General features: G+C 39.4%; 6 protein-coding genes across 6 annotated transcripts in view; 3 read left to right on the forward strand and 3 right to left on the reverse strand.

Moving 5' to 3' along the window:
• LOC122056458 overlaps nucleotides 1-13,191 on the reverse strand; it is a 17,827-nt gene extending 4,636 nt beyond the window's left edge. The window contains exon 1 of the mRNA XM_042618420.1: nucleotides 12,846-13,191. Within this exon, the coding sequence (XP_042474354.1) occupies nucleotides 12,846-12,935 (90 nt within the window). The 5' untranslated portion in view covers nucleotides 12,936-13,191. The remainder of the gene's footprint in view (nucleotides 1-12,845) is intronic.
• A 13,391-nt stretch (nucleotides 13,192-26,582) lies between these two features.
• LOC122054853 lies at nucleotides 26,583-27,616 on the forward strand. The gene is made up of 2 exons (XM_042616278.1): nucleotides 26,583-26,781; nucleotides 26,916-27,616. Exons 1-2 carry the CDS (start codon nucleotides 26,583-26,585, stop codon nucleotides 27,614-27,616), a joined length of 900 nt encoding a protein of 299 aa, XP_042472212.1.
• Nucleotides 27,617-32,725: 5,109 nt separating this feature from the next.
• On the forward strand, nucleotides 32,726-35,343 carry LOC122054854. The gene is made up of 3 exons (XM_042616279.1): nucleotides 32,726-33,734; nucleotides 33,869-34,557; nucleotides 34,759-35,343. The coding sequence occupies exons 1-3, from the start codon at nucleotides 32,726-32,728 to the stop codon at nucleotides 35,341-35,343; spliced, it is 2,283 nt and encodes a 760-aa protein (XP_042472213.1).
• An 18,384-nt stretch (nucleotides 35,344-53,727) lies between these two features.
• On the reverse strand, nucleotides 53,728-73,372 carry LOC122054855 (L-type lectin-domain containing receptor kinase SIT2-like). The gene is made up of 3 exons (XM_042616280.1): nucleotides 73,328-73,372; nucleotides 55,835-56,481; nucleotides 53,728-53,878 (listed from the first exon to the last, which is right to left on the reverse strand). The coding sequence occupies exons 1-3, from the start codon at nucleotides 73,370-73,372 to the stop codon at nucleotides 53,728-53,730; spliced, it is 843 nt and encodes a 280-aa protein (XP_042472214.1).
• Nucleotides 73,373-87,739: 14,367 nt separating this feature from the next.
• Nucleotides 87,740-89,731, reverse strand: LOC121968257. The gene is made up of 2 exons (XM_042518708.1): nucleotides 89,502-89,731; nucleotides 87,740-89,413 (listed from the first exon to the last, which is right to left on the reverse strand). Exons 1-2 carry the CDS (start codon nucleotides 89,638-89,640, stop codon nucleotides 87,864-87,866), a joined length of 1,689 nt encoding a protein of 562 aa, XP_042374642.1. The 5' UTR covers nucleotides 89,641-89,731; the 3' UTR covers nucleotides 87,740-87,863.
• Nucleotides 89,732-90,043: 312 nt separating this feature from the next.
• Nucleotides 90,044-91,650, forward strand: LOC121968258 (putative nuclease HARBI1). The gene has a single exon (XM_042518709.1). The coding sequence runs from the start codon at nucleotides 90,088-90,090 to the stop codon at nucleotides 91,387-91,389; it is 1,302 nt and encodes a 433-aa protein (XP_042374643.1). The 5' UTR covers nucleotides 90,044-90,087; the 3' UTR covers nucleotides 91,390-91,650.
• The last annotated feature ends 52,529 nt before the right edge of the window (nucleotides 91,651-144,179 follow it).

Raw genomic sequence — 144,179 nt, forward strand, 5'->3', positions numbered from 1 at the left:
AATAATAATAATTTTGATATTGAATTTATAGATTTTACACTCTACTCATGAAATATATAGATAAATATATTAAATTTATTTATTAGAATAAAATTATAAATTTTATTAAGAATATTATATTTTTCTCTAAATATATAATTTAGTTTTTAATGAATATTTAAATTTATAATTTATATTTATTAAGCTCGTTTAGGCTCGATAAAAGCTCGAATAAGCTCGTGAGCCATGAGTATATTTATTAAATAAAGCTCAAGCTTGACTCGATTATAAACGAGTCAAACTCAAACATTCAAGAGTTCGGCTCGGCTCGGCTCAGCTCGATTACACCCCTAAAGGTAAGTGATGAGTTGAGATGAATATTCTTTTATAAATCGATGCATGTTTGCAGCAAATCACAAAGCACACGAGCATAAGACATTGTGCATCAACTCATTTTCAGCATACAACCTTCTCTTGATGTAGAACCTGAATGATTTTACAAGTCATCCTCCATCAAGTAAGAGGTATCTACTAGTAAAACATGCTAATAAATTTTGATTAGGAACCTCATATGATGGAGGAGGCTCGATTGATCTTATTTACTCTTATCTACTTATCTGTTTTGGTTGTTTTTTTTAGCCTTTGACTCTTATGCAATAACATATGCATCATCATGATAAATATAGCCTACCATTTGCTAATTGCTCGCTTAAATTACAACTAAATTCTTAATGCTAGTATCAAGCTATAACCACATGCTACATACTTAGTTTGCTTAGACTCTTTATCATATTTGTGTTCACAATACAACTTTTCTTTTATTGTTATTATTTCTATTGATGCATGCACACATCTTGCATATTAGAGTGGATAAAAAATAAAGAGATTTGAAATTTTTTTCCAAATTTTGGAGATGTAAAATATTACATTTTAGCTTAAATTATATTTTAATTTTTGTAACTAAATTTCATTTTATGTATAAAATATCTAAAAAATAAAATATATAAAACTCAACTAGAACTTGGCTCAATCAACAAAAATTTAGATTCAATTTTTTTTAATAAAGTCGATATTGAATTTAATTATTTTTTTTATACCTTTGAACTTTTACAAATGTGGCAAAAGATAATTCGCTCACCCCTAACACCCCCGTCAATCCGTCCCTCGGCCAACAATGAGGAGGTAAATCGCGGATGACTACTAGCTATTAGTAGGACAAGGCATGGAGGAAGGCATACTCGAACGTGCCGAGTTTCGACCTCATGACCGAATGTGGCAACACCCCATGCCTCAACCACCGCACTGCCCCGAAGGGACCCTTTTGAACTTTTTCAAAGAACTTTAATATGATCCAATAAGGGTACACCTAAATTACAAATAATAAAGAAAAGATAAATGAATTATTTTTTCAACTTAATCAAAGTGTAATATTGAACCTTATCTGCTCTTGTTACTCACAATCTCACTAAACCCTAATTTTCTTGATGCTTGTTCGCATGATTTCTCTTACTCTTTTCTAGAGAAAGAAGCCAAATTTTATCCTATTTAATTTTTACATCTTAAATTTTATTTTAAAAATTATAGATGACTAATTAAGCTAACTAAACAAATGCTAGGTTTCTTTTTAATAATCTAGGTGTCTGGATATCATAGACAATCTTCCCCTAGTTCGCCTATTGAGTAAATCTGAAGCAACTAATGCAAGGTTTAGGGGATCAACTATCGAGTAGAAGTCAATTTAGGGTTGGATGGAGCCCATTGAGCGGCTAATGAATAAGGCTCGATGGGTTTAAATTGGACTTGTTTTGAATTTAGTTGCTTCAGGACCAAATAAAGTTTAGTTTATATATAGAATAATGTAGTCAGTCATGTTTAATTAGATTAGGAGTAATTTTAGAAAGTTAAAAATCATTTCTATTCTCTCTCTCCACTTATTCTTCTCACTCCAACCCTAATTCTTTTCTTCCTCTGCCTCGCCTATAACTGGTTATCCACTACATGCACCATTTACAATCGAGCGCTAGTCCACTTCTCCCCTTTAGCTACCTTTCTCTCTTCCTCAGTATCTCTCCTAATCTCTCTCCCTATTATCTCTCTGTTTCTGCTACATGCACTGCCATCACTTAAGAATTCTCATATAGAGTCATAAAGTGAGAAGAATAGTGAACTCATGAGGCTCTGATGTCATTATCAAAGTTATCTCACGTGTTGGTCAACAGGCAACATAGTAAATTCTGCTATCACCACAATTTGGCATTTTAATCCTAAAACATAATGACGAGTGGATTCGATCCCATACATTGCAACATTCCACACAATAATTGATTATTGTTTTACATTTATCAAATTTTGCTTCCTTCATATTTTGTGAGTTAGCATTAGAAGCTTACGCTATTTTACAACTAGCAAAATTGCAATCTTTCCCCTTATGTTGCAAAGTAAAGAGAGTTATTCTCCACAGTCAAAGGGTTGTTACCTGTAGAGTTATTCATCTCAGCCCACTAAGAGATCAAAATATGTCCTTGTCAGAGAAGGGTCTAACAAAGTGTCTTTTTTTTTTTGTACCTCCACTAGCATGTGTATTCATATCATCAACCATAATCATTTTTTACAAGGAAGGCCTATAAAGCTTATAAACATAAGTAGGTTTGGGACACTCGTGGGCAAATCTAATCTATTGAAGGCCTATTACTTGATCCATAACGTGAAGCAATGAAGGATGAAAAGGTCAAGTTCGCTACTTTGTATTTTAATAGGGCAGCAAAAGCTTGGAGGAAGAAACGGAAACCACTTTAAAAGTGAACCAAATTCTTATTGTTTTATCTGCTTTCCTAGATGCTTTCTAGAAGCAATAATACCCAAAAAGTATGTTACCACACAAAAGGAGGCATTTCAATAGTCTCACAATGTGACAGAATATGTCACAAAGTTTGAACGCTTTTACGGAATTCAACACATTAGTGGTGGTAGATGATGATAAACAAGACCATTTTATTTAAGGCCTAAATTAATCCTTTAATGTTTATCCTTAGCACAAGTTATCAAGTTTCATCAAATAATGACTATAGCCATGAAAATTGAAGCTATTAGCAACTACATCAAACATCAACAACCACCAAGTTTGGGTCGGCTACATGGATTCTCCTAGGATACATGGATCCTATTGTGTCATTAGGCTCAATCCTCTATAATATCATCATCTATATTCATATGAATTTTATCATATTTTATTGTTACTAATCAAATCTTCTTTGGTCTTCCTTGATTAATATACGTATTTGATATGATTTCACATAGCCTAATTGAGGCATTTATTGGTCACCTAAGTACATGTCTATATCATTTTAAATAGTCTAGTTCAATGAATATCATGTATAAATCTTGTTTTTTTCGAAATACTTTTTAATCCGTTGTTTAAAAAATGTATAGCTTCTATCATCAACCTTTAAAGCATGAATCCAGATTGATTTTCGATCACCTTGCTTTACTTCCTTAATATTTTTTTATTACTCTTTTCCAAAGTTTCATATTATATCTCATTAGCTTAATGCCCTTGTAATTCGCACAATTTTATATATTTCCTTTCTTGTTATACAGAGGACTCAAGTACTCACCCTCCACTAATTAAGCATTTTTTTTTTAAAAAATATTAGATTAAATAACTTAGTGAGTCATTAAATACACACTTCCCTGAGCATTTTCATGCCTCTATTGGAATATTATTCGGTCTAACCATTTTTTTCATTTTTCATCCCATTTAACACTTGTATAACTTCTAAAATTTTAATTTTCTGATAAAAATTTAAAATTCTATATTTTTCTTACCTGCTTAAATTTCCTAAAGTAAATATCCCTTTATTAAAAAGTTAATGAAAATACTTCTTTCATCAACCTTTTATTTCCTTATCCTTCACTAGTACCTTATTGAATTCATCTTAAATGTATTTTATTTGGATAAGATCCCTAATTTTCCTTTATTTTGCTTTAGTTATTCTATAGATATCCCTTTCTCCTTTTGTATCAAGTTGTTGGCACAAGCATTCAAAAGCTTCATTCTGGCATCAATTACTGTTTTCTTGATCATTGCATACTTTTTATAATTTTCTTCATTCTTAAAGTGTACATCATTTTTTCTTTCTTAAGTTTCTCTTATTTGATAGCGCAACCATCCTCATTCCACTAGCAAGATTTGGTAGTATCCATCCTCTTGACTCACTAAGCACGCTCTTAGCCAGTGTTTTCAAATTTGATGTCATCTTACCCTATATCGTATTCAAGTCGTCATGTATTTTTTCTAATACTTGTGCTCCTACCCTCTATGTAAATATATTTTTCTTTTCATCTTTTAACTTTCATCACTTGATCTTTCAAGTCATGCACATTTTTTTTCTACTGATATTATGCTTACGATATGTATCTAATATCACTAACATATGTTGGATGGTTTTCTCTAGGAATGACTACCAAGCAGTCTTTACAAATTTTTCTCTCCATCTTCATAATTATAAGAAAGTCAATCTATAATTTATTGTTCCCACTTTTGAAAGTAACTAAATGTTCTCTCTTCTTGAAAAATGTATTAGTTATTATAAATTCATATGCTATCGCAAAATCAATATAGCTTTTTCTCGCCTCCATCACTTGTCATCCTCATTGTTTCAATGCTCCTTGTCGCTCAGTATATCACATGCAACCTTCTCTAATCTTTGCGAACCTCAAGCCATTAAGTTGTCAACTTGGTCATGCTACTCCAGATCTACTCTAGCACCAACTCAGTACTCATCATCCTATGGTCCCTCAAATGTTCCGTACTATCCTTCTCCGATCTCATTGGACCTCCAAACCATTGAGTGTGTCACCTTGGCCACGCCAAGCCAACATCCAATATCACTCAAGCTCGTCGACCCACGAGCTATCCAAACTACATGTGTGTTCCTACAAGTCTCTACATGCTCAAACATACATATCAAATATACACAATGCAAGGCCTAGCCCAATGTTACACCAAAGCACATAAGACACAATTGCACTAAGAAATTTATCTTGATAAAGTTTTAACTTATCTTATCTTTTTCACTCGTGATTTTATTTTCATTTGATTAATTTAACCAATTTTCTAATGATATGAACTCATTTGTAGCTATTTCATTGAACTATGCTTTCTTGAAACTTCCATTATTTTATATAAGATGATTGATTTCTCAAAAATGATTAAATCATGCCTTTGTTGACACTCATCCAACTCCGATGATTTATATTAGTGTCGGCCTATTTTGACAACCATGCACAAAATTAATGCACCAACTATGTAGCCACATTTGAAAACATTGGTATATAGCAAAATTTTGTATGCACCCATACTATAAAGCAAAGAAAAGATTGTTTAAATTTCACAAATAGAATACAAGAGTGTGTTGTGTTTGTTAGGATGTATACTAAAAGTCTAGCTTTTGGTATAAACATTTATCTAAAAATAAGAATCACATTGGTCAAATGTCTACATTTATGATAAATGTAGTTGTTCAATTAATTTATATTGTAGATAACATGGTGTGTGGTGTCACACACAGAAGATCATATTATCAATACCTTATAAATTATAAATAGTAGCTCACGACCAAGATGGAAAGGAACAGACCATTAGAAGGTCGTAGTGTAATTAGGTATTAGTTTATCTTAACTATATAATTACACTAGTACACTTAGAGTGTATTGAGTAGGACCATTAGAGGTCGTTTCTTTTATACTGACTTTATAAAGGAACAAAGACCTCAGTTATTATGGAAGTGTGTGCTCTTAATCCTAATATAATAACAAGCACATATATTTGATATTTATTTCTTTAATTTATCAATGGGTGAGATTTAATTCGATGAATCAATAAGCCCGATAAGTTGGGAAATGATATCACTTATAGTGTGTTGTTGATTATAGAAGGAACCGTGTCCTAGTAATCTAGGTTGAGAATGTCCCCAAGAGGAGCTCATAAGGATTTTCATGTTAAACCCTGCGGTGGACTTAGTCCGACGTGATGATGAAGTTGAGTGGTACTACTCTTGAGCTAGATATTAATTAAGTGAGTTGTCAAGAACTTACTTAATTAGTGGACATTGTTATCTTAAACACGTGGAGACTAACACACTCATGATAAGAAGGAGCCCAAATGTAATTTGGGATCGTGCGTAGTTCAATAATAGTTCTCAGTGGAATGAATTATTATTGATAAAATTAAGTTGTGTGTTTGGGGCGAGCACGGGATACTTAATTTTATCGGGAGACCAAAACAATTCCTCCTCTCGGTCCTATCGTAGCCTCTAGTATATGGAGATTTATACCCACCGCATACCCATCTTCTTACTATCTAAGGGTCGGCCAAGCTAGCTTAGAACCCAAGCTGGGCGCCAAGACCAATGGATGGACGAAGATGGTGGCCGCCAAAGCTTGGGTCCAAAGCTTAGGTGGCCACTAGAATATTAAAGAGGATTTTATTAAAATTATTTCTTATGTGGATATCATGATTTTAAAGAGAGTTTAAAATTAAAAATTTCCTTTTATAGCTTTTACAAAGATTAAGAGAAGAGATTAATCTCTTTCCTTATTTGTAGTTTAAAAGAATGGTTTTAATTTTTGGTAAAACTTTCCTTATTTGTAAATCATCTACATGTTTAAAGAGAGTTTAAAATTTGAAATCTTTCCTTATTTGTTGATTAAAGGAGGATTTTAAATTTTAAGAAAACTTTCCTTTTAACCATGTTCATGATTTAAAAGAGTTTAAAATTAAATATTCTCTTTTATAAGTTTCTATAAAGATTAAGAAAAGATTTGATATCTTTCCTTATTTGTAGATTAAAAGAGATTTTAATTTATAGAGATAACTTTCTTTTTATCCACGTGTTTAAAGAAAGATTTTAATTTATTAAATTTCCTTTTTATAAACCAATCGTGAAGGGATAAAATTATTGGAGAAATTTTTATAAATTTCGGAAACAAATAAGGAAGTTTTAATTGGTGTTTAAAATTTTATTTGCTTGGAGATATTATTTGTTATGGTCGGCCATTGTAATTTGAAAAGAGAAAATTGTTTTAATTAAATAAATTTTCCTTTTCAACGGCAAAAAAATTAAGGAAATTTTATTAAATTTTCCTTATTCCAAGACCAAGGATTATAAAGAAGGATAGAGGAGGCTTGAGGTTGAGGACTACATTCATTTTCTCCCTCTTTTCCTCGGTGTGGTGGTCGGCCCTTCCCTTTCTTCTCTCCTCTTGTTGTGGCCAAAATCTATCATCTCTTGGAGCTTGGAGGATGCGGCCGGATCAAGGAAGGAGAGAAAGCATGCATCCGAGCTTGGTTGGTGGAAAATTCTTCATCCTTTAGAAGTTCTTGTGCTTGGCCGAAACTTGAAGGAAGAAGGAAGAAGGTGCCTAGGTGGTTCTCATCTTGGAAGATCGTTGCCCACACAACGTCCGAGGTTAGAAGAGGAATACGGTAGAAGATCAAGAGGTCTTTCTAAAAGGTATAACTAGTAATTTTTCTTTTCGCATCATACTAGTTATTTTTGGAAATAATACTAAATACAAGAGGCATATGATTCTAGTGTTTCGAATTTTGTTTTTGATATAGTGTTCTTTTGTTTTTTTTTTCCTTGTGATTTGATTGTTCTTTTCGATTGACCTAAAGTTATTTTAGGAAATTAAATATTAGCTTTCCTTAAAAGGTTTTGTCTAGTCGGTGGTGGTTGCTCCCATATCCAAGAAGGTCATGTGCCTCGCCACGTCAGTACTGGGAACTAATTTTGGAAATTAATATTTAATGGAATTAATAACTTAAGTGATTTGGATCAAACGTGTTAAGTTCCGCAGGAGATCCAAGTCAAAACCTAAAAGAACAAATAAATTAAGTTTTGGATCAAACATGTTAAGTTCCGCAGGCGATCCAAAATTTAATTTAAAAGAACACATGGTAGCTAGTAAAAGGTTCAGACCTTTGTACAAATTTTTGTACAGTGGAACCTCTAGGTTTTCCGAGTAGCAACCAACAGTGTTAACTATGAGCTAAAACAAAAATAAAAAAGACATCAAATGTTGATATTCTCATCCCTCATATATGTAAGTACCCCGTGGTAATTTTAATATGATCAACCAAGTCAAATTAAGTCCTGTTATTATTTAACCCCGTGTCTAAGTGTGCATGAACTTATAAGCACAGGAAGTCGAGCGCAAGACGCAGCTAGTGAGAATGGCGGCACGGGAGAGAGTCGATGGGCTCGGTGCGTCCGAGGGATGAGGTGCTGCAAAAGAGTGCAAACAAGAAGGAAGCACGTGGCATTTCCGAAGGACGAGAAGCCGGAGCGAAAGCTTGCTCGAAGAGAAAAGAAGCTGAACTGCCTTATGGAAGGCGCCTTCCATGGCTTGAAAGCGCTTTCGATGAACAATGCGAACGTGCCTTCAATGGCTTGAAGGCGGCTTCCCAGTGACCGTTGGTGAAGATAAAACTTTATCTTCACACGGATAAAATTGCCACGCTAGAGACGCTATCCACCCTATTGAAGGCGTCTTCCAGCCTCGGATAGAATTTTCCAAGGGCTATAAAAAGATCCCTGGAGGTAGGAATAATTGAACAACTCTTGTATTCACTTCCTAGCACATTTCTAAGCGTTCGACGAGTGTAATAGACTTCTCCGCCTACACAAATGAGATTTTTTCCATGCTTTCTTCTGTCTTAAATTAACAGCCACCTAGGTTGTAATCAAGTAACTTCTTAGTGTCTTTAATTTATTAGTTGTTTAATTTCCTTTTTATAAGTGTGCTACTAATCTAAGTTGAAAGATCGAGAAGAGTTTTTATTTTATTTTTCAACAGACAATTCACTCCCCTCTTGCCAGCCTAGCCTGTTCCAACAAGTAGTATCAGACCCAGGTTGCTTCAGAAAGACTAACTGCCGACCGAAGCACGAGAGATGGTCGGATCGAGCATCTACCAACCAAAGTTTGAGGGAGAATTCGCGAGCTGGATGAAAAAGATAAAGGTATTCTTCAAGACAGGTTTCGATTTACTATTAATCATGAAATTTGGTTTTGTAGTACCAGAGGGCAAAGAAGAATATCAATGAACGAATAAAGAGCAAGCCGACTTCGTGGCAAACGGCAAAGTAGAGTTTCATCTTCTTAGCATCTTACCACCTCAAGAAGTCAACCGGATCGGAGCCTACGAGTCAGCCAAGGAGTTTTGGGAGAAATTCCTGGAACTACATGAAGGAACTCAAAGGCAAATCTTACGAGACGGGATTTATTCCGGAACCAGATCATCAACATTAAATTAGAAGAAGGCGAAACCGTTGCATGCCTTCACTCAAGAATAAAAGAACTCATCACCAAACTCACGAATCTCGGAGAAAAGGTAACCAACCGAGATTCGCTAAGGTACGTGCTTAACGCATTTCCTAGAACTACTGAATGGGCATCATTAGTAGATGCTCATTATATCTCTAAGGATCTAGAAGTAAGTATCCTAGAAGAATTATTTTCAACTTTTGAAGTTCATGAAACGAGATGTGCAGATCTGACGAAGGAGCCCAAGCACAACATCGTCTTAAAAGCAAAAATGCACGAACTAGATTTTGAATCTTCTCTCGATGATAACGAAACGGTGTTCATGGTAACAAAGTTTAAAAAGTTATTTAAAACTAATAAATTTAATTAAGTACAGGATAAAAGAAGAAGAAGAAAAATAAGATGCTACCACTGCAATGAAAAAAGGCACGTGAAAGACAAACTGTCTTAAATTGAAGAGCAAGGACAAAAAACCAATCCAAACAAAACATTGAAATCTAAAGGCGACATGGGACGAAACGTCGTCCGAATCGGAGATCGAAGCCCTCGCCGGACTTGCGCGCAAGTCACCAAGAAGATAAAAACGAAGCAAGCTTGTCCGAAATAAGCATCGAGAGTATCGATGAAGGGGAAGTGACATCAGAAGACAACAACACTTCAGGCGGCCTTCAGATTATGGGATCGAAAAAGTAAGTCAGATACGGTCTTTACCTCTTGATAAATTATTTCAGTTTATAAAAATGTTATCAAAAAATTTCTATAAATTAGAAAAAGAAAATGACAAATTAAAAGGAATTCTAGCAATATCTTGTCGATTAGAAAACTTCGACAAGATAAAAATGGAAAATGAGAAATTGAAAGTAGAAATAGAAAGTTAAAAACTCATGCATGCTCACATATTCAATAAGTTAGAAGATCTAATGGATTAAATTGACACTTTAAATACCATAAGGGTCAAATTAGAAAAATATCACAGAAATATATTCTTAAGAAATTATTAATTAATCCTATAGGAAGGAATCTATTTTTTGTTCCAAAATCATATTTAGGTTTTTTTTTTTTCATGCCTTATTTTTTTAATTAAAATTTTTGAAAGTTGTACCTAGAGCTTTCAGAAAGAAAATTAAATATTTAATTTCTTTAAAAAACTTTGTCTAGAAGTGGTTGTTGTTCCAATAACCAAGAAGGTCTAGTGTCTCGCCACAATTTGGAAGTCAATTACTAAAATAAATGTTTAATTGACTAACTGTTAAGCATTTAATTGTTATAAAAATACTTTCAAATAAATTGTTTTGCATAAATTCTATTAGAAATTAATTAGAAGTTAATTTTTAATATTAAAAATTCTTGAAATTTTAAAATTTTGAAAAATTATTTTTTTTAATATTTCTTAATATGGAAAGGACTTTATTTCTGTTCACAATAATCTCAACTTTATACGAAAATTTTTTATCTGCCTTATATATGTCTATTAAAATTATTTTTTTTCAACAATTAAAAATATTTTCAAAGTATTGTTTTAAGTCCAGATTTTTTAACGTTTAATCTTTCAAAATTTTCTAGATAAGAGTATTTTTCCTTAGACTTTGTTTTAGACTTTATTCTTAAAGCATTTTAAGTACCCTATTTTTATGTGATCAAAAGGGGAGAAGTGAAAATTAAGTCTAGGGGAGGGTATCATTATTTTTTGCACATTATTATTTGAGATATTGATTAACTTATTATTATTTATTTTTTACCCTAACTTAACTTGGAGTTGCTCACATCAAAAAGGAGAAGATTGTAAGTACCCCATGATAATTTTGATGTGATCAACTAAGTCAAGTTAGGTCTTATTGTTGTTTAACCCCTGTGTCTAAGTGTGCAGGAACTTAGAGCACAAGAAGTCGAGCGAAAGACGCAGTTAGCGAGAAAGATAGCACGGGAGAGAGTGGACGGGCTCGATACGTCCGAGGGACGAGGTGCTGCGAAAGAGTACGCTGGAGAACGAGAAGAAAGCACACGACGATTCTGAGGGACGAGAAGCCGGAACGGAAGCTTGCTCAAGAAGAAAAGAAGTTGAACTGCCTTATGGAAGGCGCCTTCGATGAACAGTACAAAGGCTCCTTCAAGCTTGAAGGCGTCTTCCATGAATAGTGTGAAGGTGCCTTCCCAGTGGCTGTTAGCGAAGATAAAACTTTATCTTCGCACAGATAAAATTGCCACGCTGGAGGCGCCTTCCACCCTATGAAAGGCGCCTTCCAGCATCGGATAAAATTTCCCAAGGGCTATAAAAAGACCCCTGGAACTAGGAATAATTGAACAACTCTTGTATTCACTTCCTAGCATATTTCTGAGCATTCAACGAGTGTAATAGGCTTCTCGGCATACACGAAGGAGATCTTTTCAATGCTTTCTTCTGTCTTGGATTACCAGCCACCTAGGTTGTAACCAAGTAACTCCTTAGTGTCTTTAATTTATTAGTTGTTTAATTTACTTTTTATAAATGTGCTACTAATCTGAGTTGAAAGATCGAGAAGGATTTTGTTTTATTTTTCAACAAGCAATTCACCGCCCTCTTGCCGGCTCAACCTATTCCAACAATATATGCATCATTTAAAGGTCTAAAGAAACCTAACTTCATCTTTGTAATCAATGATCCTTCTATTTCTTTTCTTCCATTTAACCAAGAACTTTTCTTCAATGCTACATAACCCACATACCTGATTTTCATGTACCAATTCCCAATACTTGATGTTAAATGACATAATGAACTCAAAGTTATCATTTCTCAATACTATTGAATATTGATATAGAATTTCAATTCGATATGATAGTTTTATCCTGCTTCGAGTTATATACGGTCTAAGGAAAACTAATTCTTTCCCATCTTTGCACTATTTCTAGATATTTTAAGCATTTTATTGTACTTTCTGAGATTGATGCATCAGAAATCATCCTACAACTGTGTACCAGGCTGTTGTAGTTGAGGTATTCAAGTAGATATCCGATTAACCAACACTCGTTATCTTTCTGGGTAGTCCTTATGATCAATTTAACTATAAATATGATGTTTGTTCTTGTTAGAGAGTTCAGAAGGCCTACAGATGTACAAAACCACTAGAATTCTCGCAAAAGGAATCGGGAGGCCTCTCCTTTCCCTTTCATATCTTTTTTCTAAATCCTATCATCAACAACATTGAAATTGAAACAAGAGAATAAAAGATCTTCTTTTTTTTAACGTTAGAAATTATAGGCAGCCGAGCTCATACGACAAGGCCATCTACCATATAAACCTAGAAGAAGGATGGTTGTGTAGGGAAGTTATCCTTCGCAATTGCAAAATCCCAATTCGAAATCACCAAGAATTCAGTTATTTCATCGGATAGATCTAATTACTTCTTCAAACACACTGAAGTATGAACCAGGTCTTACGAATCAACGAAGCCGAAGAAGAAAAAAAAACAACCAAATGAATCCACTAAACCACAAAGACGAGCTCATAGAATCTCAGCTCAATCATGAAGAAAATGGATTGTTGGGCCGGAATCTCCATACCTTAGGAGGGGTTTTATAGAGGCCCTGATGGTCCTGGTAAAGGATGGCCGACGGCAGGCCAGTGGAAGCGAGGAGGGAGAGCTCCACCATTCTTCGAATTCGAAGAAGAAGAAGAAGAAGCACCACAATTTACCAGAGATAAGCTCGAAGCGCTGAAGAAATTTGAGGCCGATGGGGATTTCTGCGGATCCCCGGCCTCAAAAAAGCGATCGAGCAATTAAAAAGGGAAAAAGAAAGGAAAAGGAATCAGGGGGAGTGAAGGGGCGAGGGTTTGCAATTGGATGGGCTTCGGGCAAGTTGTGGCTTAAAGACACTCGAAAACTTCAGCGACGATAAATCAACTTCATACGAAGTACCTCCTTTGGATGCTACCTGCAATTTTTTTCTATGTTTTTTTTTTATTATTAGTTTTTGAGGATCCGCATTGTTTTCACTTTACGGCAGGTAAGCACTAAATATAAGGTGTTGCTTGTGGTTTGGGATGGCCCCGGCCGTTGCACCTATCGCATCAGCAGTGTGTTGTTATTTGATTGATTTTTTTTCAAAAAAAAAAAGGCAAAAATTTTAACCACAAATTAATATTGATCATTCGATAATGCTCATTGGTTAGTCATAAAAAAAATTATTTTCCATTTTCTTTTATGTAAGTATCATCCAGTTATGTAAATTAATTTATCAATAATGAGTGTCATATAACTTTATTTTTTATGGTGGTAGAGAGCTCTCCATCCATCCTTTATTTTCTCAACAATGACTTATTTTCTCAACAATGGCTAAAGATAAATCACTTATGGTGGCACTGACTCATCTACGATGGTTTAGAAGACTTCTTTAATTCAGGGATATGCTTAATCCATTCCTCCCCAAGGTACAACGGCGGTACAAGAGAAGGATATAACTTCGGTGACTTCAACTTTGCAAACAATTAATGCTAATCATATACCGAATTTGGAGGGAGTTATGGATAAGTTAATGGCAACAACGATAGAGGAGCCGTTACATGGAGCATGACTTGTGGTTCAAAGGAAAAAATAGGACTGTCGACAAGTCTAAATCTGTCAAAAATGGAAATCTATTAAAGGATAATAATCCTAGTAATAATGGTAAGGATAAGAATATAAAATCCATGCTGATAAGAACTCCAACTCATACCCTTTTACACCATTTTAATGTAAAAAAAAAAAATCCCAAATACTATTCAACTTATCTCAAATTGATGAGCCCCGCGCATAAGAAGAAGGATATGATGGACCCGTACAAAAGGTAGCTGCAATGTATCTACATGGGATTTAAGCCCATCTCCGATCATAAAATTTATTTCGGTGTCATTTCAATACTAATTTGATGTCATTTTAGCATCAAATAATTTTCCAACTCTAATTAATACACACCATTTCTTATACTAAAAGGAATATTTTTTAAAATATTCTATTTTCCCATCTTATAATTTATTATTCAACGTACATATTAATTTATTAAATATTTTGATTACTATAATAATTACTATTGAAATTAATAATTGTATGGTACATAATAACTAATTTTTAAATATTACTTATTTAAGTAAATAACTAATATAAATTTATAATATAAAAAATTTACATAATAAATTTAAATTCAATAATATTAATTTATAATATTTAAGAATATTTTAAATATAAATTTAATATATAATATATTATATAAAAAAAAAGGCACTTGCACCATTTGGGTGCTGTGCTGTTCACTTATATCAAAATGATGTAAATTTTAATGTTGGTGAGGGAAGGGGAAGGAAGGGGAAATAAGGGGAAGGAGTGAGGAAAGGGAAGGAAAGGTAAGGAAGGGTAAGTTTTAACCTTCGTTACCCATAGAAAGAGAGATTTTCTTACACCCCGAATTGGGGTGTAAGGAAGGATTAAGGGAAAACAAAAAAAAATTTATTCCAATTTTATCCCTGTTCTTAATAGTTTAAGAAATGCTCCAATTTCTAATTTTGCTATGTCACCGGAGTTCAATTTCCTCGCTTTCTTCACAGCTCGCTCGCTGCCAGATTAGTAGAGAAGAGAGTCCGACACGTCTTCTAACTGAATCGAATGAAGAAACTATTTTTGTCATCAAAATTTAAGAAGATATCTACTATTTTTTAATTTTTTCATCAAAATTTAATAAATTTTTAAAAAATAGAAATTCTCGTTATCAACGTTATCTTTCAAATTTTTTTATTTAAAGTTTCTAAAATCATTATTTTCATTATTTCTCATTTAATTACTTGATTATCGGTAATTCATTATTTTATTATGAATAGTATAAAAAATTTAATTTTTTATTAAAAAATAGCTAATTTAAATGATAATATAATAAATTAATTTTATTATTAAAAATATCTAATTTATATTTATAAAATAAACATTAATATTATGAAAAAAAATTAATTTAAAAAGTAAGGGTATTTTTATAACTTTATCTATTTAATTTTCATTATCATTCCTTTCCTCTCAAACAAAGTAATACACGTTACATTAATGAACCTTCCCTCCCTCCCAAATAAGAAGAAGTTAAATACTTTACTTCCCCTCACTTCCCCTCCCTTCTCCTCCCTTCCCCTTCCGTTAATGAACCTTCCCTCACTCCACCCAAACAGAGGGTAAGTCACAAAAGTTTGTATATGCCAATGAAAAAAAGTAAACGATAATGCATGATCCTGACATTCCTATTTGATCCCTAGCACAGACAACCTTCCATTTCCAAACAACTGCTCCAAAATCTTCTGTCATTCCAAAGAAGGTCACAATGTATCAGGTCATCACTTTCTCTATCAGGCGTAAGAAACATTACTTGGCATTGTTTAGCTATTTATGTATGTCCTATTTATTCTGACCGCTGTCTTCTTTGAGATCATTTCAAAAGCCTTAGAAGTTCCATTGGTGGACTGCGGTTCCTTTGGAAGATTTTAATGAAGTGTTATTATCAACTGAAGTTTTAGAAGGTTACTTTTAACACTTTTCATGCTTGTATTTTTGTTAGAAAGAGATTGGATAGACTTTTTCATTTTCACGTTGCTTGGATGTCTCATCTGGATTATGAAACTTTCGTTTCTAATACTTGAATTCATTCTCAGGATAATGTAGTTTTAAAACTAGATAAAATTAGAGAGTAATCAATCTCCTTTAATAAAGAGGTTTCTGGAAACATTTTTAAAAGAAAGCTCCATATTGATGGTCGTATTAGAGGAGTACATCATCAACTAGATCTTTATCTCTTCTGATCTTGTTAAATTGGAAAGAAAACTTATGATCGAATGGATTGGAATTTCCTTAAGCTTACTTTGACTGACTTTAGCTTGCCTCAACATATTATCAACCTTGTTATGAGTTGCACAACCTCATCTACTTTGTCTTTAAAGTGAAACAATGAGAAATTAGAGAGCTTTGCACCAATTAGAGGCTTAAGGCTAGGTGACCCCATGAGTCCTTACCTTTTTGTTTTATGTATAGAAAAACTGGCTATTTTGATTCAAGAAAAGATTGAGACTAATCTATGGTGGTCTATTAAAATCTCCACAAATGACCTTGCAATCTCTCATCTATTCTTTGTTGACGATTGCCTTCTTTTCACAAAGGCCAAAACTTCTCAAGTCAGATTAGTTCAAGAAGTACTCCATTCCTTTTGCCTAGCTTCATGTATGAAAGTCAATATCAAAATGTCCAGATTCCTCCCTTCTGAAAACATGTCTCCAGCTAAGTGGCCAAATTTGAAGGTATGCTTGATTTCATCATACTTATAATATAGAACAATATCTTGGTTTACCTTTACTTTTAGGATTGGTTACTAAGACTAATTTTCCTATATATTGGACAAGATTAATAGTCAACTTGCTGGAAGGGTAGGTTATTAAGCAAAGTAGGTCAGGTCACTCTTGCTAAATTTATACTTTGTTCTATATCTATCTTTACAATACAAAATATTTGGTTACACGAAGGAGTCTGTGATAATATTGATTCTTGTATCAAGCAATTTATTTGGGGCGGTAAGTCTAATCATTGGGTTAAATGGAGCAAAGTAACATAACCCTCTCGTAGAGGTGGGTTTGACATTCATCAGGTTAGAATTACTAATACATTATTGCTGGGTATGAAATATTATTAATCAACTTACAAACTCTAGGTGAAATTATTATCATCTAAATATCTCACAGGTTATCATATTCTGTATGACCATCCTTGTAATTTTGCTAGTTATGTTGGTGCTGGAAACACTAGCTAATCAAATCAGTATTTTAATATTGGCAAATGTTCAAAGTTAAGTTGTGTTGTAATCTAACGAGTTAAACTAAGTGTGCAAGAAAGTCCTAAGTGATCTTAGGTAAAGTGAATGCCCTAGTTGAGGCTAGGCAAAAGGTGGAAAGATCTAGCTACGGTTAGACAACGAAGTCCTAGTCTGTGGGATTGGATAAAGACTTGGCAGGTTGAAGATGTTGGACGAAATCCTAGGGTCAAGGACACTAGGTGAAAATTATGGGGGTCGCGGACACCAGGCAGGAAATCCTAGGGTCGAGGAGACTAGGTAAAAAGTCTCGAGGTCTCAGATGCTGAGCAAAAGCTAGATGGTCTAGAGAACCAGTCTGGCGAAAGATAATTTCTCCTAAGAGAAGTAAGTGAGAATGTGTTCCCCAAAGAGGGAACAGTAGATGTCAGTCCGACTTAGAGTTTCAACGAAACTCAAAATCATGACCGAATAGTCCAAAAGCTATCAAAATCATTCTACTGTATATGTTGTTGCTTAAACTAACTCTTTTTTATAGAAAACAAATGATGGAAAAAAATGGTCCAGGCACCCGGGAGGGCTGCAAGCGCCCGGACGGTCTGGGCGCCCGGAGGTGCTCTCGGCGTCTGGGTCAAGGCCTTCGAGGAAGAACAGGTGGGCACCTTGACCGTCCAGTCACCTAGAGTTACTCTAGGAGTCTGGACCGACAAAACTTATCTTAAAGCTGAGTTAGAGCACGATGAATAGCCGACCTACATTAGCGGTCTAGGCACCCGGAGGGGGTTCGTGCGCCTGGACATGGATAAACTTCAAGGATGAAGTTTCAACGAGAGCTTACCACGTCAACACAATATAGGTGACCGGGAGGGGATCCAAGCACCCCAATGGGGCTATGAAAGGAGGATTCGACCAACAACTTCAATACATAAATTTAAAGAAATTTTGCTCATGCGCGCTGCTCTAAAAAGGTCGCTACAAAGCCCAAAAGCTACTATAACGATGACTGTACTCAAGACCTATCTCTAAGTCATCAATATTGTTTACATTTCAAATTTCTTGTACTTAAATTTATATTGTATCTATAATCTTTCTGATTGATTAGTGATTGCCCATTAAAAGCACTCAACAAGTGTGAGTCTTGGAGTAGGAGTCGTCACATGCTCCGAACTAAGTAAAGCTTGGTTGTGTTAGCATTATTTTCCTTTTCTATCTTTATTCTGCCGTGTTTTACTCTCTGAATTTTAACAAACGTGAAAGTCATGAGCGTTATTCACCTCCCTCTAGCGTAACGATTCTACAATTTGTATTAGAGTGGGGATGCTCTGAATTGGTATTGTTTGAACAATCTTTATCGTTATTTTTTCGTCCATTTTTTTGTAAAAAATATTCTTATGATTTTTTTCATTTTTAAATTTTCACCATAAGTCAAAATTGGTGCAATAACCTTTCCTGATAAATTTATCAATTCTTCAAAATTTCTCAAAATTAGTGCAATACCACTCGAGCTGCTTTTTTCGCCTTTTCTACTCTCACACTACTACTCCAAGACCAAGTCTTGATACTTTCTTCCTTTTTTCTTTTGTGAGGTTTATTTGAAATGGCTCATCAAGAAGGCTATAGTATTGTACATCCCTTTTCTTCGACGATAATTTTGGATACTAGAAGGGCAGAATAGAGTACCACCTCAAGACATAGGTGAAGATGTGGATTATAATCCAAACTAGATTCACACTCTCCACCAAAAATGAAGAACCACTCACCTTGTCATGCTCCGGAGGAGTCCTTGCCAGAAGGAAATTTCGACAGCATCTCCCCTGTACGGGTGACAATCTGAAAACTTTACTACAGCATCCAGATACCTCGGCCAACACGGCCGGAACATACATATAACATAAAAGTAAAATAAGCAAGCATCCACGCAATTAATAGTAAAAAAACTAAACAAATGCAACGATAAGGAAAAAGCAAGTCAAAAATCATACTCGACTACACACATAAAGCTCAAAACTTATATCCTACTCCACTACACCCATAAAACACAAATCACAACAATAAAATCAACTCACCTCTTTTGTCGTCCAGGCAGGCATATAGCAAAACATATCCAATAAATTCCATCGACAATAAAACTATACAATATCCAAGTGTCAAAAACCAGAACAAATCTAGATAATAATAAGAAAACCAAAAGATAAAAACACACATCCTCGCGATCTGCAGGGGACTAGCGACTGGAACTCCTCCGGATAGCCTCAACCTGAAAATAGTAATAACCACGGGGTGAGTCAACTCCTCAGCGGGTAACTACTGATATGCATAATAAAGAAAATAACAAATAGCACTAATCATGCGTACAATCTCCTGATATAAGAAGGATAAATGCAAACTGAAATAAATAGGAGAACAACTGTACTAACCAGGACCTAGTGTATGGATAATAAACCGAGAGGTATAGAAATCCTGTATGCATGCCAAATAAATGCATTCATCCAATATGCAGCAAATAAATGCAGCAAACACAAGCAATAAATGCATCAATGCGTATGATGCCAATGACATGTCCTAGTCACCCCTACTGCCAGTCAGCCACCTCACACACGATAGTGAGACCGAGTGGGTAGGGTTGTGATAACCGTGCACTTTACCATCACTGCTCCTGATGAGTGACCGAGTGGACGGGATACTGTCGGAGTACACCTATCCTCCTACCCCAAATCATAAGTGGGGGAGCTCAATGCTCTGATCTCTCTGAGACAATCCAGAAAAGGGATCCCTGACGTGCTACCACGTTGCGTCACGCTACCCATGAGTGGACCAGCGGAGCACTGACAAAGCAAACTGCCACACACCTTGCCTGATATACCACTAACCCATTAATGGTTGTGTGTGCAGATCCATAAAACTGGCGATGAGCTCAACAATAATGGGGCTACGAATCGTACAGCATGCAATCATGCAGATGATGCATGACACTAAGCATGAAGATCCTGACCATATCTACCTCCATAAAATATGTACCAAAAATATACATGGATCAAATCAAAAGATCTAGGTACACAGGTCAGATATAGTATCAAATAAGTCTGGTATATCCTATGGCATGGTATATCATTACCTTTATGATCATAAGTAATCTGAAAGTATAAACATGAATGCAAACAGGAAACAATCAAAGCATGCACAGGAAATGGACAATGACATACCGATGCAGATATAAAACATAATCATTACTATTTGTTAAGAAATTACTATGCACATCAAATGACAAATCTAAAAGATAAGTCAATGTACCCCCCTCCAATAGAAAGGTCCAATCTGGTCCAAATCCGACGTCGAGATACTCGTCTCGCGTCAAAGTCCTGTGTCACCGATACATACATTTTTATTTAGCCACAACTCAATGAATAGCTAAATAAAATCTCTACGACTAAATTTTTAGGTAAGATCCTAATCACATTACATTAACCCTACCTAAATTAAATCCAATGATTAACTAGGGTTAATTGCCTTAACCCTACTCATACCATTAGAAAAAAAATCTAAAGCTAATCCAATTTACATAATCATACTAACCATGAAATCCCTATTTACCCTACGCTTTACCTTATCCTCCGTCGTTGTTAAGCAAAAGGTTGCAGGATGGGGGGTTTGCTGCGCGGTTAGGGTTGTCTGCTACTGGAAACAAAAACAAGCAAACCTTACAGTCGTGCTTGTTGATCCACAGCACTAATCCTCACCTCACAGTCGTTATCTGTTGATCCACACTAGGATTGTTGCTGCCAACAAAGGTTAATTGCTGCTGGAACCCAAGAAAGCCCATCAAATAACCCTTCCTGCTGGAATCCTTCACTTCAAGATCGGAACAGGAGGAGATCAAGAATCCAACCAAAAATATAAAAATCAGATCCCAAATTTCAACTTAGTAAACCCCTTACCTTCAAGATCACCGAAAATCAGAGAGAGAAGAGAAGCAAGAATGGTGTCGCTCGGTCCTAGCGGCGGCGGCTAGGGCACAAGGACGGCGACAGCCGACGCTAGGGCAGAGGGATCAATGGTGCTTCTCGGGTCGAGGGACAACAACGACGTCGACAAAAGAGGAAGAGGAGAAGAAGCTCGACGTCGGCGCGTCTAGGGCTCAGCGTTGGTGAGGAGAAGAAGGCTTTGGCGCTGCTCGGCGTCGGCGACTGGAATCTTGATGGCGAGGGGCGACAAGTAGAGGAGGGAAAGTCGGCACTGCTCGAAGCTTTTTGCACTGGAGGGGAAGAGGAGTCGCGGCGGCAACGTCGCAGAGGGCAGAGGGGTGCGTCGGGGAGGAAGAAGGAGAAGTGTCGGCTTCTCTTGGTCACAACTTTAAGTACGCGGGAGGAGAAGGAACCGACGCTTGCGGTTAGGGTAGATCAAGCGTGAGTTTGACGTCGGGGAGGGCTCGACACGCAGGGGAAAGGGAAACGGAGGAGAAGAAATAAAAGAAAAAGAAAGACAAGGAATAAAAAAAATAAACATTTCCTCGTTAAAATGGGGTAGCCTAAATAGGTTTTCCCGGGGCCCAATTTTTATCCCCGTGACCGAAGCCATACGGTCTTCGAAAAATTCCGGAAAAATTTCCAAAAATTTCGGAAAATTCCTTTATAGTTATTCGTCCTTTTTCGGTATTTTACACACCTACGACAAATGGGATGAACCAACAAAATGGAAGATTGAGGCGGATGCAAAGGCTACTCAGACTCTATAGTGAGGCTTCACCAAAGAGGAGCTAAATCAAGTTGGACCGTTTAGCAGCGCAAAAGACTGGTAAAAGCTGATCAAACTTCATGAAGGAACCTCCGATGCTAAGATATTTAAGAAATATTTATTTTTAAATAAATTATATAATATCAAAATGTAGAACCGAGAATCAGTAAGTCAACTACATGACTGGATCCAATATTTACTCAACACACTCCACACGATTAGTTAGAAAGTGGAAAATTACGACATTATTAGGTATAACTTAAATACTTTTCCAAAGAATATTTTGTGGGCATTCATGATAGATGCTTACAAAATTTTCAAGGATCTTTCAATTATTATATTAGATGAATTATTTTTCAAATTTGAGTTACAAGAACAGACTATTGCATGCCCGACCAAGAAATATATCACCTTGCTTGTAGGAAAATTTAAGACTCAGAAGTCAAAACCTAAATTCTGATATGAACCAGAATTCAAAGTGGACTTAGAAGATGACAAAGAGATCACCTCTGAACTAGTCAACCGAGTTCAAAAATTGTAAAGAAGCAAAGAAGAAGAAAGGCTCTGAAAGCAACGTGTTCCGAGTCATCAAAAGACTCCAACGAAGAACATGAGCAAGTGAGCTTCCTTGCTCTACTAGTACAAGCTCACATTGCCGAATTTGAGTCTGAGTCTGAAATTGAAATTGAATCCAAAGTCGAGTATGAGAGAAGTCATAGATCCATATCCATTTTTGAAGGGCCAAACAACACTATAAGTTCTCTTACAAAAGAATAGTTATATAATTTAATTAATTATTTAATGCATAAATTAGGTAAGTCCAATATCCAGGTTAAGTTACTCCAAAAGGAGATTGAATCCCTTAAGGAGGAGACTAATCCAAGTCCTTTGACTGAACCAGTTCAGGGTGGAAATTCAACCCAAGTACAACAACTTGAGAAAGAAAAATTCAACTTGAAAAGTCAAGTCAAAGAACTTAAGGATACATTGGAATGATTCACCTTAGGTTCCAAGAAACTTGATTTGATTCTTGAAAAATAAAGGATCATATACAACCAATTTAGACTCAGATACAAGGTTAAACAATAATTTAGATTGTACTTATCTTTAGTGAATCAATCAAATAGAAACCTAATCCAAGCATAGGTCCCAAATTCTAACTTGACTAATCAAGTTAGAATTAATCAATATTGGATTCCCAAGGATCAAATCCACTACCTTGATAGACCTTATCGAGGTTATGATCTAGTGGAAGCTAATAGAAAGACTATTTCTATTATTAAATAGAATTGTGTGATGCTTGATTTACTGCTTTTTTTATTTATGCTTAGATTATGATAGATAATGACTTAGGCTTGTTTGACACATGATTAGTTAGACCAAAGATTTTCAAAAAGAAAGTTAAATATTTAATTTCCTTAAAAGACTTTATCTAGAAGTGGTTGATACTCCAATACCTAAAAAGGTCTTGTGCCTCGCTATAATCTAGAAGTCGATTATCAAAATGGATATTTAACTGACTAACTGTCAAATCTTAGTTTAATTCAAATGTTAATCTGTAGCGTTCGAAAATTTCACTACTAAATCGCATGCTCTAGTATTATTGTTAGTAGTAGTATTACGAATTTTACTCCATTATCATATTATTTGAACTATTTAAATTGTTTAATGATGAGTTCTTTTAGAAGTTTAATTTAGATGATACGAGGCCAAAAAGGAGAAGTCGGGAAACACCGTGGTAAAGAGGACTTTTTATAAATTATTTCTTGAGCTCGCTGTCAAGGCATTAAGAAAATTTAGAGCATTTAAGGAAGTTTTCTTTTATTATTTTTTTTAGCTTTTTTTTTTATTAACCTTGTTTTTATTAAAAGAAGAGGATAGATAGCTAGTTTTTAATAGTGCTGTGATAAATATGTGATTGACCACTTTTATGTAAATTTAAATAATTGTTTTTTTTTTCCATTGAGGGGATATAAATATATATCTAGGAAACCACACATATCAAAAGGGGACCTTAGGTTTTAGGTGGGGCGCCATTTTTTCTCATCCTCCTCGAGGCCCCAATTTTCTAGAGATTTCCAAGAGTTTGTGGCGTTCCGTCATCTCCTTTGCAGCTCGCATCGGCTTGGTAGTAAGTTTCCGATCAAGGCAAGTACATGATCTCTTTTATGCACCTCCTGTTCACAGCATGGTTGTAAGATTTGGTGGTTTTTCTTCCCATGTTTCGATTAACTATGATGGTAGATGTGAAGATTATGATGGAGAACCATGTCAAGACTGCCTAGGAATCAAGAGGGGGCAAGTTCGATGGGAGAAAGGGAGGGTTGTAGCCGTGGGAGGTTAGAGCCGAGTCTAGAGGATTCGAGCGAGGGCTAGTGATGGGATCTTAAGCCATGAAAGACCCTTTTCTCTTTGGAACAACTTATGCCTATCTTAAGAAATACATAATCTTAATTGTTGCCATTCCACTCGAGACTACTTATATCTCTGTTTTTTTTATGTTGATGTTTGTCTTCCTTTAGATGTCACAATAATGCATAGGGTGTTGGTGAACGTGTATTGCAACTTTATCATGCTCTAGCCTATAAATCAAATTGATCTTGGGCAAGTCTTCTTGTGGCAACCTAGCTATTGGACTTTTAGCGCATTCACACTGAAGTGGACAATCCATAAGTTGAGCTATATACCAAACCCAACATCTATTGATGCCATATTCAAAATAGTTTAAGTCTTATATAGTACGTAGTTTTCACTTTATTCCCATTAACGGGTTATGGCTTGGGTTAAAAGTGGCTCCCCCATCTGGACGTTAGTCTCTTAATACCTTAGGTCAATTAATCCTTATTTACTAGCCTTCGAATGAACAATATTGTGATGATTATAAACTTGCTTTGCTATGGTTTGCAGTTTCTGTCAAGCTTCTATTTATAATGTGAAAGGAATGATGCAGTTTTGAGGCAAGGAAAGAAACAAAAAAAAAGAGAGAGAAATTAATATTAGATTCGAAGCAAGGAATCAGAATGAATAATGTGACTTGATTGTGGTTGTTCTATGACGGATATGGGGCCGAGAGACGTCTCGTTTGGCCATATCAAATTGACGCGTAGTGGACTTCGGATAAGCACCGGGGTGCCCTACACTTGATGGGTATGGATTCCAGATAAGTACTGGGATGCTATACCAACCTAGTATTATGGTTTGACAAAGCTTGATCAAGCGACTTTGAGACCTAGGAGCCACAGTCAGGAAACTGAATTCGTAGGAAAATACATGAGTAAATCTTATATTATGCTTTTAATTTTAAATGAATAATTATCTTAGCATGAGTATTCTTAATTGCATGCAACTTATTTGTTCATATTTGCTATTCCTCATATTCTGTATTTGCTGAGTCTTTAAACTCACTACATTTGAATTGGTGCAGATGATGCTGAGTTAGAGGTCAGGGGGCAAGACCCTTGAGTGGATGGCAGTACAGCTTGGCACATAATCCCAGCGATCTTCACGTTTTTTGCAAAGTTATTTTTTTTATTTTAGTCATGTTGGAAAGTTTGGATGAAATAACCTCGGATTGAGTTGAGTTAGAAAATATTATAAGGAGTTGGTTATCTTTCTTTTAGATTGTTGGTTATCTTATTTGTCAAATTCAAATAATAGAGATTTCTGATTGTTCAAAAAAAAAATATATATTGGGTGTTTTACAAAGTTGGTATCAGAGCAAAGGTCTTGGTTTAGGTTGTGCCTACAGCTGATTGCCGGAAGCTCAAGGAGACATGCCCCAAAGTCTGTGAGTTTTAACATTTTACACTTTTGTTTGATGTTGAGCATATTATGACATTGCTTATGTCGACTACTTTATTATTTGATACTTGTTAATGATACGAGGATATGTACGCATTCATTTTATTTGAGCATGTTGTGACTAAGTAGTGGTTGTGGTGTATCCCCAGATGCCTCAAAGACGCCAGATTACACCGCCCCCACCACTAGCATTTAACGCCAACGAGCAAGTATTAGCTGGCCTAGCTGATCTACTACGTCAGAATGTTGGCACCTCTCAGGTGGCGAGGAGTGAGATGCCATACGAGAAATTTCGTAAGATGGGACCCCCGGAGTTCACGGGTTCCACCGATCCATTCGTTGCTGAGGGATGGGTTAGATCCTTGGAGATGATTTTCCGTTACATGGGATTGGAGGATGTAGCCAGAGTTAGTTGCGCCATCTTCCAGCTGAAGGATGATGCTGCCCTTTTGGTGGGAAGGGGCTGAAAAGACTGTGAATATGGGGACTCTGACTTGGGAGGAGTTTAAAAAGATTTTCTACGACAAATACTTTACACCCGATGTCCAAGCTCGGTTGAAGAGGGAGTTTAGGAACCTCCAACAAGGAGATATGTCTGTGGCAGAGTACGTCAAGAAGTTTGATAGGGGCTGCCACTTTACGCCCCTCATTGCTGATAACCCCACGGAGAAACTGCAACATTTCCTGGATGGCTTGAGACCCGCTATTCGCAGAGATGTGGTGATGTCAGATCCTGCAGATTATGCCATAGCACTACGGAAGGCTTTCAGGTCGGAGCAGACCCTGAAGGATTTACAGGCAGAGGCACAGAGGAAGAGGCCATTTTATTCACAGCCTCAACAGTAGTCGTAGGCGAAGAGACAGTCTACTGGACCTCAGAGGCCGGAAGGGACAGCAAAGCCAACAGTGAAACCTTCCGGTTCAGGGAAGCCACAGGGTCAGCAGGCTTCAAAGCCTGTGATGCAGTTGGAGAAACCTACCTGTCAGACTTGTGGACGTCAGCATGCAGGGAAGTGTCTGCTAGGAGCCGGAGTCTGCTACAAGTGTAAGCAGCCGGGCCACATATCCTTTGATTGCCCACAGTTGAGGAGGCCTGCGACAGGGAGAGTTTATGTGATGCAGACCGAGGAGGCTGACCCAGACACTACCTTGATTACAAGTAACTTTACGTGCTTTATTTCAGGCTTTCGAATATTCGGAATAGTAATTTATGCTACTTTATCACTCTAACCTTAGCTCTTTTACGCTCTGTGCAAATATCGACCTATGTGTATGTGTAATACTCGAGTGCAGGCAGAATATTGGTTATAGGAGTAGCCACGAAAGCTCTGTTCGATTCAGGGGCTACTCATTCTTTTATTTCACATGCATTTGTGCATCGTAAAGGGATTACTCCGGAGGGTCTGAAAGAAAGTCTACTAGTGACGATTCCTTCTGGAGAGGAGCTGAGTACGGGTAGCATTGTCCGAAATCTCAAGATGGTACTGCAAGGCCATATTATGTATGCTGATTTAATAGTACTTCCGATACCAGAGTTCGACATCATTCTAGGGATGGATTGGTTGTCAGAGAATCAGGCAGTAATCGACTTTCAGTGCAGGGCAGTCCAACTACGTCCTTCGGGAGGAGAACCTTTCACTTTCATGGCAGCAAAGAATTCAAGGAAGCCTCGGTTTATATCATTCTTACAGGCAAGGAAGCTCATTGACCGTGGCTGCCTGTCATTCCTAGCCAGCGTTATAGTGACTACGGCGCTGGAGGGTCCTTCTATTCCTGATGTGGAAGTTGTTAGGGATTATGTAGACATTTTTCCTGATGACGTTACAGGGATTCCACCGGATCGAGAGGTGGAGTTTTCTATTGAGTTGCTGCCAGACACAGTGCCAATCTCTAAGGCACCGTATCACCTTGCTCCTACTGAGATGAAAGAGCTGAAGGAGCAGATTCAGGAGTTGCTAGACAAGGGGTTCATTCGCCCTAGTGTTTCTCCCTAGGGCGCGCCTGTCTTATTTGTGAAGAAGAAGGACGGTAGCATGAGGCTATGCATCGACTATAGGGGGATAAATTCAGTGACCGTCAAGAACAACTATCCATTGCCCAGAGTGGAGGATCTCTTTGATCAGTTGCAAGGAGCTTCGATATTCTCAAAGATAGATCTCCGTTTCGGTTACCATCAATTGAAGGTAAGGGAATCAGATGTGCATAAGACAGCGTTCAGGACTCGATATGGCCACTATAAGTTCTTGGTGATGCCATTCGGGCTAACCAATGCTCCAGCTGTCTTCATGGACCTCATGAATCGTGTATTTCAGCCGTATCTTGATCAGTTTGTCATCGTCTTTATTGATGACATACTCGTTTATTCTCGGAGCAGAGAAGAGCATGGTCAGCACTTGAGGACGATATTGGGGGTTCTAAGAGAGCGTAGGCTCTATGCGAAGTTCAGCAAGTGTGAGTTCTGGCTAGAAAGGGTTACTTTCCTTGGGCACATTATTTCTAGTAGGGGAGTGGAGGTTGATCCGTCCAAGGTGGAGGCAGTCAGGGAGTGGGCAGTGCCAAGAAATGCATCAGAGATTCGCAGTTTTCTGGGATTAGCGGGCTACTATCGGAACTTCATCAAGGGTTTCTCCTCTATTGCAGTGCCCTTGACTGCGCTGACAAAGAAGAACGCCAAGTACGTATGGAGCGCGGAGTGCCAACACAGTTTTGATACTCTGAAGCAAGCCCTCATAACAGCGCCCGTCTTAGCTATGCCATCAGGGCAAGGTGACTCTGCGGTCTACACAGATGCATCTAAGCTAGGCCTAGGCGCAGTATTGATGCAAGGTGACAAGGTTATCGCTTATGCCTCTAGACAGTTGAAGGTTCATGAGAAGAACTACCCTACTCATGATCTCGAGCTAGCAGCGGTTGTGTTTGCACTCAAGATCTAGAGGCACTATTTGTATGGAGAAAGGTGCAAGATCTTCACCGACCACAAGAGCCTGAAATACTTTTTCACACAGAAAGTGCTGAACATGAGACAACGCAGATGGCTAGAACTGGTGAAGGATTATGACTGCGAGATTAGCTGCCGTCCGGGGAAAGCTAATGTAGTGGCCGATGCTCTGAGTAGGAAGACTGCAATGATCGCACATCTATCGATTTCAGGGCCTTTGCAGCGGGAGATTCAGAGTCTTGGGTTAGAGGTCTATACAGCTGGACGAGCCCCGAGACTGAATTCCTTGACTGTGCAGTCTACACTATTGGACCGCATCCGCATGGGTCAGATGAGTGATGAGCAATTGCAGAAGTGGAGACTGAGAGATGAGGAAAAGGGTAGTGGTCTATACACCGTGAGTGATGGGATTGTGAAGTACAAGGGCCGATTTTGGGTCCCTACAGGGGAGGCATTGAGAGAGCTGATCATGACAGAGGCCCATACATCACCATATTCCATTCACCCAGGGAGCACAAAGATGTACAAGGATCTTCAGCAATTGTATTGGTGGCCGGGCATGAAGCGCGATATCCATCATTTTGTGCCCGAATGTTTGGCATGCCAACAAGTCAAGGCCGAGCATCAACGACCAGCTGGGCTTCTAAGACCACTCCCTATTCCCGAGTGGAAGTGGGAGAATATTTTGATGGATTTCATCGTAGGATTGCCGAGGACAATCAGAGGATCAAATTCTATTTGGGTAATTGTGGATCGTCTCACCAAATCAGCACACTTCTTGCCAGTTAAGACTACATTCACCATGACACAGTATGCAGAGTTATATATTCGAGAGATTGTCAGGTTGCATGGGATTCCAGTGTCAATCATGTCTGATCGAGATACTCGCTTTACATCTACCTTCTGGAGGAGTCTTTTCATTAGGGACGAAGCTACAGTTCAGCACCGCTTTTCATCCCCAGACCGACGGTCAGACAGAGAGAGTGAACCAAATACTAGAAGATCTACTCCGAGCTTGTGCTATCGATTTCCAGGGGAGTTGGGAAACAAAACTACCCCTAGTAGAGTTCACCTATAATAACAGCTTCCAAGCCTCCATTGGGATGGCACCGTATGAAGCGCTCTATGGGAGGAAGTGTAGATCACCTATTCACTGGGATGAGGTAGGTGAGAGGGCAGAGTTGGGTCCAGAAATTGTTCAGCATACGACAGATACAGTGAGGAGGATCAAAGATAGAATGAGAACTGCTCAGAGTTGACAGAAGAGTTATGCAGATTTGAGGAGGAGGGACTTAGAGTTTGCGGTCGGTGACCATGTTTTTGTGAAAGTAGCTCCTATGAAGTGCGTGATGAGATTTGGGAAAAAGGGGAAGCTAGCGCCTAGGTACATAGGACCTTTCGAGATCCTTAACCGAGTTGGGACTTTGGCTTATCGTATAGCTCTACCTCCGAGCCTAGCAGCAGTACACAATGTCTTCCACATCTCAATGCTCCGAAAATACGTGTCGAACCCTCCCACGTGTTGCACTATGAACCTCTGCAGCTCTCACCGCATTTGACTTTTGAGGAGAGGGCTACACAGATTTTGGACAGACGAGATCGGAATCTACGGAGCCGAACAATCCCAATGGTAAAAGTCAAGTGGCTAAATCATTCAGAGGAGGAAGCTACTTGGGAAGTGGAGGCCGATATCAGAGAGCGCTACCCCGAGCTTTTCAATAAGTCTATGAATTTCGAGGACGAAATTTGTTTTTTAGGGGGAGAGTATTGTAGCGTTCGAAAATTTCACTACTAAATCGCATGCTCTAGTATTATTGTTAGTAGTAGTATTACGAATTTTACTCCATTATCATATTATTTGAACTATTTAAATTGTTTAATGATGAGTTCTTTTAGAAGTTTAATTTAGATGATACGAGGCCAAAAAGGAGAAGTCGGGAAACACCGTGGTAAAGAGGACTTTTTATAAATTATTTCTTGAGCTCGCTGTCAAGGCATTAAGAAAATTTAGAGCATTTAAGGAAGTTTTCTTTTATTATTTTTTTTAGCTTTTTTTTTTATTAACCTTGTTTTTATTAAAAGAAGAGGATAGATAGCTAGTTTTTAATAGTGCTGTGATAAATACGTGATTGACCACTTTTATGTAAATTTAAATAATTGTTTTTTTTTCCATTGAGGGGATATAAATATATATCTAGGAAATCACACATAACAAAAAGGGGACCTTAGGTTTAAGGTGGGGCGCCGTTTTTTCTCATCCTCCTCGAGGCCCCAATTTTCTAGAGATTTCCAAGAGTTTGTGGCGTTCCGTCATCTCCTTTGCACGCATCGGCTTGGTAGTAAGTTTTCGATCAAGGCAAGTACATGATCTCTTTTATGCGCCTCCTGTTCACAGCATGGTTGTAAGGTTTGGTGGTTTTTCTTCCCATGTTTCAATTAACTATGATGGTAGATGTGAAGATTATGATGGAGAACCATGTCAAGACTGCCTAGGAATCGAGAGGGGGCAAGTTCGATGGGAGAAAGGGAGGGTTGTAGCCGTGGGAGGTTAGAGCCGAGTCTAGAGGATTCGAGCGAGGGCTAGTGATGGGATCTTAAGCCATGAAAGACCCTTTTCTCTTTGGAACAACTTATGCCTATCTTAAGAAATACATAATCTTAATTGTTGCCATTCCACTCGAGACTACTTATATCTCTGTTTTTTTTATGTTGATGTTTGTCTTCCTTTAGATGTCACAATAATGCATAGGGTGTTGGTGAACGTGTATTGCAACTTTATCATGCTCTAGCCTATAAATCAAATTGATCATGGGCAAGTCTTCTTGTGGCAACCTAGCTATTGGACTTTTAGCGCATTCACACTGAAGTGGACAATCCATAAGTTGAGCTATATACCAAACCCAACATCTACTGATGCCATATTCAAAATACTTTAAGTCTTATATAGTACGTAGCTTTCACTTTATTCCCATTAACGGGTTATGACTTGGGTTAAAAGTGGCTCCCTCATCTGGACGTTAGTCTCTTAATACCTTAGGTCAATTAATCCTTATTTACTAGCCTTCGAATGAACAATATTGTGATGATTATAATCTTGCTTTGCTATGGTTTGCAGTTTCTGTCAAGCTTCTATTTATAATGTGAAAGGAATGATGCAGTTTTGAGGCAAGGAAAGAAACAAAAAAAAAGAGAGAGAAATTAATATTAGATTCGAAGCAAGGAATCAGTATGAATAATGTGACTTGATTGTGGTTGTTCTATGACGGATATGGGGCTGAGAGACGTCTCGTTTGGCCATATCAAATTGACGCGTAGTGGACTTCGGATAAGCACCGGGGTGCCCTACACTTGACGGGTATGGATTCCAGATAAGTACTGGGATGCTATACCAACCTAGTATTATGGTTTGACAAAGCTTGATCAAGCGACTTTGAGATCTAGGAGCCACAGTCAAGAAACTGAATTCGTAGGAAAATACATGAGTAAATCTTATATTATGCTTTTAATTTTAAATGAATAATTATCTTAGCATGAGTATTCTTAATTGCATGCAACTTATTTGTTTATATTTGCTATTCCTCATATTCTGTATTTGCTGAGTCTTTAAACTCACTACATTTGAATTGGTGCAGATGATGCTGAGTTAGAGGTCAGGGGGCAAGACCCTTGAGTGGATGGCAGTACAGCTTGGCACATAATCCCAGCGATCTTCACGTTTTCTGCAAAGTTATTTTTTTTATTTTTTTTTATTTTAGTCATGTTGGAAAGTTTGGATGAAATAACCTCGGATTGAGTTGAGTTAGAAAATATTATAAGGAGTTGGTTATCTTTCTTTTAGATTGTTGGTTATCTTATTTGTCAAATTCAAATAATAGAGATTTCTGATTGTTCAAAAAAAAAAATATTGGGTGTTTTACAAAGTTGGTATCAGAGCAAAGGTCTTGGTTTAGGTTGTGCCTACAGCTGATTGCCGGAAGCTCAAGGAGACATGCCCCAAAGTCTGTGAGTTTTAACATTTTACACTTTGGTTTGATGTTGAGCATATTATGACATTGCTTATGTCGACTACTTTATTATTTGATACTTGTTAATGATATGAGGATATGTACGCATTCATTTTATTTGAGCATGTTGTGACTAAGTAGTGGTTGTGGTGTATCCCCAGATGCCTCCAAGACGCCAGATTACACCGCCCCCACCACTACCATTGAACGCCAACGAGCAAGTATTAGCTAGCCTAGCTGATCTACTACGTCAGAATGTTGGCACCTCTCAGGTGGCGAGGAGTGAGATGCCATACGAGAAATTTCGTAAGATGGGACCCCCGGAGTTCACGGGTTCCACCGATCCATTCGTTGCTGAGGGATGGGTTAGATCCTTGGAGATGATTTTCCGTTACATGGGATTGGAGGATGTAGCCAGAGTTAGTTGCGCCATCTTCCAGCTGAAGGATGATGCTGCCCTTTGGTGGGAAGGGGCTGAAAAGACTATGAATATGGGGACTCTGACTTGGGAGGAGTTTAAAAAGATTTTCTACGACAAATACTTTACACCCGATGTCCAAGCTCGGCTGAAGAGGGAGTTTAGGAACCTCCAACAAGGAGATATGTCTGTGGCAGAGTACGTCAAGAAGTTTGATAGGGGCTGCCACTTTACGCCCCTCATTGCTGATAACCCCACGGAGAAACTGCAACATTTCCTGGATGGCTTGAGACCCGCTATTCGCAGAGATGTGGTGATGTCGGATCCTGCAGATTATGCCATAGCACTACGGAAGGCTTTCAGGTCGGAGCAGACCCTGAAGGATTTACAGGCAGAGGCACAGAGGAAGAGGCCATTTTATTCACAGCCTCAACAGCAGTCGCAAGCGAAGAGACAGTCTACTGGACCTCAGAGGCCAGAAGGGACAGCAAAGCCAACAGTGAAACCTTCCGGTTCAGGGAAGCCACAGGGTCAGCAGGCTTCGAAGCCTGTGATGCAGTTGGAGAAACCTACCTGTCAGACTTGTGGAGGTCATCATGCAAGGAAGTGTCTGCTAGGAGCCGGAGTCTGCTACAAGTGTAAGCAGCCGGGCCACATATCCTTTGATTGCCCACAGTTGAGGAGGCCTGGGACAGGGAGAGTTTATGTGATGCAGACCGAGGAGGCTGACCCAGACACTACCTTGATTACAGGTAACTTTACGTGCTTTATTTAAGGCTTTCGAATATTCGGAATAGTAATTTATGCTACTTTATCACTCGAACCTTAGCTCTTTTACGCTCTGTGCAAATATCGACCTATGTGTATGTGTAATACTCGAGTGCAGGCAGAATATTGGTTGTAGGAGTAGCCACGAAAGCTTTGTTCGATTCAGGGGCTACTCATTCTTTTATTTCGCATGCATTTGTGCATCGTAAAGGGATTACTCCGGAGGGTCTGACAGAAAGTCTACTAGTGACGATTCCTTTTGGAGAGGAGCTGAGTACGGGTAGCATTGTCCGAAATCTCAAGATGGCACTGCAAGGCCATATTATGTATGCTGATTTAATAGTACTTCCGATACCAGAGTTCGACATCATTCTAGGGATGGATTGGTTGTCAGAGAATCAGGCAGTAATCGACTTTCAGTGCAGGGCAGTCCAACTACGTCCTTCGGGAGGAGAACCTTTCACTTTCATGGCAGCAAAGAATTCAAGGAAGCCTCGGTTTATATCATTCTTACAGGAAAGGAAGCTCATTGACCGTGGCTGCTTGTCATTCCTAGCCAGCGTTATAGTGACTACGGCGCTGGAGGGTCCTTCTATTCCTGATGTGGAAGTTGTTAGGGATTATGCAGACATTTTTCCTTATGACGTTACAGGGATTCCACCGGATCGAGAGGTGGAGTTTTCTAATGAGTTGCTGCCAGACACAGTGCCAATCTCTAAGGCACCGTATCGCCTTGCTCCTACTAAGATGAAAGAGCTGAAGGAGCAGATTCAGGAGTTGCTAGACAAGGGGTTCATTCGCCCTAGTGTTTCTCCCTAGGGCGCGCCTGTCTTATTTGTGAAGAAGAAGGACGGTAGCATGAGGCTATGCATCGACTATAGGGGGCTAAATTAAGTGACCGTCAAGAACAAGTATCCATTGCCCAGAGTGGAGGATCTCTTTGATCAGTTGCAAGGAGCTTCGATATTCTCAAAGATAGATCTCCGTTCCGGTTACCATCAATTGAAGGTAAGGGAATCAGATGTGCATAAGACAGCGTTCAGGACTCGATATGGCCACTATAAGTTCTTGGTGATGCCATTCGGGCTAACCAATGCTCCAGCTGTCTTCATGGACCTCATGAATCGTGTATTTCAGCCGTATCTTGATCAGTTTGTCATCATCTTTATTGATGACATACTCGTTTATTCTCGGAGCAGAGAAGAGCATGGTCAGCACTTGAGGACGATATTGGGGGTTCTAAGAGAGCGTAGGCTCTATGCGAAGTTCAGGAAGTGTGAGTTCTGGCTAGAAAGGGTTACTTTCCTTGGGCACATTATTTCTAGTAGGGGAGTGGAGGTTGATCCGTCCAAGGTGGAGGCAGTCAGGGAGTGGGCAGTGCCAAGAAATGCATCAGAGATTCGCAGTTTTCTGGGATTAGCGGGCTACTATTGGAAGTTTATCAAGGGTTTCTCCTCTATTGCAGTGCCCTTGACTGCGCTGACAAAGAAGAACGCCAAGTACGTATGGAGCGCGGAGTGCCAACACAGTTTTGATACTCTGAAGCAAGCCCTCATAACAGCGCCCGTATGCGGTCTACACAGATGCATCTAAGCTAGGCCTAGGCGCAGTATTGATGCAAGGTGACAAGGTTATCGCTTATGCCTCTAGACAGTTGAAGGTTCATGAGAAGAACTACCCTACTCATGATCTCGAGCTAGCAGCGGTTGTGTTTGCACTCAAGATCTGGAGGCACTATTTGTATGGAGAAAGGTGCAAGATCTTCACCGACCATAAGAGCCTGAAATACTTTTTCACACAGAAAGAGCTGAACATGAGACAACGCAGATGGCTAGAACTGGTGAAGGATTATGACTGCGAGATTAGCTACCGTCCGGGGAAAGCTAATGTAGTGGTCGATGCTCTGAGTAGGAAGACTGCAATGATCACACATCTATCGATTTCAGGGCCTTTGCAGCGGGAGATTCAGAGTCTTGGGTTAGAGGTCTATACAGCTGGACGAGCCCCGAGACTGAATTCCTTGACTGTGCAGTCTACACTATTGGACCGCATCCGCATGGGTCAGATGAGTGATGAGCAATTGCAGAAGTGGAGACTGAGAGATGAGGAAAAGGGTAGTGGGTTATACACCGTGAGTGATGGGATTGTGAAGTACAAGGGCCGATTTTGGGTCCCTACAGGGGAGGCATTGAGAGAGATGATCATGACAGAGGCCCATACATCACCATATTCCATTCACCCAGGGAGCACAAAGATGTACAAGGATCTTCAGCAATTGTATTGGTGGCCGGGCATGAAGCGCGATATCCATCATTTTGTGTCCGAATGTTTGACATGCCAACAAGTCAAGGCCGAGCATCAACGACCAGCTGGGCTTCTAAGACCACTCCCTATTCCTGAGTGGAAGTGGGAGAATATTTCGATGGATTTCATCGTAGGATTGCCGAGGACAATCAGAGGATCAAATTCTATTTGGGTAATTGTGGATCGTCTCACCAAATCAGCACACTTCTTGCCAGTTAAGACTGCATTCACCATAACACAGTATGCAGAGTTATATATTCGAGAGATTGTCAGGTTGCATGGGATTCCAGTGTCAATCGTGTCTGATCGAGATACTCGCTTTACATCTACCTTCTGGAGGAGTCTTCATGCTTCATTAGGGACGAAGCTATAGTTCAGCACCGCTTTTCATCCCCAGACCGACGGTCAGTCAGAGAGAGTGAACCAAATACTAGAAGATCTGCTCCGAGCTTGTGCTATCGATTTCCAGTGGAGTTGGGAAACCAAACTACCCCTAGTAGAGTTCACCTATAATAACAGCTTCCAAGCCTCCATTGGGATGGCACCGTATGAAGCGCTCTATGGGAGGAAGTGTAGGTCACCTATTCACTGGGATGAGGTAGGTGAGAGGGCAGAGTTGAGTCCAGAAATTGTTCAGCAGACGGCAGATACGGTGAGGAGGATCAAAGATAGAATGAGAACTGCTCAGAGTCGACAGAAGAGTTATGCAGATTTGAGGAGGAGGGACTTAGAGTTTGCGGTCGGTGACCATGTTTTTGTGAAAGTAGCTCCTATGAAGGGCGTGATGAGATTTGGGAAAAAGGGGAAGCTAGCGCCTAGGTACATAGGACCTTTCGAGATCCTTAACCGAGTTGGGACTTTGGCTTATCGTATAGCTCTACCTTCGAGCCTAGCAGCAGTACACAATGTCTTCCACATCTCAATGCTCCGAAAATACCTGTCGAACCCCTCCCACGTGTTGTACTATGAACCTCTGCAGCTCTCACCGCATTTGACTTTTGAGGAGAGGGCTACACAGATTTTGGACAGACGAGATCGGAATCTACGGAGCCGAACAATCCCAATGGTAAAAGTCAAGTGGCTAAATCATTCAGAGGAGGAAGCTACTTGGGAAGTGGAGGCCGATATCAGAGAGCGCTACCCCGAGCTTTTCGGTAAGTCTATGAATTTCGAGGACGAAATTTGTTTTTTAGGGGGAGAGTATTGTAGCGTTCGAAAATTTCACTACTAAATCGCATGCTCTAGTATTATTGTTAGTAGTAGTATTACGAATTTTACTCCATTATCATATTATTTGAACTATTTAAATTGTTTAATGATGAGTTCTTTTAGAAGTTTAATTTAGATGATACGAGGCCAAAAAGGAGAAGTCGGGAAACACCGTGGTAAAGAGGACTTTTTATAAATTATTTCTTGAGCTCGCTGTCAAGGCATTAAGAAAATTTAGAGCATTTAAGGAAGTTTTCTTTTATTAATTTTTTTAGCTTTTTTTTTATTAACCTTGTTTTTATTAAAAGAAGAGGATAGATAGCTAGTTTTTAATAGTGCTGTGATAAATACGTGATTGACCACTTTTATGTAAATTTAAATAATTGTTTTTTTTCCATTGAGGGGATATAAATATATATCTAGCAAATCACACATATCAAAAGGGGACCTTAGGTTTTAGGTGGGGCGCCGTTTTTTCTCATCCTCCTCGAGGTCCCAATTTTCTAGAAATTTCCAAGAGTTTGTGGCGTTCCGTCATCTCCTTTGCAGCTCGCATCGGCTTGGTAGTAAGTTTCCGATCAAGGCAAGTACATGATCTCTTTTATGCACCTCCTGTTCACAGCATGGTTGTAAGATTTGGTGGTTTTTCTTCCCATGTTTCGATTAACTATGATGGTAGATGTGAAGATTGTGATGGAGAACCATGTCAAGATTGCCTAGGAATCGAGAGGGGGCAAGTTCGATGGGAGAAAGGGAGGGTTGTAGCCGTGGGAGGTTAGAGCCGAGTCTAGAGGATTCGAGCGAGGGCTAGTGCTGGGATCTTAAGCCATGAAAGACCCTTTTCTCTTTGGAACAACTTATGCCTATCTTAAGAAATACATAATCTTAATTGTTGTCATTCCACTCGAGACTACTTATATCTCTGTTTTTTTTATGTTGATGTTTGTCTTCCTTTAGATGTCACAATAATGCATAGGGTGTTGGTGAACGTGTATTGCAACTTTATCATGCTCTAGCCTATAAATCAAATTGATCTTGGGCAAGTCTTCTTGTGGCAACCTAGCTATTGGACTTTTAGCGCATTCACACTGAAGTGGGCAATCCATAAGTTGAGCTATATACCAAACCCAACATCTACTGATGCCATATTCAAAATAGTTTAAGTCTTATATAGTACGTAGTTTTCACTTTATTCCCATTAACGGGTTATGGCTTGGGTTAAAAGTGGCTCCCCCATCTGGACGTTAGTCTCTTAATACCTTAGGTCAATTAATCCTTATTTACTAGCCTTCGAATGAACAATATTGTGATGATTATAATCTTGCTTTGCTATGGTTTGCAGTTTCTATCAAGCTTCTATTTATAATGTGAAAGGAATGATGCAGTTTTGAGGCAAGGAAAGAAACAAAAAAAAAAAAAGAAATTAATATTAGATTCGAAGCAAGGAATCAGTATGAATAATGTGACTTGATTGTGGTTGTTCTATGACGGATATTGGGCCGAGAGACGTCTCGTTTGGCCATATCAAATTGACGCGTAGTGGACTTCGGATAAGCACCGGGGTGCCCTACACTTGACGGGTATGGATTCCAGATAAGTACTGGGATGCTATACCAACCTAGTATTATGGTTTGACAAAGCTTGATCAAGCGACTTTGAGATCTAGGAGCCACAGTCAGGAAACTGAATTCGTAGGAAAATACATGAGCAAATCTTATATTATGCTTTTAATTTTAAATGAATAATTATCTTAGCATGAGTATTCTTAATTGCATGCAACTTATTTGTTCATATTTGCTATTCCTCATATTCTGTATTTGCTGAGTCTTTAAACTCACTACATTTGAATTGGTGCAGATGATGCTGAATTAGAGGTCAGGGGGCAAGACCCTTGAGTGGATGGCAGTACAGCTTGGCACATAATCCCAGCGATCTTCACGTTTTCTGCAAAGTTATTTTTTTTTATTTTAGTCATGTTGGAAAGTTTGGATGAAATAACCTCGGATTGAGTTGAGTTAGAAAATATTATAAGGAGTTGGTTATCTTTCTTTTAGATTGTTGGTTATCTTATTTGTCAAATTCAAATAATAGAGATTTCTGATTGTTCAAAAAAAAAAAAATAATATTGAGTGTTTTACATAATCAATCTATAGATCTCAATTTAAATTGAAGATAAAATTAATAACTATCTCATAAAATCCATAAGATTTCCTATTTGAAATCTAGAAATGGGTGAGATGGAGTTAGGTTAAAATTGAGAATTAGTCTAATCAAACTTAATCAAACTCAAATCAAATTTAATCAAACTTAATTAAATCAAACTTAATCAAACTCAATCAAACTTAATTAAACTTAACTAAAACAAATCAAACTTAATCGAACTCACATCAAACTTAATCAAAACCAAATTAAATCAAACTTAATCGAACTCAAATCAAACTTAATTAAACTTAATTAAACTTAATAGAAGTTAAATTAAACTCTGATCAAACTCAAATCAAACTAGATCAAACTAAGATCAAAGTCAAATCAAACTTTGATTAAACTCAAATCAAACTCTGATCAAACTTAAATCAAACCAGATCAAGCTTAAATCAAACTCAAATCAAACTCAAATGAAACTCTGATCAAACACAAACTAAACCTAATCAAACTCAAATTAAACCAAATTCAAATAAATTAATCAAATTTAAATCAACTTTAGTATAATTGAAACTTAACAATTCCTCAAAATTCAAACATGATTATTTTCTACAAATTTAGAGATAATATTCTCAAACTTAAAATCAACTTCAAAATTAAGATTAACTTAACTCCATCTTATACAAACTCATAAGCTTAAAAAGGGTGAGATGGAAAATCAAGAAAATAAATAATTATTTTAAATATATTTTTAAACTTTTTTTATGTTTGGACTCTAGGGTCATAGTCAATTACTAATTTCAATTATGAAGCTTACATTCCCCTTAAAATTAAGCTAATTACTTAGAGTAATTACTTAACCAATTACTTAAAAGTTATTCCTTTTTTTGGCATTAATTATGGGAGAGTTAAGCTAAGTATTTTTCATAAAGCTAAGTATCTTTTCAGGAGTATAACTAAAGCTAAGTACCTTTTAAAAAATCTTCTGAGTAAAAGGAATTAAGCTAAGTATCTTTTCAAAGAAATTCTTTTTAAAGTTAAATATTTAAATAAATATTTTTTTTTGCTAACTATTCTTCAAGGAAATTCCTTTAAAGCTAAGTATGAAATTGCCCTTGCGACCAGTAAGAGAAGGATAAATTGCCTTGCATAATGAAACAACGAATACCTTTCTTAAACTAATGGAATTTCAAACAATTACACACTTAAAGAAATAATAATAGAATTAAAGAAGAGTGTGGGACAAACAATTTACTTAGTTAGCAATCAAAAGATTGCTGCTCTAAGGAAGATAAACTCAATATGAAGATCTTCTTCTCGAACAAAACATCAGAGACAAGGAAGCCTTGTACACAAAAATAAAGCTTGGAAGTGAAAAACAGAAAGATATTCGAAGTATGAAGTGTGTTTTACAAAATAGAGAAGACCAGGGCTCTATTTGTTGGGGTTGCAAGGTTGCAAACATATTCCCATATTGAAAACACATGAGAAAGATCATGGGTTTATAAGAAAAAGATATCTCCATTGGTATGAGACCTTTTGGGTAGAGCCCAAGAGTAAAATTATGAGGGATTAGACCCAAAGTGCACAATATCATACCATTGTGGAGATATCTAAATTATTTTCGATCCTGTAACAACCACCCTTCTTACTACTACTACTCTCTAAGGATGACCGTTACTTAACTACTAACTCTACTTAACCGGTATGATTAAATATCACATGGAAACCCTACCGAAAAATTTCGACAGAGTCTCCCCTGTACCGGTGACCAAATCTATAATACACAAGATATATACGCAGCCACATGCGGCTGGAACACATTTTATTCACAATCACGCAATAATAAATTCATACTATAATCAAAAGACTAGACTAGCAACAAGTACTAAACACAACTCCCAGAATAGGACATAAATAAGCTACAATACGAATCAAACTCAATCACAATCACATAATTTCATAACAGAAATATGGAAAATAAACTAGACATAAACTCTAAATAAATAAGTCTTGCTAGTCCCCTCTGGACCTCTCCATAGTTCAGTCACCACACACATCCATCATCACCACCACCCTGTCGCCTCCCTTCATATCTTAGCTTTTCCTTTATCTGCGGTAGGAGGAAAAAAAAAACAAAAGATCTATAAGCGAAAACGCTTAGTAAGTACTAATCTATCTCACAAAACTCGAAATGCATAAATGTAATGCAATAATACTGAAACTGAAATGCTAAAGTCAATCTGCATGTGCTCATGGTATACAGAAAATGAAACTGAATACTAAACATGCTCACTATCTAATAGGATAATAAGAAATGAACACTGTAAGCTTAGAATTAAAGAAACTAACTTTTTATTTATTCTAAGCATAAAACTTATTATATTTTCTTATATCCTTGTAATAGAAATTAATCTTTTAATTTCTATCCTTTACTTTCTTCTTCTTTCTTTCTTTCTTTCTTTACTTTTCTTTCTTTCTTTACTTTTCTTTCTTTCTTTGGTTTTCTTTTCTTGGGCCCAGGCCTAGTACCAACTCATGCGCGTTCCCTAGTAGGTTGGGGTTGCGAGCCACCAGTCCTAAAAGAGCAGACCTCGGTCTACCAGGGCCAAGACCTCGGAAATGGTCACCTGGATTTGTTTAACGACAAGCTCTTGGATGTCGGGTACTAGCCTCTTACTTTAATTTACTTGTTATCTCTTTTTAATTAGACCTTGGTCTTTTTCTTTACTCATACTTCTCATAATCCTTTATTAGAGCTTATTAGAATCCTTTAGATATATATCTAACAAGTATAGGATTACAACTAACCAAGCATGCTATATAAAAATAACACGAAGGAAAACAAATCTGAACTCTCTAAGCATGTTATAAAATAAAGCAAAAGAAAGCTAATTTGTACTTCCTAAACATGCTGTAAAATAGAGCAAAAGAAAGCTAACTTGGACTTTCTAAACATGCTGTAAAATAGAGCAAAAGGAAGCTAACTTGGACTTTCTAAACATGCTGTAAAATAGAGAAAAAGAAAGCTAACTTGGACTTTCTAAACATGCTGTAAAATAGAGCAAAAGAAAGCTAACTTGGACTTTCTAAACATGCTGTAAAATAGAGCAAAAGGAAGCTAACTTGGACTTTCTAAACATGCTGTAAAATAGAGAAAAAGAAAGCTAACTTGGACTTTCTAAACATGCTGTAAAATAGAGCAAAAGAATGCAACTTTGAGCTTTCTAAACATGCTGTAAAATAGGGCAAAGGAATGCAACTTTGAGCTTACTAATCATGCTATACTAATTCTGCAAGTGAAACGGAATTTAAGAACTAATACTGCTCATGTTATTCTAATACTGCAGACGAAAACTAAACAGCAATAGAAAAATCTAAACCGCATGCTAAATGTATTCAAATCCCTTCTTTCTTCTTTGATTCACGGCAGCAAAATAAAGGAACAAGGTTATCAGATTATAGCACACCACAGCAGCCACGCATGGGGAAACAAAAATCCAACTATGAGATGCTCATTATCAGAATTGGGAAGTCTAGACTATGTGCCAAATTCATTAAAAAATACCATTCCCATCTTCTTATAAAACTCACGGCAACAAAACCATGTAAACCAGAAAACAGCACCTTAAATTTGGGATGGCAGCAACCAATAAAAATTGAATTACTACTTTCTTCCTTTGTGATTCATGGTTGCTAATTCAAACCAGAGAATCCTTTGCTCTGTTTGAAACTAACGAGATCTAAACCACATGCTTACCCATACCATTCATTTCCCTTATAGGAAGTACACGGCAAAACAAGGAAACGAAATCTGTAAATACCAGCAGATTCTAAGCAACCAACCACATGCTAAACAAGTAAACTAACCCTATTTCTCTTCTTTGAAATACACGGCAGCACACCCAAAAAACCCCAATCTCGTAGCATGCTTCGGATTCAAGAAATTCAGGAAACAAGGAAACGAAACCGAAAGATCGGAGCAACTCCTACCACAGGTGAGTAGTACTTACAGAGCATTCTTGGACTTACAACCGAGAAGAAAGAAGGGGCGGCTAGGGTTCCGGGTGGAGCTCGAAATCTCGGTCCCTTCTCGTCCGTGCGTTCACCTTGCCGAGAGAAGCTCGGATGTGTGCCGAACCCTCGGAGGGAGAAGCTCGCCGGCCGCCGGAGTTAAGCCCTAAGCCGGCTTTCTTCGTTTCCGCCGCGAGAGGAGAAGAATCGCGCCGTCGCGAGGGAGAAGGAGAAGAAAGATTTCGGGAGAAAATGTTGGGTTTTTGGAAAATCCAAAACCTAATTCCCTTTTATATATAAGGGTTTTATTCCAAACTATACTATATCCCTAATTCTCTCTATATAGGGTTAACAGAAATCTCCTAGCTTAGTTGGTCAGGCCGGTTTTGGCTTGGGTCAGTCCGACCCGAGGTCCCGGGTTCAAACCTCGCTTCCAACGCTTTTTGCCTAACTTCTTTGGTTTTGTAAAAATGCTAAACGCCCTCCAAAAATTACGCAAAAATTCTAAAAATCTCTAGAATATTTTAAAAGCATTTTCAAATATCTTTATGGACATTTGAAACTCAGAATAGGGAAAATTGGGTCGTTACAATCCCCCATACCTTATAAAAAGTTCGTCCTCGAACTTAGAATAGCTCTGGATACTTCTGTCTCATGCTGTCCTCCTGCTCCCAAGTGATTTCCTCATGCTTCTGGTTCTGCCAGACGACCTTCACTAGTGGTACTTCTTTGTTTCTCAATCTCTTGACTGCTCTGTCCACTATCTGTGTAGGTCTGCTCTCATAACTAAGATCCTCTTGGATCTGCACTTACTGAGGCTGAATCACTTGGCTCGGGTTATGGAGACACTTCCTTAGCATGGAGACATGAAATACATTGTGTATTGCTGACATGTCTTGTGGTAAGTCCAGCCTGTAAGCTACTTTCCCAATCCTCTATATGATCAGGTAAGGTCCTACATAGCGAGGACTTAATTTGCCCTTCTTGCCAAATCTCATCACTCCCTTCATAGGAGCGACCTTGAGGAAAACTGAATCTCCTACTTGGAATTCCAGTGGCCTACGGCGTGTTCTGTCTGTTCTGGGCGTCTCAATTCTCTGTCTGATTTTCTGGATTGCTTGAGTAGTCTCATCTATCACCTCTGTCTGAATGCCCAACTCGCTTATATCTCTTTTCTCTCTCCTGCTTCGTGATCTGCATTTCCGCCATATAGTGCTTCATAAGGTGCCATCATAATGGTAGCCCGATAGCTATTGTTGTGTGTAATTCAGCTAAGCACAAATACTTGCACCAACTTCCTTTGAAATCTAGCGCACAAGCTCGAGCATGTCTTCTAAAATCTGATTCACTCGCTCTATCCGTCCATCACTCTGGATGGAAAGTCATCTTGAACTTGAGTTTGGTGCCTAGTGCATTCGAGCACTCCCAAAATGTGAGGTGGCGCCCATCTCATCGTAAACGATAGATTTAGGAACCCATGAAGTCCGACTACTTTAACATATAGTGGGCCAACTGCCTATGGGTGGGACACCTTGATGGTTAGGAAGTGAGTAGACTTGGTCAATCGGTCTACTATTACCCATATCGCATCATATCCACTGGTGGTTCTTGGAAGACCTGTTATGAAGTCCATGGAAATGTCTTCCCATTTCCATTCTGGTATTGGAAGAGGCTGAAGAACTCCTCCTGGTCTCTGACTCTCTGGCATGTCAAGCAGGTACTGACATACTCAGCTACATCTCTTTTGAGTCCTGACCACCAAAACCTCTGTTTCACATCTTGGTACATCTTGGAAGACCCAGGATGCATGGAATATGGTGTACTGTGAGCTTCCTCTAGGATCTTCTTCCTCAGTTCCTCATCATTGGGCACGCAAATGCGACTCCCCTGATAAAGAATCTCGTTGTCCGTTACTCGAAACTCTGAATTGTCTTCTTTCTGTATCCCTTGCTTAATCTTCTGGATGTCTGGATCTTCACTTTGCTTTCTCTGTATATCTTCAAGCAAGGTAGACTCTAAGGTCAATGCAGAGAGTTGCCCATAAATAACATCAAGTCCGAAATCTGACAACTCCTTCTGCAGTGGCAGGGCTAATGATGACAAAGACATCAGTGATGCACTAGATTTTCTGCTGAGTGCATCTGCCACTTTGTTAGCTTTGCCTGGGTGGTAGAGAATTTCACAGTCGTAATCTTTGACCAACTCCAGCCACCTACGCTGTCTCATGTTTAAGTCCTTCTGAGTGAAGAAGTACTTAAGACTCTGATGATCTGTGAAAATTCTACACTGGACTCCATATAAATAATGTCACCAGAGTTTAAGTGCAAAAACTACAGCTGCCAGCTCGAGATCATGAGTAGGGTAGTTCTTCTCATAGTCTTTGAGTTGTCTGGAAGCATAAGCTATGACTTTTCCTTCTTGCATGAGTACAGCTCCTAAACCCATCTTGGAAGCATCACTGTAGATGTCGAAACTCTTGTCACTCTGTGGGACTGTCAGAATGGGAGCACTGATCAATCTCTTCTTTAGCTCTTGGAAGCTCTGCTCACATTTATCAGACCATTCGTATTTTTTTATTCTTTCTGGTGAGGGCTGTTAGTGGAGAAGCTATCCTGGAAAAATCCTCCACAAACTTCCTGTAGTACCCTGCTAAACCAAGGAAGCTTCTGATCTCTCTGACGTTCTTGGGTCTACTCCAGTTGTTGACCGCTTCCACTTTGGCTGGATCCACTTGAATGCCCTCTTTAGAAATTATGTGACCTAAAAATGCCACCTGATTTAACCAGAACTCGTACTTTGAGAATTTAGCATAAAGCTGCTTTTGCTGTAGAGTCTGCAGTACTATTCTCAAGTGCGTGTCATGCTCATCTGGGGTCTTGAATAGACCAGAATGTCGTCGATGAATACAATGACAAATTTGTCAAGATATTCTCTGAACGCTCTGTTCATTAAGTCCATGAAGATCGCAGGTGCATTAGTCACTCCCAATGGCATAACTACAAACTCGTAGTGTCCATATCTGGTTCTGAATGTCGTTCTGGGTATATCTCTTTCTTTCACCTTCAGCTGATGGTACTCAGAGCGCAGGTCTATTTTTGAGAACACTGTTGCTCCTCTTTACTGATCAAATAAGTCATCGATCCTGGGAAGGGGGTACTTGTTCTTAATTGCTACTTTGCTCAACATTCTGAAATCTATGCACATTAGCACGGATCCGTCTTTCTTCTTAACGAACAACTCTGGAGCTCCCCGGGGTGAATGACTAGGGTGAATAAAGCCTTTGTCAAGTAACTCTTGTAGTTGTTCTTGTAACTCCTTCAGCTCTGCTGGAGACATGCGATACGGAGCTTTTGAAATTGGACCGGTTCCAGGAACCAATTCAATCTCAAATCCACTCATTTATTAGGAGGTAGTCCAGGTAGATCTGCTGGGAATACCTCGGGATATTCACAGACCACCCGAACCCCCTTTTTCTTACCTTCTTTCTGTTCTTCTGCACTTACATGACTGGGGCTCCGGGCTCCCTACTGTCTCGTCTTCTATCTTGGCTGGCTTGAACTCTATAACTCCTCATAGTGCTTGTTGGTGATAGAACTCTTCATAGAACTCTAACTGAAAATCTGCTCAGCTCATCTGATCGGCTGCTCTCTTGGTCTTTATCCTCTCCCACTACATACGAGCATCTGCAGACAGGCAGAAAGAAGCGCACTTGACCTTCTCGACTTCTGGCCAGTCAAGAAGCTCCATAGTGCTCTCCAGTGTTTAAACCAAGCCTGGGCATCCCAGGGCTCAGTCGTGTCTGAGAAGCTCTCTGGTTTCAGCTTCAGCCATTGTATAAGGTATGCTTCTGGTCTCTGGGATGCTGTGACGGCTCCCTGAGTAGCTGGTGGAGTCTCAATTACCACTGGAACCTCTGTAGCGATGGCTGGAGGAGGGGGAGGAACTGCTTGCTGGTTTGCCATCGGATTGGCAATCACTTGCTGCTGTTCTGCTACTTGTCTCTGGAGTTAGGCAACAACTTCAGAGAGATTTGGCTCAGTTGATCTAAGCCCTTCGCTCTCCTGATCTTGGTTCTCAGTACGAACGGTACGGGGACATCCTTTTTCTTAACATCTAATTATGCAAAGAAAAGACTTGATATCTTACTTTAACCCTTCTAATCATACATAAATATGAATAAAGAAAAGGGAAACTAAATCTTTTATCTTACTTATACATGATACTTGACTTTCAACACCTATAAGTAGGTACTTCTAAACGTTTCTCTATCCTTTCTAAACATACATATGTATATGAATAAAAGAGAAACCAAACTTCTAACTTACTTAAGCATTCAAAAACAAATACTCTATACTGCAGTTAATAATAAGGAAAGCAGAATAAAGAAAGGATTTAAATACTTTCTTACTTGGAGACGCCGAGGATGATGCTGATGTGTGTGTGATGCTGGAGAATGGAACACTGCTCTGATACCAACTGTAACAATCACCCTTCTTACTACTACTACTCTCTAAGGATGACCGTTACTTAACTACTAACTCTACTTAACTGGTATGATTAAATATCATATGGAAACCCTACCGAAAAATTTCGACAGAGTCTCCCCTGTACCGGTGACCAAATCTATAATACACAAGATATATACGCAGCCACATGCGGCTGGAACACATTTTATTCACAATCACGCAATAATAAATTCATACTATAATCAAAAGACTAGACTAGCAACAAGTACTAAACACAACTCCCAGAATAGGACATAAATAAGCTACAATACGAATCAAACTCAATCACAATCACATAATTTCATAACAGAAATATGGAAAATAAACTAGACATAAACTCTAAATAAATAAGTCTTGCTAGTCCCCTCTGGACCTCTCCATAGTTCAGTCACCACACACATCCATCATCACCACCACCCTGTCGCCTCCCTTCATATCTTAGCTTTTCCTTTATCTACGGTAGGAGGAAAAAAAAACAAAAGATCTATAAGTGAAAACGCTTAGTAAGTACTAATCTATCTCACAAAACTCGAAATGCATAAATGTAATGCAATAATACTGAAACTGAAATGCTAAAGCCAATCTGCATGTGCTCATGGTATACAGAAAATGAAACTGAATACTAAACATGCTCACTATTTAACAGGATAATAAGAAATGAACACTGTAAGCTTAGAATTAAAGAAACTAACTTTTTATTTATTCTAAGCATAAAACTTATTATATTTTCTTATATCCTTGTAATAGAAATTAATCTTTTAATTTCTATCCTTTACTTTCTTCTTCTTTCTTTCTTTCTTTCTTTACTTTTCTTTCTTTCTTTACTTTTCTTTTCTTTGGTTTTCTTTTCTTGGGCCCAGGCCTAGTACCAACTCATGCGCGTTCCCTAATAGGTTGGGGTTGCGAGCCACCAATCCTAAAAGAGCAGACCTCGGTCTACCAGGGCCAAGACCTCGGAAATGGTCACCTGGATTTGTTTAACGACAAGCTCTTGGATGTCGGGTACTAGCCTCTTACTTTAATTTACTTGTTATCTCTTTTTAATTAGACCTTGGTCTTTTTCTTTACTCATACTTCTCATAATCCTTTATTAGAGCTTATTAGAATCCTTTAGATATATATCTAACAAGTATAGGATTACAACTAACCAAGCATGCTATATAAAAATAACACGAAGGAAAACAAATCTGAACTCTCTAAGCATGTTATAAAATAAAGCAAAAGAAAGCTAATTTGTACTTCCTAAACATGCTGTAAAATAGAGCAAAAGAAAGCTAATTTGTACTTTCTAAACATGCTGTAAAATAGAGCAAAAGGAAGCTAACTTGGACTTTCTAAACATGCTGTAAAATAGAGAAAAAGAAAGCTAACTTGGACTTTCTAAACATGCTGTAAAATAGAGCAAAAGAAAGCTAACTTGGACTTTCTAAACATGCTGTAAAATAGAGCAAAAGGAAGCTAACTTGGACTTTCTAAACATGCTGTAAAATAGAGAAAAAGAAAGCTAACTTGGACTTTCTAAACATGCTGTAAAATAGAGCAAAAGAATGCAACTTTGAGCTTTCTAAACATGCTGTAAAATAGGGCAAAGGAATGCAACTTTGAGCTTACTAATCATGCTATACTAATTCTGCAAGTGAAACGGAATTTAAGAACTAATACTGCTCATGTTATTCTAATACTGCAGACGAAAACTAAACAGCAATAGAAAAATCTAAACCGCATGCTAAATGTATTCAAATCCCTTCTTTCTTCTTTGATTCACGGCAGCAAAATAAAGGAACAAGGTTATCAGATTATAGCACACCACAGCAGCCACGCATGGGGAAACAAAAATCCAACTATGAGATGCTCATTATCAGAATTGGGAAGTCTAGACTATGTGCCAAATTCATTAAAAAATACCATTCCCATCTTCTTATAAAACTCACGGCAACAAAACCATGTAAACCAGAAAACAGCACCTTAAATTTGGGATGGCAGCAACCAATAAAAATTGAATTACTACTTTCTTCCTTTGTGATTCATGGTTGCTAATTCAAACCAGAGAATCCTTTGCTCTGTTTGAAACTAACGAGATCTAAACCACATGCTTACCCATACCATTCATTTCCCTTATTGGAAGTACACGGCAAAACAAGGAAACGAAATCTGTAAATACCAGCAGATTCTAAGCAACCAACCACATGCTAAACAAGTAAACTAACCCTATTTCTCTTCTTTGAAATACACGACAGCACACCCAAAAAACCCCAATCTCGTAGCATGCTTCGGATTCAAGAAATTCAGGAAACAAGGAAACGAAACCGAAAGATCGGAGCAACTCCTACCATAGGTGAGTAGTACTTACAGAGCATTCTTGGACTTACAACCGAGAAGAAAGAAGGGGCGGCTAGGGTTCCGGGTGGAGCTCGAAATCTCGGTCCCTTCTCGTCCGTGCGTTCACCTTGCCGAGAGAAGCTCGGATGTGTGCCGAACCCTCGGAGGGAGAAGCTCGCCGGCCGCCGGAGTTAAGCCCTAAGCCGGCTTTCTTCGTTTCCGCCGCGAGAGGAGAAGAATCGCGCCGTCGCGAGGGAGAAGGAGAAGAAAGATTTCGGGAGAAAATGTTGGGTTTTTGGAAAATCCAAAACCTAATTCCCTTTTATATATAAGGGTTTTATTCCAAACTATACTATATCCCTAATTCTCTCTATATAGGGTTAACAGAAATCTCCTAGCTTAGTTGGTCAGGCCGGTTTTGGCTTGGGTCAGTCCGACCCGAGGTCCCGGGTTCAAACCTCGCTTCCAACGCTTTTTGCCTAACTTCTTTGGTTTTATAAAAATGCTAAACGCCCTCCAAAAATTACGCAAAAATACTCTAAAAATTTCTAAAAATCTCTAGAATATTTTAAAAGCATTTTCAAATATCTTTATGGACATTTGAAACTCAGAATAGGGAAAATTGGGTCGTTACAGATCCTTCACTATTTATAGTCCTCTGGTCGAAATCAATCATTTACTAACGTGACACGGTTCGGGCGCCCCCAGCGTGGAAAATCTCATCTTCTCTTAAACGTCTATGTAGTGGATGCGGAATAAAATTTTATCTCACTCCGGGCACTCAGACCCACTCTGGCACTTGGACTGATCCTGATCCACAACATCAAGGAGTAGAGGCACCCCAGTTGACACCAAAGTGGTTCGGGCGCTCGAAATAGCTCCGAGTGCCCGAACAAGAGTCAACTCTGAGTTGACTATTTGTCCAAGCTTCTGCTCTGGCTCTGCTTGCTTGGGTGATTTCGTCCATCCGAAATTAGGCTCACCTGAACCCATCTTCCGGCCTTCTTGAGCAATCTTCCACTTCGGCTTCTTGTCCCTTGGAAATGTCGTGCGCTTCTTTCTCTTCCACCAATGTACTCTTTCATAACACCTCGTCCCTTAGGCGCACCGAACTCGTCGACTCATTCCCATGTCATTCTTCTCGCTAGCTGCGTCTCTCACTCGACCTATTATGCTCCTAAATTCCTGCACACTTGAACATAAGGATCAAAACACAATAGGACCTAACTTGACTCAGTTGATTACATCAAAACTACCATCAGATACTTACAATCTCTCCCTTTTTAATGTGAGCAACCCAAGTTAAGTTAGGATAAAACAAAACAAAAAAATAGTAAAATAATAACAAGTACCTAATTTGTAATGAATAACATTTAATGCAAAATCAAAAAATGTACCCTCCCCTTAGACTTAATCTCTAATTCTTCCCCTTTGATCACATTAAAAATAAGAGAAATCCTACAAAATAACATTGATATAAATTTGAAGTACTCTCTAAGGGAAAATTAATTGACAAACATAAAAAAATGAAGTTTAAATTTTAAAAATACAAATTTTACAATTTATAAAGTAGTTTGGAAAAAATAATTTAAAATTATTTTTAATTGTTAAAAAATTTTAAAATTTTTTATAACAATTAAACAGACATATCCAAAGCAGTGATAAAATTTTCAAGAAAAAGTGAAATTAATTTAAGTATAATAAATTATTTTTTACAGAAAAATGTATCTTCCTTTAAAAAAATGCTTAAAAATATATTCTAAGCTCAAAAAAATCTTGAAAATTTTTCTGAGAATGTAATAGCGTAAATGTTTTTGAAGAAAAAATAAATTTTTAAAAAATCAACTTTTAAGAATTTTTAATATTAAAAATTAGTATTAAAAAAAATTCAAAGAAAATTCAATAACGGTCGAAAATTTTCAAAAGTATTTTCTTAGCAGAGAACATGATAAATTTTCACAAAAAAATAAAGTTTACAAAAATAACTCTAGGAAATATTTTTAAATAAAAAATTTAATTTTTGTTAAAATAAATCATAAAAAATAATACAACCTTAAAAAAAATTAAAAAAATTTCTACAGATAAGAAATGAAGTCGTCTTTCTCAAAAAAAATTGATATCTAATTAATTTTGAACATAAATTATACAAAACAATTTATTTGAAAATGATTGACAATTAAATCAATTTAAAAGTAAGACATGCATAAAAATTTAATCTAAGCATAATTTTAGAACCCAATATAGGTTCCTTTCTACATAATTAAAGCTTTCTAGGAATATATTTTTATAATAATTTTCTAATTTAGCCCTTGTGATATCTAAAATACTAATTTAGCCCTTGATAATTTTTAAAATTTAAAATAACAATATTCAAACATGTAGAATTCTTTAAAATTTCTATTTATTCTTTAATTTTTTTTATTTTAAATTTTTATTTTATCGAAATCTTCTAGTCAACAAGATTTTGCTAAAGTTCCTTTTAGCTCTTTAGTTTCTTTTAATAATTTTTTATTCTTATTTTCTAATTGACAAAATTTTTTGGATAATATTTTAATAAATTTATATAGCTGGTCATGAGGTAGAGACCGTACCTGACTTACCTTGTCGATCTCATTATGTGATGCTTCCCCTGAAGTGTTGGTTCCCTCTAACGTTGCTCCCCCTTCATCAATGCTTTCGATGCTCATTTCGAATGAGCTTACTTCATCTTCTTCTTCATGACTTGCCATTAGCGTAAGTCCGGTGAGGGCTTTAATCTCTGACTCTGACGACGTTTCATCCCACGTCGCCTTTATATTTTTATGCTTGTTCTGGATCAGTCTTTTATCCTTGTCTTTATTCTTCAGTTTTGAGCACTTGTCTTTGATGTACCCTTCTTCATTACAGTGATAGAATTTCACTCTCCTTTTTCTTCTTTTGGCCTGCACTTGATTGAATTTATTAGTTCAAAGGTAGAAAATAACTCTTCTAAATTACTTACTTCTAAGTCACTAGAGATGCAATATGCATCTACTAGAGTTGACCATTCAGGTGTTCTAGGAAAAACATTAAGCACATACCTTAGTGAATTTTAGTTGGTTACCTTTTCTCCGAGACTCATGAGTTTGGTGATCAGTTCATTTAGCTTGGCGTGCAGTTGAGGGACCGTTTCACCTTCTTACAATCGAAGATTCATCAGTTGGTTCTGAAGTAGATCTCTTCTTACAAGCTTGACTTCAGAGAATCCTTTGTGAAGCTCTAGGAATTTTTCCCAGAGATCTTTTGAAAATTCATAGACTCTGATTCTATTTACCTCTTGAGGTGGCAACGTGCTTAACATATGGAATTTTGCTTTTCCATTGGCCATGAACTCGGCTTGTTCTTTCCTTGTCCATCTTTCTTCTTTCTTTAACTTTCCATTTCTATCGGTAAGTATTGTAAAACCATTTTTAAAAATTAAAAATATATCAAAATTGGTTTTGACATATATCTTCATTTTCTTCTTCTAGTAAGCGAAGTCTCTCTCGAACTTTGGCAGGTGGATGATTGTTCCGACCATCATCTTTGCTTCAGTTGGCGGTTTATTCTTCTGAGGCAATCTTGCTTTGATACCAATTGTAGGTCCCTTGCGGGCGACAAGAGGAGGATGAATTGCCCTGCACAATAAAACAACGAATACTTTTCTCAAACTATTGGGCTTTCAAACAATTACCCACTTAAAGAAATAGTAATAGAATTAAACAAGAGTATGAGACAAATAATTTACTTAGTTAGTAATTAGAGAATTGATACTCCAAGGAAGATAAGCTCACTATGAAGATCTCCTTCTCAAACAAAAAGTCAGAGGCGGAGAAGCCTCGTTCACAAAAATAAAGCTCAGAAGTGAAAAACATAAAGAGATTCGAAGTAGGAAGTGTGTTCTATAAAATGGAGAAGATCAGGGCTCTATTTATAGCCCTCTGGTCGAAACTGATCGTTTGTTGACGTGGCACGGTCCGAGCACCCAGACCCTCTCTGAGTGCCCCCGGCGTGGAAAATCTCATCTTCTCTCAAATGGCTACACAATAGACGTGGAATAAAATTTTATTCCACTCTGAGCGCCTGAACCCTTGCTGATCCGGATCCACAGCGCCTTGGAGTCGAGGTGCTCCGGCTAGCACCAAAGTGGTCCGAGCGCCCAAAGTAGTTTCAGGCGCCTGGACTCTGAACGCCCAGAATAGCTCCGGGTGCACAGACAAGAGTCAACTTTGAGTTGACTTTTTATCTGAGCTTCCACTCCGGCTCCGCTCACTTAGGTGATTTTATCCATCCAGAATTGGGCTTATCCAAATCCATCTTCTGGCCTTCTCGAGCAATCTTCTGCTTTGGATTCTCGTTCCTTAGAAATGTCGCGCACTTCCTTCTCGTCCACCAGCGTACTCTTCCACAGCACCTCTTCCCTCAAACGCACCAAGCCCGTCAACTCCTTCTTGTGCCATCCTTTTCGCTAGCTACATCTCTCACTCAACTTCTTGTGCTCCTAAGTTCCTACATATTTAGACATAAGGATCAAAATATAACAGGACCTAACTTGACTCGGTTGATCATATCAAAACTACCACGGGGTACTTACACTCTTCTCCAGTTATTTACCTGACCTTACTTGCCAAACATCTTATCCTCCAGGCCTATTTGGACTTTCCCTGGTATCACTTAGTGTTTGATCAACCTGATCTACTAAGGCTTACCTACAACACTGAGTTAACACAATATATATATAATAGTTGTTGGGATCCTTTGGATGGCTATAGAGGGGGGAGTGAATAGTCTCCATCAAAATCTTAATCTTTTCACAAAAATTCTAAGCGAGTTTGTTAGCGCAGCGGAAAATAAGCAAACAAAAAGAAATTATACGAGAAAAGAACCAAGCACCACTAACACAAGATATACGAGGTTCGGGGATAACTTACCCCTACTCCTCGGCGTGTCCGTAAGGTGGACGAGCCCTTGATCTTCGGTAGATCACACCCCGGATGACTCCGACTAATGAAGCTCTCCTTCTCGGTGGAGAAACCTCTCCATAAAGTCTTCGAACAGATTTAAAATGAAGCACACAAGACTTACAGATCACAGTGGCTCAAAGAAAATCGAAGTAAGCTCACAACCACGAAGATGATGAAGACAGAGTCCAAGAACACAGCAAGCTCTCAACCGAAACACACAGCTTTTTACTTGCTTCTCGTTATCTTCTTCTTTCCAGCATGCACTGCTTCTTATGTCTCTGCATTCGACCAGCTTGCACCGGATCGCTGCCAACCTGCACCGAATCCCTGCTGCAAGCTACGGCGTCGCCAATCGCTTCTCTTCCTCTTCTGATTCTTTGAGCTCACACCAATAGAACCACGGTCTTCACTGGTGCCTCTGAGCTCGAACCAATCACCAGGAGTTAAGCCAATCGCCGCCTGATCACTGCCAGAAACACAGCCAATCGCAACCTGTAGCCGTTGCTGCTTCAAATGCATTTGACGCAGAGAAAGCAGTGGAAAGATCCTTTGTCTCATTCCTTTGATGAGGCTTAATTTGAAACTAAGCACTGGTATGGTACCTGCAACCTGTATCTCCAAAAGACTCACAGCAGAAGGTTAAACAGAGATGGGCAAAAGAAGTCGTCATTATGAAGCATCGCAAGAACACTGAAGCTCATGTACGTCGGTGATAGATCCGGCAGCGGCTCCTCACCTTCCAGATACCGCATCGTCTGCCTTATGCTCGGCCTGGCCGCCGGCAACGGGTGCGAGCACAGAAGCCCGACCTTCAGCGCCAACTCCACCTCCTCGGCCTCGTACTCCTCCACCCCCATCCTCGCGTCCCTTGTCGACGTAATCGACCCCGTTCGCCAGTTCTCCACAACCCAATCCACCAGAACCACCTGCTCCTCCGTCGAGGAGCTCACCGGCCGCCGGCCACAGACGACCTCCAGCACGAACGTACCGAACGCAAAGACGTCGGCCGCGGTCGAGGGCTTTCCGGTCCGAGCGAGCTCCGGCGCGAGGTACCCCATGGTGCCAACCACGTTGGTGGATGTCAGATCAGCGCCATGATCGTACAATCTTGCAAGCCCGAAATCTCCCAACCTCGCGTTGAATTCCTCGTCGAGCAGCACGTTGCTGGCCTTGATGTCCCTGTGGATGACGACCTGCTCCCAATCTTGGTGGAGGTAGAGAAGTCCCGCCGCCACGCCTTTGATGATCTTTAACCGCGCCGCCAAACTCAGCACCGACTTGTCAACATCAAAATAACAGCCAGGTCAGACTGTATCAACAATCTCCCCCTTTTTGTTGTTTGACAACACGATTTAAGTTTAGATCAGAAATGTTCTTATTTTCATAATTTTAGGGGAATCAAGATCCTCCCCCTAAGATGAATACACCACGATGTAAGGAAGTCAATAACGGGAATCAAGATCCTCCCCGTTATCTTCTCCCCTAAAATCAAACCTTCATACATCTCTAAACTTAGATATCCTCTCCCCCTTTGTCAAACACCGAAAAGGTGAGAATGGGGTGATAAGACTCAAAAGACTCCCCCTTAACCCATACTGTCTTTTTCTTAATGCACCTAGAATTCCCTCTAAGTGTATTATGAGACAGTAATAAAGAAATAAGAGGCAGTCAAGATAAAGCATATGAACAGCATATCAATAGCCAATAGGAAATGACACATAAAGAAAAATAGGAAAATGAGCAGCATAAATAGATGAAATAAGCAAATATCCAGGTCATACAAAAATATCCAACAAAAGAGCATCCAAAACACAGACAGTCAAAGTGACAAACAGAATGTATCAATCAACATCCTCAACACGATGAACATCATCATCATCTGCGGGAGGCACGTAACCCTGAGGCGGCATGCTGGAGCTCGAAGGTGGATGCCCGAGAAATACTGCGGAGGTGGATAGTTGGCCATCCAGCCCAGAAGCAGCTGTTGCGTCACCAACTGCTGACTGCGTAAGTCATCGTAGCGCTGGTCGATCCGAACACACAGTCCATGGAGCTCAGCAGACAGCAGCTCATCGTGCTGATCGAAGCGGCTCTCTAGCTCAGCGATCTGCCAGCGCAGATCAGGATCGACCTCATCAGCAGCAGGAGGAGGAGCAGCAACCTATCGAGGAAGTGCCCGTGGTAACTCTCCCAGACCTCTCCCATCCTTCCACCGAACGTCCCCATTTTGTCCTATGATTCCAGACTTGGAAAATGCCCGCTTCCCAAGTCTGCAATCCTGTCTGACCATCTTGATTAATCTACCCTTAGAGACATCAATCTGAAGGGTCTCGAGCCAATCTGTAATTATATGCTCATAAGGCATATAAATAGTGGATATGCTAGGCTGAGTATATGAGATGATCGAAGAATATATGCTCGACATGATATCAAAATCGAGACGCCGACGCAAACCATAAAGCATCAGGCAGTGGTATGGTCGGATCTCTGCTAGAGGTTTGGATGTGATTGGAAGAAGACAGTTTGTGACTATCTTAAAAAGAATATAGTCAGGAGGAGATAGTCTCAGAGCCGCAAAAGTAGGAAACTCGACATCCAACTCATCCAGTCCATCCGGTCTAGGGTGTCCAAAGAAATACTCATAGATAGTGTCAGGTGATACATCAAGTGGAGGAGGTAATGGGACTGGTAAATCAGGATAAATGGGAAAAGGATCTCCTGAACACATTCGGCAACCTAGATACCCAAAGAATTCTACGACGGAGAAATCGATAGTTCTCTTAGCGACTCTGGTTATATAAGCACCATCACTGGTCTGATGAAGATTGTTGTAGAATTCAGATACTAGGTCATAGTTGATGTCCCTTTCTAGGTAGACTAACGAGTCAAGTTTATAATATGCCAGGGTTTCGGATACAGAGGGACAAAACTCATCCATGTACTTTCGATCCACAGATCGACATGGAAGTAGCTTGAATGTCCTCTGTTGAAACGCTTGTTCAAACTGTCGGTTCGGGAATCTCGAAGAAGAGGAAGGTTGAGGTCGGGAGGGTGCCTGAGACTTGGATTTCTCAGCAGATGACTTAGAAGTACCCTCACCGGGTGATTTCTTCCTAAATAGGCCAAAAATAGGACATGATCGGGACAAGTGAGAGTGCATGGGAGCCCCAAACAATCAAGAACCGAGACAAGAGACAATATACAGAGATTCAGTGAGAAATGAAACCAAAATGCCAACAATGAAAAGATTTCGGGAAGGAAAAAGGAGTTACCTGGGCGCCATTTGAGGCTTTCGGAGAAGATGGAGAGAAGAGTCGGGACTGAGGAGTGGTTCGGCTAGGGTTTTTGGCGTGAAATGAGAGGACGAAGGATTGGGGGAAGTTAAAGAGGGTGATCAGATCATAAGATCGGACGGCTGTCCGAACAGGAGAAATCCTGACCGATCAGGGAACGTCCTGATCGGTCAGGGAGTGTCCTGATCGGTCGTGGAGACCGATCAGGGAGCCTCCTGATCGGGCCCTGGACCGATCAGAGGTGGATCAGAGGTCGCGTGCCAGAGCCTCCTGATCGGGCCCTGGACCGATCAGAGGTGGATCAGAGGTCGCGTGCCGGAGCCTCCTGATCGGCCGTGGAGACCGATGAGGGAACCTCCTGATCGGTCCCCGGACCGATCAGAGGTCGATCAGTAACTAGTGATACGTGCCAAAACCCCTGATCGATCTACAGACCGATCAGATATCGAACAGAGAGGTGGAACTCTCCTGATCGGTCATAGAGACCGATCAGATATCATCCTGATCGGTCCCTGGACCGATCAGTGTCTGATAATCAGTGATTTCAGTCTCTGAAATTCGTATCGAAAGCTATGAAACTTGGTTCAACAACTTCCAAGTTCAGAACCTAGGATCTGAAGAGCCCACAGATTATATTCAGTGATACCAATGAATATTTCCTAATGATGAGCTCTAATGATTTGGAATTATTTAAGGCTCGAAAGTTTCAGACACTTCATAACAAATGTGTTGAATCTCAAAGTTTCAAAACCAGAGAAGTTTGTTTTGTTTGTTTGCTGAAACTATGATCTATAGTGAACCAAGGGAATAAATCTGACTCAGGCTATCGGTTCAAAATATATCCTTGCTATGAGTAGTTACAAGTTTGTCAAAATATGTCAAAATTTCTTCACCAACTTGTCGTATTTTCAATCAAAATCAGGAAGGTATCAATCAAGGGTATCAATCAACACATCAACAAGGTTAGATGATTTCTAGACACAGGTCCAACCAAGATTCCTTGGTTGGAATATATGAGTAAGATCTAGGAGCCAAATACACATGAATTATGTAATGGCCTTCCCCATACTCAATTTATGTCTCTTCAACCTAATTATTCAAGGGATGCATGATACATTTTGAATAATTTGGTTGATCCTAGCATCTCACCCCATATTTAGCAAACAAAAATAATTTGTTAAACCTTATAGTTTGTGTGAGATGTCCTCAAGTTGCCCAAATTAATTTCCCAATTTCTCTTGTCATTTTAATGGTCCTTATTGATCATGATGTGGTCAAAATGACTTATTGAGCCAAACACATTCCCAATTCCCTCCTTAAATGACTAAATTCATTTTCCGGAAGGGGTTTGGTGAAAATATCGGCTAGGTTTGACTTTGACTCAACATATGTGAGTGCAATGTCTCCCCTAGCTACGTGATCTCTAATGAAGTGATGACACACTTCAATGTGTTTGGTCCTAGAATGATGGACTGGATTTTTCGTTAGGTTTATTGTGCTAATGTTGTCACACAACACTTGCACTCCCTTATACGAAAGTCCATAATCTTCTAGAGTGTGAATCATCCACAACAATTGTGATACACTCTCTCCCATGGCAATGTATTCAGCCTCGGTCGTGGAGAGAGCAACACAATGTTGCTTCTGACTTGACCAACTAACCAATGATGATCCTAAGAATTGGCAATCCCCACTAGTGCTTTTCCGATCCAATTTGCACCCATCATAATCGGAGTCGGTATAACCTATCAAGTCAAAAGACTAAGTATGAGGGTACCAAAGACCTACTCTAATTGTGTCTTTAAAGTATCTCAGAATTCTCTTAACTGCAATTAAATGAGATTCCTTGGCACAGACTTGATATCTAGCGCACATGCCCACAGCAAAGAGTATGTCCGGTCGACTAGCTGTGAGATATAGAAGGCTACCGATCATGCTTCTATATTGTGTTAAATCAACTAATTTTCCACTCTCATCATTGTCCAGACGAGTGTTTGTCGCCATTGGAGTGGACACTTCCTTAGAGTCACTCATGTTGAATTTTTTGAGCATCTCTTGAGTGTATTTCGTCTGATGGACATAAATTCCATCTCGAGTTTGTTTGATTTCAAGTCCAAGGAAGAATGTCAATTCTCCTACTAGACTCATCTCAAACTCACTTTCCATGTGAGAAATAAATTCATTCAAATAGCCCTTGTTATTTGAGCCACAAATTATGTCATCGACATACACTTGGGCTACAAAAATGTTTTCACCATCTCTACGCAGAAATAGTGTTGGATCTATTTGACCTCTCACAAAACCCTTTTCTAGTAGGTAAGTTGACAACCTTTCGTACCAAGCTCGAGGTGCTTGTTTAAGCCCATAAAGAGCTTTCTTGAGCTTGTACACGTGGTTTGGAGCTTCGGTATTCACAAACCCTGGTGGTTGTTCAACATAGACCTCTTCTTTGATGAATCCATTTAAGAAGGCCGATTTAACGTCCATTTGATAGAGCTTGAAACCTCTATGTGCAGCAAAAGCTAGCATTAAACGAATGGACTCTAATCGTGCCACGGGAGCATAAGTCTCATCATAATCGAGGCCTTCGACTTGACTATAGCCCTTGGCTACAAGTCTCGCCTTGTTTCTTACGACTTCTCCCTTTTGGTTTAACTTATTTTTGAAGACCCATTTAGTTCCAATAATGGTGGTCTTCTTAGGTCTAGGAACTAAGTCCCACACTTGGCTCCTTTCAAATTGACCTAACTCATCTTGCATAGCTATGATCCAGTCAGGATCGTGCAATGCCTCATCAACTATTTTTGGTTCAATTTCTGAGATCAAGGTGACCTCATTAGACTCATTTCTAAAGAATGATCTAGTCCTAACCCCTTGTTGGATGTCTCCCACAATCTGGTCTTGGGGATGACTAGAGGCTATCCTAGAATGCCTTGGTGTTGGCGGTGCCTCATGAATGGTCTCACTAGGCACAGGCAGAGACTCAGTATCAGGCAAATGATCAGCCTGAGCCCTTTGTTGCCTTTGCTTATCGTCATCAGAGTCAACCTCGACTCTTTCTTCATTTTGATCATTCAAACTTAGATTTCTAAGTTCAAGTTGAATTTCTCCTACATCCCTTGATTGATCATTCGATTTAGGGATTTCTTCAAATGTTACATCTGAGGACTCTTCAATCAATTTAGTCCTATTGTTGTAGACTCGATAGGCTTTGCTGAAGAGAGAGTACCCGACCAGTATCCCTTCATCAGCCTTAGCCGTGAACTTTCCAAGATGATCCTTGGTGTTCAAGATAAACACCTTACAACCAAACACCCTAAGATGTTTAATTGTAGGGGGTTTCCCAAACCAAAGTTCATGAGGAGTTTTTCCTAAAAACCTATGTATCAGGACTCGATTTTGCACATAGCAAGCTGTATTCACAGCTTCAGCCCACAAGTAGCTCGGTAGTGAGTACTCATTGAGCATGCTTCGTGCAGCCTCTTGCAAAGCTCGGTTCTTTCTCTCCACAACCCCATTTTACTGTGGGGTCCTTGGTGTAACGACCCAATTTTCCCTATTTCAAGTTCTAAAAGTCCATAAAAAATATTCGGAAATGCTTTTAAAATATTTTAGAGATTTTTAGAAATTTTTAGAGTATTTTTACGTAATTTTTGGAAGTCGTTTAGTATGTTTACAAAAAGAAAGAAATTTGTCAAAACCGAAGCTCGAACCCACGACCTCGGGTCGGACCGACCCAACCGGACACGACCCAACCAACTGAGCTATGCTCGTCTTGTTAACCAAGTACGAAGCGAATATAGTTGAGTTATAATGAGAACCCAAAGTTTAAAGTTAGACCTAGTTATAAAAGGTTAAGTTAGGAGGGATTAGGTTATTTTTCTTTTTCTCCCGAATCTCCTCTCCTCTCTCGCGACAGCGGCGGCGCGATTCTTCCCCTCTCGCGGTGGAAACGAGGAAAGCCGGCTTAGGGCTTAACTCCGGCGGCCGACGAGCTTCTTCCTCCGAGGGTTCGGCACACATCCGAGAGAACTCTCGGCAAGGTGAACGCACGGACGAGAAGGGACCGAGATCTTCAAGCTCCATCCGAACCCCTAAATTTCTCCTTCTGGTTGTAAGTCCTAAAAGCAAGTGTAAGTACTACTCACCTGCGGTAGGAGTTGCTCCGAGCTTCGATTTGTTTTCCTTGCTTCGGTTTTTGCCGTGCCGAGTAGTTCCGAGCTTCGATTGGTTTTCTTTGCTTCCATTGCAGTTCGGATTTGGTTTTGAGGTTGTTGACGTGAGCCTCAAATGGGAACAAAGAAAGGAAAGATGGTATAGGTTAGGGATTTTAGTTCCTTGCTTTGGAACCTGCTGTAACCGGATATGGTTGCTAGAAATATAGGTTCCTTTTTAGTTCATTGCTACTGTAAAGAATGTTTAAGGAATGTTTAATTCCAAAGTTTCTCCTTTAGAGTTTGCTGGAATTTTTGGTTTTCTTCCATAGCAGATGGAGAGCATGAAAATATGTTGTTATTACCTCTTTAGTTTCTGGTAGCAAATTTAATGATTTAGCGTGAAGAATTTATATACAAACACGTACAGAACTGAGCATGTGATTTTAGATTCAATTTCATTGCTATATGAGGAATAAGAACAATTTTATTAGATTGTTTTGTTTAGAGCTTTAGTTACTGCCGTGGCACTACAGATAGTTGCAACAAGTTTTGATTTCTGTTGCCTTGTGAAAGTATGAGTTTTCTTTACAACAAGTTTATACAGATTTTAAGCTTCAGTAAGTTTTAGTGATGATAAGCATGTGTACAGATTTAGCGTATTTTTGTGCATGAAGAATTTATATGCATGCTATCTTAAAGTATGTAGCTTGAGATTTATGTGCCACTTAATTTAAGCATGCAGAATTAGACTTTTCCATGCTACTACCATGTTTTAGAAATTCTGAACCATTTTGAAAAGTAATTTTGGATTATAAGCACATTAAGAGCTTAATTAAATGTCAAGGCATTTCCTTTTAATTTCCAGAATAAGAAAGATAATAAGTAAGTAAAGCAAGAGGCTAGTACCCGACATCCAAGAGCTTGTCGTTAAACAAATTCAGGTGACCATTTCCGAGGTCTTGGCCCTGGTAGACCGAGGTCTGCTCTTTTAGGATTGGTGGCTCGCAACCCCAACCTATTAGGGAACGCGCATGAGTTGGTACTAGGCCTGGGCCCAAGAAAAGAAAACCAAAGAAAAGAAAAGTTAAGTAAGAAGGAAGAAAGAAAGAAGAAGAAAGTAAAAGATAGAAATTAAAAGATTAATTTCTAACACAAGGATATAAGAAATGAAATAAGTTCCAAGCTTAGAATAAATAAGAATGGTTAGTTTCTTTGATTCTAAGTTTACAGTGTTAGTTTCTTGTTATCCTGCTTGATACTGAGTATGATTTGTATTCCGTCCATTTTCTATATACCATGAGCACATGCAGATAGCTTTATTATTTCAGTTTCAGCATATATGCATTTCATTTATGCACTTCGAGTTTTGTGAGATAGATTAGTACTTACTAAGCGTTTTCGCTTATAGATCTTGTTTTCTTTCCTCCTACTGCAGATAAAGGAAAAGCTAAGATATGAAGGGAGGCGACAGGGTGGTGGTGATGATGGATGTGTGTGGTGACTATGGAGAGGTCCAGAGGGGACTAGCAAGACTTATTTATTTAGAGTTTATGTCTAGTTCATTTTCCTTATTTCTGTTATGAAATTATGAGTTATGATTGAGTTTGATGTGCATTGTAGCTTATTATGCTTCATTCTGGGAGATTGAGTTTAGTTCATGTTGCTAGATTAGTTTTTGATTATGATATGATTTATTACTGCGTGGTTGTGAATAAATTGTGATCCAGCCGCATGTGGCTGTGTATATATATCTTGTGTATTATAGATTTGGTCACCGGTACAGGGGAGACTCTGCCGAAATTTTTCGGTAGGAATTTCTCGTAAGTGTCGCTAATAATAGCATAAGTGACACTAGTAAGTAGAGTACGAGTTAGGTAACGGTCGCCCTTAGAGAGTAGTAGTAAGAAGGGTGGTTGTTACAGTTGGTATCAGAGCAGTTCCCATTCTTCAGCATCACACACACATCAGCATCATCCTCGCCGTCTCCAAGTAAGAAAGTATTTAAATCCTTTCTTATTTCTGCTTTCCTTATTTTTACTGCAGTATAGAGTACTTTCCTTTTTGAGTGCTTAAGTAAGATAAAAGATTTAGTTTCCCTTTTCTTTATTCATATTTAAGTATGATTAAAAGTGTTAAAGTAAGATATCAAGCTTTTACCTTGAATAAATAGATGGCAAGAAGAGGATGTCCCCGTGCCACTCACACTGAGGAACCAGCTCAAGGGAACGAAGTGCCTAGAGCAACTGAGCCCAACCTTTCTGAAGTAGTTGCTCAGCTCCAGAGGCAAGTAGCAGAGCAGCAGCAAGTGATTGTCAATCTGATGGCAAACCAGCCAGCAGTTCCTCCCCCTCCTCCAGCTGTCACTGCAGAGACCCCAGTGGTAACTGAGACTCCACCAGCTACTCAGGGAACCGTCACAGCACCCCAGAGACCAGAAGCTTATCTTATACAGTGGCTGAAGCTGAAACCAGAGAGCTTCTCAGGCACGACTGAGCCCTGGGATGCCCAGGCTTGGTTTAAAACACTAGAGAGCACTATGGAGCTTCTTGACTGGCCAGAAGTCGAGAAGGTCAAGTGCGCCTCTTTCTGTCTGTCTGGAGATGCTCGCATTTGGTGGGAGAGGATAAGGACCAAGAGAGCAGCTGATCAGATGACCTGGGCAGATTTCCAGTCAGAGTTCTATGAAGAGTTCTTCCACCTGCAGATTACCAACAAGCACTACGAGGAGTTTATAGCAGCCAAGAAGTTTAACAGGCTAGCTCGTCTCTGTCCAGAGCTAGTGAGTACAGAGAAGGAACGAGTCAGGCTGATGCTCAGAATGTTGAGACCACAGATAGCACTGAATGTGAGCAGTGAAGCTCATCGGCCTCAGACTGGCGAAGAATTGATCAGTAGAGCATTAATTGCTGAACATTACATGAACAACATCAAAGCACAGCGAGCACAACATCAGCCAGTGAAGACAAAGGACAAAACAGCAGGAAGCCAGAAGTCACAGTCAAGTAAGTAGAACTGGAAAGGCAAAGGTAAAAGGAAGCAGTGGAACACAGGAGGTGGCCAGAAGGGAGGACCAGCAAACAAGCAGACCAAGTTCCCTCCCTGTTCCAAATGTGGGAGAACACACCCAGGAGTCTGCCTTTTGGGTAAAACTGGATGTTACTCCTGTGGTCAGGAGGGACACATGGCTAAAGAGTGTCCTAACAAATTCAAAGTACCCCAGCCACAGCCATTGCAATATGGAGGCCAGCCTGCACAGTTGCACCATATGGAAGTAGCATTTGAGGGACCCTATATCAGTCAAGGAAGATTAGAAGCTCCCCCAGTTCCAGCCTTTGAGGGTGCCAGAGTATTCTCCCTCACCAAAGAAGAAGCTGCTAGTGCCTCCACGGTCGTAACAGGTCAAGTAGTTATTTTCCAGCACATAGCTATTGTACTATTTGACACTGGGGCGACCCATTCTTTTGTATCGATACCTTTTGCCAGTAGTTTACAGGTGCCTACAGAGAGTACGAACTCCAAGTTCCTGACGACCCTACCTTCTGGGGAAGTCATGGAATCCAATCAGTGGCTCCGAGCTGTACTGGTTAGAATTGCAGACAAGGAGCTATATGTAAATCTAATAGTCCTCGCCATGCAGGATTTCGATATCATTTTTGGTATGGATTTCCTCAGCAAGTACAGTGCCTCAGTGGACTGCCGCAGAAAGAAAGTAATTTTTAGTCCAGAAGGTGAGCCAACTTTTGAGTTCACCGGAGTGCCAAGGAGGAAGACCCGCTCCTCTCATCCCTAGCAGCACACCGGATGTTAGCTAAAGGGTGTGCAGGTTTTCTTCATACATAGTAAAGGCGAAAGAGCGAAGGGACTCAAGCGGAGGAGGTCGGGTAGTACGAGTATCGAGTATTTCGGAAGAGCTACTGGACTACCTCCCAGAGAGGTGGAATTTGAGATTGAATTGGTTCCTGGAACCGGTCCAATTTCAAAAGCTCCGTGTCTCCAGCAGAGCTGAAGGAGTTACAAGAGCAACTACAGGAGTTACTGGACAAAGACTTCATTCGCCCTAGTCACTCACCTTGGGGAGCTCCTGTGTTGTTTGTCAAGAAGAAAGATGGGACAATGCGGATGTGCATAGACTACAGAGCTTTGAATCAAGTGACAATCAAGAACAAATACCCCCTTCCCAGGATCGATGACTTATTTGATCAGTTAAGAGGAGCGACGGTGTTCTTAAAGATAGACTTGCGCTCTGGGTACCATCAGCTGAAAGTGAAAGAAAGAGATATACCCAGAACGGCATTTAGAACCAGATATGGACACTACGAGTTTGTAGTTATGCCCTTTGGAGTGACCAATGCACCTGCGGCCTTCATGGACTTAATGAACAGAGTGTTCGGAGAATATCTTGACAAATTTGTCATTGTATTCATCGATGACATTCTGGTCTATTCAAGACCCCAGATGAGCATGACACGCACTTGAGAATAGTACTGCAGACTCTACAGTAGGAACAGCTTTACGCTAAATTCTCAAAATGTGAGTCCTGGTTAGATCAGGTGGCCTTTCTAGGTCACATAATTTCTAAAGAAGGCATTCAAGTGGACCCAACCAAAATAGAGGCGGTCAACAATTAGCATAGGCCAAGAACGCCAAGGAGATCAGAAGCTTTCTTGGTTTAGCTGGGTACTACAGGAAATTCGTGGAGGACTTTTCCAGGATAGCCTCTCCACTAACAACCCTCACCAGGAAGAACAAGAAGTTTGAATGGTCAGATAAATGTGAGTAAAGTTTCCAAGAGCTCAAGAAGAGACTGACCAGTGCTCCTATCCTGACAGTCCCAGAGAGTGACAAGAGTTTCGACATCTACAGTGATGCTTCCAAGATGGGCTTAGGAGCTGTACTCATGTAAGAAAGAAAAGTCATAGCTTATGCTTCCAGACAACTCAAAGATTATGAAAAGAACTACCCCACTCATGATCTTGAGCTGACAGCTGTGGTTTTTGCACTAAAACTCTGGCGACATTATTTGTATGGAGTTCAGTGTAGAATCTTCACAGATCATCAGAGTCTTAAGTACTTCTTCACTCAGAAGGACTTAAACATGAGACAGCGCAGTTGAGTTAGTCAAAGATTCGACTATGAAATCTACCACCGTAAAGCAAACAAAGCTCGTGCACTAAGCAAAAATCCAGTGCATCCCCGATGTCTTTGTCATCATTAGCATGCCACGCAGAAGGAGTTGGACTTGAAATTATTGAAGGGCAACTCTCATTAACCTTAGAGTCTATGTTGCTTGTGGAGATACTGAAAGCAAAGTGAAGATCCAGACATCCAGAAAATCAAGCAAGGGTTACAGAAAGAAGACAAATCAGAGTTTCGAGTAATAGATAGCGGGATTCTTTATCAGGGGAGTCGCATTTGCGTGCCCAATGATGAAGAACTGAGGAAGAAGATCTTAGAAGAAGCTCACAGTACACCGTACTCCATGCATCCTGGTTCTTCCAAGATGTACCAAGATGTGAAACAGAAGTTCTGGTGGTCAGGACTCAAAAGAAATGTAGCTAAATATGTCAGTACCTGCCTGACATGTCAGAGGGTCAAAGTAGAACACCAGATACCAGAAGGAGTTCTTCAGCCTCTTCCAATACCAGAATGGAAATGGGAAGATATATCCATGGACTTCATAACAGGTCTTCCAAAAACCACCAATTGATATGACGCAATATGGGTAATAGTGGACCGATTGACCAAGTCTGCTCACTTCCTAGCCATCAAGGTGTCCCACTCTATAGAGCAGTTGGCCCAGCTATATGTTAAAGAGGTAGTCAGACTTCATGGAGTTCCTAAATCTATCGTTTCTGATAGAGATGGGCGCTTCACCTCACACTTTTGGGAGTGCGTTCAGAATGCACTAGGCACCAAACTCAAGTTCAGCACAGCTTTCCATCCACAGACTGATGGACAGACAGAGCGAGTGAATCAGATTTTAGAAGACATGCTCAGAGCTTGTGCGCTAGATTTCAAAGGAAGTTGGTGCAAGTATTTGTGCTTAGCTGAATTCGCTTACAACAATAGCTATCATGCCACCATCAAGATGGCACCTTATGAAGCACTTTATGGCAGGAAATGCAGATCACCCATATGCTGGCAAGAAGCAGGAGAGAGAAAAGAGATAGAAGCAGAGTTGGGCATTCAGACAGAGGTGATAGATGAGACTACTCAAGCAATTGAGACTGCCCAGAGCAGACAGAAGTGTTATGCTGACACACGCCGTAGGCCATTGGAATTCCAAGTAGGAGATTCAGTTTTCCTCAAGGTCGCTCCTATGAAGGGAGTGATGAGGTTTTGGCAAGAAGGGCAAATTAAGTCCTCGCTATGTAGGACCTTACCTGATCATAGAGAGGATTGGGAAAGTAGCTTACAGGCTGGACTTACCACAAGACATGTCAGCAATACACAATGTGTTTCATGTCTCTATGCTAAAGAAGTGTCTCCATGACCCGAGCCAAGTGATTCAGCCTTAGTCAGTGCAGATCCAAGAGGATCTTAGTTATGAGAGCAGACCTACACAGATAGTGGACAGAGTAGTCAAGAGATTGAGAAATAAAGAAGTACCACTAGTGAAGGTCGTCTGGCAGAACCAGAAGCACGAGGAAATCACTTGGGAGCGGGAGGACAGTATGAGACAGAAGTATCCAGAGATATTCTAAGTTCGAGGACGAACTTTTTATAAGGTATGGGGGATTGTAACGACCCAATTTTCCCTATTTAAAGTTCTAAAAGTCCATAAAAAATATTTGGAAATGCTTTTAAAATATTCTAGAGATTTTTAGAAATTTTTAGAGTATTTTTACGTAATTTTTGGAAGTCGTTTAGTATGTTTACAAAAAGAAAGAAATTTGTCAAAATCGAAGCTCGAACCCACGACCTCAAGTCGGACCGACCCAACCGGACACGGCCCAACCAACTGAGCTATGCTCGTTTTGTTAACCAAGTACGAAGCGAATATAGTTGAGTTATAATGAGAACCCAAAGTTTAAAGTTAGACCTAGTTATAAAAGGTTAAGTTAGGAGGGATTAGGTTATTTTTCTTTTTCTCCCGAATCTCCTCTCCTCTCTCGCGACAGCGGCAGCGCGATTCTTCCCCTCTCACGGTGGAAACGAGGAAAGCCGGCTTAGGGCTTAACTCCGGCGGCCGACGAGCTTCTTCCTCCGAGGGTTCGGCACACATCCGAGAGAACTCTCGGCAAGGTGAACGCACGGACGAGAAGGGACCGAGATCTTCAAGCTCCATCTGAACCCCTAAATTTCTCCTTCTGGTTGTAAGTCCTAAAAGCAAGTGTAAGTACTACTCACCTGCGGTAGGAGTTGCTCCGAGCTTCGATTTGTTTTCCTTGCTTCGGTTTTTGCCGTGCCGAGTAGTTCCGAGCTTCGATTGGTTTTCTTTGCTTCCATTGCAGTTCGGATTTGGTTTTGAGGTTGTTGCCATGAGCCTCAAATGGGAACAAAGAAAGGAAAGATGGTATAGGTTAGGGATTTTAGTTCCTTGCTTTGGAACCTGCTGTAACCGGATATGGTTGCTAGAAATATAGGTTCCTTTTTAGTTCATTGCTACTGTAAAGAATGTTTAAGGAATGTTTAATTCCAAAGTTTCTCCTTTAGAGTTTGCTGGAATTTTTGGTTTTCTTCCATAGCAGATGGAGAGCATGAAAATATGTTGTTATTACCTCTTTAGTTTCTGGTAGCAAATTTAATGATTTAGCGTGAAGAATTTATATACAAACACGTACAGAACTGAGCATGTGATTTTAGATTCAATTTCATTGCTATATGAGGAATAAGAACAATTTTATTAGATTGTTTTGTTTAGAGCTTTAGTTACTGCCGTGGCACTACAGATAGTTGCAACAAGTTTTGATTTCTGTTGCCTTGTGAAAGTATGAGTTTTCTTTACAACAAGTTTATACAGATTTTAAGCTTCAGTAAGTTTTAGTGATGATAAGCATGTGTACAGATTTAGCGTATTTTTGTGCATGAAGAATTTATATGCATGCTATCTTAAAGTATGTAGCTTGAGATTTATGTGCCACTTAATTTAAGCATGCAGAATTAGACTTTTCCATGCTACTACCATGTTTTAGAAATTCTGAACCATTTTGAAAAGTAATTTTGGATTATAAGCACATTAAGAGCTTAATTAAATGTCAAGGCATTTCCTTTTAATTTCCAGAATAAGAAAGATAATAAGTAAGTAAAGCAAGAGGCTAGTACCCGACATCCAAGAGCTTGTCGTTAAACAAATCCAGGTGACCATTTCCGAGGTCTTGGCCCTGGTAGACCGAGGTCTGCTCTTTTAGGATTGGTGGCTCGCAACCCCAACCTATTAGGGAACGCGCATGAGTTGGTACTAGGCCTGGGCCCAAGAAAAGAAAACCAAAGAAAAGAAAAGTTAAGTAAGAAGGAAGAAAGAAAGAAGAAGAAAGTAAAAGATAGAAATTAAAAGATTAATTTCTAACACAAGGATATAAGAAATGAAATAAGTTCCAAGCTTAGAATAAATAAGAATGGTTAGTTTCTTTGATTCTAAGTTTACAGTGTTAGTTTCTTGTTATCCTGCTTGATACTGAGTATGATTTGTATTCCGTCCATTTTCTATATACCATGAGCACATGCAGATAGCTTTATTATTTCAGTTTCAGCATATATGCATTTCATTTATGCACTTCGAGTTTTATGAGATAGATTAGTACTTACTAAGCGTTTTCGCTTATAGATCTTATTTTCTTTCCTCCTACTGCAGATAAAGGAAAAGCTAAGATATGAAGGGAGGCGACAGGGTGGTGGTGATGATGGATGTGTGTGGTGACTGAACTATGGAGAGGTCCAGAGGGGACTAGCAAGACTTATTTATTTAGAGTTTATGTCTAGTTCATTTTCCTTATTTCTGTTATGAAATTATGAGTTATGATTGAGTTTGATGTGCATTGTAGCTTATTATGCTTCATTCTGGGAGATTGAGTTTAGTTCATGTTGCGAGATTAGTTTTTGATTATGATATGATTTATTACTGCGTGGTTGTGAATAAATTGTGATCCAGCCGCATGTGGCTGTGTATATATATCTTGTGTATTATAGATTTGGTCACCGGTACAGGGGAGACTCTGCCGAAATTTTTCGGTAGGAATTTCTCTGAACCGTGATAAATCTAAGTGTCGCTAATAATAGCATAAGTGACACTAGTAAGTAGAGTACGAGTTAGGTAACGGTCGCCCTTAGAGAGTAGTAGTAAGAAGGGTGGTTGTTACACTTGGAGTAGAGAACTCATGCCTATATCCTTTTTCTTGACAAAACTCTAAAAATCTATGGTTTTGAAATTCTCCACCATGATCACTTCTAATTGTTTTAATTGTTGTTGATTTTTTATTTTCAGTTCTTCTACAAAAAGAAATAAAAATATCTATGGTTTGATCCTTATTTTTCAAAAAGAAAGTCCATGTATATCTAGTAAAATCATCAATAATCACTAAGTAATATCTACTACCATTCAAAGAAATGACACTACTACAATCAAACAAGTCCATATGCAGTAAATCTAAAACAGTAGAGGTACTTACAACGCTTTTACCTTTATGAGTTGCTTTTGTTTGCTTACCCTTTTGACATGCATCACATAGTTTTGTCTTTTGGTACTTGATGCTTGGTAAGCCTCCCACTAATCCTTTGTTGGCCAGCTTTCTAATATTCTTTATGTTCACATAAGCCAACCTCCTATGCCAAAGCCATGATTCTTCTTCTTTTGACATGAAACACTTAGCAGAGGCATTAGTAGCACTTTTAAAAGAAATTTGATAAATGTTATCTACTCTTATGCCTACTAGTACCGTGTCAAGCGTGTCAATGTGTTTGACCAGACATTGACTTGAATGAAACTCAATTGTGTAACCCGTATCACACAATTGACTGACACTTAGGAGATTAAAAGTCATCCCCTTGACTAGAAGGACATTCTTGATTTGGAGGCCTTCGGATATATGAATGTCTCCAACTCCTATAACCTTAAGACTACCATTGTTACCAAATGACACATTACCTCTATTTTTGTTTTGAATGGTAGAAAATAGTGACTTGTCCCCGGTCATGTGCTTGGAGCATCCACTATCAACAAACCAAGTTGATAGACGCTCCCCCTTTACCAATGCCTACAAGACACGAAAGATAGATGTTTTAGGTACCCAAATCTTGGGACCTAATACATCTACAATGAAAGACTTAGGCACCCATGCCTTTGTTACCTTCTTCCTAGTCTCATGAACCCTAGAAACATGCGATCTATGAAATTGGGTTCTTGACACTAAAGAAATAAAGCTAGACTCCTTAGGTTGGTATCCTAATCCAGCCTTGTTGTAGACCGCCCTTTGGGCATTTAGAATCATGTCTAGGGTCTTAGAGCTAGTTGAGAATTTTTCAAGCATTTTCTTGAGTTTCTCAACCTCACCCTTCAAGGCCTTGTTCTCATCCTCAAGGACCTCTAGATGTAGGTCATCAACCTCATCTTCCCTAAGGGTCCTCAAGTTTTCTACTTCTTCTTTTAATGATTTATTTTCTATTTTTGATTTTTTAAGCAAGGTAGACAAATGTGTAATAGTCTTATAGCATTTTTCTAAGTGAGAAGAGGTTACCTCTTCATCATCCGAAGATGATAAAGCCGCGGCTGATGTCCCCATCACTCCCGTAATCGGATTCCTCCCTTGCCATGAGTGCCAATTGCCGAGTACTCTTCTCCTTCTTCTCTTCCTCCTTCGATGAGCTTGAGGAAGATTCATCCCAAGTGGCCTTGAGAGCTTTCTTCTTCTTGGCTCTTTCCTCCTTCTTTTTGGCCCGTTCCTCCTTCTTGAGTTTTGGACACTCACTCCGGTAGTGGTCTTTCTTGCTACACTCATAACATGTAACATTAGTCTTATCGATATTTTGATCATTAGGTTTACCTTTTCCTTTGTATCTTCGGCTTCTTCTCATAATTCTCCTCACGAAGTTGGCCATCTCGCTTGATGATGATCCGCCTTCATCATCAGACTCGGAGGAGGATGTAGATGAAGAAATCTCTTTCTCCTTCTTCTTTTCCCTCTTTCTTCTTCCATCCTTGTTCTTTGGTCCTGCAACTAAGGCAATACCTTTCTCTCTTTGACCTTTGTTAGCAAGTTCATGAAGTTCCATTTCACAAAAGAATTCGTCTAATTTAACAATGGAAAGATCCTTGGAAACCTTGTAGGCATCTACCATAGATGACCACAAGGCATTCCTTGGAAAGGCTTTAAGAGCGTACCTTACTAGATCGTGATTCTCCACGCGTTCATCTACGGAATGTAGACCATTGATGATTTCCTTGAACCTCCCATGTAGTTCACTTACCGTTTCGTTTTCCTTCATGGTGAGATTTTGTAGTTGATTCAAGAATAGGTCCCTCTTGGCTATCCGAGAATCTCGAGTTCCTTCTTGGAGCTCGATAAGCTTGTTCCATAAATCTTTTGCACTCGAGAATGGACCTACCTTGACGAGTTGGTCCTTGGCAATCCCACATTGTAAGGTGACTACCGCCTTGGCATCGGCTTGCCCTTTACGAGTTTGTTCGGTAGACCACCTTGATGAATCGAGCTCCTTACCTTCTTCGTCCTTCGGTGGTGTGAATCCTTCCTTGACCGAGAACCACATGGAGGTATCAGTCTTGAGGTAATACTCCATGCGGCTCTTCCAATACTGGAAATCTGCTCCATCGAAGAAGGGTGGTCTGTTGGTGCTGAATCCTTCCTTCATGGTCATCTTCTTGCTCCTTAGGATGTTAGTCCAGATGAAGAGCACCAGACACTGATACCACTTGTTGGGATCCTTTGGATGGCTAGAGAGGGGGGAGTGAATAGCCTCCACCAAAATCTTAATCTTTTCACAAAAATTCTAAGCGAGTTTGTTAGCGCAGCGGAAAATAAGCAAACAAAAAGAAATTATACGAGAAAAGAACCAAGCACCACTAACACAAGATATACGAGGTTCGGGGATAACTTGCCCCTACTCCTCGGCGTGTCCGTAAGGTGGACGAGCCCTTGATCTTCGGTAGATCACACCCCGGATGACTCCGGCTAATGAAGCTCTCCTTCTCGGTGGAGAAACCTCTCCACAAAGTCTTCGAACAGATTTAAAATGAAGCACACAAGACTTACAGATCACAGTGGCTCAAAGAAAATCGAAGTAAGCTCACAGCCACGAAGATGATGAAGACAGAGTCCAAGAACACAGCAAGCTCTCAACCGAAACACACAACTTTTTACTTGCTTCTCGTTCACTTTTTCTTTTCAGCATACACTGCTTCTTATGTCTCTGCATTCGATCAGCCTGCACCGGATCGCTGCCAACCTGCACCGAATCCCTGCTGCAAGCTACGGCGTCGCCAATCACTTCTCTTCCTCTTCTGATTCTCTGAGCTCACACCAATAGAACCACGGTCTTCACTGGTGCCTCTGAGCTCGAACCAATCACCAGGAGTTAAGCCAATCGTCGCCTGATCACTGCCAGAAACACAGCCAATCGCAACCTGTAGCCGTTGCTGCTTCAAATGCATTTGACGCAGAGAAAGCAGTGGAAAGATCCTTTGTCTCATTCCTTTGATGAGGCTTAATTTGAAACTAAGCCGTATGGTACCGCAACTTGTATTCAAAGACTCACAGAAGGTTAAGCAGAGATGGGCAAAAAAGTGGGAATCGGAAAATATCGGAGAAAGCGCATGTACAATGAACTTAGCGTGGATCGGTCGGCCAGACCGATCACAGACCCTGACCGATCGGACAACGGCTGATCGGTCGAGCTGTCGATCGATCGTGGCGGACCGATCGATTAGATGGATCGGTCCATAGACCGATCCAACCCTTCTTGCGACATTTTCTCCCGATCGGTCTACGATCGATCCAGTGACACAGCGAGGCCCTGATCGGTCTGAGACCGATCAGATTACTCAATGTGCTCGAGTGTTTCTCGATCGGTCACCGGATCGAGAAAATTAACCTCACTAGATCGGTGCATGGACCGATCGGTCATCAAAGTATCACTAGATCGGTGCATTGACCGATCCAACGCTATGTGATACTAGGATTGGTCGAGAACGAGCTCACGAACCCTCTCGACCTAATCCGGTCCGAGCGAGCTCCGAGCCCTCTCGACCTAGTCAGAACGAGAGCCCGAGCCTCTCGGGCCGGTCCAGAACGAGCTCACCGAGCCCTCTCGGCCTGAGTCGGGAACGAGCATGAGCCCTCTCCGACTGTCGTCCGGAGAACGAGCTACGAGCCCTCTCTGACGGGAGAACGAGCTACCGAGCCCTCTCCGACCTAGTCCGGAGAACGAGCTACCGAGCCCTCTCCGACCTGGTCCGGAGAACGAGCTACCGAGCCCTCTCCGACCTAGTCCGGAGAACGAGCTACCGAGCCCTCTCCGACTTCGCGTGCCAAGTTTCCAACTTGGACTTTTTCCTTCCACATGATCAACCTTAATCAATAATCAATCCGAGTTCAATTAACATCTGATACAAACTTAAATCAGTGTCAACATCAAAACAACAGCCAGGTCAGACTGTATCAACAATAGTAAGGTAAACTAATGTTAGCAGCATTAAGAATTCACTGGTCTGATTAACCGCATGTGGTCGACTGAAAACCAGTTGGTCACATATACTTGAAGTTTACTTCTTTAAGACTTCTCATTACCTAGGGTTACCTCCCCCTAGGGTTGCCTAACTTTACTCACTAGGACTTCCATTGTCTAACTTCACTCACCAGGGTCTGGCTTCAATCATTAGGACTCCCACCACCTAGCTTCAATTACTAGGGCCTAACTTTACTCACTAGGACTTCCACCACCTAGCTTCACTCACTAGGTCATGACTTCACTCACCAGGATTTTCATTACCTGGCTTCACTCATTAGGGTTTGACTTCACTCACCAAGATTTCAACCACCTACCTTCACTCACTATGACCCGACTTTTGACCTGTCTAACCTTCGGTTAGGACTTATCCTTGCTAGTCATCTAGTCCTAACTAGACATCTCTCTTCCAAACATCTAGTCCTGTTTGAATTAACCCTTAGTCAAACTAACTATACTTGGGTACATTGTCAAATATTTAAACCCATAAAGGTCGATTACATCAACAAGAAAAAGGAAGGGTAAGGATGGGGAAGGAGATGGATAAAGAGATTTTTTGAGCTAAAGCTCCTCTCTAGTAGGGAAACCCAATCCAACATCTCAAGGGTAGCCTTCTTCACTGTTAGAGTATATACTAAAAGCCTATCTTTTGTATAAATATTTATTTAGAAATAAAAAACCACAGTGGTCAATATCTACATTTATTTGTTAAATGTAATTTGTTCAATTAATTTATATAGTAGACAACATGGTGTGTGATGTCACACACAGAAGATCATGTTGTCGGTTCTTTATAAATTATAAACAGTTGCTCGCGACTAAGATGGAAAGGAACAAACTGTTGAAGTAGTCGTAGTGTAATTAAGTATTAGTTTATCTTAACTAATAAATGACACTGATACACTCCAAGTGTATTAAGTAGGACCATTTTATGTAAGTTCTTTTTGTACTGACTTTATAAAAGAACTACACCTTCGTTGTTATGGAAGTGTGTGCTCTTAATCCTAATATAATAACAAACACATATATTTAGTATTTATTTCTTTGACTTATCAATGGGTGAGATTTAACTCGATAAGTCAATAAGCCTGATAAGTTGGGAAATGATATTACTTATAGTGTGTGTTGTTGATTATAGAAGGAATCTGTGTCCTAGTTATCTAGGTTGAGAATGTCCCCAAGATGAGCTCAGAAGGATTGTCATGTTAAACCCTGCAGGTGGACTTAGTCCGACATGACAATGAAGTTGAGTGGTACTACTCTTGGAGCTAGATATTAATTAAGTGAGTTGTCAGTAACTTACTTAATTAGTGGGCATTCGTTATCTTAAACACATGGAGACTAACACACTCATGATAAGAAGGAGCCCATAATGTAATTTGGGATTGGTGCGGTAGTACGATAATAACTCTATTGTGGAATGAGTTATTATCGATGAACTTGAGTTGTGTGTTCGGGGCGAACACGGGATACTCAAGCTCATCGAAAGGCCAAAACCAATTTCTCCTCTAGGTCCCTGTCGTAGCCTCATTAAACCCTCATGTTCATCCAAAGAAAGGTCCATCTTGGTGTCCAAGAAGGGGGCTGGTCCATTGCTTGGTGACCAAGCAATGGCCGGCCACATCTCCTCTCAAGAGGGTCGACCCTATGCTTGGTGTCCAAGCATAGGAAGGGCCGTCCACAATATTTCAAATAAGAGGGGGTGTTTTGAATTTTTAAAATCTTCTCTTTGTAGAAAACTACAAGTTTTAAAAGAGAGATTTAAAATTTAAAATTTAAAATTTAAAACTTTCCTTATTTGAATTAGGCCACATGTTTTAAATGAAAGTTTAAAAGTTTTAAAACTTTCATTTTTTAACCATCCTCATGGTTTAGAAAAAAAAGGAAGAGAAGTTTTAAAATTTAAATTTTCTATCACCATGTTAAAAAAAGAAATTTTATAAGAGAAGTTTTAAATTTTAAACATGGTTTTAATTTTTAAAACTTTCCTTTTTTAACTCCTACTTTAGGAAATTGAAAAAGAGCTTGTAAAATTTTATAATAGGATTTCTTCTTGTAAAATTTTATATAAAAAAATATATTTCCTTCCTTATAGGGGCCGGCCACCCTTGCTTGGTGCCCAAGCAAGGGGTCGACCAATAGGATTAAATCATCATCCAATCAAATTAAAACTAATCTATGATTGGTGATTGATTCAAACAAGAGGAAAGAAAGGGAAAAATAAAAAGGAAAAAGGAAAAACATGAGGAAGATTTTAATTTTTGTAAAAAAAATTTCGCTATTTGCCTTGGACAAGTATTATAAAAGAAGGGGAGAAGAGGCTTCATGGGTTAATGAATTATTTTTCTTTCTTTTCTCTAGTCTCCTCTTTAGGGTCGGCCCCTAGCTCTTTATCATGCTAGGGCCGACCACATATTGCTTGTGGTTCCTTTAAGTGGCCGGATACAAGAAGGAGGAGAAGGAGAAGAAGAAGAAGGCATCTAATTCTAGTCTCTTGCTTGTGCTCTCTCATGATGGCCGGATCTCTCCCCTTCCCTTTCCCTTGCTCTCTTTGTTCCTAAATTGGTGGTGGTGGTCGGATTTTAGAGAAGGAAGAAGAAAGCTCTTTGGGTGGTGTTCATCTTGGAGGATCGTCGCCCACACGATGTCCAAGGCGAGACGAGGAATACGGCAGAAGATCTCGAGGTCATTAGCATACAAAGAGAAGGTATAATTAGCAATTGTTTTCCGCATCATGCTAGTTATTTCTTTTTGTAGGAATTCCAAACACAAGAGACATTAGATCTAGTTTTTCGAATTTATTTTTTGAGTTTTTTGTTTTCTTTATTTTTCAAATTTGTGATTCGATTGTTCTTTTTGGTTAACCTAGAGTTATTTAAGGAAATTAAATATTAGTTTTCCTTAAAAGGCTTTGTCTAAGCGGTGGTGGTTGATCCCATATCCAAGAAGGTCATGTGCCTCGCCATGCAGTCCTAGAAGCCAATTTTGGAAATTAATATTTAATGGAATTAATAACATAGGTGGATTTGAATCAATAGTGTTAAGTTCCGCTTGCGATTCAAATCTAAACCATTAAGAACAGATAAGTTAAATTTGGAATCAATGATGTTAAGTTCCGTCTGCGATTCCTAATTTAACTTCTAAAGAACACAATAGGTTATTTAAGGAAAGGTTCGACACTTGTACAAAATTTTTGTACAGTGGAACCGGTACGTTTTCCTAGGACTAACCAACATTCTTCACATGAGTCAATGCTACTAGTTTGTGGCCTTAATGTTGTATGTAAAAGAGATAAAAGAAAATTATCAGAATTGACCGGATCAAATCACCAAATCAAATCAAATTAGTATTTGGATTATTCTAATACTTATGTTATAGTTATTAGAATAATTCTTAGAATTATTCTTAGAATAATTCTATTATTTATTAATTGATTAATTGACCAAGTACTTTTTGAACATTATATATTGTATTGTCCTTAGGGCAAATATCAATGAACAATATATTTTATTTCTCTCATATTATTTCTTGCTCTCTCCCTATTCTTCTTCTTACATGGTATCAGAGTCATCTCTTTTTATCTTCCCTCAACTTCTTGAGGCGGAGATCCAATAAATGACGAACCTTTTTTTTTAAAAAAAAATCCCCTCAAGCCTCTTCTTCTTTCCTACGTATTTTATTTTTTCTTGTTTTTTCTCTGTTTTCTTCTGCCGTCAACCCCTTTGTTTCTCTTTCCTCTTCCTTAATCTCTATATTTCTCTTCCAAAAAAAAAGTTTCCTTAACGATTTTGTCTCTATGTTTTTTTTTCCATGGCCATCGACCACAAGGTAGAAGCTCTTTCTTGTGATGTCGTCCAACAGTTGCCGCTGGACAAGTTATTTTTACTTTAGATGTCAAATACTCAACGACATCAAAGAGGTTAAAAGTACAGTTCAGACCGATGTCAGATTTGTCACATCGTTGGTTATACTGGAAATATATGCCCTAAAAGACTTGATTGGTCTCGGGTAAAATATAAAATTTATCTCAGAATTGGACATTTTGATATTCAATGTCCTAGCCCATTTGACTCAAATTTCATTGGTGGTCCTACAGCCTCAAGACAACCATCTATTTCACAAGTATATCCTAAAGTCCTCTCATCTGTGCCTACTTGTAGTAAAACCCTAGAATTTTCATCTACTGATTGGTATATTGACACTGGAGTAACTCATCATGTCACATCAGATTATAATATCATTACAGACGTAATATCATATTATGGCTCAGATATGGTTCAAGTAGGTGATGGTTCAGGTTTGCAAATTACTAATCTTGGAAACACATATGTTCATTTATCTAATCAAACTTTTCACATGCGCAATGCCTTTCATGTTCCATCTATCACTAAAAATTTACTTTCTACACATCAGTTTTGTCTTGATAACAATGTCATTTTTGAATTTCACCATAATCATTATCTTATAAAGGATAGAGGAACAAATGCTATTGTATTTTATGGGAGAATAAAAAATGGCCTCTACTATCTTCAGAATTCTTCGATCAAAGCTTTTGTTGGTGAACACACAAATAAACTAGCTTGGCATGCTCGACTTGGTCATCCTTCCTTTCGTATTATTCATTTAATCATCAATAGATTTGGTTTACCTACTTCCATTACCTCCTCTCCATCTCATTCATGTAAGGCCTACATGGAATCTAAAAGTCATAAACTATCTTTCTCTTCATTAGATCATATTTCTAATTTGTTGGAGCAATCCCAATGATCCATGTGACCATGTGTTTTGGTGTTTGGGCAAAGAGTTTAAGTTAGGTTCACCCTTGTATTTGATATGTGTATTTGAGTTGTGCAGGTTTGCAGGATATACATATGACTCAGGTTGATGGCTTCGGGTCCGGTGAAGGATGGAGCATCCGAGGGACCGTGGACAAGGCAGCGAGGACAAGGGCCGAGGGAAGCGACTTCGAGGCATACGCGAAGGATGGCATTGGGGATGAGCCGCGAGCTTGAATGCATCTGAGGGACGAGAGCCAAAGGAAGTAGGCTTGAAGGCAAGAGGTCAAAGCTGCAAATGAAGTGTCAAATGAGTCATAAGGGTGAGGGTACGAGTGCATGAGAGATTGTACTCGGAGTAAAATCCTAGTTTTAGGGTTTTACTGTAGCAGTACTGTAGCGCTACTGTAGCAATACTGTAGCAGTCGACTGCATGTTTTAGCAGTCGACTGGTAGGCTGGGTTTTCAACTCGCGACCTATATAACCAAAGCTTGGGAGCTTGGTTAGAGTTGACGAAATAGAGGTGGTTAACCCCTATTAGTAGTCTACCGTGCCCTAGCTTATAAGAAGTTCTTGTGAGAGTTGTGGTGAGGTTTCTCCACCCTCAAGGAGCTACGTGAGCTAGCCGGAGGTCTTCCGGGGAGTAATCCACCGACGGATAGGGATCGTCCACCTTACGGACACGCCGTGGAGTAGGAGCTTTATCTCCGAACCACGTAAATGATCGTGTAGCTTGGTTTGCATTCTTTCCTTTAGTATTTAGCTTTCTACTTGCTTTGTTTGCATTTCCGCTTGCGCACTAACGTTGTAGAAAGAAGCGAGTATTTGGGGGCGCCGTCTATCCAACCCCCCTTCAAGCCGGCCGTCCGATCCCCAACATAATTTTCCACTTGAAATAATTCATTCTGATGTTTGGGGCGCTGCACCTATTTTGTCGAATCAAGGTTTTCAATATTATGTTACATTCATTGATCATTTTAGTAAATATACTTGGCTCTATCCTATGAGAAGGAAATCTGATTTATTTGATATATTCTATAATTTTTAAATTCAAGTTGAACGATATTTTAATCGTAAAATACTCTCTTTTCATTCTGATTGGGGAGACGAAAGACAAATATCAAGCTCTTCATCGTCATATTGTCTCTTGTGGAATTGTTCATCGAGTTTCTTGTCCTCACACTCCAGAACAAAATGGCTCTGTTGAGAGAAAACATAGATATATAGTTGAAACTGCATTAGCTCTTCTTCATCATGCATCAGTTCCACGTAAATTTTGGGATGAAGCTGTTAGCACTGCAATATATCTCATAAATCGACTTCCTACTCCATTGCTCAATCATAAGTGTCCTTTTGAAAAACTTTATAATCAAACCCCTGATTACACTTTCTTTCGAATTTTTGATTGTGCATGTTATCCATGGTTACGCCCCTATTCTAAACACAAACTTGACTCTCATTCACTACATTGTGTTTTTCTTGGTTATAACAATTTGTACCATGGTTATCATTGCTTACATATACTAATAGGATAAATTTATATTTCACGGCATGTTGCTTTTGATGAGTCTCTATTCCCTTTTTCAGTAGCTTCTTCGATCTCTCCTCCAGATACAAGTGACACCTTCTTGATGTCACCTAATATTGTCAAAAGTGATGGCATCCTAGGTCCTACTCCGGACCTCTCTAATACCTCCCCTATACCATCAGAATCACCTCAAGTTGTTGCTCCAATCTTGGAAGCCTCGCCGGTCGAAAATAATATGCTCTCTAGTTCCGGATCCTCGGATAATGCAAGTCTGTCATCTATATCACCATGTCAGTCTACTTCCTCGTCTCCATCAACAAGTGATTCAGATGATAATGCTCCTCGTAGCATGCTTCCCACTAGTGATATTTATGAGCGTTGCCCACCAAATGCAACTCGATATCCCCTTCCACGAGCTCTAGTGGTCTCTTCAAAATCTATTGAATCAACTTATTTTACACAAGCAAGCAAGGATCCAAACTGGCGTAGTGCAATGACTACAGAATTTGATGCACTTCTTCGAAATAAAACATAGAGTTTAGTTCCGTGCACTCCCTCAACGAATGTAATTGTGGGCTCTAAATGAGTATTCCTTCTTAAGCATCGAGCTGATGGTTCTCTTGAACGGCACAAAGCTCGACTTGTAGCTAAAGGATTTAGTCAACGACCAGGTATTGACTTTAATGAAACTTTTAGCCCAGTCATCAAAATTACATCTGTCAGACTATTATTATCAATAACTGTTAGTTCTAATTGGTCTGTACGATAATTGGACATTTCAAATGTGTTTCTCCATGGTCATCTTGAGGAAAATATATTTATGGAGCAACCACCTGGGTTCATTCATCCACAATTTCCATCTCATGTTTGCCAATTTAAGAAATCCTTATATGGTCTTCGACAAGCTCCTCGTGCATGGTTTCATCGACTATCTAATTGGTTACAAGATTAAGGATTTTCTGGATCAGAGACTGACTTGTCTCTATTTCACAAATATAATAATGGATCTATAATATTTTTCTTATTTATGTGGACAACATTCTGATAACCAATAATGATCACAAGGGTATCACAACTTTATTAAGTCTTCTCAAACAAGAATTTCCTACTCGAGATTTGGGTATTGCTCATTTTTTTTTCTTAGTATTGAGCTTATTCCACATGAGGATGACTATCTTCTCTCTCAGAGCAAATACATTATTGGACTTCTTCAAAGAGCCAAAATGGATGGAGCACGCTCGGTCTCTACACCAATTGTTATAAACAACTCTCTAACTTCATCCTCTCCTGCTCTATCTGATCCACAGATTTATCGAAGTATTGTTGGAGCTTTACAATATGTCACTATCACACGCCCTGATATTACTTTTGTGGTAAATCGTGTTTGTCAATTCATGCATGCTCCAACTGAACAAAATTGGGATAATGTAAAAAGAATACTTCGCTATCTCAAAGGTATTATTCTACATGGTCTTCCTTTATATCACCAATCGTCTCGAGATTTACATGCATATAGTGATGCGGATTGGGCAAGTTATCCTGAAGATAGACTCTCTACTAGTGGATATGCAATATTTCTTGGAAGAAATCTTATCTCATGGAATTCGAAAAAGTAATCTACAGTGTCTCGTTCAAGCACTAAGGCAGAATATAAAGCTATAGCAAATACAACGTCAAAAATTATTTGGCTTCAATCACTTTTCTCTGAACTTCATTTTGCATCAAATATTGCACCAAAAATTTGGTGCGACAATATTGGACAACATATCTTACAACAAATCCAGTCCTTCATGCTCATACAAAACATGTGGAAATTGATTTTCATTTTGTTCGTGAACGTGTGGTAACTCAGCAGTTATTTGTCTCTTATATTTCTGCTGAAGATCAAATCGCTGATATCTTTACTAAGCTATTATCTAAATAACGTTTCAACAAGTTAGCAAGCAAACTTAACGTCAAAGATCTCCCGTTAAGTTTATCGGGGGGTAAGAAAGATAAAAGAAAATTACCATAATTGACCGGATCAAATCACCAAATCAAATCAAATTAATATTTGGATTATTCTAATAATTCTATTATAGTTATTAGAATAATTCTCAGAATTATTCTTAGAATAATTCTGTTATTTATTAATTGGTCAATTGACCAAGTATTTTTTGAACATTATATATTATATTGTCCTTAGGGCAAATATTAATAAACAATAAATTTTATTTCTCTCATATTATTTCTTGCTCTCTCCCTATTCTTCTTCTTATAGTATGGTCATTGGTGCTAGAGTGACACTGACTGTGAGGGTTGTCGACCTCATCATCGGTAGCACCAACTAAGGAGGTTGAAGGACTGTCGAACAAGTCTATGCATGTGGATTGAATAGGCTTTTGAGGGCCAACTTTTGAAAGGGATAAAAGGAGTCACAAAGGAGAAGATAGGATTTGAGCCAGGGGACGAAGCGACGTAGGGGTGCTCTCACAATACATGATTTTTGACATAGTCATGGCCCCGTTATAGCAATTGAAGGGGGGTAGTAGGTGGGGGTGGCTCACTTAAAGGAGGAAGCTTAGCCCATAGTGGATCCACAAGGAAGGGAGACTTCTCTCATGAGGGAGGTGGGTCGCTCAAGTGGAGACGACAAGGGAATCCTCCCTCAAGTTCTTGGGATCCCACTTCCTCTTTTGGAATTGCTTAGCCAATACGAAGAACTACATCATTAGTTCCTTTGCCAAGAAATTGTATGAGTAAAAGTTTTAGGTGCAAAATTGATTTAAGGAAACTACCTATAGGGATGCACAAAGAAGTCTTCTCATGGCAAAGGCTAAAATAATACAAAAGGTTCTTGTCTAGAAGTTGGTTGGTTATTTTGAAAGACTCAACACACTTGTCTATACTCATCCGACTTTTTAATCCTACCTATGTTAGGGAAAGAATAGAACTCAAGTCAAGCAATAAAGTACAAGACTTTGACTCAATAATTTTTAGCTAATAGATGAGATGAAAGATATGGGAATAGAGAGGAATTTAAAAATACTGGAATAACATGACCATGTTGGCCAAGATGCGGAAAGAATTAGAAGCAAACTGGTTAAGGGATATAGAGAAATACATGATGACTTTTAGGAGGAATCAGTGGAGGAGAAAATGGAGGCCACTGAGAAATTGGTTAGAAATATGGGGTGGCCGGTCAACTTGGGATGGTGATTTCAATATTGGAAGGAAGGAAGATGTTGTTGCAAAAGGACATATTATTGGTTAAGGTAGTTTATGATACCCAACGGTGGAACCAAGGGCCCTCTATTGATGTTATAAGCCCATCTGGAGGTGTGATTTTGATAGGGCTAGATACTAAGGGCTAAACTGATTGAGGAAAAGGGGGCACTTATCCATGATGTCCTATGTGAAGGAAAATAGTGAGGCAAATGAACTTACAAGGACTATAGAAGGCGGGGGATCGCCAGGGTTGAAGGATCGGAGGGATCTCAGAAGAAGAATTGAAGAGTGAAGCACATGAGGAAGCATGCACGAAGCCTTCTCCTCATTAATGTCGGTAGTAAAAGTGACGCTTAATTAGGGTGGGTCAAAATCTCAAATTCCACGGAGCCGTCACCTTGGTGCCCTATATGCCCATCGGAAGGATAAGGAGAGGCCGCATAGATTAGATGGTTGGGGGGATGTTGCGTGCTAATGGAAGGTTTAGGCCTAACTTGCTTTTAATTTGGAGGGGCAAATCCTCCTTGAGATGCTTACGTCCTATCAAGCAATAAATACAAGGTCATCAACAAAGAGAGAGGAATTGTCACATTCTCATTAAGAATATCCCCAATGAAAACTTTTCTATGCGACTCAAGTGAGAGAGTTCCTTCTTATAATGGGTGGGAGGGAGCTCTTTCATTTCCGGCCATAAGTGGCTCCTGTTTAGGGAGCCACCACTCCTTGCCTTTCTTATTTTTGTTTTTTATTTTTTCTAATTTTGTTTTTTTAAATAAAAATATTAAAATATTAAAAAATAATAATTTGTGAGAAAATGTGAGACCTATAGAAAAATTAGTGAGAGGTTTTTTTTGTATTGAAGGAGTATGTGAGAATTTTTATTTTTAACGTGGTATTAATGTGGTATTAATATGATTTGAAGGAAGTTTTTAGAGAACTCCCATAATTTATGAATGCCTTAATAATCATCGTCAGCCATGGCATGATGTCTTGGGCACCATGATGACGTAGCAATGGGGGCAAAATTCGACTTAAATTTGCGCCCCTAGATGAGCCCCTCCCTCCTTTGGCTCATTAGGATTGGTACAAGGAGATGCCCTCATCAGCAACATAGTAGATGCTTCGCGTCAACGAGCTCGATGACTTGTGTTGCCTCACCATGTCTGCCAACCATGTTCAACCTCCCAAGCATTCCCTTCCTTCAGAACGCTCAACCTCTTCCTGAACACCTATCTCTATGCGGGAAGAGCAACATCCTTTGCTTCAGGCCTCGCTAGTTATCAAGGGACCGACCCTTGATGAGATTTACTAGCATTCTGTATGCTACGATTTGAAAGATTCGCCCACGATATGAAAATCCCTGGCAAAATCAATAGCTGGACAGTATAGCCTGGATAGATGGACCATAGTTTGGAAAGGCTACCGCAAGTCGTCGACGGCGCAACAAGCCATATGACTGACTCCATTTCTAGACATGCCCCTTCGACCGACATCCGTATTTCGGGATCTAGCAGTTGGTATGGTGCTAGCTAGGGCCAATCATATCAAGAGGTAAGGAATACTAATTCTTCCTCCGGCTTCTCCTTCTTATTCCAATCCCCATCATTGAAGGCCTTATCGGACATCCCTAGCGCACTCTAGTGCGTGTTAACCTATACAGATCATCGACGTTATCACAGAAAATTTTATACGGAGGCAAATTTTGAACGCATCGCTGTTAATTGTGTTCAGAAGGCGAAAGCTACAGTTGACCTAATATATTCAAGTGGCGGGCTTTCAAACTCGTGGAATTATTGTAGTGTCAACTAGTAGTTGACTAACTGAAACTTTCCATGGTTCTCAATCATTTACACCTACTCCCAGAATTCATTCCTCTATTTGAACAAGTCATAATTACTGTTTGCTTTGTCTTATTAATTTCATCCATTTGGCTTGGCTTCTACAGGTTGGTAGTTTACGTGGCATTAATAATAACTAATTAATTAATTAATTACATATCCTACTGAAAACAATAATCATCTCTACTTTTCATCCATCGCCCAGTTGGTCTTCTCCTTGGGCCCCGTCGGCCCTTCTTCCCCCAGCACCTCATCCGGCAGACTCCGGATGATGCTCTCGAGACTCTTCTTGAGCCTCCCCGGCAGCAGCCTCTCTGCTCTCTTCAGCTCCTTCGAAATGTCGTAGCTAATCTTCGGCCCCCACTCCCTCATGTAGTTCACCCACGGCGGCGCCTCCACTCCCAAGTACTCCGCCCCCACCACCTCCCAGCTCTCCCCGCTATCCACGCTGCTCCCCTTGTCGGTGTCATTCCTGATGCCGATCCCCAGCTTGGCGTTCCCCTGCAGCACTAGCCCCGGCCTGGCGTACATCGCGTGCCCGTGCAGCGACGCGTACCCAACCGGTTTGTTCGTCGCACCGTCCCATTCCACCTGCGACGCCTCCTCCCAGCTCCCCGCGCTGTGCTCGCTGAAGTACACCCGCCGCAGCTCGCCGGTGAAATTGCTGATCCGCAGAGTCATGTGCTCCCAGTCACCCACGTGCCCCCCGATCTTCCCCAACTTGATGTTGATGAAGCTCACCTTCGCCCTTGCCGGCCCGTTGAAGGGGTAGAATATCCATATGGCCATGTCGGTGAAGGTCGCGCCCAGCATGGGCTTCACATGGAGGTAGACTTTGGTGCTGGAGATGTCCCCCTTCTTCACCTTATTCTTTCGGTCATCTTCGGCCGGCAGGTCGATCCAGTAAGCTCCGTCGTTGGATTCTCCCTGTGGGAGATTCGATCCGTCAGGCTCGATCGGAGTTGAAGGATTGCTCTGGTTTTCTCTCTGGTACAATAGAGCTCCGTTACCGAAGAACCAATTCACCGAGGAAGGCAAGTACTCCTCGTCGGAGTGAAAGTAAATCTTCGGCGCGTAAGCTTGCATGAGAGCTTCCACTTGGTTAAGATTCGGCATAGCGTTGGTGAAATTGGACGCCGAGTTCTTCAAACAAGCTAACTTTGTGACCATTCCATTATTTGCTTGAGCGAGAAAGGACCCCACCGGCACGCCGGCGGCGGCGATGCCTCTCACGGCCGGCCGTGAAGCGTTGACGTTGAACCCGTCGGTGCTCCAAATATACTCATCGTTCTCCACTTCTTCGGTCAGGTCGCTCCTCACGCAGCGGACTTCATCGAGAGGTGGTTTCTCCGGCGAGCCGGTGACGACTAGCCCGACTGCTCGGTATCCATCCGGCGGCGTCGGGAGCCAGAAGTAGCCGTGGCCATCTTGCTTGAGGTTGTTGAACGACTCGCTGCTCCATAGGAGGGTGTAGTCGGAAGGCTTTGCGAGAGCCACATCGCCGCCAGAGCCGATAGCCCTTCCGACGAGAAGCCAGCCGAAGAGAGGGCGGTTGTTAGACTGGGCATAGTAGCCGAGGGGCGAGAAGCCGGCGGGGAGTGAGGAAGGCCTGAAGAAGGTGGCGCCGAGATCGTCGGGGCCGCCGCCGTGGGTCGCCCAAACGCTGCTGAAGTTGGAGACTTGGCGAACCTCGAGGCCGCCGAGGTCGATGCTCCCCTTGGCGAATTGTCCACCTGAAAACCACCTTCAAGCTAAGATTACAAACAGACCAAGCTGTATCACCACCTGCTTAATGACTGATCCGCACAGAGATTGATTCACCTGGTGGGAAAGATGGCAATGGCGATGGAAGATGAAAGGGATGCGATTCGATTGGGGAAAGTTTCCTGCTGGCCTTGGAAGCAGAGAGAGAGGGCGCTCCGCGGGTTGCTGTCAGACTCAAAGAGACACAGTTTCCCATGGTTAAAGCTGGGAGATAGACGTTATTGCAACCTTCAGAGCAACCACAGTGGGAGCTCTTTCCGAGCTCCCACTGTGACGTGGATGGGATGAAAAACCTCCCTCCCATAGTGGAGGGAGGTTTTTTTGATTAAAATGAAGAAGCGGCTCCGCCGCTGTGGAGCCGCTTCTTCATCTTTTTTTATTTTTTTTTATTTAATAATTAAAAACAAAAACAAAAAACTTGATAATTAAATCTGCTTCTCATTTAAGTGAGAACAGCCGTTGGGCAACGGCTAATTTTTAGTCGTTGTTCAACGGTCATAATTATTTTTTTTTTAATTTATTTTTTTTATAAATACATGATCGATTTTATATTTTTCATTCATCTCCTTGTTATCTTTGCTTTCGATTTCTTTCCTCAATTCTCTATATTTTTCAACCACAAAAATATCTTGATTTATTTCCAATGACTCACAATCCAGATCGATCTATGCTTCAGGAATTCTGGAGAAATGAATTGGCGGAAGATGCGGAGGATATAGATGAACGAAGAATGCTCCAACTATATGAGCAGCGACAAACGGTACATCAAAGAGCTCAAAGTTCTTCCAGTAGAACACAGAGGAGAAGGTATTTGAATCGGGATCGTGAAGTTGGGCATGCTCGTCTTTTCAATGATTACTTTTCTGATGATCCGGTATATCCTGATGAAATATTTCGACGTCGATTTCGAATGAAAAAAGAGTTATTCCTTCGTATAGTTGATGCCGTGAAAAATCATTCCGAATATTTTCAATGGAAGGTCGATGCAGCAGGGAAAAAAGGTTTGTCACCACTTCAGAAATGCACAGCGGCTATTCGTCAATTGGCGTATGGAGCCCCTGCTGATCATTATGATGAGTATCTACGGATTGCTGAAACAACTGTCATCCAATGTTTATTCAACTTTTGCCGATGTGTAATTGAAGTGTTTGGTGCCCAATATTTAAGAAGACCTAATGCTGCTGATATCCAACACTTGCTTGAAATGCATGAGCAGAGACATGGTTTCCCTGGCATGTTGGGCAGTCTTGATTGTATGCATTGGCAATGGAAAAATTGCCCCGTCGCTTGGAAAGGTCAGTTTACTCGAGGAGATCATGGCGTCCCAACAATTGTGCTCGAAGCCGTTGCATCTTCGGACTTGTGGATATGGCATGCCTTTTTTGGGATTGCAGGGTCACGCAATGATATCAATGTGCTTAATGAATCACCATTATTCAACGACGTCTTACAAGGGAATGCACCAGAGGTTAATTTCACGATTAATAATACACAATATACAAAAGGATACTATCTGACCGATGGGATCTATCCAGAATGGGCTACTTTCGTCAAGAGCTTTCCATGTCCCCAGGATCCTAAAAGAAAAATATTTAAGGAACGACAGGAGGCTGCGAGAAAAGATGTCGAGAGGGCATTTGGGGTGCTCCAATCACGATGGGCAATGATAAAAGGTCCAGGACGATTTTGGTACAAGGATAATTTGAAGGACATCATGTATACCTGTATTATTTTGCACAACATGATTATTGAGAATGAGGGAGATGCAGTAGTCAATTGGTCGGACGATGAAGGAGATTCTCAATCACAAATATTTCAAGGCTCCACTCAAGAATTCCAAGCATATATCCGTAGAAATTACGAGCTACGTGATAATCAGTTACATCATCAACTTCGAGCCGACTTAGTTGAGTATATCTGGGCACGCTATAATTGTAATCAGTGAAAAAATAATTTATTAATTGCGATATATGTATTGTGATATTTATGTAATTTTTTTAATTATGAAAGTTATTTTATGTTAGTAATTTATGAATTTAAATTTTATTAAATTTTAATTATATAAAATGTAAATATGAAAAAGAGATAATGAAATATATATAATGAAAAGTGTGGGACCCATGAAAAAGTTGTTGAGAGGTTTTTTGATAGTGGAAAGAGGTATGGGATTTTTAACTTTTGATGTGGCGCAAATGTGGCAACGAAGGAGCTCACAATGAGGTTTAACCACTGTGGATGCTCTCACAAGGCAGCTGAGGAATTTAAAGGCGTGGGGAAGAGGTTTGCGTTTCTTCATGATGTGGATATAATACTTGCTTTGGGGCATTGTTTCCTTGTGTTTTTGTCTTTGTGAAGGGAATTAGGAAAGGAAGATGTTAATAACGTGCAAGCAAAAACGGGGAACCACTGTGACTCATGTACTTATCTCTGCATATGCTTAAATGCTTTAAAATGTGGTTGTTTTGAACAATGTAGTCACACTATCATCATCTTTAAAATGAGATCTAACTAAATTGAAATTAAAATGGGTGAGAAAACAATTTATTGTTTTAGTCTTAAATGCTATGTTTTTCACGTGTGAGATTATTTTTCATTTAACATAAAAGTAAAGAGACAGTGCAAGTTAGTTGGTTTATGCTTGCTTGTGTTAAGGTGACTAGGATGATAATGGTATTAGCAATTTGTAAGGCTAATGCCCTACCTAACTTGGGATGCTTTAATTTAACTTTGTGATATCCTACAAATTGTTTCTAGTTAGATTTTGTCTACTGAATTTTTGAAAGTTGAGAATTAATGATTAAAAATGCTATTCTAAAAGATAGATAGACGGAAATGATGATTGAGTCCAAGGTTGAAGCTGATAATAAAATGATTGAGTCCTCTCAAGCCTTAAAATGAAGGAAGAGATGCTAGCTAGGAGACCAAAATCTTGAAGAAATCAAAATGGAAACTGGATGATCATGTAGTACTGACGGATGGCATCCTTGTTGGAAATTGTTTGGACTCCGAAACAATTCCGGTTTTAACAATTTTACAAATTTGATCCAATCGAATTACAGCAGAAGCGATTACATAATTTCATAAATGAACATATGAATATAAACTAATGATGAAATTAAATTTATGAAATAAATTAATATTTTGTAAAAACTAATCTCTCGTAGTTTTCTTCCCTTTTGTGAATCCGAGGTGCATAAAAACCACAATCTTCCACTACACAATTCTTCCCACCGACGACGGTGTGTGGACACTTCAAAATAAAAACACTTGAAATCAAATGTATCTTTTCTCTACGTTATTTTCAATACATGAAAACGTTGACTCACTCCACTTGATACTAGAACAGATATATATATATATATATATATATATATATATATATATATATATTACCTTTTAGAAATAACGGATAATATATTATCAATATATTATAATATTATTAATAATCCAAATTTATAAATATCTTATAATTATGATTAAGATCTATTTGGATATTACCATAATAATCCAAATTTATAAATATCTTATAATTATGATTAAGATCTATTTGGAAATTACCATAATAATCTAAATTTATAATTATCTCATAATTATGATTAGGGTCTATTTAGATATAACCATAATAATCCAAATTTATAATTATCTCATAATTATGATTTAGATTAGGATATTATTAATACCTATTTGGATATTACCATAATAATCTAAATTTATAATTATCTCATAATTATGATTTATCTACTAGCCTTTAAATATATGGAAATATGTTTTCATTTTCACATTTGATTTCTAAATTATATTTTTAGTCTATTTGGTCTTGTCCGAGAGTGAGTCGACGGATGCTAGGAAGGTGGCGTTCACGTTGACTGGATGTCGACTGAAGACATGGATCTCTGACAAGCTGAGCCTGCAACCACAAGTAGACCTGACCACGACCCTTAACCTTAACCGCCCAAGACGGTTATGGTTCACGGTTCAGAACCGTCGGTTCACGGTTCGGTTCACGGTTCGCCACGGTTCAAGATTAATATGTTAAAAAAAAATAAAAATTAAAAATTAAACATTAAAAATTAGAAATTAAAATTTATTGAAAAAAGGGCTTGCACTTATTTAAGTTGCTTACGTATCCCTTTAGAGGAATCAAAGCCCACGTAGTTCTTTTACATTTTTATCCTTTTACATTTTCATTCACTTCCATTTCCTGTTCTTGTCGTATTTGTTCCTTCAGTATCAAAATCTTCAACTTCGTCATCTGAAAGTTGCATTCCTTGGATTATTTTCTCCGCTCTGATCCAATCGTCCAGTAATGCTTGGGCTTCCAATGAGTCGGGAGACAAAGTTGATTGTCGTTCATCTAATATGTTGTCGCCGGCACTGAACGTCTGCTCCACAGCAACAGTTGACACTGGACAAGCTAAAATTTCTTTTACGATCACGGAGAGAACGGGAAAGCTTTGAGCCTTCTGTGGCACTTTAAGATATCGAAGTTTTCGCTATCTGCTTCATTAAAATTAAAAGAAGTCGTAAAATAATTCTCAAGTTCCTGTGTGGAACTTGAGGATCCTCGTGGACGTTTTGTTCGTTCTTTTAATAAGAGTTGTGCTTTTGTAAGTTTTAAATTACTACTAGTAGTTTGTTGAATTTCAAAAATATTTATTTATGTTCCATATTTTGCATAATATTGATTATAAATATCATATAAATAAATTCTAACATTATATATAATATTAACTGGATCAGGAGAAGAAGAATCTTTAATTGGAATTAAAGCGTCATAATATAAAGTTAACATTTCTTGTAAAACTTCTAATTTAAATCTAGGATCTAAAGCAAATGCAATTAAATAAATTTCAGGAATTAAATAAAAATATTTTTCCCATTTAGTTTTCATAGCTAAGATACAAGGAGATAAAGATTCATTATTAATATGTTCATTTAAACCTAATACTATATTAGAAAAACTTTCTAAAACTAATTGAGCAGTGGGATAATAAACACCGGAAAGTTGTTCGGTTGCATCATTAAATACTTTTAAAATTTCACAAATACTACTACAAATATTCCATTGTTGTGAAAATAAATATATATTAGTATTAGTGTTTTGTGCAAAAAATGAACATAATAATTCTTTATATTGAAATGAATCTTGTAATAATTGGTATGTTGAATTCCAACGTGTTGGTACATCACATGGAAATTTTTTAGGTCTCATTCCATTAATTTTACAAAACCTACCCCATTGTTTCATTATAGATGGATGAGACCATAAATAAGAAATTGCAATTCTAATTGGTTTAATATAACTTTCTAAAATTTTTAAACCATCTTGAACACATAAATTTAAAACATGACATACACAACGAATATGAAAAAATAAACCTCGAATAATAGGTTGACAAATAAATTTTAGATCATCTATACAAGCGGTATTAGAACTAGCATTATCTAATGATATTGAAAATATTTTATGAGTTAAACCATATTCTTCTAAAATTAAACATAATAATTGTGCGATATTATGAGCATTATATGATTCATCAAAAACTCTATAAGCTAATAATCTTTTTTGGAGGTTCCAAGAGTTATCGATCAAATGGCAAGTCACACTCATATACGAATGTGTTTGCCAATGATCACTCCAAATATCGGAACATAAAGAAACTTTATTATCTAATTTACTAAATTCATCAATTAAATTCTTTTTTCCTTGTTTTACTAATTTTTTAATTGTACGAGTAAGTGTAGTCCTATAAACACGCTTAACACATGAATTAAGAGATTCTTTACAAAAATCTTCAAATGTGCATTTAGATCCAAAACTAAAAGAAAGATGTTCTACGGAAACAAATTTAGCTAATGATTCTCTTAATTATTATCCGAATATAAAAATAAACCGGAATCGCTCGGTACTACTGCTAGTTGAAGAAAATCTTGATAATTGTGTTTGAGAACGGTCGAGTCCATATTCCGTCGGGTGCTTCGTTTCTACATGTCGTTTCAACGACTCATAGCCGCCGCCGGCTTGGAATTTGTAGGAAGCATTGCAGTGCTTACATTTTGCACGCATTTCTCCCGACGGAAGAGTGACCTTCTCAAAATGTTTAGTGAAAATAGAAGACTTTAGAGGAGGAAGTTCCCGAACCTTAGAAGTAATTGCATCGGTACTTCCTTGTGTTTCGGGTGTCGGATTCGGAAGATGCTCGATCTCATCATCGGTGGATTGAATGTTGGGGTCCTCCTCCCGTGGATTCATTATTTGCTTTCCCTTCCGAGCTCGAGATGATGCACCTCCGCGGCCTCCTTCCATTGTAATTGAAAATTGAAAACGAAAGCGTGTAGAGATGAGAGAATACGAAAATGAGATTAAAAGTAGAGAAGATGTGTGTGAAAAATGATGAAATGAGTTCTCTATTTATAAGGTTTTGATAGTAACGGACACTAAATCATAGCCATTGATCAAAAAACGGTCAAATGATCATAACCGTTGAAAAAAAATACCCAAAAAGCCCTCCCAACGGCTACGAACCACCGATTAACCGGCGGTTCCAACGGCTATGAACCGCCGGTTAACCGGCGGTTCAAGCCGTTTAAAAAAAAAAAATTTACGGCTGAACCGCCAGTTCAACCCACCGATTTTACAACCAATGAACCGGAACCGGCCCGACAACTTGCCGGGCCGGTTCCGGTTCGACCCGGCGAACCGGGTCAATAGGCAACCGGCCCGTTGACCCGGTTACGGGCCCGGGCCGGGTCCGGGCCAGACCCGGCCCGGGGTCGGGTCTAACCACAAGTCGTTAGTATCGAGCCAGGGAGGGGTTCCCCGACGATGGCCCTCCAACGCTCAAGTCAGTCACCGGCGGTAAGCGAATAAAGAATGAAGTAGAGAGAAAGGAGCAGCAGCGTAACTGTAGCTACAGTAGTGAATATACCTCCGTCGAAACCTGGGGGTCCTTATATAAGGCTTCCGGGAGGCACATGCATGCTTCCCAAGGCGCGCACGCTTCCCGAAGCATACTTGGAAAGGATGTATCAGAAAAGCGTTCCTGATGTCATACCTTAACAGCCCGAGTATATCCCTGATGTAACAGTGGAAGTTTCCACCGTACGATTCTCTGTCTGACCATGTCGTCGACCATGCCACCTGTCGATGACACTAGTCCCTAGGGAGATCTCGCCAACTGCTCCTTTTGTCTTTCATTGGGTCGAGCGGGAGAGCCGCTCGACCGGTCTATCGTCCGGGTGATGCAATGGTTGGGCCGAGCGTCATCTCGGCCAATGCTCTGCTATCCGGCTCCCCCCATAGGGCAAGGGAGCCCTGTCTGCCGGGGTCGAGGCTGCATCCACTGTTTAGCCGAGCGGGACAGTCGCGCGGCCTTCGTGCCTCCCTGCTTGAGCTTTATGAGCGTCGAAAGCTCGGTATCTGACCGAGCTGTCGGAGTGTCAGACCGGCTACCCTTCATGCTGACCGAGAAGGTAGCTCGCCCGATCGGACGCCTGCCTAGGGCGTTGACAACTTTGACCTCCTGCCAAACGGACCCTACCTTACCACCGGACCACGTGTCTCCCCCTCAAATCTAGTCGAAGGAGGCTGCAAGTTCGACTGACTGGACAAGTAGTCAGGTTGTCGATTGGCCGATCAGCTAATAGGTGGGTTGAATCCCGATCGGCCCATGTAGGACTAATCTCTCTCTACCGATCGGCACATTGAGCCTTTGTACTTGGATATTTTATCCCCATCATTCCCGGAGGGGCGCAAGCCGGGCGGTTAATGCTGACGCCGCCCAAATCTCCTCGGAATACGCGTAAATCATCCCCATTGAGGTCGAGCGCGCGCCCACGCCTATTAAATGCTGCCCTGTGGGAGGGTGCTACGTGTCGCCAACGCAGCTGCCGCACGTCCGAGGTGATAGCTGCTGATGTGACATTTGGCGGTTCGAATTCAACGGCTGAATGTGCGCTTTGATTCCCGTGCCCTAGATCGGACGGCTCCGGTCGGCCGAGCCATTCTTTATAAAGCCGAGGTGTCGGCTTTCTGTGTATGCTGTGTGCTCCGGCGATTTGTGTGTTTGCTTGCTCCGGCGAACCTTGGCTCTTTACTGCGGCGACCCCCAGCTCCTTGCGGTGGTCCTCTCCCTCTCATAAGCTTTCCCTCTCCTTCTCCATTGCTGCTTTCCCGCTGCTCCTTTTCCACCATCGTATTTTTCAGTTTTCTGTGTTTTCCGGCCATCTTTCTCGTCGTACCTTCTGCCTTTTCGTTTCCTGGCAATGGAGAGCTCCTCGCAGCCGTCCGACCCCGCTCCCGGTCTATGGTATGCCACCATAGAGACTCGGTTCGACGTGGGCGACGTCGCGAGTCTGATAAACACATTTGACATCCCTTCTGACCACAAAATAGTTCTAGCCTCCCCATCCGACCGGCCCAATGACTCGCCGGTCGGCACAGTCGGTTTCTTCCGAGACCAATTCGTGGTTGATCTTCAATTTCCCATCCACCCTTTCATAACCGAGGTTTGCAACTACTTTCGTGTCCCGCTCACCCATCTTGTCCCCAATTCCTTCCGCTTGCTATGCGGCATGGTAGTGTTATTCTGAGTGCACAATATTCCACTGACCCCTCAGGTCTTCCACTACTTTTATTACCCCAAACAGTCCGAGCTGAACACTTACGTTTTCCAATCCCGTATCGGTCTGGTCTTTTTTGACAAAATGTCCTCCTCCAACAAACACTAGAAGGAGTACTTCTTCTTTTTGAGACTCCTCGAGCGGCCAAGCTTCCGAACCAAATGGCAGGTTGGGCTTCCTACTCAACCTGATTTGAAGAGGTACAAGATCCGGCCGGACTACCTCCAAGCTACTAATATGCTGGCCAGCCTGAAGTTCGACATTCATAAGTTGCTGTTAGAGGGTGTGATGTACATGTTCGGGCTAAGTCTGATCCGAACGAAGCTCTCGAGCAGCCTAGGTATGAAATTCCTCAACCTTCTTCCCTTGAGTCTAACTGATTCTTATCTTATTTTGCAGCCGACATCATGATGCGCGCTCGGGCAGTCAGCATAATGAAGGTCAAGCAAGCCGAGATTGAAGCAGCCGCAACCAAGGAGATGGAATGACTCAGCTTGACCCCTGTCGGCTCGCGGGAAGGTACAGTTGAGGAAACCCCAACTGTGGGCGAGGGGACAACCGAACGGACGCCCAGCGTAGGAGGGGCGGCTGACCCACGCCCGGTTCGAGAAGTGCCACCCATCGACCACGCTGAGGGCTCGTGGTCCTCGGGCGATGAGGTACCGCTCACCCACAAGAGACGCCAAACGGGCGCGCCCTCTCGCTCCGCCACTTCGGTCGTACAAGCTTCCGCGGGAGAGGGGGGGGGGGGTACCCCGTCTCCTGCCACTCCCGCAACAGTGGAGGATACTTCCTCTGATCGGACTCCTTCTTTTGCTGAACTACTAGAGCCGCTCGTCGTTCGACCAACCACTTCCCTGCCTCTGGCCCGACGGAAGATAACACGGTCTGCTATTCTCCTAGTCCCCCCTGCTCAAGCTTCTGACCCGATGACCTCCTCTCAATCGGCGCCGAGCAGGCGACGATCCATCAACGCTACGCTTCGTCTACCGATGGAGGATCTTCTTGAGCTAGGCGACCAACCTAGCTCTCCCCAGCATCAGGTCTACATTCGCGGTCAGCTCGCTCATGTCTGGGAGGGAGCAAGGGCACGAGCGGCGGTGAAACCCCTGGCGCGCTCGCCGATAGCCATCTGGAAATGTCCACCGGGAACTTGATTTTCTGGCAGAAGGTTGAGACAACCGCTCAAAATTCATTGAGGGTCGGTCGGCCCAAAATGGCATTGTAGGCTGAGGGGGCATCTATTACGATGAAGTTGGTGGCCCTTGTCCTCCGAAGTGGTTCCTTTCCAAGCGAGATGACCATCTTGATCTGGGCAATCGGTAAGACTTCATTGCCGGTGAACCCGTATAAATGGGTTGTCATTGGCAACAGCTCGCCTCGGTCAATCTGGAGCTGATCGAAGGCCTTCTTGAAAATGATATTGACCAAGCTGTCTGTGTCAATGAATATACGACAATAGTGTAATTGGCGATTACCGCTCGAATAATGAGTGTGTTGTCGTGCGGCACTTCAACTCCTTTGACATCACGGGGGCTGAAGCTGATCTCGAGGCCGCTAGACTGCTCCCGGTTACAACCCACCACATGAATTTCTAACCGCCGAGCGTGTGACTTCCTAGCTCGGTTGGAATCCCCTTCGGTCGGCCTGCCAGCTATGATGTTGATCTCCCCTCAGCAGCATTATACTAAAAGCCAAGCTTTTGTATAAACATTTATAAGAATCACATTGGTCAAATGTCTACATTTATGCTAAGTGTAATTGTCCATTTAATTTATATTGTAGATAACATGGTGTGAGGTGACACACAGAAGATCATGTTATCAGTTCCTTATAAATTATAAATAGTAGCTCACAACCAAGATGGAATGAGACAAACCATTGGAGTGGTTGTAGTGTAATTTGGTATTAGTTTATCTTGACTATAAAATTACACTAGTACACTATGAGTGTATTGAGCAGGACCATTTGAGGTAGTTTTTTTTATACTGACTACATAAAAGAATAAAACCTCTGTTATTATGGAAGTGCGTACTCTTAATCATGATATAATAACAAGCACGTATACTTAATATTTATTTCTTTAATTTATCAAAGGGTGTGATATAGTTCGTTAAATCAATACGCTTGATAAGTTGGAAAATGATATTATTTATATGGTGTGTTGTTGATTATATAATGAAACTGTGTCCTAGTAATCTAGGTTGATGATGTCCCCTTGAGGAGCTCATAAGGATTGTCATGTAAATCCTGCAGGTGGGCTTAGTCCGACATGACAATAAAGTTGAGTGGTACTACTCTTGGAGTTAGATATTAATTAAAATGAGTTGTCAATAACTCAATTAATTAGTGGACATCCGACATCTTAAACACAGAGAGACTAATACACTCATAATAAGAAGGAGCTCAAAATGTAATTTGGGATTGGTGTGGTAGTTCAATAATAACACTTTAGTGGTATGAGTCATTATTGATGAACTTGACTTGGGTGTTCGGGGTGACCACAGGAAGCTCAAGCTCATCGGGAGACCAAAACCAATTTCTCCTCTCGGTCCCTGTTGTAGCCTCTATAAAGTCTTGTATCCACAAAGTCCACTTCTTACCCAAGTAATGGGCCGGACACATCCTTGCTTGGAGCATGGGGGCCGGCCAAGCATTATTTTGGAGCTCATGTAGTGGCCGGCCAAGCCATGCTTGGTGACCAAGCATGGGGCCGACCATAGGTAAAGGAAAAAGGAAGTTTTGTTTAAAACAAAATTTTGTTAAAATCTTTCCTTATTTAAAGTTTGTTAAAATCTTTCCTTTTATGGTTAAAAGAAAGATTTTAATTTTCTTTTATAGCCATCCTCATGATTTTAAAAGAGAGTTTTAAAATTTTAAAATCTTTCCTTTTATAGCTATCTACAAAATATTAAAGAGAGATTTTAATTTTGTTAAAATCTTTTCTTATTTGTAACTATCTATAATGTTTAAAAAAGATATTTTAATTTTTGATAAAACTTTCTCTTTTTGTAACCATGATTTAAAAATGAGAAGTTTTAATTAATCTTTCTTTTTTTTTGTAGTTATATACATGTTTTAAAAGAGAGAGATTAATTTTAAAACTTTCCTTTATTGTCATGTACAATAGGAAATTTAGAAAAGAGAAATTTTAATTGTTGTTACAATTTCCTTTTTTAAATGGAAGGCCACAAATAAGGAAGTTTTAATTATGTTTAAAACTTTCCTTTTTTTTTGTGACCAAGGATTATAAAAGAGAGATAGAGGGTGCCTTATGGTAGGTGAATTGATCTCTCTTAGCTCCTCTCTTTTCCTTGGTGTGGCCGACGCTTGCTTCTCATCTTCCTCCTTGGTTTCTTTCTCTTGTGGCCGGTGGCATCCTTTCTTCATCCTCCCTTTCTTCTCTCTAGGGCCAACACTTCATCTACTCATAGTGGCCGGAGCTTGGAGAAGAAGAAGAAAAGGAGAAGGAGCACATAGGTGGTTGGTTGCTTGGAGAAGAAGAAGAGGAAGAAAATTTCCTATTTTGGCATCCCATGGTGGCTCGAGAGTTTTGGAGGAGAAGAAGTGGTTCGAGTGAATTTCATCTTGGTAGATCGTCGCTCACACGACGCCCAAGAGGAGGAGAGGAATACAACAGAAGATCAAGAGGTCTTTAGCTACAAAGAAAGGTATGACTAGTTATTTGTTTCTGCATCATAACTAGTTCATGTTCTTTATATAATCTTGAAAAACCAAACACAAGAGACTATCGGTTTTAAGTTATCATTTTTGTTATCGATTTTATTTTTTGATTTCATATTTTGATAATATGCTTCTATTGAGGTCTCTATAGTTAAATCTAGTTTACTGTAAGAAGTTAAATATCCGATTTCTTTGAGAGGCTTTGTCTAGGAAGTGGTGGATGATCCCATACCCAAGAAGACATAGTGCTTCGCTATGTTTAACCTGGAAGCCGATCTTTGAAATAGATATTTGATATCTTCTGTAATATGATTTAACTTAGGAAGATCACATCGGTGAAACTTGGAGTAAAAATGTTAAGTATCGTTTCCAATCCAAGTTTAACTTCTGAAGCACAATTTGGATTAATAATATTAAGCATCGTTTGTAATCCAAATTTAACTTCAGTAGAACACATGGGTAGCTAGGATAGTTCTATGCTTGTACAAAATTTTTATACAGGGGAACTATAACGGTATTTCGAGTAGCAACCAGCAATTGGTATCAAAGCTAGGTTTTAGCCTCTGTGTGTTTGGTTTTTAATTTAAGTATGCACATGTCATACATAATTTAGGTATGATAATAGTAGGATGTGCAAATAGATTAACTCTGTGGTTGTAGACATCTTAGATCCAACTATTATAGCCATGTTGTGTTTGTTTGTGATTGGACCCTCGGACATATATATCGAGGGCATTTTATGTGTGTGCATGATTGTAATATTAAATATAGCAGGAGCTGTATTAGTTATTAGGATTTTACATTTTGTTCGATCTAGATTATATGTACATTCCTTTGTGGAATATAGGATCGATAAATATAAAATTTTATTTTTGTCGCAGATCGTATCATTGCGAGGCGTGAGACTATTTGAGGACCAGACGTGTAGCGGAAAAAGAAGCAAGATAGATGCAACAACTAGACTCGATGACGGTGGCTAAAGATGGCAACAGCTAGGGTTGATGGCACACGGAGGACAGCTATGGATAAAGGCCATAATAGTTGAAAAATTATTTTTCTTATTTATTGCCTTTTATGTTGTGTGTGTTTGTGTTTGTATGCTTGTGTGCATGTGTACCATAGGACAATGAACCAAATCAAATGTACACAGATCCGATAAGGTATAAAAACCTAGATCCTGAACATAATAAACACATGGTCGTGTCACTACCCCTATAAGCACGTATAATCAAGTAGGTACTAACATGAAGTGCATAATAAGTAAAAAAAAAAGCATGTAACAGGTATCGGGTAGTGACCAACCGATGCAAAGACGAACATAATCATTACTAAAGGTTATAACCTACTAAACATATCAACATGACATTATCAAAGATAAGTCAAGGTACCCGCCTCAAATAGCAGGTCCAATCCAGTCAAATCCAACGTCGAGATGCTCGTCTCGAATTAGAGTCCTGTAATACATGATATACAGATTTAGCTAATTACATATAAATAAATTAGCTAAATCAAATCCTCGAGAAGCTAACATAAATCTAGATCAAATTATAAACTCTAATTGGATCATCTAACTCCTCAGTCGATTCTAACTAATCCATTCGAATTAGGACTTGAAATAAGCATAATCAACCATAGCATCTTACCCAATTTAGTCCTAATTCAACACATATATCAACTAATCAAATAATCCAAATTCATTATGATCTACAACCAAAACCAATTACCTACTCCTTACCTCAATTCACAACCAAGTGACTGTTGGTGGAAGGTTGTTTGCTGCTGGAATTAGAACAACAACTTCACAACAAGTCTTACTTCACCTCACGATCACAATTCCAACACTATATCTCAACCACCGTTGCTGTTGCTCAACAGCAAGGATCGTTGCTGCTGGACCTAATGTGAGCAGCTACTGGATTAAATTACTGAACCAAGAAAACCCCCACAGAGAAGAATGTTTCCTGCTGGAGTTCAAAGCTCTGTTGTTAGAAAACAAGTAAACACAAATTCCAGATCACAGAACGAAACAACTCATAGCTGGGAACAAATTACACTGTTCAAGAATAGAAGATCCAAAACCAACAACCCAAACTTACCTCAACCGTGACCTAAATCCACCGCAAGGAAGGGATGATCAAGAACAGAGGAGAAGATCCAAGTTCTGATCTAGAATACAGTAAGAACTGATTCGAGATCTTCCTCCTAGTCCAGAACAAAAAGAAGATCACAACAAGGACAATCAATCACACGCACGATCCCTAATTCCACAACTAGTTAAATCGCCTACCTTAAGGATCTCTGCTAGGGCACGGCGGTGATTCGGAACTAGGGCACAGCGTCGAGCGTCGGCTAGGGGGAAGTGGTCGATTGACGATCTAGGGCACAGCGGAAGGTCGGCGATGCAGTGAAGCGGCGACCTGAGAGAAGATGATCGACTTTGTGTTCCTGTGGCCCATTCGACGTCGACGTGCATATCCGAAGAGGGGAAGGGCGGCGCCAGTAGATGTCGGGCGACACTCAAGTGTCGGCAAGGAGAAGACGTCGGCAACGCGCGGCTCGGAATGGATGAGGAGGAGAGGGGATCGGCAAATGAAGAGAAGGGAGATCGACAGTGGCGTGGTAGAGGAAGCGAAACCCTTGCCGAGGGGTTTCGTACGCGAGGTGGGGGAAAGAAATCGTCGCGTCGCGGCGCCGGTTAGGGCAAAGATCGGGCGTGAGTTTGGCGGGGAAAAGAGGAAACGGAAGAAAGAAAAGAAAAAGGAAATAAAGAAATAGAAATATGAAAAGAATTAAGAAAATAAATATTTCCTCACTCAAATGGGTAGCGTAAATAGGCTTTCCCGGGCCCAATATTTATCCCCGTAAACTCGTCCATACGATCTCCGAAAAATTCCCAAAAATTTTCTAAAAATTCCCTTATCATTATTCGTCATTTTTTGGTATTTTACACAAGTGGCCGAGTGCGGCACGACAGGACAATCAGCATCAACTCCAACTACCACTCTGTCGAGTGGCCGAGGATGCAGCCCTGGTCAACGACTCTCTAGACCGCAAGGGAGAATTTGTCGTTGACATGTATGCAATGATATGATGTGCACAATACAACAGTCATCATATATATATATATATATATATAACCAAGAATCAGGTATGCTACATGAAGCCAGCATGCTCAATACAGAATATAAATAACCAACAATCAAAACAAGCAAACATGGTATCTAGTATCTGCTAAATATCATAGATAACAACAAGAGATTGTATGGATATAGAAACGAATAACTCAAAGGTTTGAGTGGAAGTATCAAGCGCAAGAAAATAAGAGTGGAGTCAAGATAAAAAAAATAGTTTCTTATCCAAAATATTTCATGCACTAAGGTCAAAGTACTAAAAGAAACAAAGCAAGAAGTACCCGCCTTGATACGTAGATCGTGTCCAGAAATTCTACGTCGAAATGCTCGTTCTAAAATAAAGTCATGCGATTACATAGTTTATTTAGCTAATTACATAGGAAGTAACTAACTAAACAACTCCCCCCACCTAAATAGAATCACTCTAATCAAACATGATTATAGATAAATCCTCAATTAATCTTAACCATACTACAACCTAATTAGATTTTGTTTATACATAATTCATCTCCAAAATTCACCCAAATCAACATATCATTTAATCTAAATCTTAAATCAACTAGGCATCATATAATCAATTAATCAAACTAGAGAAATCAACTCATAATTGAATCTCTAATCCAAAACCAAATAGATTAAGCATCCCCAATCATTTCTCCTTCCAATTAGGATTTGCTACAAGCATAATCAATCCAATGTAAACATGAAATAAATTTTAGAACTCACCTAAGTATGAAGCTTCAACTGATGCTTCACAACTGGAGAAAACCACTGTCGGTATTGCTAGTTTGAGTAGATAAAACCGCTACCCTTTTCCATTCAAACATCCCAATTCAATATCAATACAACCACAATCAAGAATTCAACTCTAACTCTTGATTCATAACATTTAACTAACAACTTACCTTCTTCTTTGAATCCTCAGTTGATGATTTTCTGCTGGAGAAGAACGCTGCTGGAGGCCAAATCCGAATTCACAGCCTCCTCTCCAATGAAATCAAGTAGCTTCCTAGTTGTCAATCCACAAACAGAGGGTGGCAGCAACACCAAGGAATGGGGAAGAGAAACACCGATAGAAAAAGGAGGATCGGCTACAGTGTTAGGGCATGAGTCAGAGAGTACCAAGAAAAGAAGAAGGCTAGCTTACCCTCGGTGATCACGTGACTCCAAGCAAATAAGGATGGCTGGAAACCCTAGAATTTACACCCCTTCTCCCCCTAGGTCAGCAGCCCGCGTGTAGGGGAAGAAGATGTGACTGCTGATGGCGGCGATTGGCGACGCATCAGGTCTAAGGCGTTGGGTGCTCAGACCCAATAATTGATTCTCTTAACCTATATCATACGAGTTCCAATTAATTCCCAGAAAATTTCTATAAATTTCTAAAAATTCCAATAAAATTATTACAAAATAATCCTATTATTTAGTGCTTGTTTGGGTACCGTATTTTACACTCAGAGAGTCTCCCTCGAACCTTGCTTCATGGAGAACAAGCTAACGCTTTTTTTCTGATAGCGTCTCCTGCTCGCGAAGTGGTGAAGGAAAGTCGTTCGGAAGTCTTTAAAGCTTTTGATTGACCCGTCCGGCAACCTCCGAAACTACCGTTGCACCGAGCCAGAGAGAGTGGTGAGGAACACTCGGCACTTGAGTCCATCTGTGTACTGATGAAGAGTAGCAGCGTTATCAAATTTACCGAGATGGTCGTCCGGATCGGTCGACCCGTTATATTCTCCGATCGCCAAGGGAGCGTAGTGCCTCGGCAGCGGATCCTGCAGAATGGCCTCGGAGAATTGCCAGTTGATCCGCTCGGACGATGAATCAGCTCAGGGCGCTTTGCCCTTTCTTGTGTCACGCATGGGAGCCTCGTCCAAAGAACCTCTGTCCTGGTTGGCCTGAGCGATCTCTGAGGGCGTCTGAAATAATGTCTGGTGAAATGAAATTGGCGCTGGTGGAACCTCTCCTGGAGTGTCGGTCGGCATCTTGTTTTATCCCCATATGGAGAGTTGCTCCGGTCGGTCTTCATGTGTCGCCCGGCCCCCTGAGGTCGACGTCGCTTGCTGCGCCAAACGATCGGCTAGTGCCTTTTGCTACTGCTGTTCGGCTATCTTTGCCGCTCGCACTTGAATGAGTGCATCGAGCTCCTCCGGAGTGAGCGTCATGGTGTGGAGACGTCCAACTTCTTCCATCTCCTGAGCTCGGATTCAGGTGCGTTCCCACAGACGATGTCAAATTTGATCCTGTCCGAGAGTGAGTCGACGGACACTGGGAAGGTGGTGCTCACGTTGACGGGATGTTGACTGAAGACGTAGATCTCTGACAAGCTGAGCCTGCAACCACAGGTCGTTAGTGTCGAGCCAGGGAGGGGATCTCCGGCGATGACCTTCCGACGCTCAAGTCAGTCACAGGTGGCAAGCGAATGAAGAATGAAATAGAGAGAAAGGAGCAGCAGCGTAACTGTAGCTACAATAGTGAATATACCTCCGTCGAAGCCTGGGGGTCCTTATATAGGGCTTCCGGGAGGCGCGTTCATGCTTCCCAAGGCGTGCACGCTTCCCGAAGCATACCTGAAAAGAACGTATAAAAATAAACATGTCTTTCACCATACCTTAACAGCCCGAACATATCCCTGACGTGACAGTGGAAGCTTCCACCGTACGATTCTCTGTCTGACCATGCCGCCGACCATGCCACCTGTCGATGACACTGGTCCCTAGGGAGATCTCGCCAACTACTCCTTTTGTCTTTCATTGGGCCGAGTGGGAGAGTCGCTCGACCGATCTATCGTCCGGATGATGCAATGGTCAGGGCGAGCGTCCGCTCAGCCAATGCTCTGCTACCCGGCTCCCCCCATCGGGCAAGGGAGCCCTGTCTACCAGGTCAAGACTGCATCCACTGTTTAGCCGAGCGGGACGACCGCGCGGCCTTCATGCCTCCCTACTTGAACTTTATGAGCGTCAGAAGCCCGGTATCTGACCGAGCTGTCGGAGTGTTGGACCGACTACCCTTCATGCTGACCGAGAAGGTAGCTCGCCCAATCGGGCGTCTGCCTAGGGCGTTGACTACTTTGACCTCCTGTTAGACGGACCCTACCTTACCACCGGATCACTATCAATTATTATTAAGAAGGCATACATGGGCCCATAATTAAAATCTCCAATAAATTAGATAAATAATTAAACTCTTTAATTAATTTATCCAACTTATTAATTCCATTATTACTCCACTAAAAATATGGAATTGCACTCTTTTTTATTATGAAATATTTTACTCTATTAAAAGAGCAATCCATGAATTTAATCATTATATATGGATTAATCCTTCATTGACTATTCATAATTTGGAGCTAGAAATATTCCAACACTCAGTTCCAGAATTAATAAATTAAGGAATCATCCTTCTACCTCCTACAAGAAGGAATGGATTCCATGTCTATGAACTTATATTCTCAATCAATTATTTTAAATATAAATCTAAAATGCAAGTGTTGAGAATGCATAATTGTAAATTTTAAACAAGCAAATTAAGAATCATATTAGAATGAATAGGAGTCTATAATTACATCAGAATTAAGATTTTTCCATATATGATTATCTTTTGATTTAATTAAAATTTCATATTAATAACGGAATTAATTATGAAATAAATAATTAAATCGGTCCAAGTTCTATATAATCTCATTATATATAAATGCCCCCATCTAGATGTCTTCACATCAACGATCTAGATAAGATGATCACATTCATAATGTTCTTGGGCCGCATTGGTGATGCTTTAATTAAATATCCTATACTTTAATTAACTTCATCACAGACTCAGTTTAAGTTTATTATCCATAATTTTAATCCTTTTGTATATATAACTCTTATATATACTAAAATTATGGTTACATCTAATAAACTAGAGATTTTACTATCATATTCAAGACATGAATTTCAAGCAAAAATGTTCAATAATAAGCGTTATATTTATTCAAAATAAAACATAGTACGTTTACAATGCTTTAAGGGCACTATATGTTAGGATCATTGACGGTCGGCTAGAGGGGATGAATAGCCTTACAAAATTAAAACACACCTTCCTCGGACTTTACAAGCTAAATTAAACTAACACTTGCATATAATAAATAAGAGACTAAAAGAAAGATGCGCAAACAATTTACTTAGTTATAACCGGGGAAGTTGTTAATCTAAGGCAGTTGAAGCTCACTATCAAAGTCTCCTTCAGGCAGAGAAGGCTCTTACAATGTTGATGGCTAATAACAAAGCTAGAATCAAGTAGAATCAATTACAAATATTTCTCAAATCCTATTCTAGCTTTTGGGACCAGGGATGTATTTATAGCCCTGATCGGGGTGTTTGGAAAGATTCCAGGCTCCTGAAGGGGGGATAAAACTTTATCCCCGTTACAACGGATCGTGTTTGATGCGTTCCAAATAAACATCACAGTCTAGGCACCTAGAAGGGTTCCGGGCGCCTCAGACAGAAAAGTTAATATTTTGTTGACTTTTGGTCCCGGTCTTCCACTCCTATTCCATTCGCCTTGATCTAGGTCTTTCACTCCGGCTCCGCTCGCTTGGGTGATCTTAGTCATCTGGATAGGGCTCACCCGAACCTAACTTCCGGCCTTCTCGAGTAACCTTCCGCTCCTGGCTTCTCGTCCCTCGGAATAGCCGCGTGCTTCCTTCTCGTCCGCCGGCGTACTCTTTCGCAGCGCCTCATCCCTTAGACGCACCAAACTCATCGACTCTCTCGTGTCATCCTTCTCGCTAGCTGCGTCTTTTGCTCTTCTCCTTGAGTAACCTTCCGCTCCAGCTTCTCGTCCCTCGAAAACACTGCCCGCTCCCTTTTCGTCCGCTCGCGTACTCTTCTGCAGCATCTTGTCCCTCGGACGCACCGAGTCCGTCGGCTCTCTCTCATGCCATCCTTCTTGCTAGCTATGTATTTTATTCGACTTCTTATGCTCCTAAGTTCCTGCACACTTAGACACAGGGTTAAAAACTAACATGACCTAATCTAACTTGGTTGATCACATCAAAATCACCTTGGAGTACCAACAATCTTTCCCTTTTTGATGTGATCAAACCTAAGTTCAGTGCGGGTAAACAAATAGCAATTTATAAAAAAAAAACTGCAAGTTCAAAATTTGTTGCAAGTACAAAAATTAAAATTTAAAATTTTGTACTATCCTTCCCCTAGACTTAATCTTTACTACTCCCCCTTTTGATCACATTAAAAGTGGAGTATGTTAAATATATTACTTGGAAGGTCTAAAACGTCTAAGGGTTTTAGAAAAAATCTGAAAAAAATTAAGAAGTTTAAGTAGTTGAAAATCTGAATTTTTTAGATTTGGAGAAAAACAATCCTGAAAATTTTTATAACAGTAGAGCCGCAGTAAAAAAATATATAATGTTCAGCAAAAATAACTTCTGTTCTACATAAAGTCAAATTTAAAAAATTGCTTAAGTATAGTTATTAAAAAAATTTGAGATATTTTCTGAGAATATATAATAGCAAGTGACTTTGCAGAAAAAATTAAGTTCTAATTAATTTTTAACATAAATTATACAAAGATACTTAATTTAAACATAATTTTGGAACCCAATATAGTTTTCTATCTACTGGATTTATCAAGAATTTTTTAGGAATATGTTTTCTAGATAATTTTGTAATTTTCCCCTTGTGAAATTTATAATATCAATTTAACTTTCGATGATATTTGAAATTTCTTTATGGAGCAAGAGAAATATTTATGCATGAATTATCCTTTTCTAATATTTCTATTTTATCTTTTAATTTTAAATTTTCATCTATTAAGTTCTCAAATTCTTCTTTTAGACCTGCAAATTCTTTATTTGATTTGATATACTTTGTTCTCTTCTTATATAATGATTTACTTAGCATTTGCACAAATTTATATAATTGCTCTGGAGGAAGTTTACTTACCTGACTTACCATATCGATTTCTTATGCTCCCCCTGTAGTGATGCTTTTATCTGACGATGCTCCCTCTTCATCAATGCTTTTGTTGTTCATTAAGGATGAGCTTGCTTCGTCTTCTGATAGGTACTCGGTTATGAGAGTTGTTCTGGTGATTTCCTCGGTTTCAGATTCTTCTAATGATGACTTGGTGCCCATCGAGGAGTTGGATTTAGCTTCTTTTGGTTCTTCATGGAGCTCCAAGAGCTTTTCCCAAAGTTCTTTTACACCTTGATAGTCACTGATTTTGTCGAGATCTTCAACCGGTACTACTCTTAAAAGATGAAATTCAACCTTACCATTTGACGTAAATTCATTGCGTTGCTTTTTAGTCCAGAGGTATTTTTTAATTTCTTCTCCGTTCATGTTCTTCGGTGCTTCATAACCATATTTCATTATTAATAAAATTAAAATTTATTTTAAGAAATACCTCCATTCGTTGCTTCCAAAACGCGAACTCCCTCTCGAACATTGGTGGGTAGATGCTAGCTCCGGCTATTTCTTGTTTGCTTCAGTTGGCAGTTAGTCCTTCTGAGACGTCCTGCCTCTGATACCACTTGTTAGACCGCTGGGTGACCAGCTGGGGGGGGAGGTGAATATCCCTGCAAAATTAAAACACACCTTCCTTGGACTTTACAAGTAAATTAAACCAAGACTTGCATATAATAAATAAGAGACTAAAAGAAAGAGGCTCAAACGATTTACTTAGTTACAACCGGAGAGGTTGTAAATCTAAGGCAATTGAAGCTCACTATCAAAATCTCCTTTAGGTGGAGAAGCCTCTTACAATGTTGATGGCTAATAACAAAGCTAGAATCAAATAAAATCAATTACAAGTGTTTCTCAAGTTCTATTCTAGCTTTTGGAACCAGGGTTGTATTATAGCATTGGTCAGGGCGCCTGGAAGAGTTTAAGGCGTTTGGAGGGGGATAAACTTTATCCCCATTGCAATAGATTGCGTTTGACATGTTCTAGATAAACATCAAGGTTCGGGCGCGCGAAAGGGTTTTGGGCGCGCGAAAGGGTTTTGGGCGCTCGAAAGGGTTCTGGGCACCTCGGACTGGGTCGGGGCACCTCGGACAAAAAAGTCAACATTTTGTTGACTTTCGGTTCGGGTCTTCCGCTCCGGTTCTACTCGTCTTGATTCGGGTCTTCCGCTCCGGTTCCACTCGCTTGGGTGATCTAGCTCGGCCATCCAGAATAGGGCTTACCCGAACCCAACTTCCAGCCTTCTCGAGCAACCTTCCGCTCTTGGCTTCTCATCCCTCAGAATTACCGCGTGCTTCCTTCTCATCTACTACGTACTCTTCTGCAGCGCCTCATCCCTCGGATGCACCGAGCTCATCGGCTCTCTCCCGTGCCGTCCTTCTCGCTAGTTGGGTCTTTTTATCTTCTCCTCGAGCAACCTTCCGCTCCAGCTTCTCGTCTCTCGGAAACACTGCATGCTCCCTTCTCGTCCGCCCGTGTACTTTTCTACAGCATCTCATCCCTCGGACGCACTGAGCCCATCGTCTCTCTCCCGTGTCGTCCTTCTCGTTAGCGACATCTTTTGCTCTACTTCCCGTGCTCCTAAGTTCCTGCACACTTAGACACAAGGTTAAAAACCAACAAGACCTAATCTGACTTGATTGATCACATCAAAAATATATTGGGATACCAACTCTATCGCCAACAATCTCCCACTATCCCTAAAGCATGTGGGACATATCTCTAAGTCTTATATTAAGCATATGTCTTTCAAACATTTTCGTAGGCAGTGTCTTGATGAATGGATTGGCAAGATTATCAACAGACTTAATCTTCATAATGGAAGCGTCACCTCTTTGCATTATCTCTGGAATCAAATGATACTTTCTTTCAATATGCTTTGATCTCTTGTGACTACAAGGTCCCTTCGAATTAGCCACTCCTCCACTATTGTCACACCATAATGTGAGTGGTTTATCTATACTAGGAACAACTAGTTCAGGTAGAAATTTCTTGAGCCATATGGCCTCTTAGTAGCTTCAAAAGCGGCTATATATTCGACCTCCATGGTCAAGTCAGCTATGCTGGATTGCTTGATGCTTCTCTAGACAATGACACCACCACCAAGAATAAACACTGATCCAGATATCAATTTATGAGTATCTCTATCTGATTGAAAATTAGAGTCAATGTAATCATCTATTTTGAGGTCTCCATCCGAATAGATAAACATATAATTTCTTGTTCTCCAAAGATAATTGAGAATATTCTTTACTGTTATCCAATCATCCATACTAGAATTTGACTGAAAATAGTTGACTATCCCTACAGTATAACAAATGTCTGGCTTAGTGCACAACATGCTTAGTGAGTAGTTCATAGTTAACCATGTTCAGAACATGCACTCCAATTGACTGTCCTTTCTTCATCTTATCATTTATGGCTTTCTTAATCGCCTCATGCTTAGATTGACTAGACTGCTGTCCAAACATAGCTGGTAGAGAATCCATTATTAATTAAAGCAAGAATAGGACCAGAAGACATTGCTGAAATATACAATGACATTTAATTAATTGAAATAATATCATAGTCAACAAGTAAAATAATTTAGGAATCATAAATAAAATGCATGACACATTTACATTTATCCTACCAATTCCAAGGAAATTTAATCTCACATATAATAAGCCACCTTAATTAGGGTTGGTCGAATTAAATGATGAATAAATTGAGACCGTCTCTATTAATAAATAAAACACTAAGATATCTCATATCTTCACTTTTATTTATTAATTACCATTTTAATTTAGCCTAGATGCATTTAAACTATTTATTGCATCCTCATGAGTGTGACCCACTATTTCAGATTTTAAAACTCAATCCATAATTTCTGTCTTAGGGTAAATAAATTATGAATTCGATTAAAAAATATTATCCTTTCGAAAACTAAGTCTTGAATTTTGGTTTAAATGAAAATCTTCCTTAGGGAGGACGTCCTACGCATCACTAGGCACCCTTTAAACCTCACGTCGCTTGGTTAATAGTGGAGGCTGTAGGATTTATTGTCATATATCCTTCTCCCACTCATTATTATAATTAAAATGATGCTATTTTTATTTATTGGTCTCTAATATTAGATATGCAATTTATCACATAATAAACACCATTCATTTAAATCTAATTTAAATCATGATACAAGACATTTAAAAAAAAATCTTATCATCTAAATCCAAATTAAAATGATGTCAATATTATTCCACTCTCATAAATTTAAATTCTCATAACTTATATTCATATGACAATTTGACTCTGATATCAAGTGTTGAAAATTAGTTGGGCTCTGAAACAATTCCGATTTTAATAATTTTACAAATTCGATCCAATTGATTTATAACGGAAGTGATTACACAATTTCATAAATTATAATCGAACATAGGAATATAAACTAATGATGAAATTAAATTTATGAAATTAATATTTTATAAAAACTAACCTCATAGTTTTCTTCCCTTTTGTGAATCCGAGGTGCGTAGAAACCACAATCATCCAGTACAATCCTTCCCACCGACGGCAGCGTGTGGGCACTCCAAAATACAAACACTAGAAATGAAATGTATTTTCTCTATGTTGTTTTCAATACATGAAAATGACAACTCACTCCACTTGATACTATAATATATCTGTATTCCAAAAATTAATAGTAGTCTGTAATTTATCTTCTTCTGTTTTTTTTTTTGCCACAATATTTGTATTTATAGAATTCAAAATCCTAAGACTTGTTCTAGCCTAAATCTGATTCTATATATATATATATATAAAAGGATATTATTAATACCTATTTAGATGTTACCATAATAATCCAACTTTATAATTATCGATAATTATGATTTATCTACACGTCTTTGAACATATGGAAACATTTTTTCCATTTTCACATTTGATTTCGATATTATATTTCTTGTTTATGATCCATCAATTATTAAGAAGGCGTACTGGACCATGGACCATAATTAAAAGCTCCAATAAATTAGATAAATAATTAAACTCTTTAATTAATTTATGTAACTTATTAATTCCATTATTACTCCACTAAAAATATGAAATTGCACTCTTTTTTATTATGAAATATTTTCTTCTACTAAGATAGTAGTTCATTGAAGAGGGTGTCTGAGCTTATAAGTTCTCTAAAACAGCTTATAAGTTATTTTGGAGCTTATAAGCTCTTTAAATCTGTTTGATAAATTTTTTTTCAAACAGCTTATAAGCTGTCAAAATAAGCTGTTTTGGAACTTATAAGTTGTTTTTAAAAAAGTATAGAAGACCCTACTTTTTAAAAAAAGATCTTATTTTAATAATTTTCTTCTCTAAAATATCCTTATATAATTTTATAAATCCTCATCTTATCCTCTATAAATTTTTATAAATCTAATATCTTTCTATCTCCGTCGACTTCTCTTCCAACACCGTGTCATCTTCTCCGCCAACGTCTCTTTCCAATTTTCTCTCCCCCAGTGCAGAAATTCGCCAAAAACCATCTATTAATAAAAAGGCCAAAATCCTCTATTAATAGTATTATACCCTTTTTGATAATTTTATTAATAAAAAGATCTTATAATACCAAACACATCAATACCTTCAAGTTGATTGTAATAAGTTTACTCAAACACTTTAACAGCTTATTTTTAAAATAAGACCTAACAACTTATAAGCTCCTAAAATAACTTATAAATTGTACGAGCTTATAAATTATTTTTAATAAGTTTAGTCAAACACCCTCTTAATCATTATATATGAATTAATCCTTCATTGCCAATTCATAATTTGGAGCTAGAAATATCCCATTTACCTCTCCAATTACTTTTTATCCTCATCTACCATTAATTCACTAGTGAGTGATTTAATTTATAGCATAATTATAAATTAGTTGGGTCCAACACTCAGTTCCAGAATTAATAAATGAGGGAATCATCCTTCTACTTTCCACAGGGATGAATGGATTTCATGTGCTTGCAAACTTTAAATAAGCAAATTAAGAATCATATTAGCATGAATAGGAGTCTATAATTATATCAGGATTAAGATTTTTTTCATATATGATCATCTTATGATTTAATTAAATTTTCATATTAATAACGGAATTAATTATGAAATACGTAATTAAATCGGTCCAAGTCCTATATAATCTCATTATATATAAATACCCCCATCTAGGTGTCTCCACATCAATTATCTGGATAAGACGGTCACATTCATAATGTTCTTAGGCCGCATTAGTGATGCTTTAACTAAAGACCCATATGTTAATTAATTTCATCACAGACTCAATTTAAGTTTATTATCTATAATTTTAATCTTCTTGTATATATAACTCTTATATATACTAAAATTATGATTGCATCTAATAAACTAGGGATTTTACTATGATATTAGAATTTAAAACAAAAATGTTTAATAATAAGCGTCACATTTATTTAAAATAAAAACATAGTACGTTTACAATACTTTAAGGGCACTATCGCCAAAAATGTTGCTTGGGAAGGTTTTGCTCATATGTAGAACAACATCTCATTCAAGGAAGCTTTGATAAGGACTTTGATGAGAGTGAAGAGACTATGGTTGATATTAGATGTGATTACTTGTGGCAAAAAGTGATTAATCATGAAGATAGATCACACATTTGTGCTAATGAACAAACCCTTGGTTGTTCTAGATCATTACCTTTTTTGTTAGAAGTTGGATTTTAAGTTTTGTATTTGAGGAAGAGGAGGATAAATGAAAACTTCCAATTGGATATCATAGGGAGGCTTGTCTTAACTTAATTGGTAATAGTATCGGAAGGATTGCTAAAACATATCACATCCCTTGTGAGCCTCGATGGACACTACAGGCACTTTTGCATCAAGCTAGTTCTACAGAAGAGACTTGCAACTAAATTTTGGATTGAAAATATGCTAGTAATATTTCAAAATAAAAAATAGTGAATTGCCTCCTCAAGGGAGGAGGGGGCAGGGAGGGACAATTCATGGTTAACAATTTCCTTACAACATCAAATCTAAATATGAATATTAGTACAATGTAGGTGTGACAATTAATAAAATATATTGGTACAATCATGATCCAAATAGTCAAATTTGCCCAAATGTTTTGGAGAGATTGTGTAGGATCAATGAATCAACTAAAGGGGTGTGTGAATAACCATGACCTAAAATTGCACTCTCTCAACTCAAGTTCTTGCTTAGTTAGATGTTAGTTGTTAGTTGTGCAACAAATATATAAGTAGACAATAGGAACAATTAGCACAACTAATATATTCTTTAGGTTCTTGTGAGATGCTTAAGGTATAAATATAGTTTATGTGATCATGCTAGTCTAACATGGCCAACTTTGTCTACAAAGCAATTATCAACTCCCTTCTAAGAGTGGTAAACTAAAATTCTGGAAGGGATTTGGTAAATATATCAATAAGGTAAAACTTGGAGTCTACATAGTCAAGTACTATGCATGTCTCCCTTTACCCCATACTACCTGATACGGTGCGTAAAGGATGGGCCTGATAAGGCTAGGAAGTTAAAAGTCAAGGGGACGTGGTAGTCAAAAGTCAAGGGGGCGTGACAGTCAAAAGTCAATGGGACATGATAGTCAACAGTCAAGGAGAGACGGGAGTTAGACCGCCCCACGTCATCAATTGCATAATTCTTGGTTGGTCATAGGCAGGGCAGGTCCCAAGATCTGAGACGTAAGACGAAGCTTGGACTAGTGCCTGTCCTGCCCCGGCTGATCGGATCTCCCTAGCTCAGGCTTTATAGATGGTTCTAGTACTTTTACTAAGACAACTCCCGACCGACTCTTCAACGGTCAAATCATAAAAGATGGATCTCTCACCACAGTCTGATATAAAACCCGGTCAGTTTGTCATAGCTCATCCTTTTCATCAAGGCTCAGCCCTAGTAGCACATCTGAGTGGTCATCCCGAGTTGTCTGTAGTTGGACCCCGGCGAGACAGAAAGTACTAAGCGACAACAATGTCAGGGAATCGTAACCTCCTGTCAGAAAATAACTTCCAGATGTCAGGGAATATTCCAATAGTCTGTCATTCTCTGGGAGTGGAACCTTCCTTCTTCAAATAGGAGGCCGCCGTACAACCTTTCTCACCCAACATGTCCTGACATCCGACATTCTCTGACAATGGTCAAGCTCTAAATGTATGCAGCGTTATATAAAAAGGGAGGTCCTCTTCCTTGGCCAGGTACGTACATATACGCACTCGTCTTCAACAGTTCTTTTTTCCATCGTGCACTATTCTTCCGGGGGAAAAAGACCTGACTTGAGTGTCGGAGGGCCTGCGCTGGAGACTTTTCCCCTGGTTTCTAGTCTCTAACATTCCATGTGCCTATCTGAGTGTGTACAGAGTATGATTACCACCAGTTCTTCTACCACAACCTTTGGAGGTTCCACGTGGGGGTTCGCCTTTCCGACGCGCATACACAGGGTGCTTCAAACTCTCCTCTCCGTCAACACCAATGTCATCTTCGTCGACCACCGTTTGACTCAAATTCTGGATAGGATCAATTTGGTGCCATCTTTGGGAATCTTCTCCACTTGTTTTGGAAAGTGACAATGGAGGATACCGGTAAGATCAACATATGATCGCCAGAGAGTATGAGTTGTTCAAAGAAGCCAAGAGGTGAGCGGCTTCTGAGAGGCTTACCGCCACTTCATAGCCACATAGGATACTTGCGACTTCAAAGGAACAGGCTCACGGTTCAAACAGGGGGTCTAAGAGGAAGCGGCCCTAGGATTTCCCTCAAGCTTTCTATCGTGACCCCGGCTCAGATTACTACAACAAGAAGGAGTAGTACCAAGCTTCCATGGCCGAGAGTTCCCCACCAAGAGACTCAAAAAAGGGGAAGGTCATAGTCATCCGGGAGGAGCCAAAGGAGTTGCCCCAAGAATTGCAAGTATCTTTCTCTTTAAGGGTGCTCAAGGAGAAGCTACCAAAGGGGTATAAGCCCCTAGCTATTGGAGAGTATGATGGTAGTATGGATCCAGAAGATCACCACTGTAAATTTTGGAACGCTGCGCTGTTGCACCAGTATAGAGACACCATTAAGTCTCAGGTGTTTTTGAACACTCTATCAGACTCAGCACAAAAGTGGTTCAACGGATTGCCTATTGGATCCATCACCTGCTTTCAGGATTTCTAGAATGCTTTTCTGCACCACTTCGCCAGTAGTAAGAAATATCATAAGACTAATCATTGCCTATTTGCTCTCAAGTAGGGGTCAGCAGAGCCCCTAAGGGCCTACATAAAACGTTCAACCATGTAGCTCAGGATGTCACTTCCACTACCTCGGATATCTTAATGATAGTTTTCTTAGCATACTATCATCTCAATCCATTCCAATGCTATGTTATTAGGGTTTGGTAAACCTTTTTATTTCTAACCATCCTAATAAGCAGAAAAGTAAATCTAAACCTAAGCATTCATATTCAATCAATTAAGTAGGATGAACAGTTTTTCTATTTGCTCTCCTTGAGTCATAGCTTAGATATGGTATATCTAAGAGATGAATCTGACTCTTGGGAATCAAATATTGATCCGGTTCAATTAGTTTAGTTAAACATAATTTAGGTACCCATGCTTGGACTTGTTTTCTAACGTTTTGACCAAGTAAAGACAAGTATGATTTGTTAGTTGTGTTTGGTTTGTATCTGATTCTGAATCCGTTGTACACGGCTCATTGAGACCCAAGCATCATGTTTAGACATTTGAATCCCAAGTTGAACTTTTCCAACATCTTTTGAGTCGCTCACTTGACCTTTCAGGTTGGAATTTTCTTCCTCAAGTTTTATAACTTGAGTCGAAGTTACAACTTGAACTTGGTTAGTCGGGTGATTCAAGCTAACTTGCTTCTTAAAGTGATCAATTTCCTTAAGTAGTAAGTTATTTTGTTCCTTGGATTTTGTTAATTTTTTAAACAAGCATTTAATTAGTTTCAACATTTCAGACTTTGAATTGAAAACTATCTTATCGGGTCCTTCAGAATCTAATGCAAATCCATGGCTTCTCTCGAACTCATCATCAGACTCTAACTCGTACTCGCCTTTAGACTCAAATTCGAACTCTTCAATCTTTGCCATAAACACTATATGACTCAAGTGCTTTGGTTTTGGTTTTGATCGGGGCTTAGCTTCCTTGTTTGGTTCTGTATACAAAGCTAACCCTTTCTTAGTTTGACTCAAGTTAGTTTGCTCATGTAATGTTAATTCACAAAATAATTCATCAAATTTAATAATGGAAAGATCCTTCGAAACTTTATAGGCATCTATAATAGATGGTCATAAAGAGTTTCGAGGGAATGAGTTAAGTGTGTACCTGATGATATTAGAATTCTCAAGTTGTTGACCGATGATATGTAGTCCATTGAGAATATCCTTAATTCTCATATGTAGTTGGCTTGCTGACTCACCATCTAGCATTTTAATATTTAGTAATGAATTTAATAAAATATCACGCTTTATTACCCTTGTGTCATTTGCCCCTTCATGTAATTTAACTAAATTATCCCACAAATCTTTTGCATTGTCAAAGGGGCCGGCTCAATTTAATTCTTCTTTTGATAAGACACATTGTAAAGTGTTGAGTGCCTTCGAATCAATTTTTACATTCTTCTTTATTTCTTCAGTCCATTCCTCCAGGTCGTTGACTAGTGTTGTGTAGCTGCATTGGATAATAATCCATTGGTCAATGTTCATTTTGAGAAAATCTTCTATCCTCTTTTTTCAGTATGGGAAATCACTTCCATCGAATAGAAGAGGACACACGGTGCATGGATTATGTCATTTGTTCTTGTACCAAAAATTGAGAAACAAAACAAAATCCAAGACTCTTGTCTTGGGATTAGCAGTGCAAGATAAAAATTTGCAATGAAGATATATATATATATATATATATATATATATATATATATATATATATATATATATATATATATATATATATATATATATAATGTTTTTTAAAGAAAAAGAAAAGATTTTTAAAATTACTTGAAAAATAGTTAAGTTAATTCAGAGCAACCTTACTCTGATACCAATTGAAGGATCGAATAGAGATGATAGAGGGGAGTGAATCACATTCGTTTAAAAAACCTTTTCTTTTCACATCAATTCGTAAAATGAATCTCAAAGTAGCAGTGGAATAAGATAGCAAGAACAATGCACAAAAGGCACAGTTGGTTACTAGGTTCAGAGCTTGTGTCGACTCGTACTCCAAGACAAGCGATCCTTGATCGTGTTGGTTGCTACTCGGAAAGCCTAGAGGTTCCATTGTACAAAAATTTTTGTACAAAGGTCTGAACCTTTTCCTAGCTACCATGTGTTCTTTTAAATTAAATTTTGGATCGCCTGCGGAACTTAATGTTGGTGCAGAAGCATCCGACGATCGAACCTTAGTTTTGATAATGGCAAAGGATTCAAAGTTAAGTTAGTGTGTGATCTAACATGTTTGAATGAGTATTTCAGGAAAGTCCTAGCTGCGGTTAGGCAGGTGGAAAACCCTAGAGGGTGGTAACCCTAGGTCATAGGGGGTGGTAACCCTATGCGGAAAGTCTTGGCAGGTCGATGGCTTCAGGCAAAAATCCTAGGGGGTGGTAACCCTAGGTGGAAAGTCCTGGTGTCGCGAACCAGGTGAAAGACTGGACTAGCCGGGAAGCGGATGTCCAGCAGGAAGTCCGGAAGCGTCGAGTGCTAAGCAAAAGTCCAGTCAATCTGGAGGATCGACTGGCAACAGGTAAATCTCCTGAGTGGAGTAGGTGAGGACGCGTTCCCCGTAGAGGGAACAGTAGGCGTCGGGTTGACCTAGGATTTCCGATTGGAAATCTGAAGTCAGACTCGGACAGTCCGAAGACTGTCAATTCTTCTTTACAATGTTTTATCTTATTCTAACACTGTCTTGCAGGGGATTTTGCTCGGACTAACCTTTGTTTGCATGTGAGGAACCTGCTGGAAAAAGGCTGTCCGGGCGCCCGGGACCAAACTTTATCCCTGCCGCGACTTCGCCACGTGGAGCATCCTGGTTGGTTGGCCACGTCACACTCCAGGCGCCAGGGATCCAGGCGCCTGGAACTTCATATAAAAGAAGGGTCGAGGTGCAGCTTCAAGATAACAATCTTCTAAGCAATCTCTCTGCGACAAGCTGCTAACGACTCGATCCAGAAAGCGCTGCAACGACACCCCGACAACCCGGAGCTTCAGATTTAGTTTTTGTTGTCGGTATAATCTGTTTACTGCTTTGAATTGTAATTAGTCTGTAATATTTTTATCGTGCTTATAGTTGTTGCCCACGGAAAGCGATCAAGGATCGCGGGCCTTCGAGTAGGAGTCGCCTTAGGCTCCGAACGAAGTAAATCTCCTTGTCTCTCTGTGTTTGTTATTTCTTCATTCCGCTGCGCTTTTACTCATTTGTTTTACGAATCGAAAGAAATAGCCACGAATGCTATTCACCCCCCCTCTAGCGTGGTCTCGATCCAACAATTGGTATCAGAGCGGGGTCGTTTTGAATTGGTGCAACCACCTTTCAAAACAAATTTTTCGTGGTATTTTATATTTTTCGGAGTCAATTAGAATCTAGCCTTATAGCTTTATTCTAATTCTTTTATCGAATCGGCTTTTGCTCGAAGTTGGTACAACACCACTCGAGCTCATTATTATTACTATCCTTTATTCTCGCACTACTAATCCAAGACTTAGTCTTGGAACATATATTTTTGTTGTTCTTGTTGCATAATACAAATGGCTCAACAAGAGGGGTTCAGTACTGTTCGTCCCCCACTATTCTCCGGAGATGATTTCGGTTACTGGAAGGGAAGAATGGAGACATATCTGAAGATCCAGTTCGAAACATGGATGATCATTAAGACAGGACTTCAGCTACCTTCCGATGACGACGGCAAACCAACTCCCAGCGAGAAGTGGGACGCCCCTCTAATCAAAAAGGTGGAAGCCGACGCCAAAGCTACCTGCACCCTCCAGTGCGGCCTTTCCATAGAAGAACTCAACAGGGTCGGCACGTTCTCTTCCGCAAAGGAGCTCTAGGAAAAGCTAGTCGAACTCCACGAAGGCACTAACGACGCCAAGGTAAGTAAAAGAGATCTTTTACTTATTAAATTATATAATCTAAAGATGCAGGAAGGCGAGACGGCGAATTCCCTACATGCGAGAATCCAAGACATCCTCAATTCTCTTCACGGAATCGGGCAGAAGATAGAGAATCGGGACGTCATAAGAGAATGAAAATGTTTCCAAGGAATAGATTGTTGCATCGATCTAGGTTCTTTTATAAGCCACGTTCGGTAGACCGAAAAGACATTCGGTCAACTGATCCTTTTGGTCGACCGATCTCCCTATCGGTCGGCTAATCACATGGATTTCCTTCTTTGCTGAGATCAGATCTTCTCTCCATTAAGTGCATTAATTGTTTGGTCAACTGATCACCTTGTTTGATTGACCGATCCCTCAAATTGTCTTCTTCGCTGTGATTCGAATCTAGTTTGCCATTAATACTTTTATTGGTTAGTCGACCGATCCTCAAAATCAGTCAACCGATCATACTATTGGTGATGATCGAACCTGAGTTTTGATTATGACAAAGAGTTCAAAAGTTAAGATGTCTTATGATCTAAAAAGTGTGACTGAGCTTGCAGGAAAGTCCTAAATGCTCTTAAGCAAAAGTCCTAGTGAATTTTAGGCACGTGAAAAATCCTAGGGAGAGGTAACCCTAGGTTATAGAAGTTTCTGCCTTTGGTTAGGCAATAAAGTCCTGGTCCAGGGGACTGACAAAGCCTTGGCGGGTCAAGAACGTTAGGCGAAATCCTAGAGTCGAGGATTCTAGGTGAAAATCCCGGGGGTCACGGACACCAGATGGATGTAACGCACGAAAATTCTCAAATTAATTTTATAAATATTCTATTATTTTTCTGGAATTTTAGAATATTTTTATAGAATTTTTGGAGTAGCAGACGTAGCAAAATTAAATAAAAACGTAAAATAGCCTAAGCGGGAATTGAACCCGGACCTATGGACCCTACGACTTATAGATGACTCTAGTAACCAAGGGACCCCAGCAGGGGTGTGCTGAAAGAAAAAGGAGAGCAATTATATTTAAGGTTTATTTGGGTGTATTAATCACTTAATATAAATAGGGAATTAAGAGAGAAGTTATTATTTTATAAACGACAACTTTTCCCTCACCCTCACCCGCCGATCTCCCTCTCTCTCCCGCACCCTCTCGGCGACCAAGGCCAAGGAAACCTAGGGTTTCATCCCTAGGGTCATAGGAGCACCATCTGGTGACAACTCCGGCACGAGGACGTTCCTCTCCGCGAGAATAACGTGTAGACATAAGAAGATCGCCGAAGAGATCTTCTTCTCCGGAAAATTAGCGATCGGATTGTAAGGAAACTTAGCGCAGGATGTAAGTAACCCCTCACCTACAGTAAAAGTAGCTAATTGTATGCTTTTATGTTCTTAGTTCGCTTTTATACCCTTAGTGCAACCTTATGCAGAATTAGAGCACGCCAAGTGCTCGATAGAATGCCTAGTACAGTTATATGCTACCGTAGGCATTTTAATAACCCAGTTAAATGCCATAGATGCATTCTAAATAGTATACATAGCCTTGCTTCAGTTTATATGGGACTACGGTCCAATGGGTGGGCTCCCATAGTCGCCTCTAGGTTCAGATAACCTAGCTCTAGGTTCAGATAACCTAGCTCTAGGTTCAGATAACCTAGCTCTAGGTTCAGATAACCTAGTAAAAGCAAGATGAGATAAATCAGTCATGAGCAGTATTTTACTTTTATCAGTGGCACTGTACTGGACTCTCAGATGTCCTTGGGTTGGGCTCCCATAGTCGTCCCTAGGTTTAGATAACCTAGTACCCCTACTAGAATCGGAACTTGCTACCTCGGGCCTAGTTAGGGATGCGTGCATAGCAAGTACAGTTGTCGGGCCCATCAGCAGCATGATTAGTATTTTTATCTATTATGAAAATAGTTTTCAAAACCCCACAAATCAATTATGTGAATTCAGTATAGCTCAGCATTAACCTAATGTTAATCTTAGCTTAGCTTAGGTATCAGTTTAGTTCTTTTTGCTGATACAACAAATATTTTATGTTTAGTAGTTGATTGCCATGACTTGTATGTCAACATGCCATGTTTTATCATTTCCAGTATGATTCTCACCATGTGTAGCAGCATAGCATCTTTTAAAAGTATGATTTTCTTCGAATGCATGTTTTTGTGAGGTAGATGGTTTCTTACTAAGCTCCCAAGCTTATAGTTTCCCTTTTTCCTTATGCTGCAGATAAAGGTAAAGGGAAGATGGAATAGCAGAGGCTGGAGGGCAATGCAACCAGATGTGTGTGAGAAGGAACTTGGAATAAAGACCCTTGGAGACTAGCAAGTCTAAAGACTTATTATTTCTTATAGTGTTACTTTCCGCACCTTTAGATGTTTAAGCGTCTTGAATTATGAAAGTTATGCTTAGATTACTTGTTGTTTGGATAATAGATAGCTAACCATGAGTAATGACATGCCTAGTAGTAGTGTTGTGGTTTTTGTTGATTTCTGGAAGTCCTGTACGAGGTTGGGTGTAAATTCTGCAGAAATCAGAAACCCAATCGATCAGCCGATCGATTGAGTAGTCCTCAATCGATCAGCCGATCGATTGGAAGCAGTCCCCACGTATAGAACACTATGGAATCGATCAGCTGATCGATTGAGGAGCCCTCAATCAATCAACCAATCGATTGGGGAGTGATCTGCCGCGTACAGAGAGCTGATGAGTCGATCAGCTGATCGATCGACCATGGATCGATCAGCCGATCGATTGAGAATTTAAATCCCGCGAACAGAGAGCTTCTGAATCGATCTCTGGATCGATTGGCCAGATTGGATCAATCAGCCGATCGATCTAGACGGGACTTCCGTGCATAGTAGCACGTGGGATCGACCAGTGGATCGATCAAACCACTCCAATCGATCAGCCGATCGATTGGAAAGTCTGATTTCAACCAGAAGTGTCTGATTTCAGTTTTTGATCAAGTAGGAAGGTTAGGTTCCCTTCTTAGCATATGTACAACTTAAGGAGTGTACTCTGAACATAGAATTCCAGATTTTATAACAAATAGTAGAATTATTAATTAGTTCAGTTTTTCGCACAGAATAGTTTAGCATAATGTAACCCCCGGCCTTACAGCTTAGTTAGTAGAAGGCGGGTCGTTACAGAGTGGTATCAGAGCAAAGTTTCATACTTCCTCTCCACACACATCAGCATTGAACTTGCAGTTTCCAAGTAAGAATATCTCTCACTTTATTTATGTTTCTTGCTTTTATGTTTATAGATAACTAAAGTTTATTATATATGATAGCATCTAACATGATAATAATAGTTAGGCAAATACGATTGTATTAGTTATGTATGTCCTCTGTTTCTCTAGAAAATGGTACGAGGATGCCCAGCTAGAAAGACACCAGCTACTGAGCCCCAGCATGAGGCAGGCAGCTCAGTGCCTCCCCCAAACCTGTACCTCCCCCGGACCTTACAGCAGTAGTGGCTCAGTTACAGAAACAACTAGCTGAATAGCAACAGGAGATAGCCACTCTAAGGGCTAATCAGCAGAACACTCCCACTGCCACTCCAGAACCTAACTTAGCAACCCTAGTAGTGATAGAGGTTCCACCAGTCCAGCCTACAACACCAGCAGCCCCAGCAGCAGGGGCAAGGAGAGAAGCCTATCTGATCCAGTGGCAGAAGATCAAGCCAGAGAACTTCTCAGGCACCAGTGAACCATAGGATGTCCAAGCCTGGTTCAAAACACTGGAGAGTACGATGAAGCTTCTGGACTGGCGGGAGTATGAAAAGGTGAAATGTGCCTCATTCTGCCTGACAGGAGACGCACGTATGTGGTGGGAGAGGATTAAAGTGAAGCGCCCAGTGAACCAGATGACATGGGCTGACTTTGAGAGAGAATTCTTTGAGGAGTTCTTTCACATGCGGGTCACAAACCGTCACTATGACGAGTTCACTGTATTTCGCCAGGGCAACCTTTCAGTTGAGGAGGCCGTGAAGAAATTCAACAGACTGACTCGTCTATGCCCTGAACTAGTCAGCACTAAAAGAGAAAGAGTCCGGTTGATGCTTAAAATGTTAAGGTCAGAAATAGCAATGAATGTGGTCAGCGGCGTTCATAGGCCGCAAACTACAGAAGAATTAGTAAGCAGTGCTCTGACCATCGAGCATTACCAGAATAGCATCAAGCAGCAGAAGCAAGCCTTTTTAGAGTCTAAAGGCCAAGGAGGCTCAGGTGCTCAGAAACACCATGGCCACAACTCTAACTGGAAAGGGAACTCCAGCCACAAACGTAAACCAGGGAGTTACCCAAAAGGAGGACCAGCTAGTAAACAGCCTAGCTATCCCAAGTGTTCTACTTGTGGGAAATTCCACCCCGGAGTTTGTCGCAAGGACACACGAGCATGCTTCGAATGTGGCCAGGAAGGGCATATGGCCAAACAATGCCTGAACAAGACCAGCCTTTCCGCACCACAGCCGATTCAGTACGGAGGTAACCCGACACAGTTACACCAGATGTAGGCTGTTTTAGATGGTCCACACATCAGCCAAGGAAGACTAGAAGCCCCCTCAGCCACAACGGACGTGAGGATCTACTCACTCACCAGAGAGGACGTAGTGAATGCCTCGACAGTTGTTACAGGTCATATCAATATTTTATAGCAAAGTGCAACTGTCTTATTCGATACTGGGGCAATCCATTCTTATATATCCAGGACATTCGCTGAAAAGTTGGCAATATCTCCAGAGGTACTCAGTGGTCAGTTTTTGACAACACTACCTTCAGGAGAAATTATGGCATCCACGCACTGGCTCCGAGTAGTGCCAGTCATTATAGCAGACAGAGATCTTTTGGTGATATGATAGTGTTAGATATGGCTGATTATGATGTCATCTTGGGAATGGACTTTCTGATTAAGTACGGTGCCTCCATAGAGTGCCGTAAACTGAGAGTTGTATTCCAACCCGAAGCAGGAGTGCAGTTTGGGTACATCGAAGAACCAAAGAGAAAGGCCAAGAAGTTTCTCTCAGCTCTGAAGGCACGGAAACTACTTGATTCAGGATGTACGGGATTCCTAGCACATGTAGTCAGTACCAGTCAGGACAAGGACCGAAAGCTAGAGGAGGTCCGAGTTGTATGTGACTACCTAGCAGTCTTCCCTGAGGAGTTACCATGCCTAGCACCAGACAGGGAGATTGAATTTGAGATAGAACTCATCCCCGGTACAAATCTCATCTCCAAAGCACCCTACCGCATGACTCCAGCAGAACTAAAGAAACTTCAGGAGCAACTACAGGAGCTGCTCGACAAGGGTTTCATACGCCTTAGTCACTCACCATGGGGAGCACCTGTATTGTTCGTGAAGAAGAAGGATGGGAGCATGCGTCTGTGTATAGACTACCGGGCACTAAACCAAGTCACGATTAAGAACAGGTATCCTCTTCCCAGGATAGATGACCTGTTTGATCAGCTAAAGGGAGCAGCAGTGTTCTCTAAAATAGACCTCAGATCGGGATATCACCAGGTTAGAGTTAAAGAATGTGACATACCCAAGACAGCTTTCAGGACCAGATACGGACATTATGAGTTCGTAGTCATGCCCTTTGGCGTGACGAATGCTCCAGCTACTTTCATGGACCTCATGAGCAGAGTATTCAGAGAATACTTAGATAAGTTTGTTATCGTGTTCATCGACGATATTCTTATCTATTCCAGAACTCAGGAAGAACACGCAGAGCACCTGAAGATAGTACTGCAGACCCTTCAGCAGAACCAGCTGTACGCCAAGTTCACGAAATATGAATTCTGGCTTGATCAGGTATCCTTTCTGGGTCACATCATCTCCAAGGATGGTATCATGGTAGACCCCAGTAAGATAGAGACTGTGAGTAACTAGAAAAGACCTAAGAACACCAGTGAAATCAGAAGCTTTCTGGGATTAGCAGGCTATTACAGAAAATTTGTAGAGGATTTCTCCAGGATAGCCTCCCACTGACAGCTCTCACCAGGAAGAACAGAAAATTTCAATGGACAGAGGACTGTGAGAACAACTTCATCGAGCTAAAAAGAAGATTGACCAGTGCTCCCATTCTGACTCTGCCAGAAAATATAGACAGCTTTGATATTTACAGTGACGCCTCTAAATTGGGACTAGGAGCAGTACTGATGCAAAATGGCAGGGTGATTGTCTATGCCTCCAGACAACTCAAGGATTATGAGAGGAACTACCCTACTCATGACATTGAGCTTGCAGCAGTTGTCTTCGCCCTCAAAATTTGGAGACATTACTTGTATGGAGCTCAGTGTAGAGTGTATACAAATCATCAGAGTCTGAAGTACTTTTTCACTCAGAAGGATCTGAATATGCGACAGCGCATATGACTCGAGCTGGTCAAAGACTATGACATAGACATCCTCTACCACCCAGGAAAAGCCAATAAGGTGGCAGATGCACTTAGCAGGAAGTCCAGTGCTACCTTACTATCCCTAGCAGCCATGTCACCGCCCCTACAAAAGGAGATTACAGATTTTGGTCTCGAACTAATAGTTGGGCAACTCTCTACTATGACATTAGCATCTACCCTGCTTGGTGACATCCAGACAGCTCAGGATCAGGACCCTGAAATTCAGAAAATCAAACAAGGGTTAGCAGAATCAGAAAGTAGAGAGTTCAGAGTATCCGATAGTGGGGTATTGTATTTTGGTGACAGACTATGTGTTCCAGATCAGAAGGAACTACGGAGGAAGATCCTAGACGAGGCCCACAGGACTCCTTATGCGATGCATCCTGGTTCCACCAAGATGTACCAAGACCTAAAGAAACGTTTTTGGTGGCCTGGAATAAAGAGATGCATCGCTAGATATGTCAGTACCTGTCTGACCTGCCAGAGGGTTAAGGCAGAACACCAGAGACCAGGAGGAGTTCTGCAGCCTATTCAGATTCCAAAATGGAAGTGGGAGGATATTTCTATGGATTTCATAGTGGGACTACCCAGAACCACGAATGGTTTTGATGCCATCTGGGTAATAGTCGACAGATTGACTAAATCAACCCACTTCTTAGCTATCAGGATATCCTACTCCATGGAGCAGCTAGCTCAGTTATATCTCAAGGAGATTGTCAGACTGCATGGAGTCCCACGGACCATTATATCAGACAAAGACAGTAGATTCACGTCACACTTCTGGGAGTGTGTACAGTCAGCATTAGGCACCAGGTTAAAGTTTAGCACAGCTTTTCATCCTTAGACAGATGGTCAGACGGAGCGAGTAAATCAGGTACTCGAAGATATGCTCCGAGCATGTGCCCTAGACTTCAAGGGAAGTTGGTGCAAATATCTGTGTTTAGCAGAATTTGCATACAACAATAGTTATCAGGCCACTATCGACATGGCACCCTACGAGGCTCTCTATGGGCGGAGGTGTAGATCTCCAATTTGCTGGTATGAAAGTGGTGAACAGAAAGCACTAGAACTTCAGACAGATCTAGTAGCAGATACCACAGCAGCTATACAGCAGATCCGCCAGAGGATAGAGACAGCTAAGAGCCGCCAGAAAAGCTATGCTGATACACGACGTCGACCCTTAGAGTTTTCAGTTGGGGATACAGTGTTCCTCCGAGTGGCTCCCATGAAGGGAGTAATGCGTTTTGGGAAGAAGGGCAAATTAAGTTCCAGATATGTGGGATCATACCTTATCACTAGAAGAGTTGGCAAGGTAGCATATAAGCTAGAGCTACCCCAGGAGATGTCAGTTATCCATAACGTATTTCATGTCTCTATGCTGAAGAAGCATATCTCAGATGTCACCCAGGTGATTGAGCCTCAGTCGGTACAAGTCCGCGAAGGTCTCAGCTATGACAGTCGGCCTATTCAGATAATAGACCGAGCAGTTAAGAAATTGTGGAATAAGGAGGTACCATTAGTAAAACTCATTTGGCAAAATCACACAACAGAAGAGGCAACTTGGGAGACAGAGGCTAGTATGAGACAGAAGTACCCAGAGTTATTCTAAGTTCGAGGACGAACTTTTTATAAGGTATGGGGGATTGTAACACCAAAAAATTCTCAAATTAATTTTAGAAATATTCTATTATTTTTCTGGAATTTTAGAATATTTTTATAGAATTTTTGGAGTAGCAGACGTAGCAAAATTAAATAAAAACGTAAAATAGTCTAAGCAGGAATTGAACCCGAGACCTATGGACCCTACGACTTATAGAGAACTCTAGTAACCAAGGGGCCCCAGTAGGGGTGTGCTGAAAGGAAAGGAGAGCAATTATATTTAAGGTTTAGTTATGGTGTATTAATAACTTAATATAAATAGGGAATTAAGAGAGGAGTTATTATTTTCTAAACAACAACTTTTCCCTCACCCTCACCCGCCGATCTCCCTCTCTCTCCCGCACCCTCTCGGCGCCCAAGGCCAAGGAAGTCTAGGGTTTCATCCATAGGGTCGTAGGAGCACCATCCGGTGACAACTCCGGCACGAGGACGTTCCTCTCCGCGAGAAGAACGCGTAGACGTAAGAAGATCATCGAAGAGATCTTCTTCTCCAGAAAATTAGCAATCGGATTGTAAGGAAACTTAGCGCAGGATGTAAGTAACCCCTCACCTACAGTATAAGTAGCTAATTGTATGCTTTTATGTTCTTAGTTCGCTTTTACACCCCTAGTGCAAACTTATGCAGAATTAGAGCACGCCAGGTGCTCGATAGAATGCCTAGTATAGTTATATGCTACCGTAGGCATTTTAATAACCCAGTTAAATGTCATAGATGCATTTTAAATAGCATACATAGCCTTGCTTCAGTTTATATGGGACTGCGGTCCAATGGGTGAGCTCCCATAGTCGCCTCTAGGTTCAGATAACCTAGCTCTAGGTTCAGATAACCTAGTAAAAGCAAGATGAGATAAATCAGTTATGAGCAGTATTTTACTTTTATCAGTGGCACTGTACTGGACTCTCAGATGTTCTTGAGTTGGGCTCCCATAGTCATCCCTAGGTTTAGATAACCTAGTACCCCTATTAGATTAGGGACTTGCTACCTCGGGCCTAGTTAGGGATGCGCGCATAGCTAGTACAGTTGCCGGGCCCATCAGCAGCATGATTAGTATTTTTATCTATTATGAAAATAGTTTTCAAAACCCCGCAAATCAATTATGTGAATTCAGTATAGCTCAGCATTAACCTAATGTTAATCTTAGCTTAGCTTAGGTATCAGTTTAGTTCTTTTTGCTGATACAACAGATATTTTATGTTTAGTAGTTGATTGCCATGACTTGTATGTCAACATGCCATGTTTTATCATTTCCAGTATGATTCTCACCATGTGTAGTAGCATAGCATCTTTTAAAAGCATGATTTTCTTCGAATGCATGTTTTTGTGAGGTAGATGGTTTCTTACTAAGCTCCCAAGCTTATAGTTTCCCTTTTTCCTTATGTTGCAGATAAAGGTAAAGGGAAGATGGAATAGCGGAGGCTGGAGGGCAATGCAACCAGATGTGTGTGAGAAAGAACTTGGAATAAAGACCCTTGGAGACTAGCAAGTCTAAAGACTTATTATTTCTTATAGTGTTACTTTCCGCACCTTTAGATGTTTAAGCGTCTTGAATTATGAAAGTTATGCTTAGATTACTTGTTGTTTGGATAATAGATAGCTAACCATGAGTAATGACATGCCTAGTAGTAGTGTTGTGGTTTTTGTTGATTTCTGGAAGTCCTGTACGAGGTTGGGTGTAAATTCTGTAGAAATCAGAAACCCAATCGATCAGCCGATCGATTGAGCAGTCCTCAATCGATCAGTCGATCGATTGGAAGCAGTCCCCACGTACAAAACACTATGGAATCGATCAGCTGATCGATTGAGGAGCCCTCAATCGATTAACCAATCGATTGGGGAGTGATCTGCCACGTACAGAGAGCTGATGAGTCGATCAGCTGATCCATCGGCCATGGATCGATCAGCCGATCGATCGAGAATTTAAATCCCGTGAACAGAGAGCTTCTGAATCGATCTCTGGATCTATTGGCCAGACTGGATCAATCAGCCGATCGATCCAGATGGGACTTCCGTGCACAATAGCACGTGGGATCGACCAGTGGATCGATCAAACCACTCCAATCGATCAGTCGATCGATTGGAAAGTCTGATTTCAACCAGAAGTGTCTGATTTCAGTTTTTGATCAAGTAGGAAGGTTAGGTTCCCTTCTTAGCATATGTACAACTTTAGGAGTGTACTTTGAACATAGAATTCCAGATTTTATAACAAATAGTAGAATTATTAATCAGTTCAGTTTTCCGCACTATATATTTTAGCATAATGTAACCCCCGGTCTTACAGCTTAATCAGTAGAAGGTGGGACGTTACAGTGGAAGACTAGACGGGTCAGGATCAGGCGTTCAGCATGAAGTCCTGATGTCTCAAACACTGAGCAAAATTCCAGTTGGTCTGGAGGGTCGGTCTGGTAAAAGGTAATTTCTCCTGAGATGAGTAGGTGATGATACGTTTCTCGTTGAGGGAACAGTAGGCATCCATTTGACCTAGTGGTTTCGAGAAATCCAAAAGTCAGAATTGGACAGTCTAGTGACAGGGATGGAAGGCGCCTTCTATGCGTTTGAAGGCACCTTCAGAGAGATAAAATTCATAGAAAGCAAATGTTATTGACAACAAAAACTGTGGGGATAAGATCCGAGCTGGAGACGCCTTCAAGGAGGTTGAAGGCGCCTTCAATAGCTTATAAATGTCCTCTTCGAGCAATGCATCATTAAGAACTCATTCTTATGATTCTTCTCTTGTGTGCTGCTTCAAGGATGATCTTGTGACTCCACGACGTGACTCTGACGACTTAAAACAAGACTCTCCGAATTCCAAAATTCATCGGTATAATTATTGTAAATCATTCAAATTATATTTTTATTGTGTTCGTCCTTGTAATTGGAAATTTTGAATTGATAGTGAATTTCCCAATGAAAACGATCGACGATCGCAAGCCTTGGAGTAAGAGCCATTAAAGGCTTTGAATCAAGTAAAACCAACACGTGTTAGTGATTGTTTTACTTCCACTATTTTGCTTACTATTTCTGCTGCATTTATTCTCTGTTTTCTGAAAAGTGTGAAAAAGTCACGGGTGTTATTCACCCCCCCCCCTTCTCTAGCACATTTCGATCCTATAATTGGTATCATAACAAGGCCACTCTAAATTGGTGAAACTACCAATCGAGCAGGGGGTTCCTTTTTGAAAAAGAAAATTGTATATTATTTTTGTTTAAAAATTATTCTTATTCCTTTCATTTTTTCCCTCCAATGTTTTTAAAATTTTCACTTTCAGTTTTTCACCATTAGTCAGAGTTGGTGAAATATCACATTTAACAAAATTTACCTTAATATTTTTTTAGTATTTTATTATTATTTTATTATTTTTCTCGAAATTAGTGAAACACTCTTATTTTATTTTTCTCTAGCGCTACTAATCCAAGACCAAGTCTTAGGACATTTGTCATTTTTTTATTTGTATGCAAGATTTTTCTAAATGACCTACCAAGAAGGCTATAGCACCGTACGACCACAACTTTTCTCTAGCAAGGACTTTGAATACTAGAAGGGCGGGATGGAGTGCCACCTCAAGACGCAAGTGGAGATGTGAATCATAATCCAAACTGGATTCACACTCCCCACTTAAAATGGAAAACCACTCGCCTGCGACAAATGGGATAAACCAACAAAAAGGAAGATCGAGGCAGACGCAAAGGCCACTCAAACCCTACAGTGCGGCTTGACCAAAGAGGAGATAAACCGAATTGGACCATTTAGCAGTGCAAAAGATCTCTAGCAAAAGCTGATCAAACTTCACGAAGGAACCTCCAATGCTTAGGTATGTAAAAAAAATTTATTGTTGAATAAATTATATAACATCAAAATGCAGAATGGAGAATCAACAAGTCAACTACACGCTCGGATCTAAGACCTGCTTAATGGACTACATGTAATCGGCCAGAAGGTAGAGAATCATGATATTATAAGATATACACTACGAGCCTTTCCTAGGAATACCTTATGGGCATCTATGGTAGATGCCTACAAGGTTTTCAAGGATCTTTCTGTTAGTACCCTGTGATAGTTTTGATGTGGTCAACCAAGTTCAGTTAGGTCCTGTTATGTTTGATCCTTGTGTCTAAGTGTGCAAGAGCTTAGGAACACAAGAAGTCAAGCAGAAGACGTAGCTATCAAGAAGGATGCCACAGGAAGGGAATTGATGGGCTCAGTACATCCTAAGGACGAGATGCTGCGGAAGAGTACACCGGTAGATGAGAAGGATGTGCATGGCGGTCCGAGGGATAACAAGCTAGGGAGGAAGGCAGCTCGAGGAGAAGATCGGAGTTGGGTTTGGGTGAGCACAATTCCGATTAACTAGAGAATTACCTACGCGAAGAGATCAACGTTGAGCTAAGTTGGCCTATGGAAGGCACCTTCGATGAACAGTACGAAGGCATCTTCCAGCCTTTGAAGGCATCTTTAATGAATAGTACGAAGGCTCCTTCCAATCTATTGAAGGCATCTTCCAAGTAACCGTTAGCGAAGATAAAGTTTATCTTTGCACAGATAAAACTTGCCATGCTGGAGGCACCTTCCACCCTATTAAAGGCGCTTTCCAGTCTCGGATAAGATTTTTCAGGAGCTATAAAAAGATCCCTGAAACTATAAATAAGACAACAACTGAACTACAAGTCTTGTATTCACTTTCTAGTCATTCTGTGAGCTGTCAACGTTTGTAAAAGGCTACTCCGCCTTCAACAAAGGAGTTTTTCTAGTGGAGCTTTCTTCAATTCCTTGAATTAATAATCACTTAGGTTGTAACCAAGTAAATATATTATCCTCTTACTTTTCTTTAATTGTTCAGTTTTATTATTCTGTTTATTATTATGGTGTTACTAATCAAATAAAAAAAATGAGAAGGGGTTTATTCTTTCTATAGGTAATTCATCCCCCTCTTGTTGGTCCTTAGATATGTTTGATAGACTAAAAATAAAAAATGAAAAATTGAAAGCACAAATAGAAAAACTAGAAAATGACTATGCATGTTTGAATTCGAATAGTTATCGAAAATCAAAATTTAGAAATTATAATAGAATCAACTGGTACATTATAAATCACCAAGGACAAATTAGGAAAATCCCTAAAAGCTATATACCCCAAAATTTTTAATATATCCAGTAGGTAGGAACATATATTAGGTTCCAAAATCTTTTTTAAATTAAACTTATTTTTTTTATTATCTCAATTAGAAAAATATTATTTTTAAAATTCTTCTATTTGTATTTCAAGTTGAAAATTTGCTTTTGTACTGAAATATATTAGCTTGTTAATAATATGTGTTATGTTATTTTTCCTTTTTTTTTGAAGTAATCAAAGGGGGAGACAAAGGTATAAGTACAAGTTAAGGGGGAGTTAGGATAATTCTCATAATTTTTATCCTTGTATTTATTTTTGCAATTAACTTATTTAATTCACTGCTTTACTATATTATTTCATTGCATTTTCACCCTAACTTGAACTTGGGTTGATGCACATCAAAAAGACAGAGATTGTTAGTACCCCGTAGTAGTTTTGATATGGCCAACCAAGTTTAGTTAGGTAATATTGTATTTAATCCTTGTGTCTAAGTGTGTATAACCTTAGGAACACAAGAAGTCGAGTGGAAGACTCAGGTAGCAAGAACGATGGTACGAGAAGGGAGTCGATGGGCTCGGTGCATCTAAAGGACGAGATGCTGCGAAAGAGTACACCAGTGGACGAGAAGGACGCATGTGGTAGTCTGAGGGACAAGAAACCAGGAAGGAATGCTGCTCGAGGAGAAGGTCGGAGTTGGGTTTGGGTGAGCTTAACTCCGGTTAGCCGAAGAATCACCTACGCGACGAACTACGTGAAGAGATCAGCGTTGAGCCGATTTGTCCTGTGGAAGGCGCCTTCCATGGCTAGAAGGTGCCTTCGATGAACAGTATGAAAGCGCCTTCCAGCCTTTGAAGGCGCCTTCGATGAACATTATGAAAGTGTCTTCCAATCTATTGAAGGTGTCTTCCAAGTGACCAATAGCAAAGATAAAGTTTATCTTCGCATGGATAAAACTTCCCACGCTTGAGGCGCCTTCCACTCTATTGAAGGCACCTTCCAGCCTAGGATAAGATTTTTCAGGGGATATAAAAATACCCCTGAAACTAGAAATAAGACAACAACAGAACTACAAGTCTTGTATTTACTTCCTAGTCATTCTGTGAGCTGTCAACATCTGTAAGAGGTTATTCCGCCTTCAACAAAGGAGTTTTCTAGTGTAACTTTCTTTAACGCCTTGAATTAAAAATCACCTAGGTTGTAACCAAGTAAATAGATTGTCCTCTTACTTTTCTTTAATTGTTCAGCTTTATTATTCTGTTTATTATTATTGTGCTACTAATCAAATCAAAAGAATGAGAAGGAGTTTATTCTTTTTATAGGTAATTTAACCCCCCCCCCCTATTGTCAGCCCTGCTGTGGCAATACTTTCAATTATTAGATTAGATGAATTATTTTCTAATTTTGAGTTACATGAATAGACTAATGTATGCTCGGTAGAAAAAGGTATTGTTTTAGTTGTAGACACAAGCAAGACTAAGAAATAAAAGCTCAAATTCTGACCCGGACCCAAAGATGAATCAAACTCAGAAGATGGCGATGAGATTACTGCCAGTCTCATCAACCTTGTACGAAAATTGTACAAGAAAAAGAAGGGCTTCACAAAATGCGAGATCAAAAAGGTGATCTAGTCAAAGACAACGCAACCAAGCCCAAACTCAAAAATGAAGAATGAAGTCACCTTCTATGGCTGCAATAAGAAGGGACACATCAAGATGAATTGTCTAAACCAGAAGGAAGTGAAGAAGCAATAAAAAAAGAAGGTGCTGCAAGTAACATGGGATGAATCATCATCGGAAGACTCTGATGAAGATCTTGAACAGATAAGCTTCCTCGCACTTCCGGCCCAAGAGCAAGTCATCGAATCTGAGTCTAAGATATAATCAGAAACTGAGTCTGAGCAAAGCCACAGATCCGCATCCTGTTCAGAAGGTTCCCAAACTAATGTAAGTATCTCTTTAATTAGATTGCATAACTTAATTTTCTACTTATCGAGAAAGTTAGCTAAGTCAAACCTCTGGGTCAAGTCACTCCAAGAGAAAGTCAAAGCCCTCAAGGAAGTAACTAACCCAATCTCCTTGACTGAATTAGTTCAAGCTGAGGAAGAAAATTCTAACTTGAAAAGACAAGTCAAGGAACTTAGGGACTCATTGGAATGGTTCACTTTGGGTTCCAAGAACCTTGACCAAATTCTTGGGAAATAAAGGGTCGTATACAACCGATCCGGACTTAGGTATAATGCCAAACATAAATTTAAACCCTACCTATCTCTTGTTAATCGAACAAATAGAAAAGTAGTCCAAGCATGGATTCCCAAGTCCAACCTGAGTAATCAAGTTGAACTCAATCAATATTGGATCCCCAAGGATCAAATTCATTACCTTGATAGACTTTATTGAGGTTATGATCCAGGGGAGCCAATAAAAAGACTATTTTTGTTATCAAGTAGACTTGTTTGATATTTAATTTATTGCTTTCCCTATACATGCTTAGATTAGGATAGATAAGGACTTAGGTTTGATCTACACTTGACTAGTTAGACTTAGGATTTTCAGGAAGAAAATTAAATATTCAATTTTTTAAAAGACTTTGTCTAGAAGTGGTTGTTATTCCAATACCCAAGAAGGCCTAGTGTCTCGCCACAGCCTAGAAGCCAATTATTAAAATTGATGTTTAATTGACTAAGTGGTAAACCTTAGTCTAACTCAAATGTAAATGAATCCTTAGACTTTAATCAAACTTGAAGATATAATTAACCATCTTACAAAACAAATAAGGTTCCATGATTGACAATTTAGAAAAAAAAAGATGAGTTGGATCTAGGTTTAAGATTAGTTAATTAAAAGCTTAAACCTAACTTAATCAAAGAAAATTAATCAACCTCAATTTAAATTTAAATATTTTTAAAATATTAAATTCAAATTTCAATCTGAATTATTTTTCAAATGTTAATTAATAATAATTAATATTCAAATTTTAATCTTAATTATTTTTCAAATGTTATTTAATAATAATTAATTTTAAAATTTTAAAATCTTAATTGTTTTTTAGATATTAATTAATAATAATTAATTTTTAAAATTTTAAAATCTTAACTATTTTTAAATGTTAATTAATTTTTAAAACATAATTAATTATTTTCAAAGAAGTCCGGCTTAAATAAATTCAAAGTTCAATGTTCTTATGTTCAAACTTACAGTCAAATTCAAATATTCTAAAATTCAAAAATACTTAAAATTAATATTAACATCATCTCACACAAACTCATAAGCTTAACATGTTTGACAACTTAGAAAATGTGAGATGAAAAGTCAAGAAAATAAATGATTAATTTAAATATATTCTTAATTTTTTTTTTTTTTTTGGACTCTAGGATTCCCAAACTTAAATAAGTTACCTAAATTTTTTTTGGACATTAATCAAGGGAGAGAAAAAGAAAGTTAAGTTAAATATTTTTATTTTCAAATGTCAAAGTATTTTTCAAAAGGTAGTTAAGTTTTTCTTTGGTTTAACTATTTTTGAAAGTTTAACTATTTTTAAAAAATAACCTTAAATATTTTTTTTTGGAGGCAAGTTTAAATAGTTTTTTTTTTGGAAAAATAAATTTTTGAATTTTTTTTTATGTTTTTATGAAATCTTTTCAAAAAGTTTTAATAAGTTTTTGAATCTTTTACTTAACTAAGTTTTAAAAAAAACTAAGTACTTAACTAAGTTTATGTTTAAAATTTTTCAAAAAAAGTACATAATAAAGTGTTTTTCAAATCTAATATTTTAGCTAAATTTTTTATTTAGGAAAAAAGCCAAGTTCTTTTCTTAAAACTTTTATGTATCCTTTAAAGTTTTCTTTCAAAGTTTTATAAAAAGGCTAAGCTTTTTTTTAAATTAAAAGCTATAAATTTTTTAAAACTAAGTTTCAAAAACTATATTTTTAGCCAAGTTCCTTCTAAAAAGTATTGTTCAAAAGCTTTTTCACAGTCTTTAGCTATGTAATCTCCCTATTTGAATTTCTTTTACACTCTCCTTTTCAAAGTTTTTCAAAACAAAAATTCTACTATCTTAAAAAGAAGAGTTTTGTTCCAAAGTATTTTTTCTAAGACAAAGTATTTTTCAAAGTACTTGAAAAGCTAAAATATTATATTTTGAAATTAAGTGTTTGTTTCCTCCCTAAATTATTTTTGATATATGTCAAAAGGGGGAGCTAAGAAGGTAATTCTTTTCTTTATGAATGAATCTCTTAACTTTTGCTATATGTTGCATTTTTTGTTATATATTGTTATATGTTTTACTTAACTTTTTAATCAAGTTCTCATAATCAAAAAGGGGAAAATTGTTGGTGCACGGAGCACCAGACGATCGAACCTGAGTTTTGATTATGGAAAAGGGTTCAAAAGTTAAGATATTTTATGATCAAACAAGTGTGACTGAACTTGCATAAAAGTCCCAAGTGCTCTTAGATAAAAGTCCTAGTGGATTCTAGACAGGTGAAAAATCCTAAGGAGAGGTAACCCTAGGTTCTAGAGAGAAGTAACCCTAGGTTATGAAAAATTCAAACTACGGTTAGGCAATGAAGTCCTAGTTTGGGGGATTGGCAAAGTCTTGGCGGGTTGAGAGCGTTGGGCGAAATCCTAGAGTCGAGGACTCTAGGTGAAAATCCCGGGGGGCGCAGACACCAGGTGGAAGACTATGTTAGAGTGTATACTAAAAGTCTAGTTCTTTGTAAACATTTATAAGAATCACATTGGTAAAATGCCTACATTTATGCTAAGTGTAGTTGTCTATTTAATTTATATTATAGATAACGTGGTGTGAGGAGACACACAGAAGATCATGTTATCAGATCCTTATAAATTATAAATAATTGCTCACAACCAAGATGGAATGGGGCAAACCATTGGAGTGGTTGTAGTACAATTAGGTATTAGTTTATATTGACTAATAAATTACACTAATACACTATGAGTGTATTGAGCATGACCAATTGAGGTAGTATCTTTTTATACTGACTATATAAAAGAACAATACCTCTGTTATTATGGAAGTGTATACTCTTAATCATGATATAATAACAAGCGCATATACTTAGTATTTATTTCTTTGATTTATCAGAGGGTGCAATTTACCTCGTTAAATCAATAGGTCCGATAAGTTGGGAAATGATATTATTTATATGATGTGTTGTTGATTATAGAATGAAACTGTGTCCTAGTAATCTAGGTTGATGATGTCTCCTTGAGGAGCTCATAAGGATTGTCATGTAAACCCTGCAGGTGGACTCAATCCAACATGATGATAAGGTTGAGTGGTACTACTCTTGGAGATAGATATTAATTAAGTGAGTTGTCAGTAACTCATTTAATTAGTGGGCATTCAATATCTTAAACACAGGGAGACTAACACACTCATGATAAGAAGGAGCCCATATAGTAATATGGGATTGGTGCGGTAGTGCAATAATAACTCTTTAATGGAATGAGATATTATTGATGAACTCGAGTTGGGTGTTCGGGGCGAACACGGGAAGCTTAAGTTCATCGGGAGACCAAAACCAATTCCTCCTCTCGGTCCCTGTCGTAGCCTCTTATTTATAAAGTTTTATATCCATCTAAACCCAACTTCTTACCCACCTTAAGGTGGCTGGCCAAGCCTAGCTTGGAGCCCAAGCTAGGGTCGGCCAAACCAAGGAGATATGGGTTCAAGTGGTGGTCGACCCTAGCTTGGAGCCCAAGCTTAGGTGGTCGGCCACAATAAAATAAAAGGGATTTTAATTTTAAAATCTTTCCTTATGTGGAAGTCATGATTTAAAAGAGAGTTTTAAAATTAAATTTTACCTTTTATAGTTTCTACAAAGGATTAAAAGAAAGGTTTGATATCTTTCCTTATTTGTAGATGGAAAGGAAGATTTTAATTTTGGAGAAAATTTCCCTTATTGTAATCATCCACATGTTTTAATAGAGAGATTTTAATTTATAAAAGTTTCCTTTTATAACCAACCATGAAGGGAATTTTTAAAGAGAAATTTTTATTTTAAAAATTTCCGAAAATAGTTTTAATTTTGTGTTTAAAACTTTCCTTGTTTGGAAGACTTGTAGGGGTCGACCATTAAAAGAATAAAAGGAAATTTTTAATTAAATTTTCCTTTTATTGGCAAGGAAAATAAGAAAGTTTTAATTATGTTTAAAACTTTACTTATTTACCAAGACCAAGGAATATAAAAGAGAGGGTAGAGGTGCCTCACTTTACAACAATACATCTATTATTCCTCTCTTCTAATTCCGTGGTGGTCGGTCCTCTCCTCTCTTCTTTCTCTCTTCTCCTTTTGTTGAGGCGAGCGACACTTGGAGGGTTTGCTTCATCTTGGTGGTCGGTTGCTTGTGGAGAAGAAGAAGAGAAAGAAAGCTTCCCTTGAAGAATAGTTGGTGGCCAAAACTTGCAAGGAGAAGAAGGAGGCTTGGATGGATTCTCATCTTGGTAGATTGTCGCTCATACGACGTCCGAGATAAGAAGAGGAATACGACATAAGATCATGAGGTCTATAAGCTACAAAGAAAGGTATAACTAATTGTCTTGTTCCGCATCATACTAGTTTTCTTTGTATGGATTTTTAAATACCAAACACAAGAGGCTAACGATTCTAGGTTTCGAATTTATGTTTCGATTTTGTGTTTCTTTTGTTTTTCGCTCTTGTGATTCGATTGTTCTTAATGGTTAAACCTAGGGTTACTATAAGGAGATTAAATATTGAATTTCATTGAAAGGCTTTGTCTAGGAAGTGGTGGATAATCCCATACCCAAGAAGGCCTAATGCCTCGCCATGTTTAACCTAGAAGCCGATCTCTGAAATAAATATTTAATCAAATTTGTAACATAGGTGGATTTGGATTAATAGTGTTAAGCATCGTTTGTGATCCAAGTCTAAACCTCTAAGAACAGATAAGTTGAATTTGGAATCAATAATGTTAAGTTTTGTTTGCGATTCCAAATTTAATTTCTAAATAACACAATAGGTTGTTATGAAAGGTTCAGGACTTGTACAAATTTTTTGTACAGGGGAACCGGTACGATATTCCGAGTAGCAACCAACAGACTAGACGGGTCGGGATCAGACGTTCAACATGAAGTCATGATGTCTCGGATGCTGAGCAAAAGTTCAGTCAGTCTGAAGGGCCGGTCTGGAAAAAGGTAATTTTTCCTAAGAGGAGTAGATGAGGACGTGTTTCTTGTTGAGGGAATAGTAGGCGTCAATTCTACCTAAGGTTTCTGAGAAATCCAAAAGTTAAAATCAGATAGTCTGGAGACTGTCGAATAATTTATTATTCATATTTTATTATGTTAACTTTATCTTACAGGGTATACTTTGTATTTGGACTAATATGTATTGCAAAAAGTGAGATGCATACAGAAAAGCTCAAATGAACAGTGTCTGAGATGCCTCTAGGGTTGTTGGAGGCGCCTCAGCTGCTTTAGCCGAAGCCTCACGTGGAGTGGAGCTAAGGCACCTTCCAAGCGCCTTGGTGCATGGATAGAAGGCGCCTTCCATGAGCTTAAAGGCACCTTCGTAAAGATAAAATTCGTAGAAAGTGGATGTTATCGATGATCGAAGCTATGGGGATAAGATCTAAGCTGGAGGCACCTTCAACAGCTTATAAATGTCCTCTTCAAGCAATGCATCATAAAGAACTCATTCTTACGATTCTTCTCTTGTGTGCTGCTTCAAGAACGATCCTGTGACTCCACGACGCGATTTTGACGATAGAAAGCAAGACTCTCCGAATTCCAAAAGTCGTCGATATAATTATTGTAAAGCATTCAAATTATATTTTTATTGTGTTCATCCTTGTAATTGGAATTCCCTAATTGATAGTGAATTGTCCAACGAAAGCGATCGACAATCACGGGCCTTGGAGTAGGAGTCGTCAAAGGCTCCAAACCAAGTAAAGCCAACACGTGTTAGCGATTGTTTTACTTCCACTATTTTGCTTACTATTTCCGCTGCGTTTAGTCTCTCTTTTCCAAAAAGTGTGAAAAAGTCACGAGTGTTATTCACCCCCCCCCTTT

The sequence above is a fragment of the Zingiber officinale genome, chromosome 3B (assembly GCF_018446385.1).
Source record: "Zingiber officinale cultivar Zhangliang chromosome 3B, Zo_v1.1, whole genome shotgun sequence".
NCBI lineage: Eukaryota > Viridiplantae > Streptophyta > Magnoliopsida > Zingiberales > Zingiberaceae > Zingiber > Zingiber officinale.

Coding starts and splice junctions, on each gene's coding strand:
- LOC122054853 (XM_042616278.1), top strand. CDS start 26,583: ATGCAGTTGGAGAAACCTACCTGTCAGACTTGTGGACGTCAGCATGCA. Junction 26,782..26,915: donor AGACACTACCTTGATTACAA/GTAACTTTACGT, acceptor ACTCGAGTGCAG/GCAGAATATTGGTTATAGGA.
- LOC122054854 (XM_042616279.1), top strand. CDS start 32,726: ATGCCTCCAAGACGCCAGATTACACCGCCCCCACCACTACCATTGAAC. Junction 33,735..33,868: donor AGACACTACCTTGATTACAG/GTAACTTTACGT, acceptor ACTCGAGTGCAG/GCAGAATATTGGTTGTAGGA. Junction 34,558..34,758: donor AGGGGTTCATTCGCCCTAGT/GTTTCTCCCTAG, acceptor CATCAATTGAAG/GTAAGGGAATCAGATGTGCA.
- LOC122054855 (XM_042616280.1), bottom strand. CDS start 73,372: ATGGGGACATCAGCCGCGGCTTTATCATCTTCGGATGATGAAGAG. Junction 56,482..73,327: donor CATCTTCGGATGATGAAGAG/GTAACCTCTTCT, acceptor GATGTTGACAAG/TCGGTGCTGAGTTTGGCGGC. Junction 53,879..55,834: donor TCTCTGTTTAACCTTCTGCT/GTGAGTCTTTTG, acceptor TTTATTGTGCAG/GGCAATTCATCCTCCTCTTG.
- LOC121968257 (XM_042518708.1), bottom strand. CDS start 89,640: ATGGGAAACTGTGTCTCTTTGAGTCTGACAGCAACCCGCGGAGCGCCC. Junction 89,414..89,501: donor ATTGCCATCTTTCCCACCAG/GTGAATCAATCT, acceptor GGTGGTTTTCAG/GTGGACAATTCGCCAAGGGG.
- LOC121968258 (XM_042518709.1), top strand. CDS start 90,088: ATGACTCACAATCCAGATCGATCTATGCTTCAGGAATTCTGGAGAAAT.